Source organism: Scomber japonicus, chromosome 16 (genome assembly GCF_027409825.1).
Source record: "Scomber japonicus isolate fScoJap1 chromosome 16, fScoJap1.pri, whole genome shotgun sequence".
Classification (NCBI taxonomy): domain Eukaryota; kingdom Metazoa; phylum Chordata; class Actinopteri; order Scombriformes; family Scombridae; genus Scomber; species Scomber japonicus.
This window is the reverse complement of record NC_070593.1, coordinates 8,522,732-8,664,943: the sequence shown is the minus strand read 5'-3', so window position 1 is coordinate 8,664,943 and position 142,212 is coordinate 8,522,732. Positions and strand designations below refer to the sequence as shown.

The following is a 142,212-nucleotide window of genomic DNA, read 5'->3' as shown; positions in this document are numbered from 1 at the left end:
CCTTCCCATTTTTGACTTTTTCGACACTACCGGCCCTGTAATTTTTTTCCATTTTTGGCGGCTTTGGAAAATCCTTCACAATTTTCACACAATGCCCTCACGGTGCTTGATTTTACACATTTTTCATTCAGGCCGCCCCTCTGGCCCCTTGTAGCAAGTTTTGGGACAATCCCCCACCCTTCCCATTTTTGACTTTTTCGACACTACCGACCCTGTCATTTTTTTCCATTTTTGGCCGCTTTGGAAAATCCTTCACAATTTTCACACAATGCCCTCACGGTGCTTGATTTTACACATTTTTCATTCAGGCTGCCCCTCTGGCCCCTTGTAGCAAGTTTTTGGACAATCCCCCACCCTTCCCATTTTTGACTTTTTCGACACTACCGGCCCTGTAATTTTTTTCCATTTTTGGCGGCTTTGGAAAATCCTTCACAATTTTCACACAATGCCCTCACGGTGCTTGATTTTACACATTTTTCATTCAGGCCGCCCCTCTGGCCCCTTGTAGCAAGTTTTGGGACAATCCCCCACCCTTCCCATTTTTGACTTTTTCGACACTACCGGCCCTGTCATTTTTTTCAATTTTTGGCCGCTTTGGAAAATCCTTCACAATTTTCACAGAATGCACTCACGGTGCGTGATTTTACACATTTTTCATTCAGGCCGCCCCTCTGGCCCCTTGTAGCAAGTTTTGGGACAATCCCCCACCCTTCCCATTTTTGACTTTTTCGACACTACCGGCCCTGTCATTTTTTTCCATTTTTGCCCGCTTTGGAAAATCCTTCACAATTTTCACACAATGCCCTCACGGTGCTTGATTTTACACATTTTTCATTCAGGCCGCCCCTCTGGCCCCTTGTAGCAAGTTTTGGGACAATCCCCCACCCTTCCCATTTTTGACTTTTTCAACACTACCGGCCCTGTCATTTTTTTCAATTTTTGCCCGCTTTGGAAAATCCTTGACAAATTTTCACACAATGCCTTCACGGTGCTTGATTTTATACATTTTTCATTCAGGCCGCCCCTCTGGCCCCTTGTAGCAAGTTTTGGGACAATCCCCCACCCTTCCCTATTTTTGACTTTTTCGACACTACCGGCCATGTGAGTTTTTAAAATTTTTGCCCGCTTTGGAAAATCCTTGACAATTTTCACACAATGCCCTCACGGTGCTTGATTTTACACATTTTTCATTCAGGCCGCCCCTCTGGCCCCTTGTAGCAAGTTTTGGGACAATCCCCCACCCTTCCCATTTTTTACTTTTTCGACACTACCGGCCCTGTCATTTTTTTCAATTTTTGCCCGCTTTGGAAAATCCTTCACAATTTTCACACAATGCCTTCACGGTGCTTGATTTTACACATTTTTCATTCTGGCCGCCCCTCTGGCCCCTTGTAGCAAGTTTTGGGACAATCCCCCACCCTTCCCATTTTTTACTTTTTCGACACTACCGGCCCTGTCATTTTTTTCAATTTTTGCCCCCTATGGAAAATCCTTCACAATTTTCACACAATGTCTTCACGGTGCTTGATTTTACACATTTTTCATTCAGGCCGCCCCTCTGGCCCCTTGTAGCAAGTTTTGGGACAATCCCCCACCCTTCCCATTTTTGACTTTTTCGACACTACCGGCCTTGTCGTTTTTTTCAATTTTTGCCCGCTTTGGAAAATCCTTCACAATTTTCACACAATGCCCTCACGGTGCTTGATTTTACACATTTTTCATTCAGGCCGCCCCTCTGGCCCCTTGTAGCAAGTTTTGGGACAATCCCCCACCCTTCCCATTTTTGACTTTTTCGACACTACCGGCCCTGTCATTTTTTTCCATTTTTGGCCGCTTTGGAAAATCCTTCACAATTTTCACACAATGCCCTCACGGTGCTTGATTTTACACATTTTTCATTCAGGCCGCCCCTCTGGCCCCTTGTAGCAAGTTTTGGGACAATCCCCCACCCTTCCCATTTTTGACTTTTTCAACACTACCGGCCCTGTCATTTTTTTCAATTTTTGCCCGCTTTGGAAAATCCTTGACAAATTTTCACACAATGCCTTCACGGTGCTTGATTTTACACATTTTTCATTCAGGCCGCCCCTCTGGCCCCTTGTAGCAAGTTTTGGGACAATCCCCCACCCTTCCCTATTTTTGACTTTTTCGACACTACCGGCCATGTCAGTTTTTAAAATTTTTGCCCGCTTTGGAAAATCCTTGACAATTTTCACACAATGCCCTCACGGTGCTTGATTTTACACATTTTTCATTCAGGCCGCCCCTCTGGCCCCTTGTAGCAAGTTTTGGGACAATCCCCCACCCTTCCCATTTTTTACTTTTTCGACACTACCGGCCCTGTCATTTTTTTCAATTTTTGCCCGCTTTGGAAAATCCTTCACAATTTTCACACAATGCCTTCACGGTGCTTGATTTTACACATTTTTCATTCAGGCCGCCCCTCTGGCCCCTTGTAGCAAGTTTTGGGACAATCCCCCACCCTTCCCATTTTTGACTTTTTCGACACTACCGGCCCTGTCATTTTTTTCAATTTTTGCCCCCTATGGAAAATCCTTCACAATTTTCACACAATGTCTTCACGGTGCTTGATTTTACACATTTTTCATTCAGGCCGCCCCTCTGGCCCCTTGTAGCAAGTTTTGGGACAATCCCCCACCCTTCCCATTTTTGACTTTTTTGACACTACCGGCCCTGTCATTTTTTTCAATTTTAGGCCGCTTTGGAAAATCCTTCACAATTTTCACAGAATGCCCTCACGGTGCTTGATTTTACACATTTTTCATTCAGGCCGCCCCTCTGGCCCCTTGTAGCAAGTTTTGGGACAATCCCCCACCCTTCCCATTTTTTACTTTTTCGACACTACCGGCCCTGTCATTTTTTTCAATTTTTGCCCGCTTTGGAAAATCCTTGACCATTTTCACACAATGCCTTCACGGTGCTTGATTTTACACATTTTTCATTCAGGCCGCCCCTCTGGCCCCTTGTAGCAAGTTTTGGGACAATCCCCCACCCTTCCCATTTTTGACTTTTTCGACACTACCGGCCCTGTCATTTTTTTCAATATTTGCCCGCTCTGGAAAATCCTTGACAATTTTCACACAATGCCTTCACGGTGCTTGATTTTACACATTTTTCATTCAGGCCGCCCCTCTGGCCCCTTGTTGCAAGTTTTGGGACAATCCCCCACCCTTCCCATTTTTGACTTTTTCGACACTGCCGGCCCTGTCATTTTTTTCCATTTTTGGCCGCTTTGGAAAATCCTTCACAATTTTCACACAATGCCCTCACGGTGCTTGATTTTACACATTTTTCATTCAGGCCGCCCCTCTGGCCCCTTGTAGCAAGTTTTGGGACAATCCCCCACCCTTCCCATTTTTGACTTTTTCGACACTACCGGCCCTGTCATTTTTTTCAATTTTTGGCCGCTTTGGAAAATCCTTCACAATTTTCACAGAATGCCCTCACGGTGCGTGATTTTACACATTTTTCATTCAGGCCGCCCCTCTGGCCCCTTGTAGCAAGTTTTGGGACAATCCCCCACCCTTCCCATTTTTTACTTTTTCGACACTACCGGCCCTGTCATTTTTTTCAATTTTGCCCGCTTTGGAAAATCCTTCACAATTTTCACACAATGCCTTCACGGTGCTTGATTTTACACATTTTTCATTCAGGCCGCCCCTCTGGCCCCTTGTAGCAAGTTTTGGGACAATCCCCCACCCTTCCCATTTTTGACTTTTTCGACACTACCGGCCCTGTCATTTTTTTCAATTGGCCGCCCATCTGGCTCTTTGGTCATACACAACTTTATCATATTAATCAAAACCTTTTGGATGTTGCCAAAGTCCCATCTAAACAGAAACCGAACAATAGAAATTAGTTCCCTTGAACTGAGACCTGCTTTCTTACCTGCCTGTTTCTACATCTGTTTGTCCACCTCACCTGTTGTTTCAGCTGGCTCTGTCACAGCAGCATGTTGGATGCTGTCCTCCTCTCCTATGCCTAACGAATCTATCTCTTTCTCTCCCTGACCCTGTCTTTCTGCTTGAGCAGCACTGGTTGAAGCCTGAAAATATTGTAAACAAATTAATAACATGGCTAATTACACTGGTCGGACTGTTCAGCTCTGTTTCAGACTGATACCTCCGGTTCAGGCTGGTCCTCATCCTCAACACGTCTCTTTTTCAATCGCGGGAAATATTTTTCAATACTCATCTGGATTTAAGCAGCAAACATTCAGTGTAAGGGTAAAAAAACTACATAACAGTACTTATAACAACTTTATTTGATTCACAGCTGCTAGTGTTTTGACCTCGACAACCCAACTACATTTTACCGCAAACTTGCGACTAATTAACTTTATAAAGAAGGTGTAAGGGTCAGGTCGGGACGGGACAATATTGTATTCAAAATATAAAATATTTTATAAGACTTTTTAATGTGTGATTTTATAAAGGTGCACGTGATACCAATCTTTCTTGAATTTCACCAGCCGTCTTCTCTGCACTAAGGCACAGCTTCCACGCTTCTAGGGATGATCTCGCTGATGGAGACACGCGGTGTGCACGGAGGGGAGGGGCTGTGTGTGTGTGTGTGTGTGTGTGTGTGTGGGTGTGTGTGGGTGTGGGTGTGGGTGTGTGTGGGTGTGTGTGTGGGTGGGTGTGTGTGTGTGTGTGTGTGTGGGTGGGTGGGTGTGTGGGTGGGTGGGTGTGTGGGCTATGTGAGAGAGACGCGTGAGTGACAGAGACGCAGGGAGAGCAGGGAGAGGAAATGCAGCTTAACGAATACGATGCGTATTTTTTAAATAGCGTTAAAAAAAAATTAATAACGAAACGCAATATGTGGCGGCCGGTGTTGAATCTGTGGCGCACTGCCACGAATTAGTCTATGTGTGGGAAACACTGCATCAGGGGAGTGTGGGTTGAAGAGCCTGCGAGGCCGGCGTGCGCCTGCGGGGCCGGCATGTGCCTGCGAGGCCGGCATGTGCCCCACGGGGCGCTCGGCTGCGGTCTGCTGCTGTGTGACGAGAGGAGAGCCGGTTTCCCACGAATCTTTAGTCAAGTCGGACGGGTTGATCTGCAGTTCGTAATCCGTGGTGAGTTCACTCTTGGAGTAGTAATCGTAGCATTTGTTCAAGTTTTGTTGATGCAATGCGGGAAGTACGATCTGTTTCTGTGATGACCATGAAAGCTTGACTGAGACTGCCTGCACGTGAAACTCGAAAGCGAGAGTGAACGAGGGGGAAGCTGTTAGGTCTGTTTATATAGGAGCCGGAAGGGGTGTAATTGGTGTGTGTTCCCGCTCCTGAAACTGCGCTTATCAAGCTTCGATTCAAGAAAAACTAACTAACATGAGATATCTATTCAAGTGCATTGACCTCTGTTTCAGGTCAGGCGCTGTCACCAAGTTAAAGTTTGTGTTTGTGAATGAGGTATGATAAATACAATATTAGATAAACCATGATCATCTTCATAGCTGCAGATCATTCTTACAGACTTTGTTGTATTGCTCTTGTATACATATTTACAGCTCAACAAAGAGATCTTCACACTGCTAAACATGATGATGTGGTCCTGTTGGCTTCATCAGATCCTGACCTCCAACTCTCACTGGATCGGTTCGCAGCCGAGTGTGAAACGGCCGGGATGAGAATCAGCACATCCAAATCCGAGTCCATGGTCCTCAACCGGAAAAGGGTGGAGTGCACTCTTCGAGTCGGGGATGAGATCCTGCCCCAAGTGGAGGAGTTCAAGTACCTCAGGGTCTTGTTCACGAGTGAGGGAAGGATGGAACATGAGATCGACAGGCGGATTGGTGCGGCGTCTGCAGTAATGCAGACTCTGCACAGATCCGTCGTGGTGAAGAGAGAGCTGAGCCGAAAGGCAAAGCTCTGGATTTACCAGAGAGTTCCTACCCTCACCTATGGTCATGAGCTTTGGGGAGTGACCCAAAGAACTAGATCGTGGGTACAAGCGGCCGAAATGAGCTTCCTCCGTAGGGTGGCTGGGTTCTCCCTTAGAGATAGGGTGAGAAGCTCAGTTATCCGGAGGGAGCTCGGAGTAGACCTGCTGCTCCTCCGCGTTGAGAGGAGCCAGATGAGGTGGCTCGGGCATCTGATTAGGATGCCTCCCGGACGCCTCCCTGGTGAGGTGTTCAGGGCACGTCCCACCGGTAGGAGACCCCTAGGAAGACCCAGGACACGCTGGAGAGACTATGTCTCTCGGCTGGCCTGGGAACGCCTCGGGATCCACCGGGAAGAGCTGGATGAAGTGGCTGGGGAGAGGGAAGTCTGGGCTTCCCTGCTTAGGCTGCTGCCCCCGCGACCCAACCCCGGATAAGCGAAAGAGGACGGTACGGTACGGTACACTGCTAAACATAAAACATGCAGTATCAAGTGCCTACCATCCACAAACCAATGGCCAGGTAAACATGGATACATTTTTTTTCATGGATGGATGTTACGTAGACATTACATGATATATGTGTGTAATATGTACATAAATCTGCAATTCACATTGTTATTGTACAGGATAGAGGACAAATCAAAATATCAAACGTGCTCTCCGGCGCTATGTGAATGAGCACCACAACGACTGGGACATTCACCTGCAAGCTGTGGTGTATGGCATAAATACCGCCAAACAGGTGTGTTTTTTACTTTACAATCACTAATGCTGTTAAATTTGCATCTTGAGGAATGTCACATGTCACATTGTTTTTTACTGTGAACTTAGAGCTCCGCGAAGAACACCCCGTTTTTCCTGTTCTTCAACCGCCACTACCTCCTTCCTGAGGTTCTCCACGCCTGTCCCATGGGAGACCACTTTGAAGTTGGAGACCCAGAGGACGATCTGGAAGCTAGGATGAGGACAATCACAGACCTCAATGAAAAGGTAGTGAGGCACAAAGCTCATATATTGAAGTTGTTGTATTTATGTGTTTCATGTTATTTACTTTATTTGTGGCTTTGGCCAATAGGTTCTTGCCAACATAGAAAAGGCCCAGGAGAAGCAAAAGAGCTGTTATGCAGCACGCAAAAGGAAGCGCTGCAAAACAGTAGAAATTAACACAGGTGATGACATTCTCCTGTCTTCTGAGCCAAAGAGGCAGCGGCTGGGGCATGGCCTGAAACATATGCATCAAGGCCCCTACAAAGTCCTTGATATGTCAGAAAATGGCGTGGCCACCATCCACAAGAACACTGGGTCCTTGCAGAAGGTGAATGTCGATCGCCTGAGGCCGTACTACAGACAGAAACGTAAGTGTTTTTAGTGTACTGCTAAACTGTTTGTGTGGCCATTGTTCCATTCTCCACTCTTGGTAACAACCAGATTTGGCAGTTTGTACTTTGTCTATGGGATCAATGCCCAACTTGTCTTACTTCAGATCGACAGTCTAGAGGACTGTCTAGGAGAGAGTGATCAAATCTGAGCTGGACATCTACGCCAAATACAGTAAAGTCATCCTCATCATCCTCCTGAAGTACCTGCCTCCCCATCTACGTCAATTTAAATGACACCCTTTCGGTCTCCATTCTCGGTAAGAGCCTGATGTCAGTAGTTTGTACTTTGTCTGTAGGATCAACACAATACTTAACTTATTTCCATCTTCTTGTTGTCTTAATTCAGATTGACAGTCTAAAAGACTAGGAGAGAGTGATCAAGTCTGAGCTGGACATCTATGGCAAACACAATGAAGCCAATTGTGTTTAAATGACACCTGTTCTCGGTAAGAAGCTGATTAGGTAGTTTGTACTTTCTCTGTGGGAGCAATGCCTAACTTATCTTATTTTCAATTTCTTGTTGTCTTACTTCAGATTAACAGTAGGAGAGGGTGATCAAATCAGAGCTGGACATCTACGTCAATTGTGTTTAAATGACATGCTTCCAGTCTCCACTCTCAGTAAGAAGCTGATTTGGTAGTTTGTACTTTGTCTGCCTAACTTCAATTTCTTCAACACTGACGGCATCAATGACAAGAGGTGCAGTTCCAGGGAAGGAAGCTCTTGAGAGGAGAGTACAGCATCCCAACACAAGACACTGAGGTAAAGTTAACTAGTATGAGGTAGAACTGGTGCTTAATTTGTTTTATTAACTGTAATATCTACTGAGTGTGTGGACACATGTTTAAAAGACAGTGCCATATAGCTTCAAGTTTACTATAATATCTGTTGTACTAATATCGTTATTTTTGTGCAATTTCAGGAAAAGATGAAGATGATCGGGAGACTGCACTGTTGACAATCATCCTTCTGCCTTAATCAACTACATACCTGTATGCTCCAGATTCAGATTGCTTCAGTCTTTCTCTCTCTTTCTGTATCAACCCCAACCGGTTAAGGCAGATGGCTGCCCACCTAGAGCCTGGTTCTGCCTGAGGTTTCTTCCCATTACGGAGTCGCCAAGTGTTGCTCATGGGGGAATGTTGGGTCTCTTTAAATTAAAGAGTATAGTCATATCTTCTTATGTGATTACATAAAATTGTCTTTACTTGAATATGTGCACAATTTTTCATATAGCTATGTACATACATGTGTCTTTAGTTTCCTCCATTGTTTATATTCATTTTTTAAAGCATGTGGTTAAAATTCAAGATTTAAATTCTTTGACAGTACTGTTTAAGCTCTGTCTTTTGTTTTTTCCATCTCTGACATTAATTTGATGGAAACACATTTTTGTATGTTTAGATTAAAATGTTTGGTTCATGTTCAATGGAATTCTTTGGTCCTTCAAAGTTATAAACTAAAAGTTAACAAACTTTCAGTACTGGCTTGAGCATTCATTCATTTGAAATGGTCTTGTGATAGTGTGTCAAACAGAGGCATGCATACCACAGTTTAAATATCTGTCTGCATCAAAACAACAGCTGAGGAAGTCCATCAGGTGAGTGGAGGAGCTGTGACAGAACTAGAAAGGGTGGTACCTGTGTCTATAACAAAGTATAAAAGAGTGCACATCACACATCAGATAAATCTTGGCCTTTTTTTCGTTAACAAAACTGTTCCAAAATCAAAGCTCTATGAATGTGAAATGGATGTAATGTAATGTTAAAAACTTCTGTTAGTTTATACCATTCTCAATTGAAAAAATATAAAATATATAATATGTTTATAGTACAATATATCTATATATACATATACATATATATAATAAAATAATATGATATAAATATATAAATAAAACAGATAGATACATAAGATAGTGTGTATCTATCTATCTATATATATTTATATATTATATAAAGATATATATACTATCTTAACTATCTATTTTATAGCTATATATAGATATATATTGTGTATATATATACTATCTTATCTATCTATTTTATATATGTATATAATAAAATAATATAATATAAATACGGTATATCAATAAAAATATAGATAGATAAGATAGTGGATAGATAGATATAATTATTATTACTATTACCTCGTATTATTTTATTTCCATGTCTGATTTCCAGATAGTTCAATGATATGTATACTTACTCTTAACCTCTGACAACTATTTATAACCAAACTATTTATATTCATTCATATTTATGTATTTATACTATTGATTTATTTTATTTATATTTATACATGTCTGATTTCCAGATATTTCCATGATATGTATACTTACTCTCAACCTTACATTCATACGATTGATTTATTTTATTTATATTTATATGTTTATACAACTGATTTATTTCGCGTATCGCGTTTTGAGTCTGGGGGCGTTTTTTCCAAGCAGAGTTGCCGTACATAACCGTCCAAGATGGTGGACGATCGAGAACGCTACTGCGCATGTCAGACTCACATCGGGTAGGCGACTCACATCGGGTAGTGACAGCGTCTATGGTGACAGCGACCGTAGCGACTCACATCGGGTAGCGACAGCGTAGCCCGAGAGAGCGGCGTTCTCTTCGCTCTGATTGGCCGAAGCTGCTCGATGAATCAACGGACGGATAAATCGAACATCCCCAGTGTTCGAAAGACAGCGTTCTAGAATGTGTGTTTCCACCGTTACCTTCAGTTAAAGTCCTCTTCCTTGTTTTTAATGTTAGTACTTTCGCTTCATCATGTGACACCCAGCACTTCCTCCAGGATCATTTTTGCCACACTTTGTGATTTTGGCTTGAAATGGCAGCTTTGACAGTCGCTTCTTTGCTTCTGTCGATGCTGTTGATCGGCACCTGCAGAGCAAAATACGAACCGACCTGGGAATCGATCGATTCCAGACCGCTGCCGGAATGGTTCGATCAGGCAAAGTTTGGCATCTTCATACACTGGGGGATCTTCTCCGTCCCGAGCTTCGGCAGTGAGTGGTTCTGGTGAGATCTGAACCCAATTTATAACAAAAGATATATATAACAAAATATCCATCACATCATTTTACAAATAAGAGGATTCCTGGGAAACTTAGGAGTTTGATGCTGGTATCCAGGCAACCATGGGCAAAATTAAATCAGTTACAGGTGATCATAGATTTGGGAGCAATAATGCATTTCCTTGATTCTGTGATCAAGTCACAAATGGTCTGTGAGATGATGATGATCAATAGATCCCAAAGTGTGGTCCAGAGGCCCTCACCCGTCCTTAAGGGGGTTCCAGAGGGTCCCCAGCAAAAAGGGGAATAGATTATTTTCTCTAAAATCCATCAGTAATTAACACAATGACAGAATGTATAATTATTTTTGGTCAAGGGCTTCATAAACTCTGTAGTAAAACATCTATAATCAAAAATCTTATCAGATGGGGACCCTAGCACAAAATGTTATCAAATGGGCGTCCTTCGTCTAACTTGTGTCAGTTTAGGGGTCCTTTATGTGAAAAAGGTTTGAGAAACACTGATTTAGATAAACAGCAGAAAAGAATCAGGATCATCTTTATTGGCCAAGCATGTTTACACATACATGGAATTTGACTTGGGTTTAGTGGCTCGGTGTATTTACATAGAATAACAACACAACAGTCTTCAGAAACATATGCAAGGAATGACTATAAACATTTGAAACCATTTTTTATAGCCGTAAACAGGATACAAATAGTACAAAGAAGTGAAGCGATAAATATTATTGTCCATACAATTTTGATTTTTACCAAGTTAAGACTGAAAACGATCCCAATTTGTCATCATGATCTTAACTCAACTTGATCTCTGATTTTTATCAACATTTTAACTTATAAGCTAAAACAATAATGAATGTAAATTGGAATTCAGTAAATATACATTTCTTTGTAGAAGAACAAACTGTCTCGCCTTCATCTTAATGTCTTCTCGTTGCATTTATTTTCCTTTCCAGGTGGTACTGGCAGAAGCAAAAACTACAGCCATATGTTGACTTTATGCAGAGGAATTATCCTCCAGGCTTCAAGTATCAAGACTTTGCAGCACACTTTACTGCTGAGTTCTTTGATGCCAAAGAATGGACCGACATCTTTGCCTCATCAGGAGCAAAGTACATCGTCCTGACTACAAAACACCATGAAGGTGCAGTGAAATACAAATGCTATGTAGTACATGTTGATTGACACTGTCTCAGTATTTTTAGCTTAATCTGTTTAAGGACAGATTATCTTATTGTTACATAAGAACATTTGCAATAGGATTCAGTGCTAAACAATGACATAATTACACATATTTTGGGCCACCCTGAAACCTTTCTCAAGATCTGTATTCTGTTTCTCAGGTTTCACACTATGGGGCTCAAAAAACTCGTGGAACTGGAACGCAGTGGATGTTGGACCCAGGAGAGATCTGGTGGATGAGGTTGCGAGTGCACTCCGCGCTAACAGCGACCTACGTTTAGGATTGTATCACTCCCTGTTCGAATGGTTTAATCCACTCTTTGAACAGGACGCTGCCAATGTCTTCACTACAAACTTCTTTCCTACCAGTAAAACCCTGCCTGAGCTTTATGAGCTCATTGTCAAGTACAAACCAGACGTGCTGTGGTCTGATGGGGATGGAGACGCACCTGACAACTACTGGAACAGCACTGGTTTCTTAGCCTGGCTCTATAATGACAGGTAACAGATTATATTTATAGTACTGCTGTTTTAGATGCATCATTTTATCAGTCAGCGTGATATCCACTTGTTTTTCATTCACAGCCCGGTACGAGACACAGTGGTGACAAACGATCGCTGGGGTTACGGCTCCATCTGCAAACACGGTGGATACTACACCTGCGCCGATCGCTACCAGCCGGGACACTTGCTCAAACACAAATGGGAAAACTGCATGACCATCGACACAAAGTCCTGGGGTTACAGACGCAACGCTCCTCTCAGTGACTACCTCACCATTGAGCAGCTTGTGGCGGTGAGAGTTTAAAATCTCATTAACCTGTAATCTGTTTGATCTGGTAATGTATCTCTTAGGTAGAGTATGATTAAATGTCTCATTGAGTGTGTGTTTTGTTTAAAAGATTGTGACTTTACAACCACATTTCTTCCAGTAAAATGAATCCCATCAATCATAATCTTGTGTAAATATTTTTCTCGGGTCTACTGTAGGGCTGCAACTAATCATAATGTTACATTATTGATTAATCAGTTGATTATTTTCACACTTAATGGATTGGTTGTTTGGTCCTTCATACAGGACTAGAGAAACCAGAAAATATTCACATTTGAGAGGCAGGAACAACAACTTAATTTTAACATTTTTGCTTCAACAAATAATTTTATGTTGATCAACTAATTGATTCATTGACATATTATTTCAGCTCTACTCTGTAAATTTACATCCTATTTGCTCTAAAAGAACAGCCAACTTCAGATGTAAAATAATTATAGGATGACAGATGCTCTCAGTGCTCACTGTGGTGGTTTTGTTTGTTTACAGTAATCATGCTAATGTGTCAGAATAAACACAGTGATGATGTATTGACGTTCAACAGCCACACATCACTGTTAACTCTGATGTGTTTCAGACGCTGGTGGAGACGGTGTCGTGTGGGGGAAACCTGCTGATGAACGTCGGCCCCACACACGACGGAAGGATCGCTCCAATCTTTGAGGAGCGTCTGAGGCAGGTGGGTCAGTGGCTGAAGGTCAACGGGGAGGCCATCTATAACACCACCGCATGGCGGTCCCAGAATGACAGCTTCACGCCCAACGTCTGGTATGTGTGTGTGTTATATTTAGTTTATAGTGACCAAAACTTTGGATGCAATTCAGCCAAAATTTTTGCATCAGTTTTAGATGTTTTGTTGTGTTTAGTGATAACTCAGAGATATGTCAACAGTTAGTGTATAGAATTTATTTTACTAAATGTTGCTCAGTTAAAATAATTAATTATGTATTAAGTATTATAACATCAGACATTTTAATTAATTTTTGTACGCTTTTTTATAAGCCTATATCTTGATGTATAATTTCAAGGTATATCTTGAATGTTCCTGACTGTGCCTCATCTTCAACAGGTACACTTCCAAACCACAGGAAAAGGCAATTTTTGCTATTTTACTAAAGTGGCCTGATAATGGATCTGTGATTCTGAGAGAACCTGCCGTTACACAAGGACAGACTCAGGTAAGACGACCAATGAAAAACTGCCTGATGTTTGTGGTCACTTAAAAAGAGTTATTACATAATTTGTCCACCAGAGAGCACTGACATGTTTATTTTTCACCTAGAACCTCCCTTGATTGCAGTTCTTTAAAAAAAACAGATGTAGAAGATCCTGAAAAATGTTTGTCTATGTCGTGTGGTCATGTAAATAAATTGATTTCAGTCGATAAACTCTTAAATATCAGTATTAGCTTCAAAAATCAGGTATCTATCAGGCTCTCAGTAACACATCACATTATTTAAGACATGGTGTTTACTGGAGGCTTTTCCATAAAGCACTTTTCAGTTTCAGTCCCTGCATGTTTGCATCTACTTTCAATATGTTGTTGAAGATTGAATCAAACACTCAGCACTGGTGGAACTTTGTCCAATGAACTATAAAACTGAGTAACTCATTATACCTTTATGGTGGTGGAGAAGCTTCAAGAATGTATGCCACCTGTTTAATTAATGGATTAAAATAGCATAAATGCAACTAATAATTAATTGTGAAACCTGCTTATCAGAGTTTCAAAAAGTCCAGTGTGGCATCCTCAAATGTGTTACTATGTCAGATCAACTGTCTAAAAACCCCAAAGTATTCAGATCTCTATGGTATAAAAAAGAAACAGCTGTAAATCTTCACATTGGAGAAGCTGTCACCAAAACATAATTGCTTTAAAATTATTTAAATGTTTAATTGTTCTTTGTGAATTGACTAATCAAGTAATTTACTGTTTACTGTTGTTTCACATCTAAAAGCATAAAACTTTCTTGCTGGTTTTACAGACTGTTTTAATGTAGCTGCGGTCAGGGGAGAACCGAAATGACCGGAGAGTATTTAATTAAAGGCTCAATATATTGAAAAGCTGGTCTAACGCTGCTCAAATTTCCAATAACCACACTCCATCACAGAAAATGAAGTTGACTCATCTCTTAAGTGGTTGTCCATGGAGCTGCTCTCCCTCTGTGTCAACATGTCAGCCCTGTTCATGCTTTTCTTTTTTTAATAAAAAAGGTGGAGCTTCTCGGCCACGGGTCTCTGCAGTGGGAGCCTGTGAAACCCAGCGGACTGCGGGTTCTCCTGCCCCAGCTGTCCTTCAGCAAGATGCCGTGCCAGTGGGCCTGGACGTTGAGGCTGACAGGTGCCACTTAAAGGGAAACCAGATCGGTTGAAGAAGAACAGACGAAGCTGCAGCGTTATGAAGCGAATAATTTTATATATGTTTTAATCATTGAACACAACCCATGACATAAATCAGACTTATGAGTTCTCAAATTGGGTGCAATTTTGAGAATAGGGTAAAAATTATAATGTGCATTGTACTGTATGTAAATGACACTCATAATGTATTGTAAGGTTTTTGTATTGGATGTAAATGTTATATTCATGGTCTTGTATTTCAGCTCACTTTCTTAACTTTGGGACCCAAAAGTCATTTTTACGTCCAGGCCAACAACTACTCGAGCAGCAACATTAATCTCAGTGATCACAAGGATTCCTTCCTTTCATTCAATATACGTCACTATAATTTAATGTACATATTCATTGGCACTTCTACATTTTGTATTTACAATTTTGAATATTCAATTCTTACTGTCCATTCACCATACTTTCAGGCTCTGAAACTGTTGCCTTTTACTGCTGTGTATATGATTATGTAATTATATGATGTATATTTCTGCCATTCTTGCCCTTATGTAATTTTTTTTTATGTTTTGTTTTTGTATTGATTAATGGGGTTTATATATTTTATATGTGAAGGAATGCTTAAATAAAATCAATGAAGCCTTCCAGCATTATTTTTTTCTTTTTAAATAATCTGATATTCACATGTTTAAAAGTAGAAAAACTGCTAGAATGAATTGTGCCCTAAAATAAATACTCTTCCCTATAACTTTTGATTGTGTCAGGTTGATTTTTTTACACTCCTGATGAGTTTTGGTGTCCCTGCAGCGCCCCCTGCTGTCATCACCATTAATCACACTATGAGTCTTGCAGGGTATTTTACAGCACGCTGACGGCGCTCAGCTGATCTCTACACCCTCGCTGTGCTCAGACGACCCAGGATAAAAAACATTTCCTCTTATGCATCTAACAAATGTGTGTCAGATGAAGGTGTCTGCATGTCGCACAGTGCCTGATGAAGCCTTCGCCTCCCGCTGCTTTCACATCGCTTCTCCTCTACCTGTGTTTTTACGGTGGATTTTTTTTTTTTGGCGCGCTGCTGCTTCCTCCGCCGCTCCACAGGTAGGTGTGTATCTGTCACCTGAGATGGTGAGTCCGGTGCAGGGCAGATCTCTCTGTTGTGTCTGCTCTCTGTTGCACGCCTTTAAGGTGGGAGGTCCCTGCTCTGCAAATGTTCCATGACGTGCAAATGGGGGGTTTTCAAGGGGTTCTCGGGTCCCTGCATTTCCCCCCTTCACTCTCTCTCTCTCGCTCTCTCTCTCGCTCTCAGCAGGCTATCCCCAGCCCGGAGCGTGCACATGACAGCTGATCCCCTAAACAAAAACAACAGCAACAGGGGAAAAAAAAAAAAAAAAGCCTCGATGATTCAAATCATATGTGGACAAATGCACAATGGATTGCGATACAATAAGGCTGCCAATCTTAAAGTGACACACTACTATTTTTTTTAACAAACCTTCTACATTTATTTTACGACTGCAACTAACGATTGTTTTTAATATTAGATTATATAAAATAATGAATTAAATAAATAATTGATTTAAAAAAAATGTCAGTGAAATGCTGTTTCCCAGAGCCCAATGCGATGTCCTCAAACGCCTCATTCTGTCAACAGTCCACAAGCCAAATATGTTCAGTTAACTCAAGAAACCAGATAATATTCACATTTGCCGACTATTTCATTTACACATAGTTGCAGCTCTAATAATTTAGTTGTCTAAAGCTCCAGTGAAGGCAGGGCTGGCAGATATTCAGTCGTAGGCTATATCATAGTTCAGTTGTCTACTCTAGATTAATGATTCATGCAAATAATGAAACACACTGCAAGTAGTAGAGTTATTATTAAGGTTTCTACTTTATATGAGGGAAATATCTAAGAGCAAGTGTTTCCCATATTGTTGCATATCAATATTGTTAATAATATATTGATTACAGCCATAAAGACTGTTTGCCTTTTTTTTCTTCTTCAAATGTATGATTTGATGTAAATGTAGGCCTATTGATTTATTTGGCTCCCCACTAGCTTCTACCATGTGGTTGCTATAGCCTCTCTGGGGTCCACTGTAAAGTTAATTACCATAAATCAAAAATCAGCATAATTCAATACAATAGAAAAAGTAAAATTCAAAATAACACCAATAAATATTTGTGTAACAGACACAACTATGTAGAAACCACCAGTCTTTGTTTTAGCAGCTTCTTGGAGAATAGTCTGTTTTTAATTCATTTAATATTCATGGGCAGCAGTTGTCCTCATACATCATGTTGATCTTCGCTGTAAGTAGTTGTGTTTTCACTTCCATCATCACACCAAAGCTCAGCTCAAATTCTGCACAATCACACACTGAAGCTCCCTCTGCACAGCTGACCATTTTCTCCACTCATTTCTGCAGTCTCGTTTGCTGTAATCTGCGGTGGTAATTATATATGTAGACAGGAACTGGGGGGGGGAACTGTTACAGACGTTGGCTTCGTTGCCATGGAAACACACAATCATGTCAGATTATTTTCAGGTGCTGCTGCGATAATGGCATAAGTGCGGCCGGTTTGAGAGGCTGACTTAAAGAGATGGGTGGAGAGGGGGGCAAGAAAAGATTGTTAACGGATCAAAAAACAAGTCAATCAAATGACTGGATGCATGGAAAGACAGAGAGAGAGAGAGAAAGGGAGAGAAAGAAAGAGAGAAAACTGAAGGCTTGCAGGGTTTTTTACAGTTTAACAGAGTGTTTATTGGTGTCTGTGTCAGCGTTTTGTTCAACCTGCAGCGTTGAGTGTCCCCTCTACGTGTCATATCTCAGTCAAGCCATATGACAGCAGCCACTACAGCCAGCAGGGAGGAAAACCTCATTCCTTCCATTCATAAACATTCCCTCTCTCTCTCACACTATCTCACTATCTCTCTCTCTCTGTGTCTCTTGTCCCCTCTGTCTCTCTCTCCTCCCATCTGTTTTAGCACTAACACCATTAGAGGCCCTGCTAGTAGTCAGGTGCATGTGGCATTCAATCACATGCAAATTTGTGGCAGATTTGAGCTGGTCAGCAGAGCCGCCGTGTAGCTGTAGATAGTGGAAATGCCAAGCAGTGTGGAACATCCTGGGGGACAGACCATTATATTTATAGAGACGGGTGACTTGACCTTCACTGCACATTGAGTATCAGCCATTTTAGTGCCGCTCCTCTAGATACTGAATACAGCATAATGGATCTCAGCTGCAGTGCAGTTAGTTAGCTTCAACTTCATCTTCGGCTTGTTAGAGGCTATATCTAATAATAGCTCTCTGCAATTCCATACTGTGGAAGGACTCTGTCAATACACAGTCTCTGCGTTCGCTGCTTTTTTTTGGGCTCTTATTGAGTTTTTTCTAAAGGAAATGCACTGTGAAATTACAGTTTTGCTGCACTGGAAAATAAAAAGCTTGCCCTCTGGGTTGGATTTGAGTGAGTTCAACTAAGAGTGGTTACATAAGTTTGAAACCTTTGTTCTGCTGTGTAGATTTTATGTTAAGGGTAAGACCTCTGTTAAATATGCCTTAACTACCGTAAGCACAGCTGGTGCAAGCCAAAAGCCAAGGACTCCTATTCATAGAGACACCCAGTTGTTCTCACCCAATGGCACAGAGTGAAACTGAGCAGGATGGTCAAAGCGGGTGAGGTATTTATAGTTGTGTAAATTATATTGTGTTGAAAGGCCAAAGTTTCACACAAATGACTGGCGTAGTGATCGTAAATCCCCTCAAAATCAGGGGGAGAGACCTAGCTTATTGTAATCAGGGGGACCAAATAAGAGCAGCTAGCTGACAAATGATGGTAGATTTAGATTTTTTGGAAGGTGGAAGGTTTATCAGCTGCTTTGGCATCTATCCAGCCATCATGTAGAGTTAATATTAAAGTCAGATTCAGCAGTTTGTCATGTGCTTTACCTGTAGCAGACTGTTTAGTTAGTTTAATCTTTAGCAATCTACAGTAGTTTCATCTGAGCTCATGTATAAGTTGCATGTAAAATATTTATTTGCAAAGTAAATGCATCAATCAGACACATGTAGTGGAGTAAAAAGTACATTGTAATACTATGTCCCTCTCAGAAAAGTACAGTAATTAACTTTAGCTGTCAAATACATTCAATGCAAAATATTTTTAACACAATATTTCACTCTGCAGTGTGGTTGGTAAAGAAGCAGAAACAAGCACAAAATAGAAATACAAGAAGTACAAATGAAGGACAGTATTTGAGTAATATTGTACTTTCCACATGTGGTAGTCTTGTCCACAGAAAACAGTGAAATAACTTGTTGATCAGGAAACATATCAGGCTTTCCAGAAAGAGAAAAAAAGAAGTAATAACAAAGATGAAATGATTAATAAAATTAATATTATGAACATATTTGATAAGATGCTATATAAAATAAATTAGACATAAACATCACAGTACTTTAGCTACTTTCTCAGAAACTTCATGTTGCTATCAATGATGTAATTAATCTACTATTAAAAAAACTGTATGAATACTGTAAATGGAAACAATACAGTCTGTAGTGTTAGGCTTATAAAAATAGTATCATCATGTTGTGTCATTTTTGGTAAAATCATGTAAAGAGGAAGTATGTATTTAGAAGATTTTCTGAAGTTTGTGGCATTAATATAGAGGCTGTAATAGCACTGTGTCACCCTGAACTCATACATCTGATTCTCAGGATGAGTTTTGCAGCTGCACATAATCTGCAGTATATTGTCCTAGTTTTGCCGTGTCAATGACACCCTCATCACGACTCTCTCCATTCACAAAGCGAATCCTGTCGTGACGGAAAGAACTGGCTCTGAACAGGCTGTGGGAGTCAGAATTCAGAGAACATGTCTAATTTTTGCAGCCTCCTCACAGCCCGCCACATGCTGCCTTTTCATTGAGTTCCTCTCGATATACACACTGAATAGGCGCACGCTGTAGGAAATGTATATTCAGAGCAGCTGCACCATATGATTAGTCTTTCAAAGTGCTTGTCATTTTTGCATTTCTCCATTGCACTGCATATATTCACATGCTCTGTCCACCTGATTTATATAGATAATAATAGAGGAAAATGTGTTAATATATGTATCTAAATGAAAATGAGTGTTATTTTGCTTTCATCCAGATCACACAGTTTCAGGCTAAATACATCACTTAATCTTGGGATGAATGAATGAATGAAGTGCGGCTATCTGGAATGCTGATGTTTAGGTCTTTGCATCATGATATCTGACACCCCACTTTGTGTGTAGTGTGAGGCAGCTGCTGCTGTGCTTTGAAACACAGCGAGAGAGAGGAAAAGCGTCCTTAAACGTGGGCTGTTGTGTAATCCCTCCCAGGGCCCCTTTGCTATTTTTGTGCCTGGGTCCGCACGTCACGGTTGGGTATTTTCTCTGGTGACTAGCTCGCATCAATAGATCTTCTAATGTACACCCAGTCAGCCAGCAGCTTCATGACTGATGGGACTTTACCTTGCTAATTTATTTCATTATTGTTACCCAGACATGAGGAGAATGGTGAAATGGACTATGCAGCATGAGGAATGTCACATGTGACTGTCGATATGGGACAGGGGACTATTCAAATGTCAGGTTTGTATGAGGATTATATTTGATATCTGAATGTCAGCTGCTGTATGAGCTGAGGCTTTTTTCCCATCAGACCGTGTGCTTCATGTCATTCTGATCACAGCAAGGGCTTGTTGATTGATTCTGCATGCGATGTGCTATGTTGCTGTTACACTACCACAGAGGGTTTTACCATCCAGCTTCTCTGAAGCCGGTCATCTCCTTATGATATTTATGGATTTGTTGTCAGCGTGAGGCTTCATGCCTATTCCCTTTAATGGCCAACTTAGCCTCTAATGATGTAATGCAGCGGCATAACGATGCTCTCCATGGCCAGCATTTGTTTGCTCATTGTCCTGTCCTGTATGGAGAGCAGTAAGAGATGTGCCCCGCGATTGTCTGCTGTTCTAATAAATCTCCATAAAGTCATTTCTCCATCCATGCGGACATACTGTACCACAGTCTGCCCACAGTCGTCCTGAAACACACCTACTGCCACCCACCTGCCTGCTGTTGTTGCACGTCATTGCTGCTGTGTCATATATTTTGTGTATAGGTTGGTGCTTGTTGCCGTCAAAGATATGTGGGTACAGTCTTTTTACAAAAAGTCTGAATGTGCTGAGGGATTTGTCAATGAGACTTTGAATATGTCGGCTCTGTTCCCTCTCTGTCGGGCTTAGTTCAAAGGTATGCATTGTTTCTGAGGGTCTTATCTCGCTGTCACTCTGCACCCATATTCCCCTTTCCCTCCTCCTGTAGCTCAGAGAGGATGGAAACTAAGCAATGAGGTCAGACCGACCTTGAAAGGGAGCTCCCTACCAGGCCTCTGAATTTTTGTTACCCCTGGGCACCCCACTTAGTTTACCTCTGTAAACCTCCCCGTTGAAACATGGATCGTTCCAATCTGAGGCAGCTCCCCCCTCTCCGCCCCCTCCTCATCATCCTTCATATGCCTGCCTTCATTATTTTCTCTATGTATCCTGCTCTGGAAGAAGCTCTCAAATCTGTCTGAAAGCATAGCTATTAAGCCATAAAGAGACAAAAGAGGCAGTGGGCATTTGCAAAAAAAATACAAAGGGGAGATTATCAGCCTTGCATCTGCTTTCAAGCATCTCTCGGCATCTCGAGAGTCACCTTGGATTCATATCCTCTGGTTTGTGCCTGAGGAGTGTGTGGTGTGCTAACAAAGAAAGAGAGGGAGTGAGAGAAAGAGAGTGAGAGTCGGAGGATGTCCTAATTAAGGGGAACTCAGAGGGTTTGAACCAGATAATCTTACATAACCTCGTTAGGGAGGACACAGCATTTGATACTGAGAAGATGGAAATGACGTGCCCTCAGAGACACATCCCCATGGTGTGCAACTGAAGTGTAGCAGCAAAAGCATTTCAGTTTAACCACGAGAGGATGCTGCTTCTTGTCGGAGTCCGGCATGTTTACGTACAGTATGAGGTCCTGTAGGGGCTCAGTGTGGAGATGATGACACTCTGACAAGTTAAAGAGTTTGAATCCCTTAGAAGCAAGGGACCGAAACTTGTTATGTGATGTTGTGATGCTAAAGGAGTTGAGCAGAACATTTCAGTATGCATTAAAAGGGTTGCAGGTACACTCATCAGACTGACAGATCGGACAGTGTCACCTGTGTGTGCTGGCATGCACTGACACACATACCATACTCTGTGCTCATTTGGCACTTTTGTTAATTATCAGTAGTTTTCACAGGTTTACAACCAACATTAAGTCCTCATCTTCTGCACTGTCTTGGTTATTTTATGCAAGATCATTTTAAGTTTCTGGAATACAGATTCATTTTCAGTTTTTTGCATGCAGACATGCAGTGAAGTTGAGATGTTTTCCTATTACCCTTCAGTGCTGAAAGGAAGTGAACGAGTCAAATTCTGCGATACAGAAACGAAAACAGTACCTTCGAGATGTATTGTGATTGTTTCACAGCTAAGCTTTTAATGTCTGTAGTTTTTCAAAATGTATCAATAAATAATTAACTCCCTTTTCCCCCAATATAATGGCTGATTATTTATTAACTCCTTTGCAGATATTTGCACTTAAAATAGTACAAATTCTAATAAAAGAGACGTTTCACACGAAGGAAAAGGAGTTGATTTTGAGATTGTTGAATCTTGCTGAATAAAGATGTTGCTGTGGTGAAGGATTCAATTCCTCTAAGATTCCTATTCAGCTCATACATACACCCACACTCAAAATAAACACATGCACATGCACAACCATTCATGACACACATACTACAGTATAGGTCTAACCTTAAATACACTCTCACACACACACACACAGACACAAACACACACGTGTATGCAGTCAACAAGCCATGAAGTACCTTGGGGTTTTTTTAGGGGCTGGTAAAGAGATTTTTTTTTCCATTCCTGCTGTGATGGAGCTCATTATGAATTTTATACTCCAATTTTATTAGGAGGACTTTTGGGAAGCAGCCTTGAATAGCTCCCATGTACAAGGATTGGATTTGACTCAGATTAAACCATGCAATCGATTGTTCCCATTTTTCCTTTTGATAACCTTGAGCGTCTTTGTGTTTGTACACTGCTGTTCATACATCCACAAACTTTCACTCGTCTAATTCTCAATTCTGTCTTATTTCTTTCAGATGACCCTTCCCTGCAATCAATTCACATGTATGTTAATATCACTACAGATACATAACAGATATTGTCCTTGAAAACCGATCCCAAAGAAAGTGACATTGGATTCATGGAGTCACTTGAAACTACTGCAGGGGTGAAAAGCTCCACAGAGGGCCAGGACAGAAATGTTGCACAGAAGAAATGCACATCAGAGTCTGCACAGACTAGGAGGAGTCTATCTGTTGAGTTGGAGGGCAAGGGATGGCACCCACAACTGCAAGAAGGACAGGGCAGAGACACATGTGGTTTCAAAGAAATGTCTGACTCAGGGAAATCACTGCAATTAGAAGACCCCCAAACTCAGTCCACAAGCCATCCAGACTATGAGGTGTCGTCATATCCACAACAGGTCACAAAACAGTTTCCCATTGGCAGACAGAAAGCTGTAGGTCATGTAATTTCTGCTCAGTCCCCAGTTAGCTGTGGACCTGCATCTCACAGGAAGTCTCCCACTTCACCTGAAGCCCAACAACAGTGTTCCCATTCAGGGATGGATCAGCTGTCAGAGACTGTGTGTAAGGTGGAACAGAAACCACAAAAGCCTGGGAAGTATGTTTGTGATTACTGTGGAAGGGCATGTGCCAAACCCAGCGTGCTTAAGAAACATATTCGCTCACACACCGGTGAACGGCCCTATCCATGTGTCCCCTGCGGATTCTCCTTCAAAACCAAGAGTAATTTATACAAACACAGAAAGTCCCACGCTCACTCCGTTAAAGCTGGAACAGTGCCATTCTCAGAACTTGGTTCTTACAATGCCAATACAGACCAGGGGTCTTTTGAAGGAGAAGGAGAGTTATTCTCTGATGCTGAGCAAAGCACGGACACGGACGAGGACACTCTTAACGACCCGCTGCTGCTGTTGGACTCTCCACTGGAGGGATCAGATAACACTGCTGTAAAAGTACTAAATCTCATTGCTCAGAAAAAGGGAGCCACGTCGATGTCAGCTCAGGATGGTTCATCCCAGCCTCAAGAAATCAATGCACCTCTTGCTGCTCCCGAGGCAAGCCGTGCAATTCAATCTTGCACGATCAAACAGAGGCTTGCACTTCGGCTGTCTGAAAAAAGAAGCAGCGACTCTGACCACAATCTGTCCCTTCCAAGTCAGTCTAGCAAGGGCAGCACGGACTCCGGCTACTTCTCGCGCTCCGAGAGCACCGAGCATCAAACCGGTCCTCCAAACACGAACGCAAAGTCCTATCAGGAAATTATGTTTGGGAAGTGTTACAGGCCAAGTCCTAAACAGGCAACAGCTTTCGTGGCCTGCAGCACAGACTCAAGTGAATATACTGGGAAACGCTCTGAGAAAGGGGTTTCCCGCGTTTTCACCCAAGAAAAAGACACGGTTGAGTCAATAAAAATAAACACAAAGTCATTCACGAGGGAAGAGGTGAAAGAACCACAGTTAGACAGTGGCGCTGATGTGGGGCCTCTGATGAGAAGCAACTCAATGCCAACATCTTCTGCAGTCTGTTTGACTATGCCTCAAGCCCTCAGAGGCAGCCACTCTTTTGATGAGAGAACAAGTACCGGGGGCATGAGGAGACTCAGGCGGCAAGCTGCTTTCGAACTCTCCCCACATGATGGCCATGTAGATACAGACGGTCATGGAAAGATGAGCGAGAGTGGCATTTCACCCTCAGGATTGGAAATGGAAAATTACCCCTCTGCAGCGTCTAGTATGAGCCATCAGAGACATGCAATGGAGCTGGCAACACGGAAACGTCGGAAAGAGAAGAGGGAGGAGGAGGATCTGCTGGGTCAATACGAGGTGCATCATGAACAGTGTGAAGAAATGTTTGATTCAAGCAAGGACTATGATTCAAAACAAGTCAGCCAAGGCGCAATGGGCATTATGTCATTAGGAAAAGGACACTCTTTAAGTATGCTAACACAGACAGACAGGTATGACATGGACATATCGGTGAGCCACGACGTTTCTGGTAGAAAAACCTTAGGGAATGTAATTTCAGTTATCCAGCACACAAACTCGATAAACAGGCCTCTCTCTGAACAGTATCACGGACAGAGACAGGACAGTGTTTCTTCATTTCAAGCTATGGAGGCAAGTGAATCGTACGAATTGGAAAGGAGCGATAGTCGACTACGACAATCCTTTCAAATGGGCCCCAAACTTGTACGACAGCCCAACATACAAGTCCCAGAAATTCGGGTCACCGTTGAGCCCGACAGTCCAGAAAAAGCTCCAGAGGTGCAGGTGAAGGAGCCAGAGAAGCACGTAGAGGAGTTTCAGTGGCCACAAAGGAGTGAAACTTTAGCACAATTCCCCCCAGAAAAGCTCCCTCCAAAGAAGAAAAGGCTACGCTTAGCTGATATCGAGCACTCCTCTGGTGAATCTAGTTTTGAGTCTGCATGTACCAGTCTCTCCCGCAGTCCAAGCCAAGACAGCAACTTATCCTACAGCTCCACCTTTTCCTTTGACAGGGAGGAGAGCTTGAAGTCAGTCTCTCCTGCAAGGCAGGATGAATTTGGCAAACCACTAGAGCTGTTGGCTGTGCCAGGAAGTGGGCACTCCCTCTCTTTGCTCAACCAGCGTCAGCAGCATGAAATGAGACGCTCCTCCTCAGAGCAGGCGCCTTGTAACTTGCGCAAGGAGTTCCCAGAGGTACGAAGCATATCATTTGACTATGGCAGTCTTTCTCCAACATCCAAAGTTAGACACGTGGACATCATTGCTGGCCACTCGGCTGTGAAGGAGAGAAGGAGGGGAAACTTGGTACGACAGGAATCACTGAATATGGACACTGAGGTAACACAAGTCCCATCACAAGTGTTCCCGCAGTATCTCAGCAGCACCTCCCCTCCATTCACAGCAGTTGCTGCTCTGCCGCAGACTTTGCCAATATTTTCCACCGGGAATACATTTCCCCAGCTGTCACATCCAAGCCTTCTAGTTCCTGTAAGAATCCAGACTCATGTGCCATCCTATGGCAGCATCACATACACATCAGTATCACAGATTTTTGACAATCAATATGACAGTGTTAGCTCCACTATGTCCACCCCTCAGAATCAAACTTCGCGTTTGTCTGGAAATCTTGACTCTCATAATGTTTTAGGTTATACCAGACCACCTTCAACAAACACCCTCAGTGTTGAAGCCCTTGATTTGTCATCAGCAAAGCTCAAGACAGGTATCCCTCTTTCTCTGACCTCTCGAACTATCTCAACCACTAATGCATCCAGTGGTGGTGCGAACAAACGGATGCTATCCCCTGCCAGCAGCCTGGACCTCTTCATGGAGGTTAAGCAGCAAAAACGTGTCAAGGAGGAAAGAATGTTTGGACAAATTGTGGAGGAGTTAAGTGCTGTAGAGTTGGGAAAATGTAATTTGAGTGAGGAGAAGGGGTACAGGTCAGAGATGCAGGGTGCATCAACACCTCAAGCCCAGGATGACTCATGTAGGAGTAAATTTATCACACTACAGCAAAAAGTGATGGAGGCCACTGACCACAGCGTTGAGTCAGCCATGGAAAGCAGCTCTTTGGAAAGCAGCTCACCACCATATTCCATGATATCAGTTAGCGAACTGAAAGAAGTTGGCATGGAGAAACGAGTGCAGATGGATATGGTGGCACAGCTGGTTACCAGTCAAGACATCCTGACCTCAGACGCCGAGCATTCAAGACTGTTATCTCAGTTTCCAAGTCTTCGCACGACGACAGGTGTGAGCTGGTGTTATCTCAACTACACCAAGCCAAGCTGCTCCCATGGCAACGCTCCCTTCTCCTCTGTGTATGCCACCTGGTGTGTGAGTTCCCACAACCCGAACCCTCTTGAACTGAGCACCAGCGCTACTCTAGCTCTCCTGCGGTCCAAACAGAGGGGAGAAAAGGTTATATACACTGTGGCTGCCATGTGTCAGCCTGGCACAGGGAAATTGGTCTCATCCCTCATCTTGTGGAGGCAGACGATTGAACAGGTGAGAAAATTCATCCATTACTGCATCGTTTCTAAAGCATACCATTGCCTTAAATTTTCAAAAACTACTGTAATCTGTATTTATGACATATTTATTTAGCTTTGAATGGTTCTAATTGGCATAATTATCATTATTATGAATATTACCTATTAAGGTTTACGGTCTGTGCACCTTTCTACCTTAAATATCAGAAAAAGCTAACAGTTTGAAATGTTGACATTCTGAAGGACCTCATTACCAAGACTTTGGCTGGCTGCACACTTCAATTTTTTTGGCAGGAGGTTCAGTCATCATTGGCATGCTGCTGGCTATGACGTACTGCATTTACTGTTAACAAAAAAAGAAAAGAAAGATGCATTGGCTGTGCCAGACACTAAAATTGAATTCAGGTAAATATTATGTGTCCATGAAGTCTCAGTCTTGACAATAGGATGTTTTTCTCTATTGCAACCACAATATGTCATGTAGGCTCAACATATGGGTATATTTTGTCATAAAATCAGGCTTAGAAAAGCTTTCATTCTTTTCCCAGCAGCAACATAATTAATGTTTGCACACTATGTTGTGTAAAGTCAATGCGTGACACACAGTACTGGTGGTATCACGTTACGCTGTCGATACAGAGTCCACTTAAATTGGATGTTAATAAAATGTTTGTTCATCTGATTCAGCTGCAGAGGAAACCGGAGCCCAAAGAGGTGGACATCACCTACGGGAAGAAGGTGAAAGACATGAGCTGCAGAGTGAAAACTGCCAAGGAGGAGTGGAAAGAGAGGGAGGCTTCCACAACCCAAACAGTGCCAACACGCATTAAGATCTTTGAGGGAGGGTCAGTCAAGATATTAGTTATCATCACACTTGTCATTTCTGCTGACAGTAAATATAGAAGTTATATTAGGATGTTAGTGCACTTACTGTCTAAATGACTGCACTGTTTTTTTCCTAATCATAAATGTGTTATTTTATGTATGTTTTCATTAGAAGTAAAACAATATATATGTTTCAGGTACAAGTCCAATGAAGATTATGTGTATGTCAGAGGTCGAGGCCGGGGAAAATACATTTGCGAGGAGTGTGGGATCCGCTGTAAGAAGCCAAGCATGCTGAAAAAACACATCAGGACCCATACAGATGTGAGACCGTACATCTGCAGGGTCTGCAACTTTGCTTTTAAAACTAAAGGTGAGCATTCTTCAGGCTTACAGACTCTTATAGACTACAATTAAATAAAAACAAAAACAAAAAACAAGTGAAAATCTGTTAAAAGAATTAATGATGAAAAAAAAGTGTGACAATCAGAATCCAAAAATACTGTCTTGCAGCAGCAAAAACCCTGTAGTGTGCGCTTCTATTTACAGGTACTAGAGTATTGTGCAAGATCAGCAGCTCATTTGTATTGTCTCCTTTTTTCTTTCAACTAAAGGGAGCATTTTCTGAGCTGAATCCTTTTTACTTAAAGCTGCAGTAGTCAGTGTCCTCTAGTAGCAGGAAACCTTTGGAGGAAATCTATGTGGAAATCTGTTTTAAGTAATCTGCTCCTTTTAAAAGTTTTAGATAAATTGTTTGTGTGGAAATTGGTAATAATTAAGAACTACGTGCCTTACCTATTACTCATGTTATTTCTCTCCAGGAAACCTGACTAAACATATGAAGTCAAAGGCACACATGAAGAAATGTCTTGAACTGGGAGTGTCAGTAACTATGGATGATACAGAGATACAGGAACATGGTAAGATGTTGTTGTGTACTAGTCTTGCATGTGCATGAACCATGTTGCAATAAATCCAGCTAAACTGATGTGTTTGTGTTTTTGAAGTAGATGACATCCAACAAGAGTCCAAAACAGAGGTGGCAGTCACAACCAAACACCAGTTCTCCGACGCAGAAGACTCAGATGGCATGGACGAAGAAGTTGATGAAATTGACGAAGATGATGACGAGGACGATGAGTATGAGGGTGATTCAACTCCGAAGCTGCGTTCAAGAAGTACGAGTCCTCAGCCGTGTGGAGTCACCTCTCTGTCAGTCACGGCCACCGCTGCCATCCATGGCTGCTCCCTCACCTCTCTGCCTGGTGCTGACGCTCGCCAACAGGCCTCTGGCAGGCGGACGGGCTCAGACCATCGACCCGTCCTCGACCAGAGAGAGAAGTCTATAGATGAAGACTCTTTGACTATGCTGTCTCCAGATCACGCCAGCTTCCTCTTTGACCCTTACTCTTCTTGTCTGCTCTCTCCTGGCTGGGAGTCTCCTATCAGGGAGCCCTCACCTTCACGTCTGCGTTACCCATCCCCAAGGCGAGAACTCTCCCCGCGAGGTCGCTCTACTCCCAGATGGGATACTTCCCCGCTTAGACCTGGCTCGCCCAGCTTCACACCCATTCAGCACCTCTCCCCGGTCTCAATTGAACGACCAATGTCTCCTGGAATCGAGCTGGCTGGAAAGCGAGAGTCCGCGATCAGAGGCAGGCAGAGGGTTGTGCTGAGAGCTATTTCACCACGTCGGGGCTCGCACCAACACAAAGGCGCTGGCGATAAAACCAGACACCACGCAAAGATCGACATGGCTCAACAACAAGGGGCCTTTGAAATGGAACTGGTATGTAGCACAGTGCAAACTCTGTCAAAGAGCTTTCTTTTGATTTGTTTATTAAGTCATTTCAAAAACTTGAGAACAGATTTTGAGGATATTTGGAAGTGCTTAGATGTTGGTGCATATTTCACATTTTTATAATAAGACTTACTATTTTACTTATTATTACTATTTTATTTATGTGAATGAAAAATTCCAGCACTTGTATCCAGTGACTGTCTATCACCAAAAGTGTTTTTTTGATCCAGATCCAGATTTCACATATTTCATTAATCAATGTAGGACATTTAAAAACTGGTGGTATTTGATATTTTTCTTATCAACAAATCCAATGAAAAGAACCAAGAAATGCCTGTGCAGTCAAAGGTATACATTAGTTTAATAATCTGTGCCACAGAGCTCCATTTGTTGTCCAAAAACTATTAAAAACACATCAGTGACTCATGTTGCGGCACGACTCCTTCATGACCATGAACACGGCCATTTAAATGTCTTGTCGGGACCAACTAAAAATAGGCCCAAAGAAAAGTGCTGTTACTTCTGTTTGAATAACATTTGCTGACATTTATGAAGGCCACAAGCCAAAGTGCATTGATCTCACAATAAAGATGTTCTTTCTACTAACATTGCTGGAGGCTTGATGTTTTCAGACATTTTTCCCTCTCCGTGCACCTTGGACGAAGATGAAGTTTTGCCAGAAATCCCCGCCCTGAAACCTTCTGTGTCTAGTTGAAATTATTTGGCCTTTATTAAAAATTAAAGAACATACTTGTGATTTTATGTCCTGTTGGTTTGGGGCTGAGTGTCTCAGACATTGTAGGAAGTTGTTGGTTTTGGTCTTTTCATGGGTTTGTTGAAGATAACACAAATACAGAATATCAGCAGCCTTACTCTTTCATGGACTGTGCAGCCAAGACGGTGGTATGCATTCTCTAAGTGCTTTGTAATGTTTTCACACATTTGTGCATTTTTTTCTAACTTTGATACATTTTCACATGAGAAATGATGTTGGCGAAGTTGAAACCGCTCTTAACGCTGCCAATATGTCGTTTCAGGATCAAAGGAGTAGCTTGGCTGCTACTCTCCCCGGTGCTGCCAGTTCTCATCACCAGAACATCCTCAGCCACCTCCCTCTTCACTCCCAGCAGCAGGCCCACAGTTTGCTCCCCGTCGTTCCTGTCGGAGGGCTCCAGATGTTACACTCCCCGCCTTCCTCCAGCACTGATGTCACCCCCTCCTCGGCGCCGAGCCCCCAGAGCAGCGAGGGCCAGCGTTGCAGCAGCAGGGAGGGATCTGTCCACGGGCCCGAGACGGGAGAAGACGTCAGAAGCCAGTGCCAGCTGTCCTCCCATCAGGCCGCTCAGGAGAAATGCCTCGACTCTGGCGTCAGGGACAGCAGGCAGGAGGAGAACGTCCAGACCTGCTTGAAAGCCATCGCCTCGCTGAAGATAACCACAGAGGACCCTCATTAGACCCCTTTTTACGCCTCCCTGATTTGGTCCAGGAACAGATGCCCCCTCTGCGCCACCTGCAACCATGTCGTCCTGAGCCCTTTAGGCAAATAACCTCATCTTTATCCCATTAGAGGCAATATAATAACACTTCCTCTGGTCTTGCACATACCCCAGACAGCTCCTTTAAATCCGAGTGGAGATCAAACCTTCACAGTGAAGAAGAAACCCACTCTGTCTGATGTGCTCCTCTCTTCAGAGACGCTTTGAAACGATTGGACGAGCAGCAGCAGGATGTTTTGCAAGGTGGAGAATCATTGTTGGGTGCAGGTGCAATATGGAAAGATATTATGCTAATATGCCTTTGTTTGACATAGTAGTTTGCGTACAATTGCACATAAATTATATTTATGGATTCTGTACAAATGTCCTTAACATATACTCCTTCTTAGATGCATACAAACAGTGTATTTTACTGTATGTGTACTTTGAAAATAGACTGTTGTTTAATGTAATCATATCAAGGTGTGATGCAGTAGTGCAGTAAATAAAGACTATTTATAAGGGGAAAAGTATGTGTATTATGAAACAGTCTGACCAAATTTTAAGTAGACGCTTCTCGTGCAGTTTGGTGCTTCTGATCAAGCGGCAAGGGTCTGTGCCTTTATTTTGCTTTTCATCATTTCGTTATCAGAAGGTTGTCGTTGAATAAGGAAAAATATTGAGGTACTCTTTATTCAGATGTGTTGGCGCTGTCAGAGATTTTGCTCAAAGAAAAAGCTTTTTTTTTCTTCTCTTTTTCGCGCTGTCAGTTTTGCTGGCGGACAGGATGCAGCTTGATTTATGTGAAACAATCTTAAAAAATGTTTCTTATGTTGCATTTTTCTTAATGTTGTGGTTTTTATCTTGGTAAAAATGCATGGGATTTGCTATTGCACAAAAATAGAGGACGTTAATATGTAATTATGAATACTGTAAGATGTATTTATATATTAGAACGTAAGCACTTATTGATACTGGTAAATATTTGACTACTATTTATATGGTATATCTGTACTTATGCAGCAGTGATGCAGTTATGCAGTGAGCCACGCTGGCATTGCTTTTGATCTCATGTCTTTGCTTTGATTAAACAGACAGCTTTTTTCTCTCTCTCTTATACAGATGACCATAAGCATTTTATGAGTTTTGACGATGCACTTTCATCCTTTCACCTTTGATGTTTAACTGACCCAGTCAGTGGAAATGGAGGAGTAAAACATGTTATGTTCTCTCGTGGTTTTTGAAACATTCCAGTTATTTTTCACGTATCTCGTTGTGTGAGACATGTTGCACACAAATTCAAGGGGCTATGATGATCAGTCAATAGTACGTTTTATCGCATTTCGAGTGTAAATCAATATCACTTACTGTAAGAAATGATGTTAACAGCGTGAGTTGGTTGACTATTACTGTGTTTCAGCTCAAAATGTAAGTAATCATTCACCAGATGCATTACTTCTTCTCTGTATATATACCTGTATTTTTATGATTTAAACTATTTTTGCAGTGTTGAATTCTGAAAACTTTTTATGTGGATTGTTTATATCTCTTTAAGAGGTAAAAAGTCTGCAGTTGATGTAATGGGGGTTTAATGAAGGCGAAAATAGCACAGTGTTGATCACTAACACCGTGTGTCTCATTTGAGAAAAAAAAAGTGTATTCACATCTTCAAGTGGTTATGTTACCAGTTTGATAATGGATTTCAAAATCAGAAAACACTTTGTTCACTCATGTTTACATAAAAGCATATTTAAAAGGTGCACTGCTTTAATTTTGTTTCCCTTTCTAAAGGTGTATGTAGCTATGATTTCATGGTTCTGTAATTTTATTTGTCGTGATAACGATGCAGATTGCTCATAAAATGTGAAGGGAACGTGAAAGCTTTTATTTGCTTTTGCATATGTACTCAGATTGTGTTTGTGTTCTGTTTTTATTGTGTATTCATATTTACTGAACAGCATTGTGCCTCTCATGTCTATGAAATCCCCTGTAAAACACACAGAGGACAAATCATTTACCTCTCAGCTAAGATTTGTTGAGGAAAAAAAAACCCTCAGTAGCCAATCCGCTGTTTAGCTATTTGCATCAAAACTGGTTAGTCAGGATGGAGTGCCTCTTTTATGCTATGGGGAATTTATTGTTTGGTGCTCTACTTTTTCAAATTAAATTCAAAAATTGTTTTAAAAGAATATACTTCTAACCCAAGAATGTGTGTCGGAGCTTATTTCATGTATCCAACTTGTTTAAATTAGAGCACATGACTGATGAAAGGGTCTTCAGGTGAAATCATGCACATTGTCCCTTCAGGTGGTGGTGGTGGTGGTGGTGGTGGTGGTGGGGGATGGTTAGAAAAAGTTTTTAAAAAAATGGAAAGACTCATACCAGTGACATCCTCTGGTGAAAAAGTATCACTGCAGTCATAACATGGAACAAGAAAATAAATGAATGCTTCCAAAAATAGTTCTCACCTTGTGGATAATATTCAACCGTTTTTCAGGCTCAGGTTTGGCTGCATCAAAATCTGCATAAACTGCAACATCACTGTGTATCAGCTGCACATACAGTACAGTACAGTACAGTACAGTACAGTACAGTACAGTACAGTAAAGTACAGTGTAGGTAAATACTGAATATGTGAGACATGTAATAAGCAGAGAAATGACTGTGATCTTAGAGCGAATTATACTGACTCTGACTCTCTTCTCTGAGTTGGGGAGGAGGTCTGTTCTAATTCTGGCCAATCACAGAGACAGTTAATTTTTTTCTCTCGTGCTCAGTGACTAGGCCTGTCAGGCCCATTTGTTAGAATAATTATATGGCTGTTAACAGCATCCCAGCTTAAAATAAAATTAGTACTGCATTGGTTTAAAGCAGCAGAGGCATTGCATAAAATGGCTGCTTAAGATCTTAACAGATAAAGCATCTTGTATTAGTGGACTTTTAGTGTTAACACAGCTACTGCATGTCTAACCCTGAGGTAAATTCCTGCCAGGATTACAAAGCAAAGGAAGTATACCAGTTGTTTATTTTTAAGTGTGGTGTTTTGGACAGACAGAGACATAAAGTACCTCTGTCCTCCCTCTCTCTGCTCTGAGTGAGTAGTGCTCCTCTGGTTTATTTTGAGGTGGTCTTATCACAGCTGTTGTATCTGTGGTGGCAGCCTGTCCAAAGCCCCTCGACACTCTTCCTTTTCCCCCTCTGGCCCTTGCTCCCGGTAAGACCCTGTTTGCTCCTTAACCTGTTTCTTCAGGACATTTACACTAAAATGGCACAAAATTAACCTTCAATGCTGTGATTTACGGGGCTTTTTCAAGGCTCATTTTCATTTTTAAAACTACTAAACTGTTTGTCTGAATTGAGTGACGTAAAGGTTAGAAGATGGGTGTTGAAACTGTTTGAGACTTGCCTGTGTCAGTTGTTAAGAGAATAGGAAGAGATTAATTTTGTTATAGAAAACATTTCTTTTTTAAACTGCTTAATTTCTCTCACTGTGTGCTCATTGTTACTCCCTTGGACAGTGAAGAAATCAATAATGCCTTCTCCTACAGTCATTTAGTAATAGTTTCCATCTGCCTCCTTTACAAATATCAAATATAGATAGGGTCACTCACGTCACGTCACATTGATTGTTTTTTCTTACTGAGTATTAATAGTTGGAAAATGCAGCTTTTGTGCACACAGCCGCTGACATTGACATCAATAAGAGTGGATTAGAAATAAATAAATAACTTGCCCATATTAAGAAGTTCTTAAAATAGCCCGTGGGTCTGGAACAGGTGCCATGTGCTCTGCTTGTGAAAGCACAGGCAGTGTGAAGGCTGCACTAATTTTATGTGCGTAAACAGGCTCCGACTGTGAGCCTGAAAAGCACAAAACAGTTGCAAACAGGCACTAAAGCATTATATCACTTAATGCTGATCATTGTGTTAATAATAAGCTTTGCAATAATGTTCATTGTCCAGCGTTGATTGCTTTTTCCTAAATGTGCCTGACTTATGAGTTGAGTAGAGAAAATACTGTTTGTTTGTCACAGCTACAGTTTAAAAAAATATATATATATATAATATAATATAATCTAATGTCTCCCACTGAGCTTCTTCAATACAGTGTATACAGCTGCTATTAATTTAAGTGCCTTGCTCAAAGGCAGCATGGTGGTGCTCACTGTGGGAGGCGGTGAAGGTGTTTTACTCACTGCTGCTGCTGTTGCTGCTCATAATTCATGATTTAAAATGACAAAAACAAGCGTCTCCTCTGAATGTAACCAAACTGCTGCTATCAATGACAGCAAATCATTACAACTATTCATTATGATTCATTACAATATTATAAATGCAAAGCAGAACCTGGCGGATACCTGAATTAAGAGGCTGATGCCGAGTTTGATGTTAGAAAAAGACATCTGATAATATATTGTATTAGTCTTTTTTTAAACATAACATTTGAGAATAATGACCAAGATTTATACCGAGCGTTCTGCACTGAAAAGTAAACTGTTAAATGGTCTCTGGTGGACAAACTACTGTATTTAGTATTGACACTGAATCTAAATTACAAAAACATATCTAACATTTCTTGTGTTATTTATCAGCTGATTTATTGTCCTGGCAGGTTCACTGGTCTAGCTCCACGGGCCCTTTTCACAGAAAACACTTGACCGCTGAAGCACAGGTGTAAATAATAAATTCCATTTAGCTGCTTCAGTTTCATGGTCCTGCTGTTGTGCACGTTGGCCCGCTATCACACTGTCATAGCTTATTGGGAGCCATATTTAATATTATTAGTAACACCTGTGCTTTTCCTCCTTTGACAAGTCAAAATATCTGCTGCAAAAAGGCCTGCTGTGAACAAGTATTGTTTTAAATGAACCTTTAAAAAGCAAAGATGAAGAAAGCCAGTCTTTCATGAAACCTGGGGACACGTTAGTTACCACTTTGGACACACACCTGATTTACCAGACACTGGCAAAATGGATTCAGGTGCATTTCTATCAAAACCCAGATTAATAATTTGTCAAGATGATTCCCAGTGCAGCCACTTTTTCCTGACCCAGCTAACTGTACATACAGAAGGAACGTGTGAAAACTGAGTTTATCACAGGAGATTAAATCGTTTGGACAGCAATGTCAGGATGAGGTGAAATATCACTTTTATCCCTCAGGTCCTTAACAGAAACCCACTGTTTGCCTCTCAGTACTAGCTCAGAATAATGGAGGCTTGTCAGGAGAGCAGCCCTGCACCCACAGGTCCCCAGGCAGCGCCAGCCGAGGGTCAGCACATTGACCTGACAGAGGACCTGGCCCAGCAGCTGGAGGACATCATTAGCACCTACCAGGCTGCCGAGATTCCCGCTGAGCCAGAGGACGCAGAAGAGGTCACAGCCGTCAAGGAGGCAGACACCCGCAAGGACCAGAAACTGGAGAAGAAGATGCTCAAAAACCTAGGTGTTTTGTCTTTTTTTATAAACATTTTATCGATTGTCGCTGAGGTGGTTTTGATTCAGCGCAGTCAGCAAAAGTCCAAGTTGTACTGAAACTGATAGGTGTGTTAGAGGAGCTGTAATGTGTGTAAAGTGCATCCATCCGCAACAGACGTGCAGGTATAATAGTATTTCCACATGCCTTTTTATAGTTGACTCAGGTGGCAAAGTGATTTTTCCCAGTACAGCGCAGTGAAGTTTATCTAGTGTGTGATAAATCTAATTCACCTCGAGCTCAAGGGCGATTAAAATAAATTCAGCTAAAACCTGACTTGACTTACAAATGATATTGAACCTGAATTTCTTTGTGACTGTCCAGGGAAGGAAGCCATGCTGCTGATGCAAAGTCTGAACAAACTTGACACTCCACAGCAGAAACTGGAAGCCATCATCAAGAAGCACGCTGAGCTGGTGAGTGGATTACAGATAATCAGAGAGAAAAAATTAGATTAGAAATTTCACTAATCTCCAAAACGATGCTGGAAGGTGGCATGTGGTACATTTCCTTGTGTGTGGTTTTGCAGCTGGAGGAGCATCGGAGCGATCAGAAACAGCTGAAGGTTCTGCAGAAGAAGCTGCTCCAAGTGATGAAGGAGAAGGACCAGCTGCAGAGCGAGCATAGTCGGGCCGTGCTGGCTCGCAGTAAACTGGAGGGACTCTGTCGAGAGCTACAGAGGCACAACAAGACCTTGAAGGTAGTTCGGCTTCCGTCGTCTCTGCCTTTCATTTAGTAGTATTAGTTACAGTAGTAGTTAGTTTTATTTAAGAGGGACCAAAGCAGGATTTCTGCAAGGTTTACAGAGTTAAATTTAATACCTTTTAAACCCTTTTTAATACCGCCTAGAATGCAATTTAATGTCATATGAGTCAGAGAAGAAATAACTTATTCACACTTTCCTTTGCCTACGGATATTTTCTCCTATGCACCCGTCTGCAGGAAACTGAAGGTGTGCACAAGCCTCTATAGTCATAATCATACCGACCAAAACATGAAAGAATAATGGGAATCCCGGTAGGGGCGATATTGCCTTGAATTATTCATTATATCTTTTTTTCCCAGTTCTTTCAAGCAGTGTAATAATACTTTATCTAATGATATAATCAATAAATTAACTATACCTGCACCAGAATAAGATTAATCAATTAATATAGGTTAGATGTTAGTAAGTCTTTGCTGAAATCAACCCTTTCCATGATGAGGGGATGAGCTTTCTGGCTACTGTAGCTAGCAGTGGTGACTTCTACAGGTCTGACGGTCAAGACTGAAACAAAAAAGATTAGATTTTAGGTGTATAACATCTAACGGTCCACATTCTGATATTAAAATATTTTCACTTTATAATATTACCCGTTACGATAAGGAAAGAGAACATATTTAAGCTTTTTGTAAGTGAAATTAAAGACTTTTTGAGTCCTACAGCTGCCCTCTATGTAAATACCAAACTCAAATCTCTTACAAGCATTACATCTAATCTGAGCCACTGAAACTGCCATTTGCTCCCAGTTGATTTTTGGTGCCGGGTGGTGTCAACATATGTTGTTCTCTACAGGAGGTGACATCAGCTGGCAACGAAGATCAGCCATTATGTCAAAGCTCAGGCTTTGACGTCTTTAACTGCCACACCCACGACTCATGCTGTGAAGCAAAATGTTGTTCAGATTACAGTCTTAAATTCTGGTGCAAAATCCCAAAGTTTCAAAAGATATGAAAAACAGCATGTCAGGCAGACCTCTGGGGAGCTGTGACGCACAAGATATCTAAAATATATTTACATTGATGAACGGGTGCTACTTTGGTTTTGATGTGTGTGATACGGTAATGCGGAGGAGAAAGGGGTTCAATTTAAAGAAACATAAGGAGGAATTTAAGGGTAAAAATCAACAATTTAAGAGGATAAAGGAAGATAACCTTTTGAAATTGAAACTGATGAAATTGTTTGAGTGATAAAGGACATAAAGAACCCCTGTCACGTTAAAGGTGATATTTCCAGAGAATTACATAAATCTGACTGTTTTACACTGACCTTTATATAGAAATATCTACTTATAGAGTACATATACATACATGTATACAGCAACTAGACTTACAAGAAATTAGCATGAGAACTACAGATGCTAATTAACATTAATCATCCAACCCTGAAATGCAGGAGGAGACCCTGCAGAGGTGCAGAGAGGACGACCTGAAGAGGAAAGAGATCACCACCCACTTCCAGGGGACGCTCAGTGATATTCAGACCCAAATCGAGGAACACAGCAACCGCAACACCAAGCTGTGCCAGGAGAACAGCGCTCTGGCCGAGAAACTGAAGGGGCTCATTTCACAATACGACCAGAGAGAGGCGGTATGGATCCTGCTTCATGCTGAGCACACACGGGTTCAAAACACAGAGTCGCACTAAGCACAGAGAAGCATTTGAAGATGACCCTAAACACCAAACTGAACTGACACGACTTGAACTGTGCTAATGTAAAACCTCACACATCTGGGCGTCCATGCCCGTTTCAAAGAAATGAATTATTTGCAACATTCACCCAGGTCTTACATTTATTAGTTACAGTATTTCAGTGTTATGCAGCTCAGGCTCAGTGAGCAAGAAGAGAAACTGTGAAAACGACTCATAAATTCACCTGAATGTCTTCCAGAACCTGGAAAAGGTCTTCAAGCACAGAGACCTGAAGGAAAAGCTGCTGGACACCAAACTCACGCAGGCCAACATGTTTCTGAAGGATGCAGAGGAGAAGCACAAGCTTGAAAAGGAGACTGTAGGTTTCTTGTACATCAGATTTGTCGGGTGGCACATTTGCAATTATAAATCGCCCTAATGCTCATTTTCATTGAACATTTCATTATTCCACAGCTACTAAAAAAGGCAGCGGAGTATAAATTACAAGTGAAGTTCATGAAGGAGCAGGAAAACGATATGAAGATCCAGGTAGAGTAACAGGGCATCATGGGCAAAACTGGCTTGTTTTTCAACACTCCCTGGAGGCATGTGTAATGTTCTCCTCACCATTTCTCCGCAGCTCGAAATGTACTCCAAGAAGTTTGATGAATTCCAGGGCACAGTATCAAAGAGTAACAGTGTCTACAGCGGCTTCAAACAAGACATGGACAAAGTAAGAACGGTTTTAAGTCAGCTTGATGATATTGGTGCGATTATTTCGTTTTTTTTCTGCAAAAACAAAAAGGTGAAAAGAATAAAAAGAAAAGGAATAAGAGAAAAAACAAACCCATGAGATTTACAATAACACTTCACTAAAGACGACAAAATCTATTTTTAGAGATGGCTTTAATTGAGTGAGGTGTAACATGATGTTTTGTGTGTGTTGTAGATGGCCAAGAAAATGAAGAAGCTGGAGAAGGAGTGCCAATCATGGAAGACTCGCTTTGATAACTGCAACAAGGGTCTCATTGATATGGTGGCAGATGTAAGGAGTATTTTTCTTCACCCATTTATGAATAAATGGTAATTTATATATACACACACATGTCTTACCGGTGTGTCCAATATGTCTGTATCCTTTCCAGAAAGCACTGAAGGAAAAGGAGTTCGAGCTTGTCCTCGTCAAGAACCAGAAACTTGAGAATCTCTGCAGGGCCTTACAAGGGGAGCGGAAGAGTCTTTTCGAAAAAGTGCAGGGAGCTGAAAGTCATTCGGAGGTAACCGCTGCTGAACCATCAGAGAAGGAAGGCGCTGAGGTGCAGGATACCCCTAAAGACCCAAAAGACGATCACCCCATCCAGAATACTGCCGCCCCTGCTGAGACCCCAACGCCCGCAACTCCACTGGCCAAGGAACTGGCGAAACTGAAGGCTGAGCAGGCCCGTCTGGAGGAGATCGCTGGTTCCTTTATAATCTCTCATGTCATACCCACAGACACAGCGGCCGCAAGCCAATCACAAGGACTCTCTGAGGACGTCCAGGTGCCAAAGGAGAACCACATAGAGGCGAGCAATGGCGAACACCTCGTGGAGGCCAAGGAGGATGGGAACCAAGTACAGAGAGACCTGGAAATGGAGTCCGTTGATTAATGCTGAAATTAATGTGAAAAAGAAATCTGGTTCTTTTATGATTGATAGCAATAAAAAGAAAAATGCTGGCTTTACATGAAGTGTCTGATCCTGATGTGTCGACATTTAAAGATTTAAGAGATTTGTTTTTGGTCCTGCAAACACACTAAATCTACATATTATTATACTTAAATCAAAAGTAAATAAAGATTTGACACCTTCCCCTCACTTCCCTTTTACAGACCAATGAATTTGTGTTTTTCTGCCTTTGCACAAAAAAAGATCAAATCATTGAAGCAAAGTGCGTCCCTAAATAATATAACTTAATCAAATGCTTACCTTTTAATCCATGCCCCTAATCATTATCAGCTGAAATGTTGTCCCAATTACTTTACTTTACTATTATTTACACATTATTCTTATTCATGTGAGAATTAAACTGTAGGACACATGAGGGATTTTATATTTAATTAAAATGATGAATTCAGTGTTGATACAAGCATATAAGATCGTACACATTTTCACACATTTGCAACTTTCTGACAGACGTAGTTCCCTTTAAAGTGCAACAGTAGCAATGTTGTATTACACTTTCATTAAGGTGGTGGATTCAAAAGAAACAAGTGAGAAATGTGGTCAAAATCACTTCTGTAGAGACCGAGATATCCTGACTTCTACTCCTTAGTATGGGTCAAGCTCCAAAACACTTCCCATATCTTAAATGACTAATTGATTGGTAGATGGACAGAAAATTAAGTGGCAACTATTTTGACAAACAGTTAATTGTCGGAGAGTCGTAGAAAACAGAAAACATATCAAAATTGTCTGATTTTCAGCTTCTTAAATGTTTCTTTATTCTTTTATGACAGTAAATTCAATATCTTTGGGGCAAAAGAAGACATTTGAGGGAATCACTTTAATGAAGAAAATTACCTGCTAATTAATTAATTAATTGATTGATGAAAATATTATTTAGTTGCAGCCCTAAATGCAACCAATAGCATCTTTTCATTAGGTCTTCCCTGCAGAGTAAACACCCATAGTGTCAAATGCGGCTTTCTGTTATAAATTTGTGCCCAAGCTGAGATTACTCTGATGAAATCATTGGGGATATTTTCTCAGACTTTAGATAACTCCTCCAGAGCAACACAAGGCTTTGCATAACTGTTTCCACATACTGAATAGTTCTGCCAGTGACTAGTTAACTTATCTTAATTTTAGAGTGTAGTGTCCCTTTAAACTGAGCTCTTTTGTCCTGAGTGAACTTTGAGAGAATGCAGACTCTGTCTCGCTGTGGTGCACCGATAAGAAGTTGCATTTCTACCAACACTATTACAGATCCACATTCAGACAGAAAATGGCTAAAGAAGCACAACTGACTGCAGACTCGTATGCGAAGGCGCTCGCAGCTTTTGTCGGAAATGGAAAATCTCTGCTGGACCTCGCTGAGAAGGAAAGCAGGGAAGGTAGGCAGCATTTTGTGAGGTCAAACAAGTATACACAAAAATAGACCTGCAGACACTGTGTTCTGCAGTTGGCAGGCGATTTGTGGCCGCACCACAAGTGAGGCAGCAGGAGGCCTGTCAATCATTAGACAGAAAGAATGAGCCTAAACAGACTGTTACACACTAACTTGTACTTTATCTTGTGCAGGCTCTTTCCAGGAATTCATCAGGCAGAAAATCCGCATAGAGCAAAAACAGTCACTGCTGGGTCTGATTGACACTGGTGCAGCTTTGTATAAAAGGTTCTGAGCAGTATTTGAAAAGCCTTTTACTGCTACTGTAAGAATATATTAAAAGTGCATTTATGTGTGAGTTTCATAGCAGATTCAGCTTTGCATTCTGATATGTAGAGATGAGATGTTTACTTGTGCCCCCCCCCCTAATTTACAGTCTGTCAGTGAGGAAGAAAAAGGATATGGAGGATCTATGCCGGAAAAACACTCAGTAAGCAAAAATAAAACATAATTCTTCTTCCTGATGCATGAAGCGAGTCCCTGCCTCTACCTCCAGGAGAAGGACTGTAATCGATTATTAAGCTCTCCACCTAAATATTGAATACATGAATAAAATAAAATAATAACTTTCGACATATTTAACTGATGTTGTGATGTGGTAAAAAGCTGCTGAGAAGCCGATCGTGCAATATTGAACCTCCATTTGTGCATTTATCAATTTTATTCAGAAAATACATCAAAGTTCCTAAAAACTGACAAAACTCTACAAACTGTGTTGCATTTCATCTGCAGCTGTGTTGCTCTGCAGGACGCTCTGCAGGACTTTCAACAGCTAGAAGTGAGTTCTTGAAATACAGAAAATATTCTCGAAACTATTCTCAGATATGGTCTGTATGTTAGTGGTTTTATTTTTACTGAGTGTGGCTGAGTGTAGCTGATGTAACACAGGTGCAGTGGGATGCCTTTCTACAGCACTTGGATGATGAGTTACAGCTAAGTGCTAAAACCCTGGATGGTCGGCTTCAGTCAAAGAGTATTTCACCTGATATACCTCTCATTGATGCCAGAACAGGAGAGTGAGTTTGATTCATTATAGTTTGCGTATTCATATTTGTTGAGAAATGACAAAAGTAAAGACCAGGCTAAATAAAAGTATTGCTTTGAGACCTATTATTAAATATGTTACTGTTTCTGTATGTTTTGCAGGGCAGTGACATTAAAGAAATATCTGGGAAAAGGTAATAAGACTCTGCTCGTGTTAATCCGACAGTTCTCTTGTCTGCTCTGCCGTCTCCATCTCAAGGACTTGGAGGAGAATAAGGTGAATCGCACACAATGAAAAACAATGCTTGCCAGCTTTTGTTTTTCACCTTTTAAGACGGAAGATAAAACAACCAACTGTAACCTTGGTCGACGTGAGAGACTAGTAGTGTTGTCTCTTTGTCGCTGACAGTATATGAAAGGTTTCATTATATATTATGAACATATTAAAATAACTATATTTGCTCTCACTTTTAGAAAAACATACTGTGTGTTTACATACTCCATACCACAAAGTGAGCTTTTCATTCATCTACCCATTTTTGGACTTAAAATTAAGAAGGTGTAAAAAATATTGACTCATTTTCTGCACTTTGGTAGAAAACTATACTACACTTTTAAAAATAAATACATCTTCTACTGTGCTGAGTGCTTACAGATGTTCAGTGTGTTGTAATCCAGACCATGGAAAGTGATTTTATTGTTGAGCTCATTCAAACTGTTACAAATCTGATCTGACGTCAAACTTTGTGTCTTTTTAAAAAAAGAAAAGGGGACCTGTAATTGAATACAGTCCTCAAAACCCACAGGTCTTATTATCAGACTTGACTGTGCTGGCTTTGTGTGTGCTTTGTACTATCGATGTGTTTGTAATTAATTTGGTATCTAGTTAAAACATGATGAGGTACAGATGCTCCAGATGCAATGTGTGTAGTTGATCCCATCTTAATGTTCAGTTTATTTAGTTTTCTGTTATTTTTTTCTCTCCTCCTATTCTGAGGGTGTCATAACTGTCACACTTACGTATCCAAAACAAGTCTCCTTCAGTTACAACACATATGTGGAAGTTGAAACAATATTGATTTACGTGACATGGGTTCATGATTACTTGAATTCTGGGTAAAATATTTCTTGATTTACAGTGTACACTGAGTCAGCACGGTGAGTTTGGAGTTCTGAGAAACTCAGTTCATCATAAAAGAAGGGGGTGTGGTGTTTTCAGTCACTGGTACTCTGAAATGAATTTTCATCAGCCTTAAAACTCTTATTTTTAACATTGTGCTCTTTAAGATATGATTATTTAAAGTCACATCAACATCACATCTCTGAATCTAGACGGTACAGATGTACGGAGACTTATATCGGTCCGATACTGACACAAATAGCTGGATCAGGTATCGGGGACAATGGGCTGATATGGTATTAGATATCATTATTTCAATAAGTAACGATTCAGAACATTTATATCTATGTATTTATTTGTTGCTTTTTGTGTTTTTACAAAATTAGGAAAGCCAAATGTTTAAGTCAAGCCGAATTTGACCATACTTATAAAAGAATAATGCTGTTATAATGTATCTTCCACACAGTGAGGCACGCAGCTTATTAATCATTATTATACACCCATCGGTACTCGGTATCAGGCGAAACCCAAAGCCCAGATATCGGTACTGGGACTGAAAAAGCTGGATCGGTGATAGTCTCTATGTACGCCCTCATTTCCATCTTTTATCTCGTGCTACAAAACATAACCTATCATATTTTACATTTAACTTAAACATGATTTTGCAGAGCTCCCTGGATGCACACTCGGTGCAGGTGGTGGTTATTTCGTTCGGCTGTCAGGAGGGAGCTTCACACTGGATGCAGGAGACGGGCTGTCAGTTCGACATGCTGTTGGACTCTGATAGAAAGGTCAGGGGTCAACACCAGGTGATACTGCAGAAAGTAAAGCTAATACTTTTTTATCTTATCGATAAATCAACTGTATGTTGGATGTTGCAGATGTATACCGCGTTTGGTCTGGGAGCGTCTCTGAAGAAAGTGTTAAACTTCACTAACATGCTGCTTTATGCCGAATATGTGGCGGACAACTTTGAGTTTCCAAGAGGACTCGCATCGATTGAAGAAGACATGTTTCAGGTACATTTTAAAGTATAAATCTCAACATCAGAAAATTATGTTTCTCCAGCTCCTCAAGTGAAACCTCTCATTTAAACCAACTGATGATAACATCCAGTAAAAATTTACATTTTTAGATCAGATAAAATTTTAATACTAATTTGTGACTTTGGTTTAATAATTCTCCTTGGGAGTTTTTGGGTGCATGGTTGCATGTTTTAAACCAATTATTATTTTTTGTTTTTTAATCTACACACTATAATAAAAAGGATATGAAGTTTTAGATTTACAGTAATTGTCTGTTGATGTGTTTTTCAGCTGGGGGGCGACTTTGTTTTGGACGAACATGGGAGGGTGCTGTTCTCTCACTGCTGTCAGAGTCCAATAGACCGGCCGTCAGTGGAGGAGATTTTATCTGCATAGCGAAGATTAAACTCCTTCTTCTTGCACAACACAGATTAATTGCAGAAAATTAAACAGAAATTGGCAGAGCTGTTAATGAATTTATATTGAAGCATTTTGTTGGATGAAAAACAAGTTTTGTAAAATAGAAGTGCATTTTTTAAATTTTTGTTGTTTCCATTGAGTGAAATCTTACTGTGAGTCTTAATTTCATAACAAAGACATGAATCTCCAATAAAGATTACATAGATAAAGAGCATGTATCTTTTATTTTATGCTTGGATGGCAGGTGAATCAATACTGTTATGAGCTTTATCTTTATCATCTCTTTATCAGCTGAGTCATACGTTTCACTGGTTTACACTGAAGATGGGACAAGCACAGTTCAGTTTACGTAATGTGAAGTAACATCAGACAATCAACAAGCTTCCTCTCACGTTCTCTCTTTGCACAAATCAATCTCTCAAAATTGATACAGCAACTTATTCTCAGAAGTAGTCGTAGAAGTACAGAAACCAAATCTGCACTAACAGATTATAAGATTAATTTGAGCTTCTGTGGAACAAACACATATTTAGTAAAATGGAATTAAATATAAGACTAAAGCGTGAAAGGTTTTACAATGGCACAATGGTGACACTGGTACACTGTTATCAGTATGATATAATCCCTGCTTATCTGTGCCATACACTGAACAGTTTATGCAACCAGTTAGAAGCTGTTTGGATTTGTCATTTCACGCTTCATCCTCACTGAATCTCATTTATATTTATTTCTAAGGTACAGAAATTAGCAAAGTAGCATACATTTCCAGAAATCTTACAGGTTGAAAATAATGTTTAACAATTCAAATACTGGCAGATGACAATTGAACCCATTGGCTTAATATTTTTATTAGATGCATTGTGTACACGATCTCAAACTTGAATAAAACTTTGTGACAACAGATGAAATGACTCTGTATGAGGTTTTGGGATTGAATCCAGATATGACAAAATTGAGGCGAATACACCATTTGTCCCCATTTTCACCATCATTGTCTTATTGTTAATTATACAGCCTTGTTAATTGTTTGTTTTAACCATTGCCATCAGTCATTAATCTGTAACTTACTTTTATTGGGGTTTGCTTTATTTGTTTGGTTACGGTTCACATAGCAGCCTCATTTATGGTTAAAGTAAAACACAGACGGGTATCGTTAAGTTTACTTATTATTGGAATGCTCTGTTGGTCGAGTGGTTAGAGAGTCATTCCTCTCTCTCCCTGTTTTCTGTCTTTCATAAGTTGGTCAATTTTTTTCTTTGCTACTTACCAAACACATCACATGCTCCAGATACAAAAAGAGGACGCCCACAACCACTACCTGAATTTATACAGTGATGTCACTGGGTTAGACCAAGAATGGGGAGGGGGGGGTGTATTTTACTTAGTGAAATGTTTGTTTTAGTATTTATATGATTCATATTTAATTTGGCTTGTGATGAGGATTGTGCTGTGGATGTGTTTTGTGTAAATAATGTTGACTAATACAAATAGCATTATTATGTGTCAGTTGGTATAAGGGAAAGGACAACTCTGCAAGAAATGTGCTTCTGCCTAGTAGACTCGAGGTAGGGAAGCACGATATTGGATTTCTTGCTAATATCAGATATGCAAATATTTTCCAATAAATTTTGGCCGATGCCAAGCAAAATGTGTCAAAATAACATTTTAAATAAAATATTGTGGTGCTGCCGAGATGTCCTGGCCTACACGTCATTTTCTTTGGTACAGATCCCCACAAACATCACACCATACTGAACATGTTTTTTCAATGACAATGAAAATATGTAAAAATGACGTACTCTAATATTGTAAATCATATCACAATTGCAAAATCAGCCAAAAATAATAGCAATTAGATTGTTTTTCAAAATCGTTCAGCCTTAATTGATGAGCAAAAAACGGCCCTGAAGGGATTATTTATTTGCCTGGTTTGAGTAAGGATGTCGTGAGGTCAAAAGTCACAACTGTCACCTGTAGAGCGGCCAATAAATCAGCAGCACAAACAATGTGGTGACGCTGCTCCTTTAGAGGAGTGATAAGCTTGTTCATTGCCTAGAAAAAATGATCAGTAATTGAGACTGAAAGGGGGACTTTGGTCAACTCGTGTGCCCCACTCAGCTCTTTACAAATGTGTCTCTCAGACGCAGCGTCTTGAGTTGTGAGCTCACCAGCAGAGATGGCAAATGTGAACAAACTAATCGAGCACATCGGAGATTTTGGACCTTTCCAGAAAAGAATTGTCACCCTTGGGTCCTTTCCGGTGATAATTTTTGCTTTTGTACTGGTTGGGGTTGTTTTCTTAGGAAACACTCCAGACCACTGGTGTCAGAGTCCTGGCTCCGAGCGCCTCCAGGAGGAATGTGGCTGGACGGAGGTTGAAGTGAAGGAAGTTACTGTTCCCCGCTCCGGGCAGTCAGGATCCTTCAGCCGCTGTGAGCAGTTTGACGTGGACTGGCGCAAAAGCCAAAACAAATGTGATGAACTTGATTGGCTGTCGACTTCTAATGTCACTCAGTTTGTGCCTTGTGACGGCAGATGGGTGTTTGATGAAAGCCACAGCACTATTGTTTCTGAGGTACGTACATTTTCTTTCTTCCATGCAACATGAAGTGTTAGACATCTGAAATACACTCTGCATAAGTTCATATATATCCACTTGACATCTTATTAAATAAATTGATCATTTATCTGTAAATACACTCAATAGTTTCTAGAAGTTTGCTTTTGTTGCTTTTGCATTTGATGGGCTTCTTATTAAAATTGTAGTTTTCTGAATCCTTAATCCTTTTAATTTCACTAATTCTGTACGGTGTCCTTGAGTGCCAAGAAAGGCGCCTTTAAATAAAATGTATTATTATTATTAAATAAATGTATTATTAATTGTCTCTATCCAATATAAAAAAATAGTTCTGTTAATGTGGATTTTGGATGAAATCTCCATATTTTCCCCTCACAGTTCTCATTGGTTTGTGGGAATTCCTGGCTCGCTGATCTGAATCAGGTTTTCCTGGCATTTGGATTTTTTGTTGGAGCTTTCATCACTGGCTACCTGGCTGACAGGTTTGTTTCGCACCAAATCAAACTATTTTCTTTTCACAATTTCCACTGACCTGCATTCAGATATTTAATGAGTTTAGATAATAATCAATACTGCTGGGTCTTTTCACAGGTTTGGTAGAAAGCCATGTTTCATTGTATCAATGGTCGGCATTGGTATCTCAGGTGTCGGTGTCATGCTGTCGCCATGGTACCCGCTTCTACTCACATTTCGATTTATACAAGGGTTTTGCGGAAAGGGGGCATGGACAGCCTCCTATGTACTTGGTATGTTCAAACAAACAGTTTAAAAATGTTTTTAAATGAACATTAAAACTGAATAATTCTCACAAAATCACAAAGCTGGGCTGTAACTACTCTTAATTTGAGTCTTAATCAATGTTCTGAAAAGAAAGTTTAGTTTGTCTGCTAAAAGATTTTATCTTTTGGATATAGTGATTGAGTTCTTTGGGTCAAACGACAGGAGGTTTGTGTCCATGGTGTCTCGGACTTTCTACTCCTGTGGCATGGTCATCCTGCCTGGTCTGGCATACTTCCTGTCCTCCTGGAAGACTCTGCAGCTGGTCATGAGTCTGCCCTGCTTCCTTTTTATCTCATACTACTGGTACGGTACTGTTTTCAGTCACTGAAATTTAAAAATGAAAAATTGAGGTTTTTCAAAATTCAGCAACAAAAAAGTAAAATCATTATCATAATATGTTATTATATCATTTCTATTATCATAATAGAAATACAGGCACTCAACAAGCTGCAATCATCTCCAAGAAAGCTACTTATAGTCGATAACATATGACAGCAATGGTGTTTTTATTGGATTTGAAGCTAAATTTATAAAATACAAATTGAAATCCGACTTAATGTGGCTGGTGGCACAAATCTTACACTACACATTACGCCACTAAATGCACGCAGCATAAATGGTTTGCATCAAATATCCAAGTCTTATTTTTAACTTCAAGTGTGTCTTTTTGTTCCTAAAAGGATTGTTCCTGAATCTCCACGCTGGTTATTCTCACAAAAAAGAAATAAAGAGGCCATGAGCGTTGCTGCAAGCATTGCGAAAACCAATGGGAGATCTTTACCACAGAACTTTTCAGAAGTATGACAATATTTCTAAATACTGTGTGTCCCATTTACACCTTTTAATTTCAGAAACTGTTATTTAGCAATGCAAATATATCGGATTTACAGTTTAGTAACTTTTTTTTTTCAGATAGTTCTTCTCGAGGAAAAGACAGAAGAAAATCCTGTATCAGTCATGGACTTGTTCAGAACACCAAATATGAGAAAAAACACTCTAATTTTATCCTACGCCTGGTATGTCAGCTGATGCAACTTCTACTTCTACTATGAAATTAATTGTTAATGTAGGATATGCTAGTGATGGTTTATTTCAAAAACTATTTTTTCTTCACTTTCGTTCAGGTTTACAAGCACCATTGTGTTTCAAGGTCTGGTCCTGCGGTTGGGGATCACAGGCGATAACCTCTTTTTAAATTTCTTCATCTCAGCCATGGTCGAGCTTCCTACTGGCATCATCTTCTACTTCCTGGTCGACAGAGTTGGTCGACGCTCCCTCATGGCCATGGCCAATCTCACTGGAGGCATCGCCTGCCTTATAGTCCCTTTTGTCCCAATGGGTAGGTCCAGTTGACAATGCATTGACGAGTTTCTGAACAATTGTAGGTCATTTATGTTCTTGGTTCCTTGGGTTAGGGTGACAGATATAGTTTAGTTTTCTACATATTTGGGTGGAGTAGATTTTCATTCTGCAGTCTGTCTCCTGTGTTCTTCCATACAGATTTGGCCTGGCTGAAAAAAACGGTTGCAATCATCGGGAGGTTCGCTGTTGCCCTTGGATTTGAGACTGTGAACTTCGCAAACACAGAGATGTATCCGACACCACTTAGGTGTGAAAACAATAGATGTTGGTAGACATAGATTTGTGTAGATTTGAAGTTGGATTGGATGTGCACATCAGACAAACATGAACATAACCAGACAAAGAGATGAGAAAATTGTGCAAAATATAAAATCAATGTTGAAATCCAAGAGGGAAAAGTGTTTCAAGAAAATCCAAAACTAATGAACAAACTTCTATGCCTACCTTTCCACAACACAGACATGCTGTTATTTTCTTAAATTGGTGGATTTCACTGGTACTAAAATAATGTATCAAATAACCAAACATTCATTTGTAGCAGATACAGTTTGCGACCTCTAAGATCTCATGTAACTTGCTATATTTTTGTATTCTGTTTGTTTGTCGACCTTTCACTAGTTCATGCTTAGAAATACTAACAACATAATCATTTGAAAACAAGCAAAATGAACATAAATACTGTACGTCTTCCTTGATTGTGACTTGATTTCCTTTTTAATTTCTCACAGAAATTTGGGTTTGTCGGTGTGTTCGTCAGCCAGTGACATTGGAGCAATTGCAGCGCCCTTCCTACTCTACAGACTGGCCAGTATCTGGCAGGAGCTCCCTCTTTTTCTCTATGGTAATTTTTTTTTTTCAAAGTTTTCTTCTACCTACCTACGTTCTTGAAATGCACTACCTCTCTAAAAAGACTTTCGTCAAACATCAAGACATCCTGTAAAAAGTGTTATATTTGTTTAAGGTGTGATGTCGCTGCTGTACAGTGGATTGGTGATGATGTTACCTGAGATGAGAGGAGTCCCCCTACCGGAGACCATAGAGGACGTGGAGAATCTAAAAGGGTAAATTGATTTAATTAAAATCATTAACGTATCTATTTATTTATCTGACACTCTTTTCCAGAGCAGATTATGAGTGTAGCAGTAGATTCGTATTACCAGCAACCTACACTAATCGAGGTGACAAATGAAATTCCTGTTTCCCTAAAACAAAGAAGCAGAAGAGTGTTTTTCTTGACAAGACTGCAGGTGTCAAAACGGGGGAGGGTGTTAGGAAAAGTGCGAAGAAGAAGGTGACATCGTGTGATATCTGAGAGACAAGACTAGGCTTGTAAATGTTGATTTGAAGCAGAAAGTTTTGTATGTAAACCTTTAATAATCCCTCTTGTCTACGTGTGTTTTAATCACAGTAAAAACATGAAAGAGAAGTCAAAGGCGTCACGGGGACACGGCTTGATTATATGACGGGAGACTGAAGCCTTGAAGAGCCGGAAGACTTCTGGATTATCCTCCACGTGTGTGTTGTGTTTATGATACACAAACTGTCCTTCTATGCTGTGCTCATAAGAGTTACAGTCCTATGTTGTTATGGTAGAGTTGTGTTACATTAGATACAGAAGAGCTGTTAACTAGATTATTGCACTGTGATGGGGATGTTAACGCGGGAGGTGTTGGAGAATAAACGGTTCAAGATTTTATGTCTTCGCAACCTATCACCTCAACAGTGCTACTTTTCAGCATGATGATGATGATATTATATTTAGATTGAGGATGTTACATCAGTGCAAGCTTTGTGTTCATTATAGGTGATAAAACCTGAAAGTCACACAAAAATCTCTGATATATTTTAGTTGTTGTAATGTTTTTGTCTTTCTACTTTAAATCTAAAAAACTTGATTTGATGGTGGCATCACCATTCGGACAATTACAAAACATGTACATTTTAGCTTTGAAGCACTATAAGGCTGAGGATTACTTGGTTGATATACACAAACATATTCGTATAGTCCATCCTTACTTTCAACACTCAACAAATTTTATCCAATCTTCAATAAATTTCATATAAATTTGGTTGAGTCTCCAAAAAGCACATTTGTTTCCCAGCAGGTTTCCACATTATTGTAGGTGTGGCTTAGATACACATCATGTACTTGCTACCAAATGACGTGCATATAATATCAACTCATGTAAGACTGGTAGGAATTTTCTTTCTTTAGGGTAGTGCTACAGCAACATACTGAATTTAAATGGTCGTGAGTCAGTGGTCTGAATCGCATCCAATTCATTTTTGTGCATAGTCCAGAAAGGATTTCCCTGAGGAATTATACCCACATCAGCCAGTTTAATGCAAACTGGGGTGCAGATACAGCTATAAAATGTCTGAACATGTTCTTCTTTTTTAAATACATTTGTAACCACGCAGTGAGTCTGAGTGCTGTCTACCTCGTAATTGCAAATAAACAGAATTCAGATGGGATTTGGCGTTGTATCTGTTGCAAGTTTTTCCTACTAACATCCAGACAACAATACCCATGATTGTTCTGCCTTTTTCTCTCTCTCTCTCTCTCTCTCTCTCTCTCTACTGTATATCTAATTGAAGGGTTGTTTTTGTTAAGGTTTTTGTTCCATTGTTAGTTTACCCAGAAAGCTTCGTAGCAGCCAACAAAAGCTGCCCCACATACATACCGCCGACTGAATGGGAGGACCCGTAAACATAAATTGTGTCGAAAACCACCGGTATGCATGAGAAGTGGGATTCCCTCAAGCGTAACTATTTGTGTCTCTGCAAAAAAAAAAAAAAAAGAGGATGGAAATATCTCATGGTGACTGTGAAAATGTCTCTGACACCCTGAGCATCACATGATGACTGCTGCAGCATGGGTGAAATAAAAAATAGTTAAATGTATGTATGATAGACATTAAAACTAGTATACTGTTGCTCTTGCTGTAATATCAAATAAAGGGAACAATTGGAGATTAAAATTGGCAGCAGACTTTAAAGATGGGAATGATATGCCTACAACTGATGATGACTATGATTAGAGGACTGTTTGCTTCACATAACAAAGATCCACTGACCCGTTAAATGAGGGCAGAGGGGTGTGGGGGCTTGGAGGAGGGGGGGTTGGAAAAGTGAATGAAGTCTGCAATTATGTTTAAGAACTCACTGCACAGTACAATGAGTTTATTACTAATGGGGACCAAATTGAAGGAGGGCTGGGGCAGTTGGGGCATTAATAGATACACACAGGACAGATAAGTACTTTTCTATCACGGAGAATTCATCTCTGTCTTTTCCTGCGTGGAGAAAATCTTGGATAGAAACTTCAACGTTAATTGGTGAAAAATGCCAGAGGAGGAGGAACGAGAGAAATTAGCCAAAGTTATCAGACAATGGAATAACAACAGACTGGACCTGTTTGAAATAAGCCAACCTGACAAGGTGAGTCCCTCCTGCAGACATCAAACGTGGTTCACACAAAAGCTCTGCTGGTGTTTGGTTTAACTTCCATTTTTCTCCAAGTCTTTCATCAGTTTTAGATGTACAAATGGAAATGAGTTGTATTAATGACACATGAGGGTGAAAACATGACAAATTGTTATATAATATTTAATAATTCAAGAGACTAGATGCCTAAAATGTACCAGGGACAGAGGGGAAGACGTGAAGTGATTAGATCTGTCCTCATCTGTATAAAATACTATATTTATGACTATAGTACTGAGCTTAAGTACAATTCAGAAGTAATGGAGATGTTACTAAATACTATTTCCATTTTGTGATACTTAATACCTTTAATCTAATCTGACATGTTTATTGTCACAAGGTCCTGTATTTATTAATCTATTAATAAATACATAAATATATAATCTTTTATGTGATTATTATATTATTATATGTTGAATCTATGAAATATTATAGAACTGCCTTCAACAAGTGTATTGTAACATATTGCAAACTGCATTTATAAAATGTTTATGATTTGATTTGGAGAAAAAAAACAACATGTAATCGGTTAACTTAATTGGTTAACTAAATAATAAATAACTTGGACTTATAGCCTAAAGTCGCAAAGTGCTTTATAAAGCATAATACACATACAAAAAGAAAGAAAACACAGTAAATGAAGTGACCACTCAAGATATATGATTAAAAAGTGCAGAACTCTATACTGTATAAGTACTATAAAACTAGGTATCACCTTTAATAGCATCAAACACCTGTACTGGCACTGAAGTAGAAGTTTTCTGGCTCTACATTTCATTGTGTTGGGAGTTGGTGGGGTGATGCTTGTTTAGGGACGCTCACAAAGGTTTAGGCTGGACCTGCTAATTAAACTACGTATGTTTAGTCCTGACTTAAATGCTGCTCTGTCACAGTTTCTCTCTTAAGTAACAGTCTGACTACATACATGATGAACGTCCAGCCCCAACTGAAAATCTCATGATGGGCGTGACTATAAACCACATTACCATTTTAGAGTTTCAGTGGATGTCTGATGACGAGATATTAAACACGATAAGAGAAGGTCAACAAAGCTTTTAAGTGCATAAAGTTGAACTGATTATAATTTATATTTGCTGGTCTCATTTAAGAAAACAACATTTTGGATTGTAAAAGTATTTCAACAACAATTTGAAAGTTGTTTAAATTCTTGATTGTTAAAAGAAGCTTCTATATTATCAATACTAGGGCTGAATGATTTTGAATAAAATATATTGACTGATATTGCAATATTGATTATATTAGAGCGATATTAGAGGGGAACATTTTTATATTATTATTCTCATTTGCACTGAAAAACATGTTAAAATGATCATTCTGTGATTTTTACAGGAATCTGTGATAATCAAAGATGTTTTCTTAAGTGTGTAGAGTATGATGTGTGGGCTGGGACATCTCTACCGAACCACAATATTTAATTTATATTGTGCCTCCAATGATTTGAAAATTGTGGGCCATATTTGCTATAATTTCAATGAATCATTCAGCCCTGATTGAAATATAAACACAAGAGGAACAGAAAACACCTGTCAGATAAAACTGTTTTCTTTCCTCTATCAGAATCTGCAATTTCACAGCGTGATGCGCTTTTACTTTGAAGATCGTGTTGGAGGCAACGTCGCCACGAAGTGCCTCCGTGTTTGCAGCAACTCTTCCACTCGGGAGGTTATTGAAACTCTTTCAGAGAAATTCAGGCCTGACATGAAAATGCTGACCACTTGTTACTCTCTGTATGAGATCCACACCAATAAAGGTAAGAAATGGACTCTGGTAAAGTAGCTGCAGTGTGGTCCAAAACGTGCATACTGTATATTAAGAAGAATATGTTATTATTGTAATTTATTTAGAGTTTTCCTTCCTCAAACATTTGCAAAACTGTTTTAATATTTTTATTGTTTGCATTCATGTTTGTTAAGTCTTTGTTCTCATTATCAGTATGCAACAATATTGTTTTTATGACTATTGGTGCTTTCACAAAATATTTACACAATTACATTTTTAATAAATTATCATCAGTAAGTGGGTAAAGGCAAATAATAGAGCAACTAGAACAGTCTAGTAAGTTTGTAAACATAACATAAATTTAATGTAAAGCAGCCTTTAAAACCAGGAAAAAAGATAGTACTTATGCCATATCACGATATTACGATATCTAGTCTCATATATATGATATCAATATGATATTGATATATTGTCAACCTTCATTGTCAATCAGGGGAACTGCATGAAACTAGCAAAACATTGCTCTATAGTGCTACTAGTGGTCAAAAACTCCAAAGTGCTTTCATTTAATTAGCTAATTGTTTTTTGTTTGTTTTTTGTTGTTTTTTTTTATTTGATTTGATTTATTGTTGCAGTTATTTTAAAAGCAAAACTGCACAAAAGTAGATTTTTTTCAGCCTCTTAAATGTGAGTATTCCCTGCCTTAGTAGTATGCCTTACTGTATCTGATTGTTCAGCCAAAACAAGACAGAAGGCGTCACAGTGAACCTGTAAAACACATTCTTCACTTTTTTTCTGTCATTTTATAGACAGAACATTTGAGTAACGACGAAAATACTCAGAGCCCTATTACGCAATTAATGTACTATAAACTATGTATGTCAAACAACACATCAGAAATCCTGCAAGAGCCACTTCTAGTGTAAACTGTTTATGTGATTTGACTCGACCCAACTGGGTGCATTAACTATCCAGCATTTGGAGTAACATGTTGTGGTTTTAGTTGGTTTTAAAAACATACTCTGACCATTTTTCTGTGTTTTATATGTGAAATAAGAACGTAAATTGGATCTGGATGAGAGACCTTTGGTGGTGCAATTAAACTGGAACTCCAACAACAGAGAAGGACGTTTTGTGCTCAAGAAAGACGAGGAGAGTTTGAAGGTATCCTCGACCTGCTGTGATGTTCTCAAAACTGATTAAAAACTAAATTATAAAGTTATGTGCTATTTCACGATTGTGGTTTGATAATTTATGTCTTATCTATTCCCTTTTTATGCGTGTTGAACAATAAAGGAAAACTGCCACGAGAAGGAAAAGGGAGGCGTGATTGAAAACTTCAAGAGGACACTGTCAAGAAAGGAAAAGAAGAAAGAGAAGAATAAAATTAAAGCCACTGATGATGCTCTAGGAGATGAAAACGGGTAAAATGTTTCATTCTTCGCTATCAGTTTTTCTTTTTTACCTTTCAGACTGCTGGCCTCGGGCCTCCGTAACCGTTAGAATAACATGATCATACCCTTCAAACAAATATGCAGGTCAACTGAAAAGCCGCCGAACAACAGCAGCGTTTCTGTGTCTAACCCTGAGATGACAAAGCAGCACACAGGAAACAAAAAGCTACAACAGAGCCAGGCTGACCTCGGTGAGTAATCTGCAAATTGTAGAAAATCAGAGCAGTGCAGTGGCATGACCTTGTGCTCTCTCTGTGCTTATAGTCCAGGCATATTTAACATGTTGCTATAAGAGAACCACTCCGTTAGGTCTCTGCTGTGTAACATAATCAGGAGTGCTGCTTATATGATTCATTTATTTGCTAAAATGCAGGAAGTCTTCATCCTGACTTTCTAGATCAACCTGGATTACCACTTGGGATTAAACTCTGTGATAACTGTGAGTATGAAACGCCTCAGTCATCTTTTCTAGTCAAACCTGCCAGTTGTGAACTCGGCGACCTTCCCTCTCATAACGTCCTCTCGGCCCCCTGCTGGTGTCTTCTACTTTTCAGCGGAGGAAGCCTTCCTGTCTGCAGTCATCAATTACACCAACAGCTCCACAGTTCATTTTAAGCTCTCACCTGCGTACATCCTCTATGCAGTGGGGCGTTGGCGCTTCGCTCTGCAAGGGTGGGGCTCCCCACCGTCAGGAAAGACACACGGTGTAACCTCGATTGCGGACAAAATGGTGGCCATGACAGGAAAGGTCATCCAGGCAAGTCCATGAAACCCTGTTACTGTAAAATAAGTGAATAAGTGACACAAACAATCACAATTAATATCAGCTAACTACAACTTTACCCTTCATATTCTACACTCTCACAGTATGTTCTGGGTCACTTTTGACCCGATCTAAGAATCCACGCATAAAAAGTGTCTATTCAAAATTTTAAACAACAGATCTGTTTAGAAAGCACCAATAGTCGATCAATAAATGGGTGATTAAACCTTGATTACTGTTTCAGAGAGCAGAGAGAGTGTATTTTCTAGAAAAAGCACTTTCTATCACACAATATCATCATTTACCTAAGACATGAAAATATAACATAGCAATAATTATTTAAATGTAGGAACTGTGGGTTTTATTGTATGACCATTAGAGTCATCACTCAGCCTTCACTGCTACATCATAAAAAGAAATCCTCATAACTATTGTCTTATTAAAACTATAACTATTCATTAATAAAAAGCCACTTTAGGAAAAGTCATCAAATTTCAGGGTAAAAGACATTTGAGGTGTTTTTACAGCAGTCAAATGTCAACACAGATCAAATTTGACCCAAACAGTATGTAAGGGTTAAAAAACTGTATATTTACCCTTTTTTGACAAGACTGATGTAAAGTCACCTCTGCCATCCTGAGTGAGTCTACATGACGCTGCTGTGTGCTACGTTTGTCTTTCAGAGGCAGCAGGCCATCGCCGGTGCTCTTGCCTTCTGGATGGCCAACGCCTCCGAGCTGCTAAACTTCCTCAAGCAAGACAAAGACCTGAACCCGCTCACCCAGCAAAGTCAGATGGATCTGTCCCACCTGGTGCATAAAGCTTACAGGTACCAGACCACAGATTTTAAAGATTGCAAACATTAAGTGCTTGGGATTTGAACTGAAACTGCAGCACATAATGTTAGGACATTTTCTATAACTTACGTCACACATTGTTATACACCGGGTCAAACTAGGTAATCTTGACCGTGAGACAGTAGGTCTGCTCCTTTTGGGGAAAACAAGAGGCACCCTGATAGTGTTGCTATGGCAGCCAAGGTCGGAGGTGTGTTTGTCTCTCTCTGAATAGCACAGAGGTAACTGTATTCAGAGGCTGGATATGGCGGACCCTGAGGAATGGAGGACAAGGGCGCTGAGCTGCGTTCTCAGACATCTTTCTCATCTGTAGACCAATATGTTGGTCCACACATTTACAGCAATAGACATTTATATTTATATTAGTGAATAGAATGACTAAGTGGATAAAGGCAGATAATAGAAGAGTGTATTAAATATTTTACTATAATGCAGTCTTTAAAAGCAGGCAAAAGACAACACTTATTCCATATCACCATATTACCATATTCCAAATCTTCAAAAATCACATCGCTATAAAATATAACAATATAGATATAATATTGATTAATTGCCCAGCTCTAGGTTCAATTATGGCATTATCTGTGTGGCCTACTATAAGACTATCCTCAGAGGATTGAAACTCCTGAATTGAAGGGACCATCAGGACAGAACATACTGATTTCAAGTCTCACTTTCTCCACTGATGTATGGGCTACATATTTAAAATCTACAGCACATAATCACCAACAGATCATCTAAATATCTTGGTCACTTTATACAAAGAAAAGCTTTAATCACCCTTAACCCTTCTAGCCTATTCCAGCTCTTGGAGGTGCTACAGGTCCCTTTCCAGTAAAACCACCAACATAACAGATTATTTCCCATTGCAATAACATCCCTGAAGACACCGATCACAATACATTGATGTGGCTCATTACATAAAGTCCTCCAGACTATAATATGCCCAGAAAAGGTGAAAAATGTTTCCTAAAGCCCACAGTGACAGACTCAAATGTCTTCTATTGTCCCAACCATCAGTTTGCCATCATAAAACCAAAGAAACCAGAAAATATTCACATTTGAGAGGCTCGAATCAGAGAATTCGGATAATATCTTCTCAATAAATGATTCGATTGACGATGATTAATTGCTTATCAAAATAGTTTGTTTTCCTTCAAACTTATCTTACTCATCGGTCCGATTGCTGCAGGTCTAATGAAGTGGTTTTTATGTGTGTTTTATTTCTCTAAAGTTACCTGATACAGTGTCTGCAGAACGAGCTGAGAAAGCATCTGCCAATTTTTATGATTGATCCAGAGCAACATGGTCCACTGCCGGCGGGTATAGGTGAATATTTATTGATCTTCAAATACTAAACCATTCATTTAAAATCCAAAGAGTTGTCATGTTGGGAGTCATTTGGTTAAACACTACCCGTCTGTGTCGCCCATGACAGAATTGGTGCTGAACACCTTGATGAACGCCATGTCTCTGTTACGTCGCTGTCGGGTCAACCCTGCCCTCACCATCCAGCTCTTCTCCCAGCTCTTCCACTTCATCAGCGCCTGGCTCTTCAACCAGCTCATGAGCCCCGAGGCCGACACTCTGGGCCTGCGCTCTCACTACTGGGGGGCCGCTCTCCGACAGAGGTTGACTGCCATCGAGGCCTGGGCAGAGAGGCAGGGCCTGGAGCTGGCTGCCGACTGTCACCTGGGACACATTATCCAGGTCTGTAGCTCCCTGCAGCTTATTTTATTTCCAATTTAACACTTTTATTTGTATTTAAATGTCTTTTTATTGTGCCAATTGTTGCTTTTATATTCCGTCTTGATGCATTTTATGTTTTATGTAAAGCACTTTGAATTGCCTTGTTGTTTAAATGTGCTATACAAATAAATTTGCCTTGCCTTAAATGTCTGAATAAGCATGAACTGAGCTTTTATGAAATATTGGTGCAGTGTCTTCCAAAAAAACTGTAACAGGAAGAAAATGTTCTTTTCTTTACACATTTTTCTTTTTTTTGTTGAGGAATGTTACATTTTATTCAAACTCCTGTAAATGATGATTAATTAATACTGAGTACTTTTCATTTTGGGGGGGGGGGGGGGGGGGGGGGCAGACAAATTTAAGTATTAAATATCAGTCCAGTTGGTGGGCATCATTTTCAACATTTATTTTATGAGCTCATGTATTTCTTAACTGTGGCTTTGCCGTTTTCACCCCAGGTTTTGTTTACAGTGTCAGAGCACACATTTCAGTGTGTACAAGCTGTTATAATAGCGTTGCCTGGCTGTTTCTAGGCAACCATGCTGCTGACCATGAAAAAGTACTCAATGCAGGATGCGAAGAAAATCCAGAGTACCTGTTTCAAGTTGAATTCGCTGCAGCTGCAGACGTTGCTGGCCGGCTACCTCTATGCAAACAATGAGCCTCACATCCCCCCTGTGAGTACCCCCGGTCTGCTCTTCTCCTACCAATTCTACTCTCATGTTTCTACTCTCCATTTTTATACTAAAACTATGAAACCTTGCAAGAGACTTCTCAAGACGCAAAGCCTCAGAGTATATTTTTATGTGAATATTGAGTACATACAGAGTCAATAATTAGGATATTTGGCATTGATGGTGAGAAAACAGATATAAGATTGTTCCAGCTGAGTGTGCCAGCGGCCTAAACCATAGACCAGGAGCTCAGCAGTGTAGATTTAATATGATGAATAATTAAGAATAGTGAATATGATGATGAATAATACATGCAGAATAGTAAGGCAAGTTTTCACACAGCCCTTTTGTACCTCTGAGTGAGATGTTCCTCTAATGCTTTGCTGAATGTGAATACATGTGAAGAAAATGTGAATGAGAATACTTATCTATCTCTACCAATGCACGACAATAGCCATGTCAACTTTCCCATTTGAAATAATACAATAGAGCACCAAAACTGCTGTAACAACCAAGAGAGAAATATGCCACAAACGCAGCCCATCAAACATCAGCATTCATTCATATGAATAGCAACACCATTAGAGCATACATGTCAAACTAGCCCCAGTATGCTCCTCCTATGTATGTCCCAGACAATCTTAGACAACAATTTACCTTTTCTCACACAGTAGCCTAATGCATTCATATTTTTGTTAAAGCAATTTCTGACTGCCATCTATGTTTGGACTAGGAAGCTGAGTCGCAACATGAGGAAAAAGGATAACAATCTTTTATATATCATTAAAAATAGTCTTTAGGGAATCAAAATCAAAGATTGTCAGATTGTCCTTAGTCTTTCTTATCTTGTGTTTCTGTGTTAGCTGATTACTTTCTGATATGATTCAGTGTGAATTGTCAATGTGCTGTGAAATCTTATACTATATTACCAGTAACTATTGTTTTACTAGGAGGAGTTTGAGGGGATGGTGGATGGGGTTGCTAGGATAGTTTTACTTTTATAATTACTGTTTTTGTCCCTTGTCTATCAATGTTTTTAAAATGATTTTAATAAAAGAGTAGGGTCCAGCAGCTGTTGATAGTCTCATAGCATTTTGCTAGTTAGCCAAACCGCCAGCTACTTTTATTTTCCCCAGGATGGCGAAGTCATAACCCGCCCTACTCTGCCTCTGATTGGCTAATACTCACTGCCTGAGAAATTCGATTGGTTAGAGCTAGTGTAAGAATATCACGGTAAGCCAATCAGAGGCAGAGTAGGACGGGTAATGACTTCCTTAGCCACCCTGGGAAAAAAAATATAATAAAAACCGTGAGTCATAAACACGTACAAACAGTTAAAGTCTAAAATATATACTCACATTGTACCAGTGGGTGATATTAACAGGATGCAGTCAGCAAAATAGGAAACTCCGAGCTTTCATCTTGAAGTGAACATTTGTGGAGGACATTTTATGACCTATGACCTATGACCCGCCAGGAGTCAGTGAACAGTAGGCGGGGCTTTGTCAATTTGGTTTAAAAACCGCGCCTTTTTTTTTTTTACTGCCAAAACTACTGCCCATATTTAAGATGTTCAAACCGTTCAAACCACACAGTATGGCCTTTGCCTTAACTATGACGCTCTAGAAAACTAAAATGTCAATAATAACAATTGCGTTATGTTATCTATCTAATTTTAGTAGAGCAATATAGAAAACTCTACTGCTGTTACCATGACAACTACAACAGGAACTATCTACTACAAAGCTACTAAAACTGACTAATTAAATTCCTGGATTCAAAGTGTGGTTAAAATATTTAAAATGATAAGTAGGCTACACGTTATATCAGCATTTTAATGTTATGAGTAGTTTGCATCATATTTTAAAAGCCGATCCTCGGTCTTATATGTAAATCTTATCTGCAGTGCAATCTGCATTATTCAATTCAATTCATCTTATTGTCATACACAACAGCGTCATCAGGGTAGTACAAAAAGTGCAAATTAAAGACAAGAATAAGACATTTAATAACTAGTAAGTGCACTCACCCCACCCCATCCCCCACCTACAGATCTAGAGATGTATGGACTCATTGGTCATTATCAGTTCATGACGAAATTATATGTAAGTGAATGTTATATAGTAAAGTGCATGAGTGCATTCCATGCAATTCTTCTATTAGAGTAAAAAAGTCTTTCGTATGTGTTAAAATAAATGCCTATATAAAGCATACCATGTAAATACTGAGGTAAAATAGAAGTACTTAAAACTGTACCGAAGTCCAGTGCTTAAATAGTCACTGCCTATTTTTACAGTTAAACTACACTATAGCCTAACTGGTACCTCTAGCAACATCATCGTTATCCATACATATTATGACATTACTTGTATATTTTGTCCCTCCTCAGCGAGGTCAAAGGTCAGTGTCAGATACAGTTATTCGCTCATGTCACAGCAGGCAGATTGGATGTCTCTTCCCTGAAGCCTTGTCACAGAATGACAAATCTATACACTACAACGACCTTTTCCTGAAATATTTTCCCCCGTCTGATCCACTTGTCCTTGCTCCAGGATTTAATCAATGCCATAGTGACAGCCGCGAACGCCTCTGCAGATAACCTGATTCGGAGCGAAGGACGGGACATCCAGCTGCAGGAGAGCCTCGACCTCCACCTGCCCTTCCTGCTGCCGGAGGGAGGATACTCCTGTGACACAGTGAGAGGGATCCCCCCGGGGCTTAGAGAATTTTTGGAGCCAATTTACCGGAAAGGTATTGGATTCAGAATATTGTAACATTTTTAAATATGTCAAAATGTGACAATCACATAGCAGGGATTGAATATATCCACCTAAAATGGGTTCTCTATCTGATATTAGTATTGTAAGTCAGACGTCCTTTTCTTCCAGGTCTCTGCTCTTTAACTTCCCAGCCAAACTCCAACGGGGACTGGACTGTGTATTTTGAAGAACCGACGTCCTCTGCAGGGAGTACATACGTGGTAAACAGAAACACAGACTTAATGCATTTGAATTGCCTTTGTGTATTAAAATTGCTTTTAAAATAAACTTTCCTCGCCTTCTATGATCCCAGATGGTTTGAAAAACAATTTAGTTTGAAGATAACATCAAGCATTTATACAGCATTCATTTATTTTATGTGTTTCTTTAGGCAGCTCAGAGAGAGCCGGAGATTGTGACGATCACACTGAAGAAACCTCTCAACAGTGGGATGGGGGTCAGCATTGTGGCTGCCAAGGTGACTGCATTAATTCTGCCAAAATATTTCCTCTTAAAAGTGACGTGTTCATTAACTGTTCAAACACCACAACGATGTGCTAAATGTCTCAACTAATTAACGACATTCCTCTGATTTTGCCACAGGGAGCAGGGCAAGATTATCTCGGGATTTATATAAAATCTATTGTCAGGGGAGGACCAGCGGAAATGGTGAGATCTATTTTGATTTAGCTGAAGTTGACATGGAAAACATACAAAATATTTTCACAGGGAGAGTTTAAAGTAATAGATAAAATCTCTTGTCTCCACTGTGTGCAGAACGGCAGACTAACAGCTGGGGATCAGCTGCTGAGTGTCGATGGCCAAAGCCTGGTCGGCCTCAGCCAAGAAAGGTAAAACTGTTTATTCTACAGATAAAAGTTTATGTTTCCATCTACTTTGGTCCAGACTGAAGTGTCTCAATAACTATTGGATGGCTGATATGATGGGTTCTAATGAATTTGGTGATTCTCTGGCTTTTCATCTGACACTATCATCTACTCAATACTATTTTTGACCAATAGGTCTCGGGGGAGAACTGTGAACAAAGTTGGATAAAGCCTTTTGTGGCTCCAGAGGGTCTGATCATTTGCCTCAAATGGTGTCACTTAATGCAGTTGGGGCTGAAGACAACTTTGAAATTATGTTTGTCAGATCTCTGACTGGAATTAGCATTTTAGGTAATGTAGGAACCAGATTTGACAAGAAAGAAGAATACATGAAATTACAAAAAGACATCGCTCATTCTACTTTTGAATTTGGTCAGTTTTTATACTGTCTATCCTGAGTTTGACAGTGTTATAGGAGTGCAAAGTGAAATCGGTGTAGTACGTTTTAGTGCTGTAATTGATCATTTAGTACAAATGAACATGCTGCTATCCTTACATGCTGAACAAAATAGTGACAATGGTGAACATAACCTGTTACAACCTGGGTGTTTTGGTGTAAACAAAAAAGGGAAGACCAGTACACTGTCTTCACTTGCTGAAGGTCAGCGACCAAAACATAGTGTATTTATTAAAGTATCTTTATTGAGTACATGAAGACAGTGTGCGGGTGTAAGGCAATGAAATTGATTAATAACCATATTAATGTTATATTGATTCAGGGCCGCAGCTACCATGATGCAAACCGGCCCAATTGTGACCTTACAGGTTGCAAAGTTTGGAGCGAGCTATCACGGCCTCGGTGCTCTGCTGAATGAACCAACTCCAGAGAGGACAGCAGGTAATACACAATAAAAGTGAAAACCATTGCTTCCCCCTTTCAGCACCTCATTACTTTAATTAAGACCCTTTCTTTCTTCACAAGGTGATAAAAGCCATGCAAAGCCAAACGGTGAAGCACTCAGGCTGCACAGCGCTCTGGATCCTGGTCATTCAGAGCAGCTGGAGAGTCTGCATGGAAACAGCAGAAAGAAGAGAGAGCAGATAATGCAAAGGAACAGAGAGCTTTATCGGTCCAACCCCAACATGACCAGTGGGTGTACTTCTATTCTGATCATTTATTGCTTCTGGCCGAATAAATGCATAGCTTACAAATTTGTTTTAATGCTCAAGGGTGAGTCAGAAGAAGAAATCCAGTATTTTTAGACTTTCAGTGTCTTTTTTTTCCTTCTTCTTTATTTCAGCACACTTTGCCCTGGAGGATGAAGTTGAACCTATTGACCCTGATGTGAGAGGGAACAACATTGCGGCTGTTTCCACTATCAACCTTTGCACTGATGTGAGATTTTTCAACATTTCAACATTGGATTTCTTGCTGAAAAAATGCTGAAATAATTCAATCACCAAATAATAGAGGCAACTAAATTTCAAAACCAAAATCAAACACTGTTAACCTACAAAATAAACAGCATTTTTTTCAATTTTGTTTAATTTTTTTGTCTATTCTCAGACATTTCACAGGGAATACTTGACTCTTCCGAACCCTAAATCCCAGAACAAGAGCATATCTGAATCCAGTCAACCACAGCAAATGCTTAAAATGTCTTTAAGGCCTTTAGATGGACAGAACACCAGAGATAAACAGACCTTTATGGTAAGTTTGATGCCTCTCTGGTACAAAAATGGTATATATCATCATATGTTTCATTTACTGAGCAGCAGGCAAAGAAAAATATCTATATATTGTTCATAAAATGATGAATACAAATAGGTCAATTCTACAAAAATCTCTGTACTTCCCCCAATAGCGTCAAGCCCTCTCACAGGAGAACTTGTGTGTGGACAATGGAGGCCCCCTGCTGGACAAAAGGCAGAACATGTGGCAGGACCAGAGTGCGAAGCAAACCATGAGCCACTATTCTTCTTTCCCAATTCGCCCGAGCTTCTCCTCTCATGACATACTTTCTGATAACAGCTCTTCTGCAAAACAACAGCAGGGAACTCGCACAAGTGGCGCCGGAGTCTGGAAAACACCCTTTTCACAGCATGCAACACCTACACCCTCGATCCAACCCATACGCATAGACATCCCTGTGACCAGAGCAGTGAGTGCACAGTCCAATCCTCCTCTCACCACCTTCCAGCACAGCTCCTCTCTGCTGGCAGTGAAAAAGAGTCAAACCCTTAAAGTTAATGGACATATAAATCAAGCAGGGCAAAAACAGAGTCCTCAATCCCAAGCGTATGATATTTATGCCTGTCCCATTTCAGCAACTAAGAAACTACCTCAGCCTTCGCTTCTATCACAGCAGCAACGACCCAGCACACACAGGGATCAACCAGCAAAACCACAAGTGAGCATCACTCCAACAAAACACGTCTCCTTCCAAGAACCTCCTACTCAACAGAAGCAGGGAGCAGCTCCTACGAGGCAAAAAGACCTCCAGGAGCTGTCTGACCCCTGGAGGAGGGAGGCCCAGGAGAAGCTGGAGAAGCAACAGAGGCTTCAGGTGGTGGAGCTCCTGGAGCAGGAGGTGCAGGAGCTTCAGGCTAAAGAGAAACGCACAGCGCAGGAGAACGACCGACTCCGTAAGCTCAGCCTGGAGTGGCAGTTTCAGAAGAGGCTTCAGGAGGTGCAGCAGAGAAGAGAGGATGAAGATGAGGAGGAAGAAGACGAGGATTTGGACATGATGATGATGATACAGCAGCTGGAGAAAAGAGTGCAGGTAAAGCACCACACAGGCTTCAGTTAAAGGGAAAGTCCACCTAAAACATGTAAACACAGTTAAGAAAAACAGCTATTGTTTATGGACTTGGTGTTTTGGGTACATTTTGTTGTTTCTGATTGTGTCAGCCAAAAGGCATTCTGGGAAATGTAGGAAGTTACTACCTGAAGTAGATTAACACAAATGCCATTATACAATAACTTATGGAAATTATCAATATATGATTAAAGAGGTTTTAAAGTACAAAATCTGGGTTTTTTGGCATCCCTACCAAATATATTGTGTGAATACAAATATTATAGAAGTGTGTGACTTTATATAGATGTCTTGGGAGTTGAGACACTAATTTTGCTAAACTACATCACACAACCAATAAATTCATGATTCTATTATCACTAGTACTATTATGCTTGACAATCACAATCAACTTCTGCTGTTTTGGTTTTTCTTATAACCCTTTACACACTGTTTGACAACCTAGAGTGCTGTTTTAATATATTATATACGGTATAACATGCATTAAAAGGTGCAGTCTGTAGAATTTAGTGACATCTAGCAGAACAGGCTTGACAGAAATTGAATATAATATTCACAAGTATGTTTTCTTTAGTGTATAATCACAATCACTGTATTTTAGATAGATTATAGATGATCCTATATAGATTACCATAGATTATCCTTTATATCTACAATGGGAGTGGATCCTCTTCCTAGGAGGCCACCATGTTACTGCCATGTTTCTATGCAGCCCTGAACCTCAAACACTGGCTCTACAGAAGGACTTTTGTGTTTTTTGCAGCCAAAATAGGTTCTTTTTCAGGTTTGGGAGGTGAGGGAGAGGATTATTCAATCTGCAATCTAACTGCTAGACGCCACTAAATCCTATACACTGGTCTTTTAAAACCACTTAAGGTCACAACAGGGGCTTCCATGTCTTTATTTTTTAATAAATATATTAAGATATCTGAAAATTACTCCACTATTACTTGAATACACTATTGTACTGTATTGTAATATGGAGTAATTTATTTTTCCACCTGCAGACTAAAAGAAGCTCTGAAGGCAAAGTGAACAGCGAATTGAGCGAGCACACAGGAAGTCTTCCCTCCCAGAAGGAAGAAAAAGCAAACGCAGGTAATTACTGGTTGATGCATTAAAGAGTGAAACATTAAGCTGTCAGTGCTCTTCATTAGACATCATCTTTTATTTTAAACTGCAACATTTCAATGTTTTTGGCAGATCAAAGACCAAGTGGACAGACTCAAGAAGACGTTGATAACATGGCATCAAAAGAGTGAGTTTGAACTTTTTGATCGCTTAAGTATCACATTAAAATTAAATCTGACAAGCAACTGTGATTTTAATGCAGTATTTGTTCTCATGATGACATTTGTGTACTACTAAAACAAGCTTAAACAGCGAGAAATTACAGAATAGCAACTTATTTCCTCCAATGAGAAATCCCTGAGTAAAACACATCTGCACACTACACTCAATAAATATATTGTTGTGTCCCCATAAATGATTCCCCCATAAATACTAATAAAATGAAAGTACCGTATTTCTGCTAATATCAATGTTTATTCACAGAAACCAGGAGGAGAAAATCAAGAGAGCACCGGCCCCTGAAAAGCTCACATTCAAGGAACGGCAGCGTCTCTTTTCCCTAGCGTCTAGTGCATAAATGAAGGTCAAAGCCTTGTAAACAGACACCTCAGAAGAGGAACATATCTATATAAAGAAAAGTGAAATGTCAGACGATGCTCTGACAAGATGACAGTATTCAGTGTAAAAAGGTAGCGTGCCTAAGTATTATCTTTAGAAATGTTTGGCCTAGTGAAATTGTATCTTGTTTAATCACCTGTTTAAACTCTTTATTATATTTTCCTGTCACGAAATAATAAAAGGTTTCATGTAGAGACATAATTCAGGCACTCCTTCCACTTACTTTATGCTTGTTTAACTGTTATAAATCATTGCTACATCTGTCCCATTATTATCTTATTGCCTCTGTAAAAGCTACTTAGTGCGCTGATAAAACTGCACCACCGCTTTCTCTTGATCGTGAGTTTCGATCGAGCCACTCCGTAGTCTGCGGATCTCATTGATGGCTTCGATCCCCGAAATCTTCCTCATCTTCACCAGGTAGCACGCCAGCATGGTCCCTGTCCTCCCGTGGCCGTGCATGCAGTGAACCGCTACACCCTGAAGAGGACCAATATTACATTTGTTCAGTCACCTGGAACATAGTACACATGCTGAATATGTTTTTTTGATGTGTAATAGCCTTTTATTTTACAATCATGACTTACATGATTCCCCAGATTAAATTTAATATTGATTCCATTACCTTTATTTAATATAAAAAGTTATAATGTAGCATCATCCCAAACTAGTTGAGGTGGAGTTATTTATTTAAGCAATTGTGTTTTACTGAGAATTTACTGTTTTTAAGCAAGTTCAATTATTTGGTACAAAGTTTTTATGGTTACACCACTTAGACATTTTTACCATAATCCTCCTAATAAATTCTTTCAAAATGGATTAAAAGCAGAAATTTTATGCTGGGTTCATAAAAAAAGAATGTGTGCAAGTTATTCATACATTTATTTTCTAATTTGAAGCCATTTCAATTTGACTAAATCAAAAAACAAGTAATTGACCTTTATATATATAAACCAAATCAGGAGGGCTGCGTCCAGTCTGAGAACAGCTGAAGTCTCTGACAGATTTTGTTGAGATTGCAAAGTTGAATGTCTGCATAGTGCAATCCTGCAAATTGAAAAAAGGCTATAAAAGTCTTTCTCCTGACTCCTTTTCGATTCAGGCACTTTGGAGAAGCTGCAAGGTTGTGAAAGACTGCTTTTCTTTGCCAGTTGGACTACCGGCCCAGACACTCAGATAAATTCAAGCAAAGTTGGTGCCAAACGGTTTAAGTTACAGCACCGTGTCCCTGAGAGCCAGCATAAAAAAACCACACTCCTGAAAGTATTTTATAAGAATAAACATCAATCAAGTGAATCGGGAGCGTCTGAGATCTCACCTCCCCCTTGGAGTTGGATTCCTCCACGATCGAGAGGAAATTGTCAATCTGACTCGGCGACGGAGGCGTGAAGTCACGTATCTTGATGTGGTGCAGCTGTAGCTCGGGACACGTGTCGTGGTACGGCGGCTTCCTCTCGCACAGGCAAACCAGATGTTTGATACCGTTGTCCAGCAGATACTGATATTCACAGGTCATCCGGGGAAGCGCCAGTCCGGCCAATTTACCCGGTTCGACCCAGGAGAAGTTGTGTGGAGCACTGGAGGCCATGTTCGTCCAGCTGAAACAGAAACCAAGGCACGTTAATGAAGAATCACTGCTGCAATGATTCATCGATTAATCACCCCATATTAAATTAATCGCTGACTAGTTTCATAATATTAAGCATTTTGAGTCATTTATTAAGAAAAAAAGTCAATTTTCTCTGATTCCAGCTTCTTAAATGTGAATATTTTCTGGTTTCTTTTGTCTTCTGTGAAAGTAAATTGAATATTTTTGGATTGTAGACAAAATAAGACATTTGAAGACGTCACCCTCAGGCTTTGGAAATAATTGACAGAGTAATCGATAAATGAAAATAATGGTTAGTTGTCAGCTCTTCTTACATGAAAATATATATTAAACACATTTTCTCTCTTTGGCTCATAACACACAGGAGTCTTATCTCATGATTATGACTTTGTGTCTCATAATTACAAGAAAACAATCTCATAATTCTGATCATTATTGCAGTAAGTCATAATTACAAGACACTGATCTCGTTTTCTGAGAAGAGTTTAAGATGGTTATGAATCATCATTTGAGCAGACAGAGGAAAACTGATTTCATTTGCTTTTATTTCCTCTTTCATTTGGGACACTGGGAGATATTAATGTCACAGAATAACGTGGATGTTGTTGTTATTACCATTATTGTTATTAGTTTAATCAGACGTACTGAGGTTGATCTGTTGACAGATGTGAAATACAGCAGTAGTAAAAATGAACGGAGTCGAACACTGTAATCTAAACAGCACACTTTTCATTACAGAAAAAAAACATCCCAAAGGCCTTTGAGAGCAGCGTTAGTGAGCAGAGACTGTAACATGTCATCATATCATCCAGGAAATACACACAGGAAAGACTGCATGGTTACACAATTACAGTAATGAGGATGATAAATCAGGATAAAGAGGTATGGGAGTATAGAGGGAGTGCAGAAGAACAGCTGGACTTATTAAACAGATACAAAGAAGAAAGGGATTGAAACCAGAAGGTGGCAGTACTGCAACATGAAGGATGCAAACTACCGTTTAACCACCAAAAGAAGAAGAAGAAGAAAGCAGAAGTCAACTATCATGAATGTATAAAGAGAAGTTATAATACTTAGACATGTAGACAGTGGTGGGAAACCAACCCTAACCCTCAAGTATAATTTTCAGGTGCTTGACCTTTACTTTTTATGCTATTTTATACTTCCACTCAACTACATTTATTTGACAGCTTTAGTTACTTTCCAGATGAAGATTTGACACAATAGATAATACAACAAGCTTTTAAAATACAACATATTGTTAAAGATGAAACCAGACGTCTTACAAAAAGCAGTGTGTAGTGTCACATTTCAGATGCCTATGAGTTAACAGCTCCACCAAATAGTAATGTTCCCTCTAAACTTCTCACATGGTTTCAATCAATAAATGTTCACATGATCCAAAATAAGACTGAAAACAGATTTGTGTATCAGAACTCTGTTTTTTCTTCTTTCCTACAAGCTCATAATACTTATGTACTATTTCTGTAATACTTTAACTACAAGCTCATAAGACTTGTGTACTTTTACTGGACTCTTACTTATAATGGAGTATTTTTTACATTGCTGTATTGTTGCTTTTACTGAAGTAAAGGATCATATTACCTCTCCTTCCTCTGTGGACAGGTGTGTGTGTGGGTGTGTGTGTGTGTGAGTGATGACCTGTAGCCTACTGAAAGCATGATCTGAATAAATAACCTAACACAGGTGTGGCCAGATAATAAAACAATAGCTTTGGCATTTACAGTGAACTTTTTTTACAAGCTGAATAATACATGTCATGCAGTTTAAGAGCCTGCTAGACAGCCATAGGATAAACATTTATGTTAGCATACTGGCTAAACTAGTTCAATGTTTTAAAAGGGGGGGATTAACTGTACTGTAGTTTGACAAGAGTACACATATTTTAACATAAACACACACTGAAGGACTCTCCAGACTACACTTAGCATATGTTAAAGTTTGTTAATGTGTAAACGACACCGTTTCTTATGTTAGCTTCAAGGTAAAGCATTGCACTGTGTACTTAAGGAGCCCTGTCAGTTCACCAAACTATCTGCAAACTTACCGGTTTCCTTTTAAGGCGTGAAAGTCTGCGAGCTGCTGTCACCGTCACGTTACCGGACAGGCCCCCGAAAAACTGCACCTACTGTCGGCTAACTGGGTTTGAATCATAGACTGTATATAAGAAAGGTTTGAATGAGCCGAGCCGTCTGGAGCTAAATAACTAACTAACTACAGTAACAGATATATAAATATGTTACACAAGCGACGCTGAGCTCAGTCTGTGGCTGTACAGTGAGTCTACCATCTGACAATATAGATCAGGCTTTTTAAAAGAGCAAAAACGGTGTTACCTTTTAACCCCTGATCTGAGACCAGCACAGGGGAGTATAGCAGTGTCTGCGTGGAGGATAACCCCAGATTTGCGAAGCGTCATCGCGAGATTTCAGCGTTAGCCTCTAGAAACTGGACTTCTGATGCAAAAGACGCGAGTTCGATTCCCGCTTATGACCTCGATTTGAGAGTGTTTTATTAATTTTTAAAAACATAATTATGATTTCTGTTTTTTTTTTTAAATGGTCATCAAAAGTAGATTTTATTTGGCAACTTTGTAATCGTTGTTTAGTACAAAGGAAAGAATAAATTATACAAAATGTATGTTGTGAAAAAGATGCTTCATTGGATGCAAATTCTCCTCTGAACAAGTGCGTACAAATCAAGGATTTCTACAGCGACCCTGTCACGTAAGTATTAGTGTGTTACAAACAGAATCTCAAGAATACATACAGAATATTCTTATTCATCATGAATATATTCAATTAAAAAAATAAAGTGTGACAATATTTCAGGTCACTTTGAAAAATAACAGCATGAGAAGACAAAACTGAAATAAGATTTAGTGCTTCTTCTTTTTTTTTTTTGCCAAAAAAGAACTTGAGATATTTCAGTCAATGAAACACAGATCACAGAAATAAATGCCTCATCAATCTCTTGTTTAGGCTTATGTTACTTCAAGATTGGTGACTCTGTTGATGATGTGGGAACGTCTAGGTACGCACTCCAGGTTAAATTTGCTCTCATAAATGGTTGGGCAAAGCTTCCAGCGGTTGTTTCGGTAGATTCCCAGGTACGTGTACACATTCGGCTTGTAGGTGAGAGGGCATTTGACCCCTGTAGCGCGAATAACAGAGTCCAGCCTAATAATCTCGCTCTCGTCGGTGAAGTTCTCATTGTAGGCACAAATGACCTGCTTGCACTCTCCCTTGGGGTCATAGGTACTGACTTTACACGTCCAGACCTTGCCATCCAGGGCTGCTCTGGCCACGCACTCCCACGCATTGTCCAGCTTGAAACCAGAGTCCAAGTGCATCAGCCATTTGCCCGAGAGAACTCCGTAGTTCAGGGCCAGCTCCTTCACTGTCTGGAAGCTTACAGACCGGCCACTGGCCAAAAGTTGCTCCCAGCCCTCCTGGAGACCGTCGACATCCCTACTGTGTGAAGAGTAGGTCGGGCCCCGCACAGCAATCCACCCCACGGGGCCCATACCACCTTCCTCATTACCATACCTGGGCACTTTTGAAGGCCTGTTACTCTCCAGCCAGCTATCGAACTCGGATCTGGGAGTTCTCCTCGAGTCAAACACAATCCAGGGGTCCATGTCTGCAGCCATGGCCTGAGCAGCGTAGGTCTCTGCAGAATTGGGGGCCATTTCGCCATCTACGGGGGCCTCCTCCTCCTCCATGATGCTGTCAGTGTGAGAGTATCAACCCAAATCTTGGTCGGGGTAGTTCTGCTGACGTTCAACTTTGTTGTTCAGTGTTCTTCCGCGCAGGCGCAGTCTAATTATGATTTCTGTAGCGTTTAGAGTAGTGTTAACATGACGTAGGTTTAACTTAAACCCACATCATTAATCTTTTCATAACCCTAACTATGTGGTAAACTTAACCCAACTTTAACATCAGCGTTGTCACACCATAAAACATCATTATTTTAATCCGTTATTTAACAAATAATATCTATTAATGCTAATAAAGGCAAGAAAAATGTATAACGGCTCTCTAAGCTACCGTGCTGAATCAAGTGCGCATGTGCGAGAGTTTCGCAACTCTAGAGTTACCATGGGGACACGACGTTGTTTAACGTTTCATAATCGACATTTTATTTCTGCTATGATACATAAATATACATATAAAAGAGTTATTATAACGAAATCAACAATAAGATGTCGTGTTGTAATAATAATGTTTAAAAAGGGGATTGGTTTACATTACGCTTACGTCAGGATGGCCGAGCGGTCTAAGGCGCTGCGTTCAGGTCGCAGTCTCCCCTGGAGGCGTGGGTTCGAATCCCACTTCTGACATCAACTTTTCTCCTTTTAATAAACATCAGTACAGTTGATAAATGTTATAAGTATTATGATTCTGTTGTGTTAGAGTTAGTTTGAGTTAACAATATCTATTAATTAACTAAAACAGCCATGATTGTTTTCTTATTTTAAAGACAGGCACTAATAACACAGGTGAAGGAACCTATAAGAGCACCATGAACTATGAAAGTAACAGCACAAAGAGGACAAAGAGCGGAGCCTATGACTGATGATATTTAGGTATTCTGCAGTAATATGATCCAAACCACAAGCCTTGTTATCTTCTAATTTAGTTAAGTTCGGTTTAGTTTAGTTTATCGTCATCAGCCCCCAAAATCCAGTATTGGCTCTACATAGAACTGATATCTTACTAGTCAGCAATAAAATCCCCAATGACAGAAACACAATTTGAACCATTTTCCTCAATGAAATAATCAACAAATACTGATCTGTTCAGAAATTCATCCTCAGACTGATAAGACTCATAAGATGTATAGATATTTCTGTTTTTAAACATATTTGTTTAATTATAATCAATCTCTACCCTAATTAGCACAATCAACCATCAGTGTTACCACCTTCACCAGAGGGTCATATGGCTTTTAGGGCTGCAGCCACAAATGTTTCCTCAAAAGCCCCAAATCTATATATAAAAAAAATAAATTTAAAAAAATGGTTAAAGTCACATTTTATGAACAGTGACTTCAACTAGCTGCTGAATCTGAGTGATTTGTTTATTGTTATTTAGAGTGAAATTAAGTTCTTGATTTCCTTTGAATCTAATTCCTTTATTGTTATTATTATTATTATTTCTATGTGTATTATTGTTGGGAAATAGTTGATAAGGACCAAAACAATCCACCACTAATGCTTGCAGTAGTCATAAATTAAATTCTGCATATAAAAACTTTCCCTGCCTGCTCTGACTGCTCTGGGTTTAGCTCGGATCTTGTCAACTCCTAAATCTACCCCTGGCTCAAATTTACTATTACAAAGTATTTTCCACTTCACAAGGAATCCTACCTTGGACTGTTTTTGTGCTGCAGATCAGTGGTGGACTCTCCAGCTCCATGAAAATCCAAAAGCCTGAAGTCTCTTGAAGTTGAAGGCACAAGATGTCACACTCTTCCAAAAAAAAAAAAGTGCCACGCAGGCCAAAACGACCCGGATCTTACTCTTTCCTCTTTGCTCCTTAAAGATGATCTACTGCCCTCTGATCTTTGCCCCAGCACACGTGGAGGCACAACCGAGCAGCATCACCAGGAAACCTTTTAAGAGCTCAGGACCAGGAGAGACCCCCAACTAGACCAAAGCTGATTAAATTAGGGGATCAAACACTTCTGCTGCTTCGGTTTCAGCTCCGGTACGAAAATTAGCTTCTGCGTGCAGTACAAGTGAAACACCTGCAGGGGGCGCATCGTCACCTGAGTCTGGTTATTAAATCTTTATTCATTTCTACTTAAACACGAGAGAGATAAAGTAAGGAAACTTTAAACTATAGAGGAGGGTCTCAGAGATGTAAAGGATGCCAAATATTAGTTGTTAAAGTGGATTATAAGGATTTAAAAAGAGGAATTACATCTTAATATTATTATATTTGTGTGGTAAAGTTGCAAAAGTGTCTTGAATTTGAATATTTTTCTTTCATTGTAAGAATCAGAGCTTCAAATTATGTTGGAACATGCAGATATTTAATACTTATGTGATATTTACATTTTAGTTGTAGAAAGCTATATATATTTTCCAAATTTAACTAGAGGAAATATCTCAACATTTATATATATAAGATTAAAACTTAATTTTAATGTTGTCTCTAAGTCTTATCTTCTTATCAATTTTATTCACCTGTTTCTCATCTTTTAATCTATTTTTATTAGACTTTTATGTCATTTTACTGCTCTTTTGTCTTTTTAATCTATTTTAACCTTTAAAACTATTTAATAATAAACCTTTTCTCTTTTTCTCTCTTGACTTATTTATCTATTTTCTATCATTTTAAAAACTTATTTTATTTAAATTTTCTAAACACTTTTATCATCTTTATTTTCTCTTGCGTGCATTGATCATTGATTAATTAATTGACTGATTAAAAACAAATATAAGAAACATATGAAGCTGAATCTGAATGTGGTGCAACAGCAGAAATAAATATGATGTAGTATTATTTGTGAGTCCTTGTCGAGTCCGTCTTGAATCATTATGGTTTTAATAATTTTCGGGGTCTGTTCCAGATGGACGCTGCCCCAATGTTTATCATACAATCTGCACATGAAAGGAAATAAAAAGAAGAACTGTCTTGTTTTTTTTGTCCACTTCATGCAAAATAGTTAATGATACAAACACAAACATTCAGATCTCACAGCACAGAACAGTTTACTTTGCTAAGTCATTTTTATACAAAGAGTAGAAAGAGGGTTCGTATCGGAAGGAGACAAACTGTATCACATTTTGCCAGATAGATGTTTGATACACAGAGACTGATTTTTCTTTTTTTTTTTCTTCTTCTTCATCATAAAGGTATTTTTGTAAAGAGAATCACAGGAATCGAATGTTTCAAACATCCCATTAAAAAAGCTTTCACTAACCTGTAAAAAAAAAAAAAAAAAGAAGTCAACAGCTATTTCAGTACTCGGACAGTTATAGAAAGATATTTAGGTTGGTAGGTAAAATTTAAAATGAAAATATAAAATCAACAACAACTTTGAAAAAGAAAAGAAAGAAAAAGAAACATTCTGATCAATCCGGTGGCGTCTAGTGGTAGGCGTGGTTTTTTTTGTTTGCTGTCGTACGAAGCTTGACTCGCCCCCCCAACAAAAAAACCCATCTAACAGAAACATCTGGAAGTCTGAAAAAGAACCACAAAATATTTTTTAATTCTCATTTTATCTTTTTTTTTTCCTTTTTTTTAACTATTTGTTTTGTACACATCACAACCCTGAAGACTCGTGTAGGTTGACTGGTTGTCCGTCACGACTCTGGGTTTATCATCACACTCCACATCATCACCATCATCATCATCATCATCATCCTTTTTGTGTGTTACCTAAAAGCACAGACCCCTTCAACATGCTGCACACCCCCTCAAAAAAAGCAATCACGACCCCTTTAAATGGTTACACGTTTAACTCTGTGGTTTTTTAATTTTTTGCACTCTTAAGGTGCCGTTCGAGAAAGGGGTGGAGGGGGGGGGGGCAATAATAATCGCCGTGCCCCTCCTACTAGAAGATTTCTACGTATTTTGAACGTCCGCGTTCAAAAGTCCCACACTGAGCAGACTGCTGAAGGGCCATGCTGCATTGGATTTTTTTACAGGATGGCACAGAAGAACTTCTTCTCCCTGAACGGGTTCTCTGACGCTGGCACCGGCGATAACAGAGGGTCTTCTTTGGCGTGAGCTTCGCAGTACGACATCAAGTCTGCTGCTGCTTTTGACACCTGAAATCACACAAACACACACACACACACACACAAATCAGTATGAGCCATAGCCATAGAAATGGACGTAACATCCGTGACGTCACCCATTGGTTTGTGGACTGTTGCTCGGAAGCCAATAGTTTCGAATCTGGGCAGCGCCATCTTTAAAATTTCAGGTGCATGCTGGGAAAAATTTACGGGAATAACTTATATGGGCATGAAGCAGGGCCATGGGCGGAGCCATGGGCGGAGCGGAGAGGTTGCGATAGGTTGCGAGGGCTGGATCTCGAGGACATTGGTCAATCAACCTGTCAATCAGGACGTAGCCACGCCCTAATGCATACCCTGCTTTATCGTCAAATATAAAATCAGAATCAAAATTTCACAAATGAACATCATACTACATTGAAGAAGGCTTTAAACTAGTGATTGAGACCATAAACACATTTTGAAAACTCAGGTTCAATACACTGAAGGTTAGAAATCAAGTGAGAAGTTGGTGAATTCTCCATTGACTTGTATAGAGACGGTCGCCCCCTGGTGGCCTTTTGATATAATGCAGTTAAGTTACTTCTGCGTTGGCCTCATTTCAGAGGACCAGAACTCCCCGCATGGTATGAGCTCAGTGTATTAATGTCAGTTTTCTATTTTATTAAAGGGGAAGTATCGTGCACATTTACAGACCTTGGATTTTATTAGATTATCTTTATTACATGATTTACATTTCAATAAACTACTTATTAATATTTTACTGGCTCTTTATACAGCGCCTCAGTTCAGCCTCTGTCTTGAAATAGCCAGTTTTAGCTCCTCTCTCTTTATGATTAAAAGATAAATAAGGAGTTTCTTGAATTGTAAATCATCCAAAGATATTCCAGCCCCAGAATATAAATATAGACGTGGAAATGTGCACGTTTCCCTTTGATGATGGCTCCATTTAACCCTTTTATGCATCAATTATGACAACCTCAGTTTTTGTTTTCATTTCTCTCTAGGCATGAAACATATTTGAATTTCTTTTTCTTTCTTTTTTTTCATCAAATGTACATTACTTTACTTTACATTATAATAACATACATCAACTGATTGAAGCGGTGGTGTACGGGATGAAACACAGGTGTCCACTGTGGTGGCTGAAGTGCAACAATAGCTTTTGAATAGCTGTACAATGTAGTGACCACTATGCATGAAAGGGTTAAGTGTACATCTATTTCTGTGAACATTTCTCATGAAAAACAAACAAGAAGCAGATAATCCCAATGTGAGAATAAAATCAATTAACAGTAAGTATCTCTGAACCTTTGAACCTGATATCCAAGTATTCAGCCTTCAGACTGGATGACTGTACGTTAATGATCTGCACACTCATGTGAGGATATTATTAGCATGATTATCCCGATAATGGAAATTCACCAGGATTAAATTATCTTGAGTGTTTTCATCCTGATATAAGATTTAATCTGATTTCCTCCCATCACTAATGGGGAGCCATGTCAGTGATTGAGGATGCACAAGAGCAGAGCCAGCAGTGGACACGCCTAAATATAATACAGTCGTTCATATATAATTAATTACACACTGAGATTAAAATATCTGCTGGGGAAATGTATAAACCTGTAAGAGCTTCAAAACTAGCTCTGTTTTCAGCCACATTACGACCCAGTAATGATACATTTATGAAAAAACAAAAAACACAAGGAGACAAAATGTCCACTGTGTGTTTTAAGTCAAGTTTAGTTGATTTTAATCCCAAACTGACGTCAAACTAAAGTCAGCAGCTTAATAACAGGGCGTGAAATTCATCTTAAAACTTCAGCAATGCTCCCAATGTTTATAAAATCAATATAATTTATAGTTTAAAAGGCTGAAAGTAAAATTCACCTTTATCCTGTCGATGTTGGCCTCCATCTTCAGCTGCTCCACCAGCTTCCTGGCTTGTGCGATGCTGGCCGTGTTATTGCTCGCCATGGACGCTGTCAGTCAGTCCGCTCACTCGTCTGCTTTGTCTGCGTGGAGAAGACCAAGATTCAAACATCGCAGTTCACCCGCCCAGGAGGACGAGCACTATGATATAGCAGGCATGCAAAGAGGAGGGCTAGTAACAGATACCCACTTTATTATCACACGTCTATGAACACACACACACACACACACACACACACACACACACACACACACAGGCATATTATTTATGGTGTCAGTTGCTAGGCAGCCCATGACAGTGAGGGGGAGGTGGAGAAGGTGGGAGAAGAGCGAGGGGGCACAGCTTTGTCCAGCACTATATTTAAAATAGATAAACAGATAAGTAACATTAATGCTTTCTCTCGTTCTGCACCAACAGTTTGGTTTTCCTTTCTTCTTTTAACGCCACGTAAATTATCGACACGTCTCCGTCAGGGTGTCACACAGGCCGCAGCGTTCGCCCTCTGCCTCCAGAGTGAAGGACGACACGTCAATACATTGATGTAGTTTGTCTTTGACACAATGACGTCTCACCTCTGAGGCTGCAGATGTTTCATAAAGCTTAAAGTTCATTGTTTAAATGAATGTCTGGTGAAAACGGCATTTCGAGAGTCGCTTCGGTATCGTATTTCTGAGGACGTAACGTTGGGACGATTTTAATTTGAATGTTGAAAAGTTGCAAAAAAGCTGGAGATTGATTTCTGTCATGATGTCTTTGGTTGAAACTGGTTCCTACGTCATATTTTGCTTTACAGGAAGAAAATTTAAAGTATATTTTTGGGGCTTTTGCCTTTAATCTACAGGTTAGTAGAAAGAGACAGGAAATGGGAGGCAATGACACGCAGGATAGGACCACTCAGCGCTGGATTTAAACCAGGGTAGCCTGCAGTGAGGTCTGTCGCCTCAACACATGAGCTAAAGACAGTCACAAAAAATCTAATAATTTAGACGTAGCGGAGGACTTCATGCAATTCAATGCTTCTACTCATTGCTTTGGTCTCACTTTAAGGATACTTGGACTTGTACTGGCATCTTAATCTTTTAAATGATACCCAGACTTATTACTTCTATTTTTTTATGGATACTGATACAGATCTTTAATGATACTTTTATTACTTTGTTTCAGTGTGAACAAAAACACCTTATTCTATTGATTGTACTTTTATGTTTTCTAACTGAACAAACATTATACTTTGCACATTATTTAGTTTCTGCTTCTTATTTTTATTATTAGAGGGCAGAATCTGGACATTTTTTAGTTTCCTGTCCTCAGCGGCTTGTCTTGTCTTTTTTTTAAACCCTCTTTGATTCAACAGAACAAGCTGCGGGCGATCTGAACCAGCGTCATCCTTGCTGTGTGATCAATCCTCCCTGCACCCCCCCCCCACCCCCCTCCGTCATCCGTCTGTACGCGCTGCGGTATGACGCAGTGTGGGGTTAAGACTGATCTCAGCGAGGTGCCGGAGCTGAGCGTGAATATTGATGCTCCACGGTGGCGCACCTGCTCACCAGGTCCTGCACTGTGCTGCTGGAATCTCCTCCGTCACTCTGGCCCTGAAATCCTGATCCGCTTCATCAATTAAACCCTCCTCAGCTCCTCTGATGAGTGATCTTAAACACATGCATCAGCTAAATCTGACAAAAAGTGATACAGTCCTTGTTTTCTTTCCTCCTTTCTCTTCATGTTTCCTTCTGTAGTTTTTTTGTTTGTTTCTTTCAACACAACAAAGGTCACCTGAGGTCAATAACAAGCTGTCGAAAGTGATTCATATTTGTGTTTCTGCTCTTTGAGAGTGTGAATAATAATCATTTTCATAAGCAATTAGCCATTTGACTTTTTATTGGTTAATTAACTGATAGTTTGATCTACAAAATGTCAGAAAATAATGAAAAATCACAAGTTTTTAGACCCCAAAGGTTTTCTCTACTTATCTATTTTGTCTAAAAATCCCAAAATATTAGATTTACATCACTATTAAGGACACAAAAGCAGCATTTTTGCTTGTTAAGTAACTTAAAATATTTAAAAAATCATAAAAAATTGATGATAAATAAGTTTATTGTTAATTAACTAATTGATTAAATGATTAATGCTTGCTTTAGCATCGTTGCACTAACACACATGAAGATTTAGCCTGACTTTGAATATATTTTATGGATATTATCTATTTTATTATCATTTAATTTACTGTATTTATGCCTCAAATATTTTTATCCCCCTCTAATCGATTTTATTTGACATTCTTTAATCTATCTTATCTAGTTTTTACTTTGTTCTGTTATTATTTTTTAATCGATTTCATTGCTTTTTTATTAAATGTTCATAACTTTCATTTCTTGTGTGCGTTAGTCTCACATAGTTTTACTCTTTACTGTTTGTTCTGTCTTATCATCGGCTCGTCAGTCATCTGTGAGGCTCTTTAAACTGCACAAACCTGCACGAGAAGAGCTTTAATAATAAAGTTTGATTGATTGACCTAATACTCGGAGCGCTGTGGGGAATATGAGCTAAAGTTTGAGAGTTAATAGAGTTGAATATTATCCCTCTGTCATTTTCACAGTCACAGGAAATTGTTTTAAAATCCAAGTTTAAGTTGAAGATTTACAGTATTTAACTATTTTCCACATTTTTTAAAGGACTGAAACATTTCCTCTGAACCGAGCTGGAAAATCTTGAACCTGCAAAAGCAAACGGTAATCTGAAGAGAATTTATGAGCTCAACCTGCAGCGGACTGCGCAGTATTAACAGCGTAATATAAACATTATGTTTTACAGTCGGTGCAGCCGAGGGACCCTGGTTGTTCTCACTCTGACGACTGATTCACCTTATAGGGTTCGGGTTTTAAAGTAGGGGGTGCATCAAAAAACAGTAACTATCTGTGTTGTTGGATTCTTCCTCCTTGTAGAAATAAGACTAGGTGACACAGTTTGATCATTTCATTATTTTCTGTTTCAAAAAAGCAGAAATACTGAAGAAAGAGATAAATGAAGAAATAAATAATATATAATGTACCAGTCAAAAGTTGGACAGACTTTCTCATTGATGTGAAAGTGTGTCCAAACTTTTGACTGGTACTGTATATTGATTTTATCCATCTCACAAACTGTCCTATCTACTGTATGTGGGGCGGAGAGGTTAACGTGCAGTGATGGCTGCAAAAGAAATATATATATTGATGCAAAATATTATCTTTTTTTAAAATCTTTTTTCTATCTTTTTTGGGGGGTCTTTTTTTTTTATTTACTTCATTTATTTCCCCTCCTATTTGTTGTTTTTGTAGGTGTAATTACAAGTTTAATAATGCAGATTATACTAAAAACTCAATAAAAAGAAAAGATGAGGAAAAACAGAGAAACAAATAAATGCAATAAATGTCTATTTGATGTTGTATTTGAAATTATTGTTGATATTTGTAAATTATATGTTATATATTTGCATTGATGCATATTTGCTAACCATCTGCCAGTGTTAATAATTTATCTGTACTGCTTTGGGAATACATGTTTCTTATCTGGCATGCCATTAAAGCCTATTTGAATATGATATTTGATATTTGAGGGGTAATAAGAACTTTTTGGATTAATTCCTCCCAACAGACTTGTGGTTTCAGTGTATTGAAACGTTTGTGAGGCTAAAATTCGACAATCTGGTGTCACAAACGGAGCATTTTGTGTTATATTTCAGGTTTAAAACTGAATCATATATTTATTAGAGACTTTAAGAAATAACTAAGCTCAACTCTCACTTTTGTGCCTAATCAAAATTTTAAAACAAACAATTAGGGCAGAGTTTTACTACAAGGGCACGAATGATAACTCCAAGTGAAAATGAGTCTTTGTCTTGTTTCGTATTGAGGCTATAATATTGTTTCAACTCTTCGGGGAGACACCAGAAACGGGCCAGTGTATCACCAGACTATTGATAGGGATAGATGTCAAGGCTTTAAGGTTTCTGGGGTGTCTTCAGAAAAAGTAGGTCCTCGTTCTTTACCAGAAAAATACCCAGATGCTGTAGTACAATAGCCTGGTTTGTGTGAAACAGACAAAGAGAGAGGATGATTGTATAAAGATCATCTGGAAGACGACGGAAAGAAACACCCAATTCAGATTTGATTATCTCTCTCTTGTTAATGGAGTTTACTGTTCCAGCTAAACTCCAACGCCTGTCATCAAGAGATACTTTATTCCTGCATTAAGTGATTTTTTGGCCACTTGGGGGCAGCGGGAAAAAATTATGAGCACAACGCTGACATATTATTATCTTTTAAGTTGATATGTTGAACTGTTGAACTCATTTCCACTTCCAGTGGTTACAGAGCAACATTATCATTCATTTGGAGTCATGTTTCTGTCCTTCTGCTGAATTTAAGTTGAATATTTCTCTTCTTTTAGTTATTTTAACTCTCTAATAACTCCTGAGGGAAATATCTTTAGCTCTTTAGCATGCCGCAGGGTGTAAACTACAGGGGAGTCTTAATAAAACATGAGCTCCCCTGAAAACATGATTTGTGGAAACATTTTTTGGCAGGGGGTCTCTAAAATATTAATAAGCAATTTTTTACCATGCATTTTCTATTTTGCTGCATCTTCATCATCGTGGATCATGCATAACATTACAGTATTACTGATATATGATTCATGAAGCATGATGATTCATTACTAATTCACTCCAAACTGCCATTACTCATTTCTCTGGTTTGTAGTCATAGCACAGCGTACAGGTATGTCAGATAACTCAAAAAGAAAACAAGGATGCTTATTCGGGAATTTACCCAAAATTTCCATCCTGATAAAAAAAAAAAGTGAGCAACCCTGAAACTCATGGCATAGTTCACACCTTGGCCTGCTATAGCCGAAAATGAGGCTATGAGAGCGCTAAGAGTGAACAAGAACAGTCAAGTTGCAGCCAGACAGCGAAACAATGAGCTGAAACTCACTATAAAGCTCAATAAAGCTGAGAGAACATTACTGACATTACACGCCGTCATTTTATATGTTGCTATTAAGAAAAAGATCTAGGCGCTCTAAATGCTTTGTTTAGCATGTTAGCGTGCTAATTAACGACTTGGCCATTGCAATCATCGTCATATCAGGAGAATTAGATACACGAACAGCACCGGTCTTTGAAGTAAATTTGACATTAGTGGCCAAACCGTGTAATTACGACGTCATGTGACACACACACTGGTCAAAAAAAGACTTTCCACTATAGATTTGCAACATCTGTAAATCAGCCGATAGCGTTACAACCCCCATGAAATGACTCGTTTCACAGTCAGACTTTCCATAGTCCCAATTAAAAAGCAAATAACTTCTTTTGTGGATCTGAGACACCTAAAATCACTTCTGTGTTTCAGTTCACTGATATTTGCAAAACAAAGAGTGAACTGTGTGTAAAAAAAACAAAAGAGGCGTTATAAGATATTTAGCAGAGCTGTCACTGTGTGTAAAAAGTCATTTTCCTGCTTATTGTCTGTCATGTGGAGCGTGTGAAAATGCCACCGTGACATTTTCGTATCGGGTGTGAAGATGGTGGCATGTAACGGGCGCCCACGTGTGCATCGACTCCAGGAAGAAAAACTGGTACCTTAAAAACTAACGGGAACAATAAATAATTCAGGTTGTTGTGCATCTTTGATTTCTATTTTAGGATGAACTTTTACTACTGAGACTGTATTTTGCTCATTTATAAATCATTATTAAGCCTCTTGTCCTTCATTGCTATCTGTCAGCTGCCCAAAATACCATCCTGAGATGTCACACATGGTGTCAACACGCAGATAACGGTGACATCCCAACAGGCGTTGTCAAATAATGCATTCAGATGGACGCTGGCATTAACTGTGTCAAGCTGTCCACAACCTTGTAATAAATAAAGAAACAAACATTTTTTGCACCAGTTTCCGAGCCTCGCTGTGCACTCACGCTGTAATATTATGAAACTGAATTTGTTACTATGCCTCCTCTGGTCTTCACTTGCCTTGTCTGCTTACTCCTCCGCACTCTGCCCCGCTGTCTGCCTGCAGTTCAGTCAGCAGTTTGTGTCCGCTCTGCTCTCTGAAAAATAGAGAGGGAAAGAGATACATAGAGAGAGAGAGAGAGGGTGAGGGAGAGGGAGAGAGAGAGAGGATGAGAGAGAGAGAGGATGAGAGAGAGAGAGAGAGAGAGAGAGAGAGAGAGAGAGAGGGTGAGAGAGAGAGAAAGAGAGAGAGAGGGTGAGAGAGAGAGAGAGAGAGAGGGTGAGAGAGAGAGAGAGAGAGAGAGAGAGAGAGAGGGGGAAACAGATACACGGAGAGAGAGATAGAGAGAGGGTGAGAGAGAGAGAGAGAGAGAGAGAGAGAGAGAGAGAGAGAGAGAGAGAGAGAGAGAGAGAGAGAGAGAGAGAGAGAGAGAGAGAGAGAGAGAGAGAGAGAGAGAGAGGGAAACAGATACACGGAGAGAGAGATAGAGAGAGGGTGAGAGAGAGAGAGAGAGAGAGAGAGAGCAAGGGTGAGAATCACAGGCTTGGATCAGAAAGACGCTCTGCTTGCATTCATTCCTGCATTCCTGATAAATTACACTCAGGCTTGTGTAGCTGTGCTCTGTGTGTCCGAGTGTCACAGATCGCTCTTACAAACTTCACTCGGCTCGAACTTGAACTAAAGTAAGACTGAGGGGACAAATTTAACCTAAATTTTTTTAAAGGAAATAGTTAAACATTTTGGGGAATATGCAGATCTTGCTGAGAGTTGGATTAGAAGATTGATTTCCACTTTCATGTCTGTTTAATGTGATGAAATAATCGTTTATTTAAGACTGGCACACATATAAATACATATTTGTTTTATTAGTACAGTATCTATCTATCTATCTGAAAAACTTTGAAAGGGGTTTAAGGTTTAAAAATTACATAAAATTAAATTGAACACATAAAAACACAAAATAAACACTTGAAGGACTTTTTGCTGATGAATAAATAAGAACATTTCAGGACTATCTCCTGACTGGGAGCTGTGGCTTCAGGACAAGAAATAGTCATACATATAGTATGCAATAGTCCACACATCACCGTTGGTTACACCACGATTTGTCATTTACACTTTGGTTCTTTGTGTTAGTCTAGTTTGTGTGAGCTTTAGATATGTTTGTAGGTGGATTTTGGTTTCTTTGGACAGAGCCAGGCTAGCTGTTTCCCTCCGTTTTCAGTCATTATGCTAAGCTAAGCTAACTAGCTGCTGGCTGTAGATTCATATGGAGCATACAGACATGAGAGCGGTGTCAATCTTCTCCCCTGACTCTCAGAAAGAAAGCTCATTAGTGTATTTCACAACGTGTCAAACTTTTCCTTTAAGTTGATCTTCAGTTGGCTCTGACCCATTCACCTCTCCTCCTCTTCCTCCTCTATCTGCCCCTCGTTCTCCGCCTCTCTGCTCCAACAGATTCATTCTTAATGCATCTGTGACTCTGCAGCTTCGTTCTTCTGCTGCTTCTGATAAATGGGCCAATTACCCTGCATGAACAGATCTGCAGAGGAAGGGAATTCCACCCATCGTAAATCATGGCAGCACACAACGTTCAAGCGTTCTTACAGTGAGGCATCCATTAACGAAAACCTCGCCAACAGCGGCCAAAACTCTGAGCCGGACAAACCGAGCGACGCTGAAAATGCTTAGAGTTCAAAACAAACAAAGTGAAAGAGTGGGCCATCTCACTGTAGTGCGTCGTCACCACTCCTGATTCACTGGAACCATTAATCTGCACTGCTGTGGAAGATGTGTAATATTATTATTATAGTTATTGTTAGTGCAGCAATTCAACTATGAACTGGAGAGCTTCAGTGTCTGTAGCAGGATTGTCCTTTTGGGTTTTCAAGAGACAATAATGGATAACAAGCTTTTAAAATACAACACATTGTCTTCTGACATCTTACAAAAAGTAGTATGTAGTCGGTGTCATATTTCAGACGCTATGAGTTGTTAACAGCTCCACCAAATAGTGATTTTTCCCTCTAAACTTCACACATGGTTTCATTTCAATAAATGTTCAAATGATCAAATATTTCACCACAAATCAAAGATTAGAGAAAAAATCTAAAAACTGAAAACACATTTGTGCAGCAGAACTTTTGTTTTTTCTTCTTTCCTCTCCCATTAATCATCTCAGGACCCCTCACATTTATCTGCTGACCCTTTGGAGGGGCCCCATCCCTAGGTTGGGAACCACTGGACTAAACTATCTAACTGTATATAAAGTAGTGTAAACAAGCTCCACAGTAACATGCTCTACTCTAACTCTAACACTGCTTCACTATTCATAATCTCATGATGTCATATATAATAACATATCAGAGGGACCAAACCACTACTTTTACTGTAATACTTTAACTACATCACTCATAGTACTTCTGTACTTTTACTTCATGCAGGACTTTTACTTGTAATGGAGTATTTTCACACTTCTGAGAGATAGTAAGCTACCAAATAACTGTAACTTATTGGTCAAATATGTAAATACACATTTCATAAAATGAATGGAATAGTTTCCTTGTATCAGTTTCCCTTAGTAAGTATCTCTCATATTTCTGCACCAGTTCTTAACCTAAACAAACTGTATTTACACTCAGCAAATATACAAAACTCGCTACGTCACAGTTATCACCATTATTGACTTTACCTTCCCAGATGACAAATAGTTAGTGTCACATGACCCGTAACTTGTGACCGTGTCACAACAAGTTTCTATTTGCTCAGAGCACGAGACATCCGGCTCGTCACTCATCAGACTCACATTCGTATATGAGAGTTTCCCATGAAAACTACACAGCTGACTGTAGTCGTGTGCTGCTCGTTTAGAGATAGATTTTCTGATCAAATCTGTGGTTTTGCACATTTTGGATCATTTATCATTTAACATTTGCACTTTGTTTTAGAATTTTGTTCGTAATTTGATCATTTTAAGCCTAAAATAATACAAAATTGCTGTTATCAACTTCTGATGTGATGATTTAATGCTTTTCTTTACTATACATGATATTAAAAAGAGTATCTTTGGGTTTTGGACTGTTGATCCAAAAAAGACATTTTAAAACCATCACTTTTGACTCTTCAAATGTCGATTCTCAAAGACCAAACAAGTAATTCAGAAAATAACTGGAAAATAATCATTAGTTGCCTAGTTTCCATTACTTCTGCTCCAAGGTAACGCTTTAAAAATGTGTGATTTTTACAAACTTTATTGGCAGCGGTGAGTCCAGTCTGAGTCCTGACTGCACTCTCACATCTCTCCTTGTGTGCTTAATGTGTTTTCCCTTCACTGTTAGATCAGTTAACTGTACGCAGCTTCTGCAAAAAAAGGGCAAGAAGACCGACTGTTCTTAAAAAATAAAAACATGGCTGCTGAATTTGGTTTTCCTGTGAACTGTTTGTGTCATCATATTTATGTTGCAGAGCAGCAGTAAGATCAGGGGATGAGAGACAGAGAGAGTTAAAACAGAGAGTGCCAGCATTTTTTTAAATTTCTATTTTAATACTTTGGCAATATAGTTCTCTACTTTTATGCCAGTAAAGCATCTTGAACTCAACTCTGCTCAGGAGGGGAAAAAAAAAAGGACAGAACGACGCATTATGGGACGTGACCGGTGATCCAATTCTCTCCCGTGTTTCCAGCCTTCTGCTTCCCGTTCCTCCCCGTGTGGCAGACAGGTGCTCAGTGATGGGACTCAAACACCCCCAGCACGCTCCGTCCTGCTGCTAACACTGCCGAATCAATCTGACCCCCTCTGCCATCCTTCCCCTGCCATTTGGAGCTGTTTTGAACCCTTTCCTCCAGGGTTTTCGGGGGGTCTGTGTTCGTGACGAGGCCCTCCACAGATGTGATTATAGCTGCTGCTCGACTCTGGGTGTTACTGACTTAAAGGGTGATTAAGCGCCGCGGGAAACATCCTGGTGAGGAAAATATAATTCCTGGCCTGTCGAGAGTGACGATCTCTCACGTACTCCCACACATGCTGACTCTCCGCTCGGTTCTCCCTCCCCCTTTATCCTACTTTCTCTTTCTGTAGTGCACACCTTATTATCCTGTCTTTTTTTTTTTTTAACACAATCCAAAGAGAGAAATTAAGGCAACCAGGCAGGGAGTATTCGTGTCCTCTGTGATGCCCAGGGTGTGAAATCAGAGCGTGGTAATTAAAAATCTGTCCCTGGCTCAGCCATCTGGACCCTGGAGAGCCAATGATTAACCTGGGAGGGTCTGCAGGGACGGCAAGGAGGCAGGTTGCGACCCCTGCCCCCAGATAAGTGCAGAAAAGTTTTGAGGTGAGTATAAACCTCCATAAGCCTGAATATAAGAGTGTTTGCTACACCTGTTGTGCTTTCCATTCTTGTGCATATATTCTTCATTATTTTTGAGTCCGTGATTTCAGAACAAGGCTCCTTATTTCTACCCTATCGCAGCAGCTACCTAATTAGGCTAATGTTAGCTCCATGAGTTGGTAGAAAACTGACTTTGTAACGTTCCAGCTGACTCGTCTTAAGTCGAGGATCCTGTAAAAGGACTCTTAGATAAATGATTGTTGGCTTCATACATGATATCATGCTAGCTGCATGTCCAACAGAAAGTCTCACTAAATAAAGAACCTGCATTGTTCCTGTTTTACAGTGTTGAGCTAGTTAGCGCTATATATATGAGAAGATGTGAGATTACACTCATATTTCATAGTTCCTTTTAAATACAACACAATGGATGAGGCTTATTTTACATAACCTTTGATGAATAGTTTGCTAATGATATGCTCAAAGTTACTCCTGTAGGTGTTATGCTAGTTAGCCAGATATGCTAACGATTAGATTTACATTTGAGCAGATAAACACACAGTTTAGTCTATTCCTTTCACCTTTGCTTATTTGGTTTTGGAAAGGCCCTGTGCACATTGCTTCAATGAGAGCTTGAGAGACTTGTCTTGCCAAGTAAAGGTTGCAAAACATGACTGGTAGGGCTGGTATCGTTTAAAAATTTAAGATACCAGTATCAGTCTAAGTACCCTTAAAGTGATACTAATACAGGCTTGAGTACTTCAGTGATACCCATTAAACATTTTGTGCACTTGCTTTTATCCAGCGTAACAGGTGTAGCCTTACTTTAGGTGGCATCTTGGTTGCTGAACTGCTCAAAGCTCAAATTCACCAAATTTACCACCACAGACGGGTTGTAGCTGCTGTGGCAGTGGACCAATCACATGTCGCATTAAATCGAAAAAAGCTTATATTGATTGGTTGTGAGCAAGTCCGTACAAACAGTCATATTTTCTAGGTCTGGGTGCAGAAACAATCATTTGCAGGTATCGTTTGACGAGACACGTTTTGATGTTACTTGGTATCGATTTATTTCGGTCGATACCTTAAAGATATCAAGTAGCGATGCTCAGCCCTAATGACTGGACACTAGTCGGCAGACGAGCATTCGAGCCATTTGTGTTTTAAAAATCAGTAATTGGAGGTTTTAAACTAAGAGCCTTGACTGTATCTCAGCTCTAATAAACATCTGATCTGCAGGAGTAGACAATACAAGAAGTAAGTGAAAAAATACAGTATGTTTTCTTGTACTTCTGGTGAATTGACCTTTTAAATGAGGCTGATACATGTCATGCTTAAGAATGGAGAGTATGCAGCTCTGTTTATCATACAAAAAACCTCCTGACTCCAGTTCTGTTAAAAGCTGACACGCTCATTTATTGTGCTGAGTGAGTCATTTCTTTTCTGTGTTTGACTGTAAAACAGAAAACTAATCCAAAAACCCCACTGCGGATTTTCAGAAATGCACGAGCATCAATCTGAAGACAAAGCCTGTTTTTCATTACGTCTTTAATGTCAAAAACGGCGGCGGTGGCGCAGCGAGTATGAATGCAATCGAGCTCGTACACATGCAGAAAGTTTGGTCGTCTAACAGTGACTGAGCGAGTGACTGTATCATCCCCAGTGTGTCATCGGACAATGAGGCACACTCTGCGATGTCACTGTGAAACAGAGGCAGTAAAGGGCACGGCCAGGCCAAGATTTACAGAGTTGTAAACGGATAGGAGAGGATACACAGATCGAGAAACTACATAAATAAATAAAAGCTGTAAATAAAGTTTATCAGGAAGATAAAAAGAGGCCGAGATGTGACGGTACTATCTTCTTCTAGAGTGGCTTTTACAGCTACCGCAGCAAAGAGAAGTAACATAAAACTGACCTCCGGAGTTATTAATGAACACGATCAAGAGGATATTGACTATCGAATGTAATATAGCACGGATCCCTGCCCTTGAATAGGAGACAGGACACCGCCTCTCCTCCGCACACAAACACAGAGAGGGAGAGAGAGAGAGAGAGCGAGGGAGAGAGAGAGAGAGAGGGAGAGGGAGAGAGAGAGAGAGAGAGAGAGAGAGAGAGAGCAGAGCTGTCAGGCCATGATCGTCTGGGGAGATGACGCTGAGATGGGCAGCTGTGTCTCCTGCTCCATCACTATGTCTGTAAAACACTACAGTCAGACTCAGACCTGGACCTGGACCTGGCCCTCGACCTTACCAGCCCTCTGGACTCACATCACAACAGCCACCAGCACTGTGTTACACATCACACATGAACATTAGAACATTTTTTAAAGTTTGGTCCTGAGTTATACAACACTAAAATAAACAATTCAAGTGAGAAAAAAACGTACAAAACTTCAATCAGATTCCTGAAAAACCTCGCTGGAATATTGAAACCAGTTTTTTCCCCTTATAACCTGGTTTCTGACCTCTCGATCAACGCTGACATCTCTGATTTGTTGAATGGTTTTAACAGGTCAGGTCAGGTGTTGCGTCCAATCTGAACTAAGTAGCCAGAATTAAGAATGAATCAATGATTATCTTCCTACATAGCGAGATAGTTAACAAGCTACATTCATGGAGGAAGTTGATGAAGCTGCCGTTGGGAGTCGAAATACAGAAATATTCAAAGACTCTTATAACAGTATACGAGGTTAATCGATTAACTTCTCCAAGCAAATGCTACCACGGCTTCCACGCTGACTATTGACTAATGACGTCTGAAGGTAGGATACATCACTTGTTACTGAACGATGAGGGTTAAAACAAAGCAAGGAAACCAGCCAAGCCTTTAAAGAAATGATTTAACATCCGAATGAATGACAATGAAAATGAAATCTAATATCTTTGTAATTTTGGTTGTGTGCCCCCCCCCCTCCCCCATTTTTACAATAACACAGTATTACAAATTTAGGGCACCTATTTATATATGACATTTGATAGGAAGCACCTGATTCTTGATATATCAGCTTCCATTAAATCATTCTTTAACCCGACTCTCTTTCTCTCTCCTTCATTTTGCTGCTCTCGGTCAGACCACCACCACCTGTGATCATTCGATTACCCCGGACATCTGTGCCACCCCTAGCATGCCCTGCCCATCCTGCCATCTTAGAGGTTGCTGTCTAAGTATTTGTGTGTGTATGTGTATGCATAGATATATATGTGTGTGTGTGTTGGGGGTTAATCTAGGCCCCAGATGGGGGGAGGGTAGGAGGCAGTGGCCCAGGAAATGATGCATCCCCTGGGAGTCAAGGAAGCAGCAGGGAGGAGGCTTATTGCCCCAGGGAGCGCAAATGTGGTCTATTATGTTTATTAAATCAAACGATTAAGGCCTGGCGCGTTTGTTCTTTGTTAGATTAAAGCAGTGACCAAGTGGTTTTCTTTTCCTGAAACATTTAAAGACTTGCGTTTAAAACCTTTGATATGTGTGTTATGTAACAGCGCTGTAATAAGTGGGGTAGAAACAATGCATGACACTGATGTCACAGGAACCACTACAGAGCAGTAGATACATTCCTTTAAATGTGTGTTTTTGGCCGACCGTGGTGGAAAATTAACACCAGCAACCCGCCAAATAATGCTGGTGAATTTTTGGTTGTGAGTGAAAAGGTTGTTTTAAATTCCCTTAGCCAGTTTGGCAGGAAACCAGCCATCATGTGGAGGTTATTTTCCACTCTGGAAATCATATTTGAAAGACAGCGGTGTGGTTGCCAAGTTGAAAAGGTTAACTTCCTGCCCTGTGTGTCACATAAATGATAGTTTCAACAGGTTTTGTGTATGTTAAACTCTCTTCTCTTTCTCTGTGTTTTAACTTGTAGGAATCAGTAGGGTTTCTTACATTTGCCTTGAGTGAGGAGGCATAAACATACTTTTCCTCTGGAACCAATCAGCATGCCAAGAATAACAGGGCCAGACTCCTGGGCTGTTAACAATATTACAAACATCCGGGCTTGTTTAGATTCTGCTGAGAGAGTGACTGTGCTGCTTGGACCATTTCAAACCCTGACTACTTTCAACTTTTTTCGAGAAGTAATGAAAGTGTATCTGGGGAGAATCCTGCTTATCGTAGATTTCATCTAAGCTGTCAGAAACTAGCGTGTAGCTGATTCTTCCAGAGCTGTAGACTTGAGACTTGGACTTAAATCAGACATTAGTCATAAAAGTGTTGACATGACCTGACTTGGTTAGAAAAGACCTGCCATTTAACTCAGATGTTCCCCAAAGGAGCTTAAAACTGTTCTTGGACTTGATTCCTACTAATGACACAGAAAAATTAGGACTTGGATCTTGACTTTATACCTTTGAGATTACACTCCTTAAGACTTGATTTAAGGGCTTAAGACTTGACTTAAGACCTGGTTGGACAAGACTTGAGACTTGAGCAACAATGTTCAAATCTTTGACATGACTTGTAAACAAAAACATTTAAGTGGTACGTTTTCTTGACTTGGTTGGACAAGACCTGGGACTTAATTTACTTAAAGCTTAAGACTGGTCTGCTAGACTCGTGTCACAATGGACTTAACAGCTGTAAGACTTGAGACTTAAAGGCAGAAACTTAAAAGCAAAATTGACTAAAAAGACTTAAAACAGCTTTGACAGATGTGAGAGTTGGACTGAGACTTGATTCCCTAAAGACTTGACTTGAGACTTGGCTGGGAAAGAGTTGGGACTTGATTTGTACAAAAAAACTAGACATGAGACTCAAGTCAGACCTAAGTCTTAAGACTTGACTCCCTAAAGACTTGACTTGAGACTCAAAATTTATGTTTAACCCTGAAATACTTGCAGCCTTACTTGGGACTTCATTTTACTTGCCCCATAGGACTTGAGACTTAAGTCAGACTTAAGTCACATCACATAAACAAGGACCTGGAACTTAACTTGGATTTGACAGCTGTGAGACTCTACTCCCTGAAAACAGAAATTATAACGTTGTTTTCAAATTAAAATCTTCAAAAGCATTAACTGACTTTTGATCTGACTCGGTACGTCACACAAGACTTGGTCGGACAAGATTTGGGACTTGACTTTCCCCCAGAAGCCCTACAAGCAGATACGGATGCTTCTTTTCTCTGAAAAACAAGCGTATGGTTGAATGAGCTTAAGACCCAAAATCAACACTGTTAGAGGTAAACAAGTGCAGCGAGTACAAAGGTCGAAGCCTTTAGGGCAACAACATCCATCCGTATGCTGTCGTCCCTCTGAAGCCTTTTGCATCTCTGAGAAACACGGCCGTTTTTGGGGTTTGTTTTTTAAAGTTAATCAAACAGGTTCACACAGAGATGACTTCAGCCAGAAAGATGCTTTGAGGAAGCCCAGCCCTAGCTTCGGAGAATTCATCATGTTTTGGCCTGACATGAGGGAATTTTTTTGGTGGACGGTTATGAAGGGAGTGGAGATGTCAAAGTGGTCAATAAGGCGTGGATAGCTACTTACTCTTCTATCAATCCTCTTCCTCACTCCCTTCCTCCCCTCATCTTTAACACACAACACTTTCCATTGTGCTCTGAATGTGTCTTGTTTATCTTTGAATACTTTGTGAACTGCTCTTTTAGTCTCAACATCGATGTGTGTGGTGTGCGGAAAAGGTCCGTGGCCTTGAGGCGGCTCGGTCTCTGAGATACGCTGCGCGCCACCTGGACCGGAGCTCTTGTGTAATTCTGCATTTGTAACAGGCCGTGATATGTAACACACCAAACACAAACACACACACACGATTGTATGATTTAATGCGAGTTGTGCGTGACGATGCCTTCATGAGACGAGATAAAAAGTGGGAAAAACAGCACTGTTCATCTGTGTGTTTTTCTGCGTACGCATGCTTCTCTCAGAGACCGTATCTGTCTATAAGCAACATAAAAACACCCAACCCCCCCCCCCCCTCCACCTTCACCTCCTCCTCTCCCGGCCATCTGCTTGATACAACCACTACATGGAGCTTGTGTGTGGTCGACTGCTTTCTCCTCGCGGTGTAGAGGGTGAGAGGTTTGAGAATGGCCGGAAAACCTCACAGGAGGCTTGTGGGATTCCTCTCTGGTTTTCTGCTGCCTCTCTCTTTTGCATCCCCTCTGTCTGCCACACCCCCCCCCCCCCCCCCCCCCTTATTTTTTTTTTCTTCATCTGTCTCTTTTTCATCCCCTCTGCTCGTGCAAATATCCCCCCCGAAACAGATGCCCTTAATTCCTCTGGCTCCACATTATAAGATCTACCCAATCCTTGGGGGAACAAGAAGAAGGTGGCAGAGGAGAAAAAGAGAAGGGAGGAAAGGGAGTCCATTCTCCCCTTTTACACACATGTATGAAAGGAGGTAAGCGATGGAGGGGAGAATAAACCAGCGACTCACCTCAAAGCAAAGGAGAAAAGAGATTTTAGAGGGAGGAGGGGATTCCATGATGTAAACCAGCCAGAGGCATAAAAAAAAAAACGACAGCGTGGATATATTTTAAAAAAACAAAAAAAAACACCCCTCCTCCTCTGGTACACACCCTATTTCGTATGCGATTAACCCAGATGCAACCAAAGAAAAACCCAAAACAAATCCCTCAAACCTATAAAACAAACATACCTGCTTCATAAAAATGTAAAAACCCTACCTTTTTTAAATGTGTTTGTGCTCCCTTCTTGTGACGGCAAACACATCCAGTCCTGTGGAGTAGTCTCCACGCGCTCTACACCTCTCCTGATCTCTCTCTGTCACACACAAAAACACACACACACACACACAGTCAGTCAGTCAGTCAGCGAAGCAGGCGAGTACATCCACACACACTCCTCTCTCTGTATGCCTCTCTCCCTCTCTCTCTCTCTCTGTGCTCCAGCTGAGATCCTCCCTGCCTCCCTCCTCGCTGCTTGCTCTGAGTCTCCACCCTTCAGCCAAATGCTCAGGCTGCAAGAAACTACACTCCTCCTGCTCCTTCCCCTCGCCTCTCTCTCTCTTTTTTTTCTCCTGTCTTTCTCTTTTCTGCTGCTATCAGGGCACACTCCATCTCCCAGAGGTCCACAGGAAAAGCCTCAACTGTCTCTCTAAACACCTACAGTAAACAAATGCATACCAGGACATCTGAAAGTCGAGCTAGTGTAGCCGGATCGCCTCTCTTGATAAATATTCCCGCTCATTTTCTTCCTTTCTATAACTCACATTTTGAGTCAAGCTATTTTGAGTTCAGGTTTATGTGAGGGGGAAAAAAAAAAGTCAACATCCTTCATTGCACAAAACGAGATGTGTCCCACGCTTTTAAATGTTGAAGCTTTTTAACCACTTGTATGTTAGAGTAAAACATCAAAGATTAGAACAAGCAAACAAGCTAAAAAAAAAAAAGAGTAATAGTGCCTCAGCGACTTATGTGGACTTTACTGTGCACATGTTGCTCTTTCACATCTGGGTGTTTATGTGCAGAGGATTTTCTACATGTACAGGATACACTCAATTAGGATGAGATCAACAAGATGAAGTGTGCGATCGTATGCATGCAGCTTGTGTGTGTGAGTGTGTGTGTGTGAAGACGGGTGTTAAATTCACAGGAGGAGATTTTGGTACCATATGTTTGTACGTGTGTATTTATAGGCAGGATATCAGAAGAAGTACTTAATGGTTTTCAGTAAAATCTTTGTATTATTCATATAATTAATTTATTCATAAGGATGTGAACCTGTGTCGTCTTGAAGAATGAACCTGAAGAGTTAAGTTGTGCTAGCGAGTTGGTTTTATGGTTTTATATCTATAATGATTCCCTGAGACTTTACCTATAGCACCACGATGATGAGGTCAATATTTGTCATTTTCGAGTGAAATATCTAAAAAACTATTGGATGGATTGTCAGGAAATTTGGTACACACAATCATGCCCCCCTCAGGATGAATTATAGTCATACTTTTATGATCTCTAGTGCAACCAGCAGGTCAAAGCTTTGTTCCAAAAAACTTACATTCCCATTAGCCTCAGCTGTACTTTGTGTTCAGTTCACACGATCTTTACCGACACTGGTACATTAAATATTAGCAGGAGGCTACCTTTAATTTACCAAAAACAGATTTTGCAATAGCTACCAAATTTAGATGACAGGAACACATACAAACTCTGAGTAACCCTGCAAATTTTGATGGCATTTCACTAATAGATGGCAGAACAGCAACATATTTTATGTGAATAGTCATGAGTCTGACTCACTTGAATTGTGCCAATATATTCCTGGACAGGATTTTGTTATTCCCCCGAAAATGCAGCCAACAAATAGTACGGTTGTCTGTCATAATCTGTACTTTTTTAAATATTTTTTTTAACTTACTAGAATAACACATTATGAGGATTGTCTGCTATTTGAGATCCTCCTAGTCTGTAAAGTCTGTCCTGTATATTCCTGCCACGTGTTTAAATGCATCTACATATCTATGCATGCGTGTTTTATACTGTACGTGCACGCTGTAATCTACATCTGCCTTCATGCATGTGTGTGCTTCGCCTGCAGGTAACTTCGGCTGACGTTACTCATCGGTCCGCAGTCTGAATGTCACGTTTTCTATGAATCACATTTTCCTCAGCTCCATTCATGCAGATGTTATTCTCCATGAACTTACAGTAACAGTTCACATGTAGGCAGAGAGAGAGAGAGAGAGAGTGAGAGAGAGAGAGAGAGAAAGAAGAGGAGAAAGATAGAGAATTAGTGAGTCATGGTTCCTGTGGAGGCAAACACAGGAAGACTCTGTCACCAGGAAACCACAGTGATCTGTGATAGCCCTTCCTGGGTCCCTGAGGCCAGTAGTCCCCCCCCCCCATCCTCCCTCCCCCCCAGCTCTGTCAGATGAGCTCAAGTATCCACTGGCGTCATCCATCATGTTCAAAATATGTTCCTATGAATGGATTATGAACTGGACGTTATTCAACACGATTAATCATATTAAAGTGACTATTGATTGATTTGTTACAACTGAATTTTCATAGTTGGCTGTTTTTTGTGCAGAAGCTGGATGTTTAAACCCTTTCACCAACATTTTACACCTTCTATCTATTATTTTTAGCAAACTACTGTGACTGTTATATCCATTAGTCTGACTATTCTAACTGTTTAGCTAACCATATCAACATTTATCCATTATGTTTAGCAAACAATGTGACCGTGACCCTAACCTTAACCATATCAACCATTTATCCATTACTTTCACCCAAAAAAAACATAACACACTCTCAATTGCAACACATGGTGCTGACGTGTTACAAGTGACTCAGGTTGATGGGAAGCTTACTGGTTATTTTAAATATATTATTGTTAAACTGGAAACTCCAGTACTGCCGGTTGGGAAACGTTGCCCTCGGCTACAGTATGTTACGGCCTTGTTGAGCATTAGCACTGACAGTGAGACCTCTCCCTCCCTCCATCCCTCCCTCTATCCATCACTGGAGAGGAGATAAATCCAGAGATTTGTTTATTTGTAATCTGATTACTATGTTTTATTATCGGCTCTGGGGATCATCTCTAACCCTTGCGGTGTCACTACAGCTGTTTTGGTTAATAGGCTGATTTATTAAGTGCTGTTAGTCCACATCTAAAAGGACACAGGCAGATCTGGTGACTTCAGACTGAGTATCGGTAGGCAACTTGCCTTTTAAATAATGCTTTTTTGTATGAGGGTGGGAGTGAAAAGCATGCCAGATTTTCAGGAAAAAAGTGAAAAAACTGCCTTGGATTCAGACTGACCGCTTTTCGGGATTTTTTATAAACCCAAAAGGTTGTAAAAATAAAACACAGTGTAAACCTTCGACTGAGGTTAAAACATGGAAATCAACATCACTTTCACTCAGCAACTGTGTCATTTTGAGGGGATGAGGAGGGGGATGAAGGATGCTCGAATGGTCCTGTACAAGCAGTATTTATATGTACTCTGTGTGTGTGTGTGTGTGTGTGTGTGTGTGTGTGTCTACGCACGTGGGGTGGGGATATCACGACTGAACGCAGGCAGCGGCGGGGGGGAGGGCCTGGATTTCATTTCTGATTTGTGACCATCTGGCTCCTCCAGCAGCTGCTGGCCCGAGCAGAGATGCTCCGCCTGTCCTGCCCCAATGCCCCATGGGATTTACCAAGAGGTCAACACTGCTGGAGACACACTGTCACCTAATACTCTCAAACAATCGGCTCAAATGATCGCCCGCACACACTCACAGACAGAGACACACACAGTCATAGATGAGGAGATAAGACACCCGTATGTATCAGAAAGGATGGTAGGAACTGTAAAATGAAGGATGCAACAAATAAAAACAGGTATAAACGGAGCAAATTGAAACACTAAAACATTAAAAAACATAATTAAAGGTCACCAGAAGATGACCTCACTTGTTTAGGATAGAAAACATCACGTGAAAATGGTCCAAATCGAGCTACACCTAATCCAACAAGACAAAAGAAAGGAGATGGAGAAAAGGGGGGGGGGGGATAGTGACAGAGAAACAGAGAATGGATTTCCCCTCTGTGTTGCCATGGCGACAGTAGTGGATGGTGGATGACTGATTTCCTGTACAGCTGTGGAGCTTGGAGGGAGAGAGAGAGAGAGAGAGAGAGAGAGAGAGAGAGAGAGAGAGAGAGAGAGAGAGAGAGAGAGAGAGAGAGAGAGAGAGAGAGAGAGAAAGAGAGAGAGAAAGAGGGAGAGAGAGAGACGAGAGAGAGAGAGAGAGAGAGAAACGTGTTATCTGTGTCGGAGGAAAGAGGAGGCGGTCACTCGCTGAGGAAAAAAAGCATCCATGTTTTCTCCTAAATTGTACATTATAGTGTCACTGTTGTGATCAACGTTTGTCTCATTGGATGACACAGCTGGCGTTTCTGTTGTTTTTGCTTTTTCTTCTTTTTTTTTATAACTCCACACTGTTTTTACAATTAAGGATTTCCTTAAGATAGTATAAAAAGGTCAGGAGTCTGTTTTTTGCCAACAAAATCTGCTCCGAGAGTGCATACACAGAGGCGACAGTTAAAGGTTAAAGGACGATTTTCTATATTTCTAACCCTAACCAAGGAAATTGTGATTTTCTGATCGCAATAATCAATACAGATTTGAGAAATTCTGCAAAATGATTGCAACTTTTCTGCATTAAATCCCAAATCAACAGACTGCTTGTGATTTGCATAGACATACAGTTCATACATAGATGCCACTTTGGCCTTTGGACCGGGCCTGGACTCTACTCCGCATAGATCATAAACACTTTAATATAAAAATGACTCATTGATTGAAATTAGTTGAGGAATGTAAATGTTATAGTGCTTAACCATTTATTTATGTTTTTTGTGTTGTTTTTATTGCCTTGTCCACATCTGTCTGCTCATCAGTCTAAACTTTGTGTTTGTGCTTCTTCTTCCCCTTTTTCTTCTCTTCCTCATATGTGTCTTTTTCTTCACTTACTTTGCATCCATCTTTTTTCTGCACAAAACAGAAATACCACAGCTCCACTATTTACTTGTATTTGAGTACAGGCCAGTTTTGCCCAGTCGTAAATGGCTACGATGTTGACATAACACAGTAATTGTCACATTTCGTGGTGGCTTACGGCATCGCAACACGCAATCAGAAGGTAGTTTATCAAATCTCACCTGACAACAAAAATGATGCTCAAGACCAATAAAAACTATACAGAAGAATACAAGTTGTTATGCTGTTCAGACAACAAAGATGGACATAATCTACCGCAAACTATATTGTCATGGTAACTGATTTATTTCAGTGGCATTCTTGACTGATTTTATTTGGTGCTAATGTTGAAGTGAAAGTTTAATAAAGGCTTATAAATGAAACTCAAGTACTGTATTTTCTTTTTTATATGTACCTTTGACTCCATGGTTCAAATGTTCAGAAAAAGTTATAATCACTGAAATATAGCTTTTTCTATGATATGCAGAATCAATGGAGGCGATTATGTATGCTTCTTCACTGGTTGTGGGCTTTTTCTTGTATTTTTCATATATTTTACTCCAATAAGATCACATTAAACAATGAAAAATTGCAATAATCACAAAAAAGTATATGATATTTTTCTTGCTGTCAACTAAATTTGATGTGTAGAACCAAACCATCAATAAATTTTACTACTTCAAAGTATTGTGTGTGTTATATATCCCATTCCTCTCTACTGTAGACCTCTGTTCTCTAAAAACCTCCATTAAAAACACGTCAATAAATCACTGTCTGACATGTTCCTTCATCTCTGATCTTAAGTCATCCTCTGAGACTTTTCTCAACCTTACATTCACATAAGAAACAAGATTAGTGCTGTTTAATCTCATGGACTGGGTATACTGTTGCCCCTAAAGGTTACACAGGGTGAAATGAAGTCACAGTCTTACTTGCTGGAGGTGTGTGGGGGGGGGGTGTTGGTACCCTCCTCCATATGTTGTGGTCCAGCCCGCTCCTCGTCCATGCTGGTGGGACGTCTAGAGACCACGCCACGACCAGCCAGGATGTGCTTCTCTCAGCTGTGTCTCGACCTCTTTTAGACTCATCAGCCAGGTGGAGAAATATTATGCTAAGTGGGTAAATCACATCTTCTTTATTAAATGACCCTGAAGCCTCTGCATATGTGATAAGACATCAGCTCAATTCCCTAAGAGCCATCTAGACCTGTATGTCACACTCAATAACCTACTTCTCTGCTAGTGAAGTGTGTTTTTCTATATGCTTATATTTATTTTCTACTAATTTAAATGTTCTTTTCATCAGTCACAGTGTTTCTGCCATATAATTGTGTGACTTTATATCTTCTACAGCTGAGCTCATGCCATGTATTTGATGTGTTTTTGCTCCAAAGATTAAAAAAAAAAAAAAAAGCAAAACAATAAATGAATAAGAAATAAAAATTGTCCATGCAAAGTCCACTTACTTGGAGATTTATGAAGCTTTCAGGCACATTTAGTGGGCTTCCTCAGCTGATGGAGTCCAGTAGCTAATGCAGAAGAAGAGCAGAGAGCAATAATTACAAAAGTTTTTCAGGCTGGTCTTCAAACTACATAACAGACAGAGATGCTATAATTATTTTATTTTATACCTTTTATGCTGATATTTTAACTCCATGGCATCGACCAGGTCTCTGAAAGAGGAGAGAAATGCAGTTTGTCTAATGTTACATGCAGCTTTCAGCTTTCTTTTCAATTTGAACAAGTTTTACAGGCTAGTTAGCTTTAGCATCAGGTTAGCTAGGTTTTTTTTCCCTTAATCTTTTCTCATTTTTGCTGCTGCCTCTTATTTATGTTGAATAACAAGCTTAACATAGCAGTTCATCAAATTATACATTTTACAGTTACAGATAACAGCTAGAGAAAAGATTAAAGTAGGCTATGTACATTTAGTTTTAGCTTCACTAGCTAGCTAACTGTCATTCCTTAGCTAACGGTAGAAGAAATAATCAGATCCAGAAAAAACAATACTAAAAAAAAATACTCCGACTACACACTACTTTGTGTAAGACGTCAAATGACAAAAGGGTTGAAAACTACTGGTTTAATATTTAACTATGTGTTGTATTTTAAAAACTTGTTATATTATTCATTGTGTCAAATCTGCATCAAGTAACTAAAGCTGTAGCCTATATTAAATTATGTAGAGTAGAAAGTAAAAGAGTTCCCTCTGAAATGTAGAGGAGTGGAAGTATAAAATGGAAATACTCAATGTACAAGTACCTCAAAATTGCACTTATAAGTACTTAAGTAAATATCCTTAGTGACTGGTTAGGCCTTTATAGAGATTAGATACACTCTACTAGTCTAGTGTAAATAAGATAAGATCGTGGTCACGTGAGACCTTTTCAACACAAATACCGGTAAGAAGATAAGGAGAAAGAATAAGGGCATTTGTTTTATCAGCATGAAGTTATAGGAAGTTAAGTCAGCCAGCATTACGCAGCTACATTGTTTAAAGCTTGTTGCTCCATGTGAGAAAAAACCTCCAACAATACAAAGATGTCAAAACAGCGAGATTTAAATACCTCATTAATGTTTCCTGTCCTACTTTGAGTGGCTGGTTATTCAACATGCAACTTGCCAACTTTCTATATATGGCTCCCCTTTTTTTTCTTCAGTTTTTTGGCATCATAAAGATGATTTGTGTGTTTGAGCTGATGAACTTTGCACTTCTCCACTGAACAGGTGTCTTTGTGGAGCTGGGGTCTCATGTGTCAGACAACACTGCCACCTGCAGGCCGAGCTCAGATTAAATGGAAATAAATGATGTAACAGCAGAGGGCAGTACAGACTCATCTAACTAATAAACTAATACAGACATGATAGCTTTATGAGAAACTAAGGCACTAATATTTGTACCTGATTACCAAGTTTATATTATTTTAATCCGTTTTAAAGTCTAACTATGTGTGTTTCCTGTGTTTGTGTTATTTTTCTATGGTCCTTATTCTCTTACTGTTTCAATCTGTGCTGGACTGTTAAATATGTCATGTTATTTTTTCACCATTTTTACTGTTTTTTGTTTGTTTTACAGTTAAACATGTTACTTTGTTTAGAAAAGTGAAATATGACTAAAGTTATTCTTATTCTGAGGGGGAAACTGTCCTGGGGAGATGTAAGCTTAACGTTTGTGTGATATCATGAATCAATTTACAACAAACATGAATGAAAAATGTTGTTGCACTGAGTTTTTTCACATCTGGAATAAGAAAAGCAGGCGCTGGACCAAATAACTAAATCTGTAACAGCACACTGCAGCTCCCAATGCAGATATAATTTAATAGGATTTCACAAGTGATGTTTCGAGCCTTCTGCTCTTCAAACTAGAGACAAATCCATCTCAAATCCACAAAGGACAAAGGTCACCTGACAGTCACATCATGTGCCAGTCCCACTCAGTATGTACAGGTGTACATATCAGTTTAAAAAAAGATAATACAAAGCATAATATTAGTGAAAATAGAGCGGTAGTGTGCCGACTTTTTGTATATTTTAAACTTGAAGGGAGATACTTGTAATCTTTTTTGTTAACCATTTTTACTCTGTTGGTCTTACAGTTAAACATGTTGTAAGTCTCTATAGTAAAGTGCAATATATATAAAATTATTATTAGACTATATGTTACTATAAAAACAGTCATGAGGAGATGTAAGCCACAACAAAAGTACAACAAAGTAATGAAACATGTACAAATGCCAGGTTTAACTGACAGTCACATGATGTGCCAATCCCATTCAATACGTACAGGTGTACATATAATAGAAAAAAAGATAATACAAACCATAATAGATAACCATAAAAACCATTAAACAGAGCTGCAGTGTGCAGACCTTTTCGGCTGCATTGAGTTTTTGTCAAATTAAAATGTATTTATTCATTTGATTTGATTTAATGGTTACCGTTTGTTTTACAGTAGTTTAACATGTTGTAACTTTGTTTAGAAAAAGTACAATATGACTAAAAGTATTCTTCCAATATCATGAATCAATCTTCAACAAACATGAATGAAATCACCACAACACACAACAGCTTTGGCAAATAAATGTACCTTTTTATTGGATATTGAGGGCATTAGTACCAAGAAGGCACGGACCAGACTTCATAATAACAAATCTTTTTTAACTACAGGGTGATCAAAAAAAAAAAGAAAATAATATTTTTTACCTGAAGGGAGATCCTTTCACAGAAAGGATTATGGACACAGACATACAGACTCTTACGTAGTGTAAGTTTGACCATATATTAAAGTCAGAAAACAGGAAGTCAAGAACAAATCATGAAGACTTTAAGGACATGGGTTATGGTTGTATGGCTATGTACCTTAACACATACGGTTTTAATATAAGAAACATCATCGTCCATCAAAATATGACATTTTCCATTAATGAGTAGAAATAAGTATGTTTGAAAACAGAAAGAAACAACCTGTAAGAAATATAGAAGTTGTTTATTTTAATTACATATCAGTATCAAATTCATTGTTTTTTTTGTTTAATGTATTTTCATTAAATGTGTTTTTAAAAACGTTGTTCATGATGCTGTATCGTCACATTGTAAAAACAGACGCAGGGTTATTCAACGCAGAACTGAAAAGACAAAAAAAAAAAAAAAGATAGAAAATGACAGTAAATAAATCATCATGTCTTTAGGGGAGAGTCAGGCTAGCTGTTTCCTCCCTTTTGTTTCCAGTTGTTATGCTATGCTAAGCTAACCGGCTACTAGCTTTAGCTTCATATACAGAGTGGTTTCTAAAGCTGCGACGATTCAGATAATCTATATTCATTTTTTGTCATTTTTTAAAGTAAAAATGCCAAAAAACACTTCTTACATGTGATACTTTTATGCTTGTCTTTGTCATACATGACATTTCACTAAATATCTGGGTGTTGGACTGAAGACTTTTTGAAATTATAACATAATTTTCACTATTTTCAGACATTTTATGAATGATTCATAATCAGATTAATCGATAATGATGACAGAGCTGCAACAAACTATTCTTAAAGAGAAAATGACCAAATTATCTGATTCCAGCTTCTCAAATGTGAATTTTCTGGTTCTTTTCATGTTGTGTCGATCTTCTCATCAAACTTAGAGTAAGACAGCAAATACACATATTTCCCAAAATATCCAACTATTCCTTTGTCTGACTCTTCTGCTTTACACAGCAGAGTGCAGCCTTTTCCCTTCAGTGTTTCAACAGCTTAAAATTCATTGAAAAGTTGGGTGTAAGAACATCGTCAAATGTAAAAATGATGTGGTCATGATAAAGATTACCTAATTCAGGTAAGAGTAAAACTGTGTTTGACATAAAGATTAAAGTATTTGCTATATTCATAACAAAATCAGAGATATTATTAATTCAAATCTGACAAAAACTGAGTATCTTAAAGGTGTAACTGTTGACTTTTGAGTTTGAGCTGCATGATTTATGAATAAAACACCTTATTCAGAGTTTAAACTTACTATCAGTTATAATATATTGAAATGTGAGTTGTCATTTATGATTACAAAGAGCTCATCTGCTTCCACAGGCTTCAGTTCTGCTGAATTTTACTGTGAGATTCTTGTTCAGACCGCCTCCCCCCCAAAAAAAAGAAATAAAAAGATCTGACATCACCCGTCCATAATACTGTCACATACGTTCACTTGTAATACTGAATGACATCAACTGCACGCAGAGTAACTGTTCAACATATACAAGTCTGGGCAAATCATACAAAAAATACGACGTGTAAAAGGTTTCAGGTAAAATGAGGATGAAGAATAAAATAAAATAAAATAAAAAACATGTAACAAATTCCAGTTTAAAACATTAAAGATGAAAAAAAAAACAATAAAAAAAGGACAAATGAGCAGAAAGGAGGACGTGCATGTACGCATCAAAATGTGCGGTTTGTGTTGGCCGACAGCCAAAACGGCTCCATTTTGAGTTTAGATTACAGGGAAGCTTTTTTCATTTTTTTTTTGTTGCCACAAAAAAAAAAAAAACTCGTAAGCGCGAGTCGGGACATGTAGGGGAACTTACTCGACCTCATTCCTCCTCAGGAAAGCCGGTCAGATTTCACAGGACATGAAACAGTTTGAAAACCAACCTTGAATCCTTTTTTTTTTCTTTTTTTTTCAAAGATGCTGAAAGACAAATGATCATCTTTAGTGAGCGGTGTAGATGAAGTGTGTGTGTGTGTGTGTGTGTGTATAGCTTAGAAAAACAAAGTAAAGTAGAACTTTAATCAGGATGGCTTGGATCTTTAAAAATGATCCCTGTGACTAAAAGAGCAGGTGTGTGTGTGTGTGTGTGTGTGTGTGTGATTGTCAAGGCTTTTGACACCTGCATAGTGTGATGAAGGCACATCGGGTGTGTGTTCACATGGAGTCCAGTCTGTGAGACGTGGGGGTGGGGTAGGGGGGGGGGGTTGGCACACTGCACTTCCTGTTGAGGTAAAATGAAGTGGCGCAGAAGAAGAAGACTGAGGGGTTTTTATCTTCCCTCCCGACAATGACTCTGAAATGTTTTTGTCATCGCTGCACGCTCTCGTCTTTGGTTCGTAGCTCAGAGTTAAATTTTGTCCTCCACAGAAAGTCGTTGATATGCTCGTCACGTCTTCACACACACGTCTTTTAGGTTTTTTTTAATGACCTTACGAAGGAGGCAAATGTGGATCTTGAAACAAGTTTGGAGGACAGATTTGAATATAAATGTTTTTTGTTTTTTTTTAAAAAGAAGAAGATCCCTTTTTGTTTCCTTTCACACAGCGGGAGCAGCTCGGGGTTTACGTTTTAAAGACACGGGCTCTCTTCAAACCCAGTGTTCGTTTATAAAAATTCCCATTTCAGTCAGAGTCCTGCACGTCTGTTCATTTATTATGTGTTAAAACATCTCGAGTGGTAAATGAAAAGGGGGGGCAGCCGACTCGCTACCAGTTTTACTCATCGCTGCCAAGAATAGCAACCACCTCTCCACCTCTCCACCTCTCCGACAACGCTCCTCTCTTCTCTTCTCTTGTTCCCTGAGGGCTGAAACATCTCCAGATCTGACAAAAAAAAAGGTCACCCTGAGGTCGCCTTGTTTTTACGCCTCGCCCTCTCTCCCCGTCACACCACGAACTCGGGCACCTCGTCGCTGGTCAGGTCCAGGGAGAAGTATTTGTTGGTTCTCTTGATGGGGAACGGGTGCTGCTCGCCGCGCATGCCGGTGCACTGGTCGGAGAGGCCCTGGTAGCCGCAGCCGTCGCTCAGCTCCTGGGCGCAGCCGAACGTGTAGCTGTGGGCGGTGTCCTGGCAGAGCTCCGCCCACTGCAGACAGTCCTTCTGGTAGAGCCGGACGTCATCGAGCGACTGGCTGTGTCGGTCGGTGGAGGACTGAGGTTTCCTGCCTGCAGACGTCTGCGGATGGAAAGCAACAAATCACACGTTAAGAGAGAAAGCACATGAATTATTTCGGCAGGGGCGGAGCCAACATGGTGGCCTGGAATCTGATTTACACTAATAGGAGGGGGCGGCCATTGGAAACTTTTACACTGTTAATTATCATCATCAGGCCGTGATGTTAAATACTGTCCAGGAGCTACTTTGAAGTCACTGGTTCAGTTTATGACTCTTCAAACATTTCTCTCTTCTGTATGCCAAGAAGTAAAAACAGTGAGGAAGGTTTTTCTTGAACTTCCAGTTGAGAAGAGGATGTACATGCAAGAGATATTCACCATGAATGAAATACATCCTGGTAAATGTCACCGAGAAAACAGGTTTATCTCCCTGTGTGCTACATCATATTTCACAGTGACATCAGTACACATTTAATCCTTCCAAAGTCAATACAGTCATTTGATTAGTCTCTTTTTAATCCTTATTGTTATACTTTGAATGTCCCTTTATGCCATTTTTCTCATGAGACCTCACAAAGAGCAACAGAGGAGGGATCACTCCTCCAGGATTCACAGACATGAGTGTACAGAATAGATTGAATTAAAAGTAATGATGAAGTTTTATTATTATCATGCAAAGTTAAACAGCTGATTAAACTCCTCTGCAGCTGTACAGAAGATATACAATATAATAGAATATATAGTCTCAGAAGTACAAAAAGAAAGAAGGTGCTTGTAAAAGAATAAAATAAATTAGTAACTAGTACTAAAACTAACTAAGTACTAAACTCACTAAGACACAATATACACACATAGATAGAAGTAAAAGGACCAAACAGCAAAATCACTGAAGCTTTTAATAAATATTTCAGGATGGATATTTTCATGCACTTGCAGTAAGTTTTCTGTGTTTAATATTATTGCTGTGAAAGCCCTGAATTAAAACCTGTGGAGTTACCTGTGGCAGAGACTCGATGCTTTGTCCTCTCATCTTGACGACGGTCTCAGAGGAGCTGGAGGTGGAGGAGCTGACGTCTTTCACGATGAGACCTGAGACGAACACATCGTAACATTTAGTTTGAGAGTGAAACGAACTCTTAAAAACAGCCTCACTCGGACTAAAGGACGCTATTAAACACATTATTCTACAATTAACTTGAGTTTTATTAACTTTGACTCATAAGACTTAAATGAAAGATAGAGCAGCAACACTGAGAGACTGGTCTGTACCGGAGTATCCGTTGGTCTGGTCGGGGGACATCGTCAGCATGTCCTCGGTGATGTGGATACACAGCTCCTGGTCCAGAGCCATCTCGTGGAGCTCCTCGTAGTCTTTGGGGTCGTCCACCAGCATCTCGATCTCTGCGGGAACAGGAAGTGTTTGTGTTAAAATGATTAAAAAGCTCTGAGATCATGAAACATTTTAAGGGGTAAACTGAATTTTTGTCACGAGTTTTGCATCATCTTTGGTGCAGCAGTAGTCAATGCTGCAGATTAGCACTTTCTGCAGTTCTTCACACAAAATGCTTTATATATCATCTTTTACTTCTACTCCATAAAAGGTCATGATGAATATATTACACATTTTATGTGTAACTTAACCATTAATATTTCTGGCTCTTACCATCATCATCTAGTATGCGCTCCTTGCTGCTGCTCTCGATGCCGGAGGTGTGCGAGCTCCCGTGGCTGGTTGTGGATGAGCTGCAGGTTCGTAGGGGCCTGTGGGGGGCCTGGCCCGGAGCCCTGAAGCTGTCCGTCTCGATGCCGGAGGTGTGCGAGCTGCCGTGGCTGGTCGTGGAGTGGCGTGACAGGCGTTTGTGGTGAGAGACGCTCCCCGCGCTGCTGCCGCTGGCTCGGGAACGCTTGTCCAGCTGCTCCATGTCCAGCTCGAGAGCGTCGCTGATGTACGACTCCCTGTACTGCTTCTTCTCTGAAAAACAACACATACACATAAGACGTTTATTTCAGGTTGTACTAAGTTTAAAATGTTATTCCCATGTGCCAAATTGTGTCGTGCCCTTTGCTACACAATAGAAAGACAGGATAAGAAACGAAAAGAGATTAAATTCAGGAAAGTACCTTCATTTTCCTCCAATCGACGGACTTGTTTGAGGACAGGCTGCAGGTTCATGTAGAGCCGGTGGCTGTTACTGAGCAGCTGCAGGAGGTGACGAGAGCGCAGGGGACAACCTGTGTAGTAGATGAGTTTTCGGGCCGATGGGAGTCCGTCAGGAAGGATTTCAAACTTCTTCCCCTGAGAGGAGGAGGAGAAAAAAAATGCTGATGATTTAAAGCGGTTAATAACATAAAATTATGAAGCAGGAATGTGAATTTGAGGAATGATTATGCCAGAAAGACCAGAGGGGAAATATTTTAAGAGGAGGAACAAAGTCAGTTCTCGAAAACTATTTTGCATCCAAACACAAAAAGGGGAAAAATCAGTTCATGTATCTGCTCTTCATTTCTCCATACTGAGACTCAAACTGTGCATTTTTTGGAGCAGTTTTTGATGATTTTCCAGGGAGAGGACATGTTGGCTGAATGCACGGAAAAAAAACTAAAATGGTGGGTTTTGTGCTTTCTCCCTTCGCCTTTTTTTTTTTTTTGGCAGAAGCTCGACCCAATAACAGCTGTCTTTAGTGTCAGCGGGGTTGTTTTCAATACAGACCTATAAACATTTCTGCAAGGGTTTGGACTTTCAAAAAGGCGACGGGTGGGTTTAAAGCACCGTGAAAATGCAAAGAACGGCACATTTCTGACCACAGGACTGAGCTTTCACTTTATTTATCCAGACTTTTTTTTTTTTTTTTTTTTAAAGAAACCAGCTAAGACTTTGTATAGGTAGGAAGCACATTAAAAAGGTATTTGACTTTGTACTGTACTGTAGTTCATCACCCAGAAAAACCCCAACTGACAGTTCTTTGAAGGCGGCTTTCCTGTAAAAGATCATTTTCTCTGGTCAGTGGTATCCTGAAGACAGAAGATTTCCAGGACAGGCAGGAAAACTCTGGGTGGGAAAAATGGAGAAATTCTCTTCCATGCCTCAAGTTGAGTATTTGTCTTTAACCTCAAACTGCCCCTCCGCAGCTCCTAATGGCCTCCTAAAAACATTGCACTGGGCAGCAGCCAGGTGAGAACGAGCCAGGGTGAAATGCATGAAGCATAAAATAAAATCTTTTCTTTTTAATCTTAAAAATAGGCAAATATCATTTAAAAACCTGACATATTGAATCAACAGCTTCCCTGCTGTTGGTAACTCTACTCCAGACCAAACATACATGGCAGCAGACTGGTGTCAAGTGGCTGGTTATAAAAAGGAGTTCAGACGCCACTTAGAAACGTGTCTTTTTTCATGCAGTACACATGGTCAGTACATCTAAACTATGACAGCTGGACGACTTTCTTTCCTCCTTCCTACAAGACCTCCCCAACAGGCCACACACATCGAAGACTCATCCAGGAGGAGCGGTTCGCGTCCAACAATCCTGCACCGAGACCAGCGTCAACCAGACCGCTGGCAAAGTCTCAGATCCAGCTTCAGATCCAGCGGCATGAGGCAGGACACGAGGGGGATGACTTCATTTCAGTGTTCAGGAGGACAACATCTGACAATGCCTGGGTCAGGAGAAGCATGAATGCAACTCTGTTTTGTCTTCATGTGTCAGAAATACTGAACTCCACCCTTTTTTTTTTAACAATGAGGGGAAAAACATTGATGCCAAAGACGAGTTTCAATCATTTCGGCCAACAGATTGAATCCAGAATCCCCAGCATCTGGTGTTTATTGACCCACCCGTCCCTCCACCCAGCTCTGCTTTCTGGCTCGTTCGGAGGCTCTAGCTGCTGCAGCCGTGGTGGTGGTGGCAGCGGTGTTGGATGACGTGACTCGTGGGTGGGGTGGAGGAGAGAGCCTGTTATTCAGGAGAAGGGTGGGACGGGGCCACGAGAGGCCCTTCGCGAACACAGTGTAACCACAGCCGCGCCACCGCCGCCGCCGCCGGTTCACTCTCACAATGCTGCAGACAGCAGATGCAATGAAACCACCGAGAAAACAAGAATGAGGAAAACAGGATGTCTTTATCCTAAATCGAGCGGCAGATACGTCGGATGTTTGTGCTAAAATTAGGCCAAAGCAAAACTCGCCACTCTTGGATGAAAAAAAACCCTTTCTGGAACAACAAAGCAGGTTTCTCAAGGGCCTAAAGTCATCAAACCTGCTTCTAAAGTCCCTTGAATTGTATAAAAATAAAAAAGTAGACAGAATTAGAGTCACAAGAAGCTGTTTTTTTTGTGCCAAGAAGAGCCTTGATAAGCAATAATGACCTCTCTGGGTTGTGATTAAAAAGTCAGCTGGCAGAAAACGTGAAGGCGTCAGAGTGAAACCGATGTATAAACTGTAAGCTCCTCTGCCGTCCTGCGATAATAGAAACCCTACAGAGGCAAATTAACTGACTGCTGTGCTCAGCTCAACGACAGACGGAGCGAATCTGAGCAGAGATGATGAAGATTTTACAGGATTTCTTTTAAAGGACACGGGGACGCCGATGATAACTGATAAAAATGGATTAAGAGACACGTGTATCATATGAAAAAAATGATGCTGCTGATTACATGAAAATATGTATACAGGGTACAGTATGTGTCTATGTGTGTGTGTGTGTGTGCGTGTCTGTGTGTGTGCATGAGAAGAAAGTCTTTCTAAATCCCTGATTAGTTCCAGAGGACTTAAAACAGCAGTGTGGAGAAAAGAAGCATTGCGTAAAAATTTCCACGGCCCTGAGCGGGAGCTAGGCTTTCACAAACATTGCCATAAGCCCGGGGAAGCTTGGGTTTCGTCATCTCTGGAATGAGTTTAAAAAAAAGAAAGAAAAGAAAGACAGAAAAAAAAAAAAAAATCATGGCACCTCCCTGGGATTTCTATGTGTTTGACAAAGTTGTGATGGTGCGTCTGACTCACCACAAACACCAGTTTTCCCACGTTGGTCCAGGGGAAGTCGTACAACAGTTGCCTAACGGAGCCGACGTTCTGCAACACAAATGAGGTCAATGATCAGAGGTTTGACGATGAGGGTCAGGTGATTAAAAACATGAAGAAAGAACCACAAAGACAACACTGCTGCACCAAGAAGAGAAGAAAATCCACCTTAAAAAGTAACTGTTGTCCATTATTGAACCTTGAAACTCAACTTTCAACTAGTTTATTTCAGCTATCGATGGTTTTGTGAATTTTCTAGAATCAATAGTGCAGAAATTTGCCTTATTGTGTTTTATGTAAAGATACTGAGTTGTACTGATTTCTATTGAAGACAGTTGGAGATTTTTTAATTGTAGACACAATAATAAACAATCATGAAACTTGATGATGATGATTTACAAGAAACTAGGAAAAGAAAAAGCAAACAAACAAAAAATGAGACAAAATTTGTAAGAAACTGTACCTGGAATATTTGTATACCACGTAAAGTCAGCCCCAATGTAAGAGACGCCTCTACTTCCTTCTTGTCCTGTTAAAAAAAGATGACATCATATGTAGATAGATGAGGAGAAGATGGAGCTAAATCTGATGAAACAGAAAATCCTTAAAACTCAAGCTATCAAAGCACTTTTAGCCAAATACAAAACTCATTCAACACCACAGAGACTGATTCTCTCACCTTGTAGAGTCTGTAGTAGTGGACAGTGACATCATCGAGCTGAGCGCACTCCTTGATGTACTTGAGGTGCGCCTCTGAAGCCGTGAGGGCGAACTGGTCTTTGTGCATGTTTGGGATATGCCTCAGGATGTACTCACGGCCGCGCTTGGCTATCACCTGATCGAGGAGGGAGAGGAAAATAGAAATGTTAAGTTTGGCTTGCTGAAGTTATACAGACTCATGACAGCAGACTGGCAGTGAATGAAGGTAATGAAGATCTCCGCTGCGCTGTGAACAGATGTCTAAACCTGGAAAGCTTCAAAGAGAGGAAGCAGAAACACACTCGCTAAGCTTTCCTTTTCATTTTTCTACTCGGCTTTTCCGTGAACCTAAATGTGCGGTAGAGTTACTGTTGGGGTTAGTGTACGAAGCTCATTATCAAACAATTTCCTGTTTCAAGTCATGATAAGGAGGCAAGGAGGCTAATCACAGGAAACTGAAGGGCAATCAGACGGGTGTGGCTGTCCATAACCAGAGAGGTGGAGGGTGGTGAAGTGGTGTCGCCATATCAGCCGGAGCATTTCTCAAGATTAAAAAAAAACAAAAAAAAACAGTGAGTGAGTCTATGTTTGTGTGTCTGTGTGTGTGTGTGTGTGTGTGTGTGCTACTTCCAGAGACAAAAATAAACTTGATGTCCCAGTTCTGATTATCCCACATGCTCAGATGTGTGTTTGGTCAGTATGATTAATGGAATGTGGCTGCGGACCCTCATACACACTCTCTGGTCAGGTCAGCACACACCCACCCAACGCTGACAGTCACGAGCTCGCCTCCTATATGTTTCGGCCTTCTCCGTCAGTGACACAGCACATTTATTTTTGGTCTTATTCAGCTTAGACCTACTTTTAAGTCCTGGATGCTTACAAGGACATTCATTGTGACTCATTGAAATATCAGACAGAGTTACCACAGACTGTGTTTACAGCTTTTGAATGTTTTCATGCACGCCCAACGATAGACGCTCTCATTGCTGAACGACGAGACATGAGAATAACACCAAAAAAAGTGAGGAGAACGTGTGTACACAAGCCAAAGAGCCCAAGGGAAATGTTAACCCTTACAATACTGTTCATATTCTGATTTATAATTAGTCTTTACATCAATTAACATGAATTATTTCCCCCATCAGTCACTAATAATAAAGGTTTGATTAATCTTATGGAAAAACATGGACATTCACAATCACTATTTTATGGTCCAGGGTATCATTTTATAGAATACAATGAATACAACATGTTTGAATGCTTAAAAATGTGTATTAGCTGCACAAAAAATAAAAAAAGATGCATTTTATTTCCATTTTTGTATACTGTAGGTCACATTTAGGAAAAGTCCGGCCAAAAGAAATGAGTAGAGGGTCTTTCTACAGCTCAGATTTGACCCTGAACAGTATGTAATGGTTAAATAAATACTCCTGTGTCCCTAAAGATGAATGCTAGGTATTATTATAAGAATATGTCAAGTCTTGTTTGTGATATTAATACAAGACAAGATCCGGTATAGGAACAGGACAAGAGGGAGGAGGGAGATGTGATCTAAGCCAAAAGAACGAGCTGCGTGTTGGTGAGTCATCTTAAATCGTCTCTTCTTCTCTGACAAGTTTGACACACGTTAAGGTTTGGCCCACATACGGTGCACGTTAGACATACTCACCCACGGGGGGAAGTAGGCTTCAGGTTCAAAGTACTTCCCAAAGTGCTTGTTGCGTTTGAAGTTGCCGAGGTCGGCCTGCAGGGCGAAGGCTGCCAGGAGGAAGTAGGCCTCCTCCCGCTGGATACACTGAGAGAGCAGCACCTGTTTCCTCAGGTGCCAGTAGTAGTAGTACCTGGCTGCTCGATCACTGCGGGGAAGACGGAGAGAACAATTACAGGTTAACTGGAGCTATTTAACATTATTACTAATTATAACTCAACGTGTGTGCTTTACTTACCTGATCAGTCTCCCGTTCTCAACGTAATACTGAGCTCTGAAGTGGATGATCATCGGAGGCCCGAACTGGTCGATGCCCTGAAAAACATACAAGTGGAAATCTGGGTTTATTTTCTACAACATCACGTCAAGGTCTGTTCACTACCAACGTGCCTTGGTAACGAGAGAGGGGAACATGTAGAGCTGCAATGTTTAGACGATTACTTGAAGCGTCAATCGAAAGGAAAATGTTGCTCCTACAATTTCGAGCAAAAACACCAAATATTTGTTGTGCTGGGTTCCCAGAAGTTTTGGGTTTCGGAAAGATAATCAAGACATTTATTGATGTAACTTGTGTTGTAGCATTCTGTAAAGGGGCATTTTTCACATATTTTTAATGTTTTAATGATTTATAGACCAAAAAGGAGGTTGGGAACCCCTGATTTAAAATGATAGGATGGGTAAAAGTTTACAATTTGAGGGCTTTGCTTCAAAAAGTTGCTTTCTCGCTGTTAAAGTTTGAATGAAAGTCAATATTATATATATTTTCTAAATTTCCATATCATGGGACTAATAAAGGAATATCTTATCTTGGAATATCTTAATATCCTTAATCTCGCATCTAGCAGGGTGATATCTTAAATAACTTCCATGAATCCATTAAGATATGCAAGTAAAGGTTCATTTTAGTCAGAGTCCTGTAAACTGTGATGTCATTAGTTAAACTGCATGTTGACCTGCTGCAGTTTTTTTGGGGGACTGTCGTGACTCTGGGTGGCTCGTTGTCTCTGGATATCTGAATTTAACGGTTGCATGTGAAGGGACGGACTGAGAATGACTCTGCACACTGATCTGATTCAGCTGAAGCATCTGGTACTGACAGTAAGTAGCTGTGTGGGATGACGCAGGTCTTTTTAATGTGGAGCGATGACAGCCTTTTCAAACAGTGCAGATCTTTTATTGATCTTGCACGACAAAAACAAAACTAAAATAAAATAAAATAAAATCAGGACACAGTTTCTTACCTTGCTGGCTTCTCTTTTCCATTCTTTGGGGCAGTATTTGGATAGTTTCTGATCCAGCTCCATATAGATGTGTTCATTATCTGTTGGAAGGGAGACACAGGTTTAGCTCACACACTTGTTCCCTGCGTCATGACCGTGTGTGTGTGTGTGTGTGTCTGTGTGTGTGTGTGTGTGTGTGTGTGTGCAGTTATATAGGAGCCTTCGTGAGTGTGTATGCATGCACAGAGAAAATCCTCAATGAATGAGCTCCGTTCAAAAGACCGCCTCAAAGCAATCGCATCACACACACACACACACACACACACAGCCTCCGCAGCATTTCTCTTTGTACTCGGAGCCAGTGGCGTTTCCTTCTCATTTCTTCACCTCGTCTCTGTCACGTCTTAATCTGCTCCTGAAGTGATCCTCCTTTCATGAGCCGCGGGCCTCGCTGATCTGACAACTCTGAATTTTCTATACAATGAAAACCTCGCTGAGAAGCAAGAGCGGCCTCTCAGACAAGACGTCAATGCAGATTTTTCATCAAAATTTTGGAAACTGTTTTGAGGATTATGAGGACTGGGGAAGTGAGTGTTTATATTTATATACCTGTCATGACTCATACTTGTTCAGAAACACATAAAAACGACGTCCTGAATATGCTGCTCCGTGTTAACACTTAAAAACACTTAACGACACTTCCCACTAACCCCTCGGTTAAATCTTTCCCATGAAGCTAGTTCTGCTTTTATTTGGTGATTATTTGAGATCTCTGCCGCTGAGACTTCTGCCGCCATCCCAATACAATTGAGGTCAATGGCATTTGATTTGTGGCGCTTGAGTGATCCAAAAAATTACATTTGGGAAAACTCGACAGAAATGTCTGTTTTCAGAAACAATATCCCTCATTCACAGCTATTTGCGGTCGCACACCGAGAGAAAAAGTTAAGTCGGCCAGGGTTTAATGGTGGTTTATGTTTTCAGAGATTTGGATGGACTGACTCTTAAACTTAATTTTTGTGGTTTGTGTTCTGTTTTCAGAATATTATGTCAATTTACACAGAAAGACAGATAACTTGTGACAGAATGAGTATGAGATTTATAACTCATTTTAAATGAGACCTCGGAGTAATCACTTAATCACATATGCGAGTTAAATAGTTGCTGAAAGTTTATAAAGCAAATGATTAAAGTATTAAAAACACCAGGGAGAGATTTCATTAGATGATTCGGTAAAAGGTAAAAGGTAAAAAGTAAAGTGATGAAGGATCAAAACTGACCCAATAAATCAGCAGCAATAACGACTACTTTCATTATCTGATTATTTGCAGATTAATATCTAGATTAATCAACCAACTGCTGCTCTATAAAATGTCAAAAAAGTAAAACATGGAGTTTCCTTCCTCTGACAAGAAGTCAAAAACCCAAAGATTTAATGTCACATTTGAGAGGCTGTAGCCAGTGAAATTTGGGCAAAGACTGCAGCCTTTTGAGCTCTACATCAGGAGACCACATTACTCCAATCCTTGCTGCCCTTCACTGGTTACCTCCAAGTTTTAGAAGTGATTTTAAGTTCTTACTGCTGGTTTTTAAAGCTTCTTATGAGCCTGATCACTGCCTGAGATCCTCCAGCAGGTCCGTCCTGACGGGTCCTATATCTCATCGTGTCACTAGAGGGGACCAGGACTTTGCTGTTTGGGCCCCTCGGCTGTGAAACTCCCTGTCTGGAGATCTGGAGTCTACATTCAGACTTGGAGACAGTCACAGACCTTTTTGCGTTGGTTAATGTTGGACTCTAGTTATCTTTATATCGTATACGAGCCCTGGTCTAGTGTGTCACAGCCTGGACGTGGATGCTCTAGTCTGGTCCGAGGGTTGGGGGGATGGGGGGGCAGCAGGTGACACACAAGGGGGTGGGTGGCCTCTGTTTGCCTTGGGGATTTCACGCTGTTCACACAAGCACTTCAGGAATGTCCCTCAATCAGACCCGCTGGCTCCGGCTCAACTGACCCGCTGCGCCGTCATTGGCTCATCTGGAGGCCAGCTGTCTGAAAACACTGCCTCTGCAATTTACTCTCTTCCTTCGCAGTTGCCCACGACTGTCACCCGCTGTCTGCTCGGGTGGGGGGGCCGTAGTACAGACGCGATGACTCATTCCGCGCGTACGACCCCATCACCCACCACTCCACAACCCCCAACCGAGCCTCGTCACCCTAAAAACAACTCTAGCACCGCTGCACAATGGGCAGCCATTGAGGGACGAGGAGGCCCAGATTCATGACAGATAGGTGAGACATGCTCACGTTTTAAAGGCTCTGAATCCTGTTTCCCAGCCAACTTATTGGTTTGTGGGAATTAACTGCCTGGTTACAATGTTTTTATGTGGCTCTTTTCTTGACACGCATTCAACCGAGTCTCACAAGTTGCAAGAGTTAAAAACACATGATGTTCAACTTTGCATCACCCACGCAGAAAAAGGAGGAGAGAGGTGGATAGTTAGAGAAAATAAAGGATGTGTTGTTCCACTGACAGATAAACAAATTAAAGAGATGGATAAATTGTGTGCAGCACGCCACTTAACATCATATGGAAGTGCACAAACAAGAGGATTAGGAGGTATTTGTTTGCTGCCCCCCACCGAGACAGGGTATCTGCACAAATTTAATGACTTTTAAGACCTTTTTAATATACCTCTTTAAGGAAAAAGTAATGCCATTGCTGAGACATAACAATAATAATAATAATAATAAAATCAAATCAGGATTTTACTGTTGTAGTGGGGTTAAAAAGTGTAGTTCATTTTGAAGTAATTTATATAGGACTGCAACTAATGATTAGTTTCATTTATTGTCATAAACTGAACAAATATAATTATACTTAAATCAAATTTAATGTCTAACTCCTACAATTCATTGACATTTTTAGACCTTGACTATAAAAAACTAAAATTGAGACATTTTAAGACTTTTTTTAGGGAGCCGCGAAGACCCTGGCTGCGAGATGAGAAGTCTTACTCTGAATAACGCTGAGTCCAAACAGGTGACAGTCCTTCAACCTCAGGAGGTCACACACCTGGACCAACAGTTCCTGGCACAGGGTCTTCACCTGAGGACGAGATATAAGAGGAATAAGAGGAAGAAGCTCGGAGTTAGCTTTTGACATGATTCAAAAATATATAAATAATACAGTCAAGTAAACTCCGCTGCTAATGTGTGGTGTGTTTATCTCATGTTGCTATGAATAACATCTGCAGCACAGTCGGTTGATGTTTCATTTCCTGCGATTTGTTGTGGACATATTCTAATTAAAGTCGGGAACATACAGAAATTAAACAGCTGTTAACTGATTAGATTAAATTCCTGAGGTTTCCCCCCCTACACACACACATGCACACACGCACACACACACACACACAGCAAATTACCAACTGACAGCCAAGAAACACTGACCGCAGTACAATATGAACTAAAACCTCAAAAGATTAGATTATTAAAGGAACAGTTTGACATTTTGGGAGGCTTTCTTCCTCTCACTGTCTTGCCTTAAGTTAGATTAGTAGATTTATTTATATTTATTTTCTTGTATTTATGGTGAATATGAAGCTTAAACTAGCAGCAGGTTAAATTTATCTTAGCATAGGAACAGGAAATAGGGAAGCAGTTAGTCTGGCTTTCTACAAAATCCACCAACTAATACCTCTTAGTATTAACTAAGACTTTAAATCTTGTTTGTTTAATTTGAACAAAAACGGACATGTAAAAACGAGTTGTGTGGGATTATTTCTTCGCAGGGTTCAGTGAATTCCTGGAAGAAACTCTTGGCAACAAAGCAAATCTGCCACATCTATAAAAAACTAATTTTTCAATTAAAATCTTGTATATTTTTAGTGTTTTATTGTGCAGTACAAGATCTGCGGTTTATTTTTAGCAGGATTTAGATAGATAGATGAGTTTAATGACCAAAATAAACTAAACTAAACTAAAATAGATATTATTTATTGTCCACAAAAGAGAATTAATTAACTTACTCAGATCAGTACCACACAGATAATGATAACAGATAAATCAAAAGCAATGCCTTCCACTGATTGTGTGAGTGTGTGTTTGTGCATTTCAACTGATTATTTCCTGTGTGTGTCTCCTCACATTGACTATGACGTTGAGCGTGTCATCGTTGGGCAGAAAAACACAGACACAGCGGCGGTCCTGCATGGTTTTGTTGTTGTGGAAGTTCAGTTTGTTCATCTTCGTGTGGCTGGAACAGGACAGGCGCCTCCTCCGCCTGCTACCGGGGCTCTAAGGCCCTCCGACGACCCCGCCTGCACCACCACAGGCACAGGCACAGGCACCACCACCTGGTAGATGTCGCCCCGGCTTCAGCTGCAACCCAGTACAGACACACCAGCTCCTTTGGGCTCAGCAGGCCAAGCAGGACTCACAAGGCAGGGCATGGGGACCCAGACTGCAGTCAGCCACTGGAGAGACAAATCAGAGAGGACAAAGGATGGAAAGTTAGAGCAGGAACTTCATCAATTTACTCTTTATCGTAGACAGCTTGGATGGAAATGATGAACCAAATGAGCAGATCTGTTTCCACGCAACAACAAAAAAAGATAAGGTTGAGAGGACAGGAGGAGTAAAAGGAGGCCAGCATTCCTATTTGTGTTACTTCAGTGTCTGTGAATATGTGACTTCACCGCGGGGGAATGTCAGTGACTCCTAAAGGAACATCTGTCTGGAGAGAAACTGATGAAATGTAATGATGGCATTTAGAAAAGCAAAGTGAAGAGAAGCAGAGTGTTACTGATTGGGATCACTCTCTCACATAAAAGAAACCAGTTCTGGACTTTAACTTTAGGGCATTTTTAACCAAATTAGAAATACAACACAAAAAGTTTTATCAGGTTGACTTTAACAGCTGTTAAGACACGTAGGTGCGCTGCTGGCTGGTGTAAGGCTGTAATCTGTAAACCAAACAGTTTTGCTTCTGGCGTCACGTTCATCGTTTTGTTGACATGCTTTCAGCTATTTGACTTCATGTGTTTTTACTGTCTGCTTGAATCCACACCAGACACGTGAAGGTGGAGGAATATCTTTAAAAGAAGGCTTAAGACTTACCGTTTCACTTTAGCCTTTAACGAGCTTTCCTATCTTCACACTGATGCACTACTTTACTTTACTGTTATATTCTATTCATTCGGTTTTAGCTACTTTTACTGTGTACTATTGTTACTATTGTTATTTTCCATCTTATATTGTTTTTTTGTTCCTTTTTATTCTCCTTTTTTATATTATGTTTTGGGGTTTTCTGCCTTTATCAGACAGTTGGTGGCAGAGAGGCCAACAGGAAACAAGGGGAGAAAGAGAAATGGGTTTGACATGCAACAAAGGTCCCCTGCCGGACTCAAACCAGGGACGCTGCAGGTACATGGCATGGGCTGTAACCTCCGCTATGAGGTTGCTCCCTTTTAGGCCCTTTTAATGTGGAGCACTTGGTGTATGTAGTTTATTTTGTTGTAAAGCACTTTGAGATGCATTTCTTATATGAAAGGTGCTATACAAATAAAGTTTTTTTAATTATTATTATTACCTGCACTCTGATGCACCTGCATTTCTAGTCTGGAGAAGAGTGTGGAGCTGGAAACGTCATACTGTTGATATCCTAATAAATCTACCTGCATCTGGAGCTGCAGTTCTTGCCATTACCTGCACTCTGAAATATTTAGACAATGAGTTTCTGAATTCTTTCTCCATCTTGCACCTGAGTCAGGTTAGATCATCTTTTCCATGACAGCAGTGTGTTTGTTCCCGTATCTTCTATCAACTATGTCCATCTTAAACACACACACACACACACACACACACACACACACACACAGAGAGAGAGTAGAGAGAGCACACGCACGTACACACATATAGTGACACACCTCCAACTTATACAGCTGTCTTGTAGCTCACAGTGTGAACAGCACCCGAGGATGTGTGAAAAGTCTCAGAGCAGACAAAAGAGCCTGTTAGAGAACAATCAATCCTGATTATCACCTCTTCCTGTTGAAAAGTCACTCACCTTCAAGCCGTGTTGTCATTAAAAACAGATAAAGATACAAGGTGACAAACAATTAGCATTTAAAAAGAGAGGTGGAGAATTTAGGTTTCTTCACAACACAAAGCTGGAAGCCAGAGGTTAAGGGTACGTTTGGCAACTACAACAGGAAGTAGAATAATACTGAGACACTGGAAGTCTAGTCTGTTGTTTTAAGGAATGGATCAGACTAATGACAGGATAGGCAACATTTGAATGGGTCACGTGGTAATATTGTTATGTTTGTTCTACTGTCTGTTTTAAAGCTTTTTAAAAGATAGAAAAATGTGGATTTAAGACTTTTAAAAGCTGCAAAAGAAATAAAAGTGCTATAAATCAGTCAGCTGTTACTTTAATAAAGCCAGGAGTGGAGCGACCGGGCTGACACCGATAAACAACAGCATGAAGTGTAGAGTCGGACTTCTGCTGCTAAGTCACAAACAGCTTTTCGGAGTAAAGTGGTCGTTGAATGCGCCTCCTGTCAACACACAACAACGCTGTCTTTGTTACAGGAGCGGAGACCGAGGGAGCATTGTGAGGGAAGAGGCCATAAATATACATACAGTTGACATACAGCGTCAGTTCTCATTAAGGCTGCTCATTGGATGTGCGACTGGTGTTACGGTTTAAGTGGTGACCGTGCTAACTGGTGACTTGGTCCTGAAAAAAGGGTTAGGGTTTAATCCTTTTTAAAAATACACATTCAAAAGTTTAATATCGAAAAATATTTATGTAAGTTAAATTGTGTTCAGGAGACTCATTCATTCATTCATTCGTAATGTAATAATGTAATGTGAGAAAGTCACCAGTTAAACCGCAACACCGGTTACTTCCTGCGCTGCTGCTGACACTGACGAAACACATCTATAGCTACTTCACACACACACACACACACACACACACACACACACACAAAGACAAAAATAGACATACACACACACACACACACACACACACACACACACACACACACACACACACACACACACACACACACACAATGACCATATGTCAGGTGCTACTACAGAAGAGCTGAGCTGTGTGTGATGCCATCGGGTTAATTAGAAGTGGGATCCATTTAATTGGATCACTTCCATACATCACATCACTAGCTTCCCCTCAGGAGAACTAAGAGCACTGCCGGTAAATCAGGGCGGATATAATATCTGCAGGTCGGTCGGTTTCTGGATCAGATGAAGTAACAGAACACATCCATTGATAACAGCATGTAATCAAGCTTTAAATTATATTATATGTGATGTATTACACTATGTAGTCACATTCATATTTATTTATTTATCTTTTTAAAATGTATATGATACTGACTTCCATGCAATGTAAGCTGATTTATATTGTTCAATGTTTTATTTATGTGTCTTGTAAGGTGTCCTTGTGTGCTTTGAGAGGCGCTTTTAAATAAAATGCATTATTATTATTAGAGTGAAGGTTTGTCTCGTCTCAATCTCGACAGAGTTTAGGAGGTTTAAAAACATCCAGGAGGAGGAGAGGTTGTGTGTAGACCTGTCACGATATCTACTTTTATTGGACGATATATTGTCTCAGAAATAATCATGATAAACGATATTATTGTCATTTAAAGATCATTAATACCCTAATATAATGATAATATAATGCAAGAGGGGGTGGGATTGAAGAGTGGGGGCCATGCAGACTGCCATAATGGGCTGGGACAGAGTTATTTATGCACTTAATGATGATGTTATTGATTAAACTAAAGGATTATGAAATATGATCAAGAATTAAGTATGTTTTCTGATTGGTTTACTGTATTGTAACACACTGATGTGAAATGTAACATGTGACCAAATATATACATCATTTTTACATCTCACTTCCAATGTCGTTGTCTAGGTGACTGTACAATGACAATAAAGGCTTATCTTATCTTTTAAGTGGCACCGCTCACTTCTGCAGTCTCCACTCAGGAGGTGTTTAGCCAATGTGCATAGTGAATAGTCTCTTAGCTGCTAATGTGAAGTGTGATCGAGGTCATGTCCAAGTATCAAACGATAAGTCCATACATAGACGTGACGATGATTACGTTATTATACGATAAGCCGATAATTGTAGTTTCATATTTAGTGGACAGATATGAGAGTGGTATCAATCAACTCAACTCAACTCTCAGCAGGAGAGCAAAGATTTCCCTTAAACTACTGAAAGTTTCTTCACTATCAACGATCGCTACTGGCACTGGAAACTTGGAAGCTGCTCGGTCGCCGCTAACTACCCCGATGTGTAGATACATTTATAAAACAACATACTGTTCATTTTCTACACCATCGCAGTATGACCCGGTTCAATTTTGACCCAGTCCAAGAATCCCCTCATAAAAAGTGTCTATAAGAACATTTGAACCACAGATATGTTTAGAAAGCATCAATAGCCAATCTGATTGATCAATAAATGGATGATTAAACCTTGAATAATGTGTCAGAGAGCAGAGAGTGTGTGTTTTAGAAGAAAAAGCACCTTCTATCACACAATGTCATGTCTTATTTTACTTAAGACATGAAAATATAACATAGCAATAATGATTTAAATGGATTTTTGTTGAAAGTGAAAATTACTTTATGGAGCTGTGGAGTTTACTGTATAACCATTGGAGCCATCAGTCTTCACTGTTACATCATAAAAAAAAGAAATCCTCACAACTACTGTCTTATTAAAACTATTAACTACTCATTTAACAAAAAGCCACATCAATAGATACAGGTCAAATGAACGGTGACAGCGAATGCAACGCCCCCGTTTCAACAACAGCACACCCCTCTTTCTATCCAATAAAAGCAGAAATGCCCCAAAAAAACATTTAAAAAAATACAAATCACCAGAGTAGAGAATCTGAAAATGCCACCTTTACCTTTTTTAAAGTATGACTAAGCTAAATTGTGAGTTTGGCTCTAATTAAACGCTGTGTAAGTGATGACGGGGAGCGAGAAGCAGAAGGATAAAAACCAGCCAAGACTCTGAAAAGTAAGTCAGCTGTGTCCGTCCTGACTCCTGCCTGAGGTGTTTAAGGCTGCTGGACGCTGAGCTTTACAAAAAAAACTCACCTGAAATTGCTAGTTTGGACGTTCAATATGTAAACAGTGTTTTTCATGGTTTAGACAGCTTAGTTTTTGACGTCTTTTTATGATGCCACAGAAAAGTATTTGGGTTTTTCTTTTGGTACAACAACTTAACCCTCACATACTGCTCACTTTCTGACTCATAATTAGTCTCTACACCAATTCACATTATTAAATTCCCCCATCAGTCATTAATAAATCACTATTTTATAATCCAGGAGAACATTATATGGAATATGATGAATACAACAACACATTTTAATGCTAATTTTTGAATTTTTTAATACAGTACAGCACTTCCCATTTGTTATTTTATACTGTGGATCACATTTAGGAAAAGTCTACCTAAATATAAATGTGTATGTGGTGTTTTCACAGCTCTTAAATGAAAAAAAAATGGGTCAAATTGAACCGTGAACAATATGTAAGGGTTTAAAGAAGCATCTGTCTCATCCTGATCTTTTATAGTCGGGGTTTTGAAATGTTTTACAGGAACGTACAAGGTGGAAACATTCACACATCCAGCAAAATTTAACAACCCTTGAAGCAGACTCTGTTGAAGTCATGTCATAAATATGAAATACGACTCCCCTCCGACTGCACCAACAGCTACATCCCAGTAATGACTAATTTATAACAATGTCAAACACTTAAAAAAAAAAAGGTGAGAGGTGAATATCGTGTCTGTCGCATGTAGAGACGGGTAAATTCAGACATAACTTGAGTGTAGTCATGTTTTAATGGGTTTTAAAAAAAGGTCTGTTGTGTCATGTCTGGTCTACACATGAGACATCATCATCACCACAGTGGGGATGTCAACGTTAACCGCCGTGAAATGAAAGGGTGGATTCCCTTAAATATTCTGGTACCGTGAGGAAAGGGAGTGCTGGATAATGAAATTACTGCTGCTTTTCCATCCATTCACCCTCCCCTCCTCCTCTTCTTCCACTCTCTCCATTTTTCACTGCCATGCAAAGTGTGATGCAACACTGAAGCCACATGTAAAGACACACAGACAAAAAAGTCCCTCACCCCTCACCCCTCCATCCCCCAGCTGAGCTTCCTCCTGCCTTTCAGCCCCTGAAACACGGATTCTGTCAACGTGGCAAACCTCAGAGTCAGGCGTGACACCAAAATCCCACACCGGGATGTAGAGGAAAAAAAGGGCCTCTGTCACAACTATGCCTCCTCTCTCTCTCGCTCTCTCTCTCATTCTTTCCCTCCTCTGTTGACATCAGAGGGGTGGAGAGTCTCTGTGTCTGACTGTTGCAGCAGCAGCAGCAGTGGAGGAGGAAGAGGAGGAGGAGGAGGAGGATGGATGGATGGTGGAGCCAGAAAGGAAAAACTTCCTCAGACCCACCGGAGGAGGCTGTCACCACGCTGACTTAAGAATAGCTGCAGGTACAGAAAGTGTCAAAGCTATAAAAAAAAAAAAAAAGTATAAAAACAGGGGAATAAAAGATGTGTGGACAATACGGCAACAGCAGCAGAGAGAGAGAGGGAGAGCGAGAGCAGAGAGAGAGAGAGAGAGCGAGAGGGCAGAGGGAGATTCAAAGGAAAAACTGCTGCAGTCAGGAGAATTCCTCGCTAACATCTGCTTCTCATTCCAACAATGGTGGCCTTTGATTCCTGACGCAACACCACGAGCAGCGCCGCCACCGTCTCCGCGTGCCCGCTAAAAACTGCTGCGTCCCCCCGACAGCGTCCTTTCAAAAAAGAAAACTGGAACAACACACGTTAGCTGTGATCCAGATCTGGAGATAAACTCTGTTTGTTTGCACTTTAAGTTTTATTGAGTTTAACTAATTGATTTTATTTGGATTTGAATACATTTAAAAACTACATGGATGGTTTTTCCTGCATCAGCACCATTCAGATAGAGTCATGTAATAAAACTACAGTAATAATGTAATGAAAGTGAAACTTAAATAAGAGATATTAGTATATTATTACATTATCGGCGGCTGTTATTAAATTTGTAAAGGGTTTTTATATATATATATATAACATTATTTACAAAAAGTTATTACGTTATTGGTTATTGGCCGTTATTACGTTACTGGCTGCTAAAAGAAGTTTCAGTTACTTTTTGGGGTCCTGATAGTTTGCAGTGAAGTAAAATAAGTAAAACCTGCAAATTCTCAGATTTGAGAAGCTGGAAAAGAGATTTAAATGACTAATTGAGTCTTTAATCGATTGTCTTAATGTTTAAATCCCCCTACTGCTGGACTGATAAACAACAGCACAAAAGTTGGGGTCCTTAATAATGTTTTATAACTTATCTATGAAACATTTGTAAAAGGTTTATTATTTATAAGCATGTAATTAATGGTTTATAATACACTTTACTGTATTTATAAGCAGATATAAAGGCCATTAATGTGCTATATTTGCATTTATGTTTCTTCTGATGACACATTTTATGTTATAACTATGTTTACTTCTTTATTTTTGTGTTTTTACTTCTATAGGAATAAAGTTTAGTTAGGTTGACGTATGAAAACTAAACTATACTTTTCACACCTTTAAAAGAACTCATATCTAATGCAATGGCTTTCAAATAAGTCCCATAACACCCGCAGCCATTTCAAATTACCGCAAACTAACCATAAAATTCAATCCAATTATATATTTTCTGACTTTTTATTGCTTGGAATAGCTGTGCAAGAGCCAAAAATGACTTTATAATGATCCGAATCGTAGGGCGGCAAAAAAAAAAAAGACAAAGGAAATCTAATTTCCACCAATCAGGAAGGAGGTCTGTTAACACTGCAGACGCTGACACAAATCGCCCCTTTGCTGAAATATTTAAAGGACTCCCTTTTCAAAGACTATTATAAATAGTGGCAAAGACTGGATTCAAGTGGGAACAAGTCTTTCCACCCCTCCTCTCCCTGCCAAAAAGAGATCTGTTTATTCAGCTGATGAGAAATGTTGCTGAGCTGACGAGTAGCTCTAAATCACATCAGTCACAAGATGGCATTAGCCTTCACAGTGAGGATCGCCCCGGCCAAAACCGTCCCCTCCCCGTCTCTCTCTCTCTCTCTCCTTTCACTGAAAAAGAAAGAAAGGAGGTACCCCCCCTCCTCCCCCGAGTGTTAAAAAATAAACAGGAAAAAGCATGTTAGCGTTTGGCGACATGCTTGACCACCAGAACCACTAACTCTGGATTGTCTAAACAGTCTAAAACATCTATTTTGGACTCCTGGCTTGTCGTGATGTCGGGAAGTGGCTGTCGTTATGCACCGGAAACACGCTCATAATATGTGTGTATGTTTAAAAAAAGGCTGCTACGACTCTGAAAATGCTGCTTTCTTTTAATGTATGTTCTTTCTTTCTTTCTTTCTCCGCAGTCGACAAACTTAAGACGGTGTAAATGAATAACGGTGACACTTGCTGACATTAATAGAGCTCCTTCTCTCTCTCTTTCTTTTCTCCTCTTAAATACCTGGATGTGTGTGTGTGTGCGTGTCTTTTTAGCCTTTAAGCCTAATCTCAGGCAAAGGTGTGTGTGTGTGTGTGGGGGGGGGGCACACGCTTTAAGACCTTAAATTCCCATGATCCCCCCCTTTGCCTCTAAGTTCTCATCTTGTAGATATTTGTATGTTGACTGTCAAAATTCCTCCTCGATTTCCACCCAGCCTCACAAGGAGGGTAAAACTATCTGTTTCTGGCTCTGAGTCAAGCTAAAAGATTTTTATTTAAGGACTTATCACACACACAGATGAAATGCAGGATATTAATTATAGTAATTATCCACCACACACACACACACACACACACACACACACCTCCAGTAAAGATAAGAGTATTATCTTCCTGTTTGCTCGTACAAATCCAACACCTGAGAAGTAAATTCCTGCTTGTCAATCAAACACTTATTAAATGTCACGCTTAGTAACCGCTTAAGGTCAGCCGTTGTACACATCAGCAGCACTCCTGTAACTGTAATGCTCTAATTCGTTGATAAAAGTCACGTCGCCTCGGGGCTAAAACACAACTGACGTAGTTAAACGCAGCTGTAATATTTAAAGTGATATTATATGAGGTTATCTCAGTAGAAAGGCATTTTAATTCTTCTCAGATCATCTAGAGTTTTTTTTTTTTTAATTGGTCTCGCATCTTTTGTCCCTGAATCACTCCGAATTAGTAAACTTCCTGCTTGATTAATCACTCTCATTCTTGAATCTTGATTGAGAGATAAAATAATCAAAGTGACAGCGAAAGTAATCTTTAAAAAATGCCAACGCACCATCTTCTGAAACTGCCCCCGAGTATAACTGTGCGTTGGCCAATATTTAAAACACTTGTTCAAAGACGTGTCGCTGCCCATACTTGGCAGCGGCTACTGTGGATGTTTTATAAGAGCTGAGTAGGGCGCCGATTTTCCCCAGTGGTCACTCGCAGTATTGCAGGTTAAAAAAATTCCCCTTATGGCCCAAAAAATAAAGCTAAACAGCAGAATAATCATACTAAAATTCATCGCCATATTGTGAATTTGTGTATGATAATTCTGCTGTTTAGCTTTTTTCTTTATTTATACTTAATACTATGTTTATTAGTTTGTTTTGGATTTTAAATGCACCTCTGGGGTTTTCACAAAAGTAATTTCGTTGTGAGAATGAAAAAGCATTTTCCTCATAGACCACCATTATAAAAGAGAGGTCTGTAAAAATGTTGACAGGACTTCAAAAAAAGTCAATTATGACTCTATTATGAACTTCTTATCTATGGAGGTTTAATATGTGTGAAAAAATATAAGACATCAACACGATATAAAGTCTGTGGGCCGAAGAGGAACTCGTGGGTGGGGTCAGTGGGAGGAAACACTACTGTGCATATTCAGTATTCATAACCTGTAAGCTAAAAACTGATAACCTAAGACTCTCATAGGACTGAATGGGCGCCATCTTGGGTCCGATATCCAGCTCTTATAATACATCCGTGGCGGCTACACAGACGGATAAGGGTTCAAATTAGAGAAGGTGGGAATCAATCTTCCATTAGATTCAGATTTGATTGAATAGAAAAAGGAGTTCATGTTTTTACTTTTAGTTATTACCGAAGCTAACCGGTCTTTAGAAACACGAGGCCGAGAAGCATTGATGTAGGAAGCAGTATTGGTGGGGGCGTGTAGTTTTGACAGTGTTACAGCGTCTCAGTATGCGTCTCGTCAACAGCAGCACCTCGCCGAATGACATCACGTTGCAGTATCGCAGCAAAAGTTGTGCCAGGTTTGGCTTTTTTTGAGTGCTTTGTTTTTCCCGGAGCGGTCCATGTTTTCATCCCCCCACATTCAAAAGAATAGGAGGATGACATTTTGCTCATTAGGGGTTAATATTGGTCTGAATGCGGCCGTGCATGGCAACAAAGAAAGTCTTTATCTTCTTCACTGTGTGGGTACGGGACTGTTTTTCTGCATGATCAGAGTCACTGATGTTGCTCTCTTGGTGTAAAAGATTCAGTACTTCACTATCATCTCCTATCGGGTAATAATTAAAGTCCATCTCCACCTAAAATTGTATTTCTCTTCTTCCTCCTACAGTCACATGTTTTAACGTCACTGTGCTGAGTTTGACACTAGAAGCCTGTTTTCACATTAATCTTCACAAAGTTTACATTTTCTCACCGTGCTCATTGAAAATCTGATTTTAAGTGTGATATGCGACACCCCAACTAGCTTGAAAGCCAATCCTGATACAAATATTTAACTTAAAACAAGTGTGATGTGGAAACTTGAAGCACAAACACTGAGAACTGAACTTTAAAGTGAAGTGAGAGACATCTTGTGTCCAGCAGTTATAAAAATAGTCATTGATACTGTGCCTTTTTTCTTCAATGAGGGAGAACGAGCAGATGTAATTTTCAGGAGATTTGTGCAGGGAAAATAAAACATATCAGATGCTCATTATTGTTCCAAGCAGAGTAATTTGAAGCTTGTCTGGAGGAGATCAAAACGCACCCAAACACTTCGACTCACCATCTGGGTGCTGTACACTGCCCTCATGGTGCAGTCGACATGACGCTATTAGTAATGTAGAAAAGCACATTTTCTGTGACTGTGATCAGGATTAGAGAAGATAATGATTGTGATTCTTATATTTAAGAGTCTCCACCCCTCTCTCTCTAACCACAACGACCTGCAGAGAAGCACGAGAAAAGACCAGGAAGCAAAACAAAGGAGAGCAGGGGGAGGTCCTCACTAACATTTTTCCCCCCATCCCAAATTAAAGTCCTTTCACAAGAGTTGGGAGAGCTCAGTTACCTTTATGGAAAAATTATTTCAACATTCATTCATGGCATCTGGCTTCCATGTGGCTCTGACCAAGGAGCGAGAGAGCTAAAACACACACAAACACACACACACACACACACAGATGGATCTCTAACCGCCGGCACTGCCAGACATGTTAGAACAGAGTCAGCAGCAGCAGCAGCAGTCGCTCCTTTCGCTCCCCGCCCAGCATTCAGGGCCCTGGACTGTGCATGAGTAACTCTGCAAAAAAACCTAACAAAAAACCCAACTAGCAATCGCAACACACACACACACACACACACACACACACACACCGCTGCGATGTCAACCAACCCGACCATTACGTACGCCCGAAATAGAGCGAACAGCCTTAAAAACCAAAACCCTGCTGTTTTGTTTTTTATTCGAAGCAGAAATCTTGTTGAAAGTGATCTGATGTTTCCTGGATTTTCTCCTCTCTCGTTTAAACTGTCACACCTGAAGAAGAGTCACGAGACGAGAAACGCGGTGTGCCTTTCTTTCTGTCTTTTTTTAAACAGTACAGAAAGTTAAAGCCATGAAATCCTGTGCCTGTCTGAAGCTCGACAGAGTGTGAAACAACATACAGCTGCATGAATTCACCTCTGACGCTCAGTCAATCACAGCTGGTATTACACGGGGATGAAAATGAGCCATTTTTTCCTAATCGGTGGGTATAAACGATGACTCATCGAATATTAGCTGCATGCCAACATTCACGGAGGGCTAAATAGATAACGCTCCAAAAAATTACTTTCAATATTCATAACAAGCAAGCTTTAACTGCACAAACTTTTATTTATTTAAATGATAATCAGCCTTCATTTGTTCCCCTAAAATGTAACATCCTACAATCATGTTAGCAATGAGACGTAACGTTTAGTTTTCTCTCTACGACTTTTGTCACACTTTGACGTACTAGTTTGATGATTAGCGTCGGGTCCGTCTCCCTTAGCAACCGTCACAGCAGACAGCAGCTTTTTCACATGACTCAGCAGTTTCTCCACGCTAGACTTTTAGCTAGCAGGCTAACCTACTACTGAGTCAAAATAGCCAAAGGCAGGTGTAAAAATTATCCAGCCCTACATTATAGTAAACTACAAAGCTCAACTCTTCATTAAAGTTTTTTAATGGAACCCAAAACACAAAAGGTCGACCCCGCGAACGATAATTCAATTATTCTGTTGGAATGACACATCCCTGGTATTACAGGATAACTACAGTATCTAGACTGAACTTGTGTCTCACCTGCCAACCAATCCTACCAACAACAAAAAAAAACAACAAAATATCCTTCAGAAAACACCTAGAGCTTTAGTGAGGAGCGTGTGAGATAAGCCGATAATATCCTCTGGGGGCAGGTGGGGAGGGATGCTGGCGCTGGCAGGTTAAATCTCTCTGGGTCCGCTTCCTTTATAAAAAGAAGACTTCAAGCTTCAGTGTAGAAACCCAGAGGGAGAAAAAACACACAATCCAAGGAAAAGGGAGAAAGGAAGACAAATGCCGGAAGAACTGACCCCATTTTTTTTTATTTCTTCTTCTTCTTCTGTCCCCTTTGGTGCACTTGAGACACGGATAAAAGGAGTCCTGCAGTTGTAGCAGCAGCACGAAACTCTGATGTTTGGTGTTTATCAATTAAAATAAGGGTTGGTATTCCCGAGTTTGCACCTTGAGAGCAGATTATGTTGTGACTGTGAGCCTGAAATGTCCCTCCTGTGTTCCTGTTTGTACTTTTTCAGAGACTCAATCGTCAGTCACCGCAGATGAAAACATTTCCTGCCGCCGCTGCTGCTTCATATTAAAGCTTTTCCGACGACAGACTCCCAGAAGGTTTTTTTTATTGTGAGGAATTTATAGGAAATGAAAATGTGTTTTTATCGCTGAGTTAGCTTCGTTAACAGTCCCGCTTCCTTCTTCAATTAAGCCTTACATACTGTTCATATTCTGACTCATAAATTCCCCCGTCAGTCAATAGTAATAAATGTTTTTTAAGTTATGCTTTTTTATTTCCATTTTTGTATACTGTGAGTCGCATTAGGAAAACTCTGATTAAAAGAAATGTGTGGAGTTTTTTTTACAGCTCTCAAACCTGACCCTGAACAGTATATAAAGTCGGACATGTTTTAGAGATATTAGTTCAGTAGGTCAATTTAGAGGGAAGAAGAGGACGGATGTTTGATGACGAGCAGCCAAAATGTATGTTTGTCTGCGTTCACGTGTTTGATCGGGCTGCCTGCGATCGTCACGTGCGTTCATTGACACACGGATGTGGTTTCATCATATCTTACCTGTTCACTCAGGTGGCGGTGGGAGTTTCAGACAAAGGGGGGTTAGTTAGTAGAGCTCCAATAATTTCTGTTGACATTGTATTATCATATCAAGTGTTAATTAATAATATAGTGTCTTATCAGTCTTTTTGTTTTTTAATCAATAAACAGTATTAAACTCCATCTGGACGTCTACTAAATCTCTCAGCTGCCTTTGTTTTGATAACAGTCACTACACAGCTTATTTTACCTAGTTTATTATTTATTAGTGTTTATTTTACTTTACACAACAAAACAAATGATGAATATTTTTTAATTGAGAAGTTTGGACTCATTTGGTAGAACTGAAATTACATTTTTACAGAGAAAGTAAAGTACAGAAAAAGATACTGGTGGCAAATTCAAGGTACTGGTGCGGTGCTGGTATCGGGTCAAATATGTCCAGTACCCAACTGTAGTAATGATCTGCTTTTTTGGTACACTTTCACTTTTACCCTGCTACTTTTTTTCCCGCTGTACTGCACGTGTCAATTTGAATTCCTCCCAAGGGGCGGTCAATAAAGATACATCTTATAACTTAACTCGTTGTCCAGGTAAGAATGAAGTTGCGTGCTGTTTATTTCAACATTGTTAGCAAACAGACAAAGAACGATGGTGTCTGCCGCTTCTCTTGCCCTGGTCAAAAAAACAAAAACCCTTCCCAATGCCCTCTGCCCCTTTACCTGCCTACCTGTGTAACTAGATTCTGCCCAATACCTTCAAAATAAAAGCATCAACCAGTACTCAAATGAACTAATTCAGCTATATTCTTCACAACAGATGGCTTCAACACCAACCCTACTTGAAAATCAAGGCTTGTCCGTCATTTTCAGACCTTAAAATGAAAGTCAAAACACAACTTAAAGCTTTTTTTGTTTGTTTTGTTTTTTCAACATATTCGATCACTTCTCAGTAATCCTCCTGTTTTTTCTCGACACTTTGTAACCTGACTTTCCTGAGAAAAACAAAACATCCAGAATCGGTCTCATGAGTTATAAGATAGCATAGACTGATAGCGGTGGAGCGCCCACGGCACCTGTATGGTTTACAACACACACACACACACACACACACACACCCTCATATACTGTAGAGGGCTGTAGTGGAGATAACACCTGTAATATAGGAGGGTAAAGATATAGAGTTCCTCCTTCTTCTCATCCTTTGTCATGGTAGCTGTGGTACCCTCTTTCCTCCCTTAGGTTCCTCTTACTCTTTTATCTTTTAATAACAGCAGATTGAGTGATACATTTTGGGTTAGGGTGGAACACTTTATAATCAAGTTTCTGAAACCATTTAAAAAAATCTCCTTGCATTGTGAGAAGACGATTATGTAAAAAGCAGGATTTTACTGTTGTAGTGGGTTGAAATTGAGCTAGTCATTTATATAGGACTGTATCTAATGATTAGTTTCATTACAGTTCCAACCATAATGCTGAATTAATAAGTTGATTGTTGGTTTTGAGACCCTGGGTTATCACCTGTTATACCTTTGTGTATACAGACACTTCTTCAGTTCAGGTCTGACATTTTTCTTTTTGGTATTGACTGCTGAGTTTTAGCATCAGAGGAAGCCAGCCCCTGAGGCTAAGGTTTCAAGTTGAGCTTTTTGATGCTGAGTTGAGGGTAAAAACAATTTTTAAAAAAACAATAAATCCAACGTTCACGTAAGTGTGTGTGTGACGGCGAGCGTTGTCATGTGTCAAAATGGTTTAAAAAAAAAAAAAAAAAAAGGTAAAAAACTCCAAGGTGAGATTACACAACATATCCGTTACTCATAGAAATGATTGGTGAAGTTTGGGAGGGGGTTTTTCTTTGTGCAATTATGGGCCATCCCATCACACATTCCTATCCAGATCCATCCCAATGACTCATGCACACACACCAACCATCTTTGTTCACACATTTCCTTTTTGTTTCCTACTCAAGCAGCGATCTTCCTGTCCAGACAGCACCTGCATCATATCTCTCCCTCTGTCTCTCTCTCTCTCTCTCTCTCTCTCTTTCTCTCTTCCTCCCTCTCTCCTCTGTTACAACCACTGAGCCAAGACACAAAAACACGCTTTGTTTTTCTTCCACTCTCCACCGCAGCTGGCTGGATCGGAGGAGACCTGAGCAGCTCGTCATATATAGGCCGCACAAGGTAGCTGATTAGCTTGCCATGTGTATTGGATGAGTTTCAAGTGTTAACAATCTGTAATAGAGAAAGGAGGGTAAAGGGGGGTAATAAGGAAGGAGGGGAGGGGGGAATACCCTGACTGGAGCTGATGTGTGCAGAGTAAGCAAAGAGTCCTGATTTCATTTGTAAATTATAATATCAGAAATGTAATAAAGATTACTGCGGACAAGGTTTATTATATCAAATTAAAGGTGCACTATGAAAGATTTGCTGTTGGTGTCGTACACTATGAACGACTTAGAAGAAATATCTAATTGCCATCAGGGTTGGGCAGTATATCAATATGATATCAGCATCAGGATATGAGACTAGATATCATCTTAGATTTTGGATATTGTGATTTTGATATGGCATAAGTCATTTCCTGGCTTTACAATGATGTCATTGTCTGAACTTACCTCCCTATTTTAGCTGTTACATTATTTGCCTTTACTCACTTTGTCTTTATATCCACATTACTGATGATAATTTAGCAAAAATATCGTTGTGTAAATATTTTGAGAAAGCACATTGTTAGTCATCCTAACAATATTGTTGCAATATCGATATCGCGGTATCTGGTCAAAATATATTGATATATTGGCGGGAATGATCATTTTTCATCATGTTGTGATTTTGGCAGTGATCTGTACCAAACAAAGATGTTTTCTTAAGTCTGTAGAATATGATGTGTAGGCTGGGACATCTGAGTAGCACCACAATATTTATTATAAAATTTGGTATTTTGACACACACACGTTGCCTTTAACAAATGTTGCACCTCTAGCGCGATTTGAAACTTGCAGTCAATCATATTGTGATTTTGATCAACCATCGATCAAAGTCAGCTCCTTCTCCCCCGACTCAACCAGCCAGCAGCATTGGCGGAAACAAAGCTAGCCAGATAAATAAAACATTACTTTTTTTTGTTATTGTTTCACAGCAGTTACGTTATAAAGCAGAAGTAAACACACCCAACACCACAGGAAGGTGCTGCATTTTTGCAATTTTGTGTGAATGCAGCGTCCCACCATCAGTCAAGCAGACACACAAACCCGCTGCTCTTTGTACATCCATGACACAGCGACAGAGAGCAGAGTGATGTAGCCTGGTCGCCACACTACAACCCAAACCTCACATGTGTGCACTGTTATTGGCTGGGGGCTACACACCTACTGCTCAAAAATTGACACCCAAAATACTGACATATGACAGAGTGTCTCCAGATAATTACACCGCCACAGACTTCTAATGAGTCTTAATGACTGAGAGGGATTACCTTTGTATGAATCTATACATTGATCCTGCATAATATGACTTGGCAAAAGACATTTGAGTGACAGTAGTTACAACAAGTAACCACAAGACACAAGTTAAGCTGGCAGAGCATTATTGCCCCTGCTGCTGAAGTGCCCTGGAGCAAGTTAATAAGCCGGTATAGTAGCTCCAGGGAGTGCTCATCTAACCTTATGACTCTGACCTCACTGAAAACAGGGCAGAGGTGAAGATAATTTGGTGTGAAAGTAAAAGTATTTAGATGCCACTGAATCCTTAATAAGTGCCCTATCAGTGTCAAAGTTAAACTTTGTAGGGAAAACATGAGAGTTCCCATTCCTTGTTTGTTCCTGATTGCCCTCTGGTCTAATATTAAACAGAAAGGGTGGATTGTTGGAATTCCTGAGTGCTAACAAAACAACTTTGTAGTTTGTTTAAAGCATTGGCAAAGTAGATGAGAATTTGCAGCCCCCCCAAAACAAGACCGATTAGCATTGGTTACGCTTCATTTTCTGCCATTCAAGTGCTGACATCCACAGCACTTTGCAGCACAAACTAAAGGTGACGCTGGTGGATGTGTGGGGCATTAGTGGCATTGTAAATACTCAACAATAAAAAAAAGGGAGAAGATAGGCTATAGTTTTTAACCCTTAAAACAGGCAACGTGCACCAGGAGATGCAGACTCTTTAACACCCTGTAAGGAGTATGATTGGTTAAGGTGGTTGTTCTTAATGGTTATTAATGACCAGAGAAAGCAAGAGTGTGACACTTCTCTTTATCAAATAAAGCATTCAATTGTTTTTACCATTATGACAATTTGTTATACCTTAATAGGGACAACAACCTCTTGGAGGAGATACAACTCATTAAAATCCAAAATATACAAAATATTTTAAATATATATTTATGGAAATGTTTTACTTAGGTGCAAATGAGATAACTTATTTATTTTTCACATCTCATTTTCCACACCTGCCTGTTTAAGGGTGTAATCATTTTACACGTTACTGCCAATATAGAAACGAATAAAGACATTCCTGCATGGCGTATTTGCATTTTTAAGAGGGGCACCACCAGGTTTTTGTATCACAAGGAGAGAAGGGAACAGTGTAAAAAAAAGTGGGTAAACATCAACAAATCAAAGAAATGATTCCTAATTTACAAGACGAAATGTATACATAGACACAAAAATGGCAAAACTGACATAAAACACTCTTGGTTGCTCATATATCGTGGCAACATTCCTTGTAAAATACCCTGACTGGCAGCATCACCGTTTAGTGAGGTAATAGAACCAAGCACAACTTATCTGCCCCCGCCCCCAGTGGCTTCAAACACTTTAAAACACTCATACGTTAACCAACTAATGTGTATTAAAGAATAATCTTTAAGCGTTTAAAGGGGCTAATAGAAGCATGGGATGACGTCACGGCCACCGCTGCTTTTAAAAAAAAATAAAAAGAAGTGGTAACCGTTAAAGATTCCGAAAGCAAAGGAATTAAAAAAAAAGAAAACGTTTAAAGCAAAAACTCACCTTTAATGAGAAAAAAATAAGTTATTCCCTTAAACAGTGTTAATCCAACCGGGGTTGATTTGAGAGCTCTTAAAGCTGGGAGCAATTTTTAAAAATCCACACTTTTTAAAAGACTTCAGTAAGTTTCGGAGAGAGCAGTTGTCGGTCGGACGCCTTCGCCTCATTCTGTCCCCGCTGGAGCAGCAACAACCAGATAGGAATACATGTGCGGTGAGTGGGAGCGTACAAGGAGGGGACCGGGATAAAGATGGATATGTAACACAAGCATAAAATCAACAAAGAGGAGTCAAATAAGCATAATGACAGCCTAATGTAATAACATAAAAACTAGTTGATAATATGTTTGAGTTTGTTAGTGTGTGTTTATTTGTTTTAATGTTGAGAAATGTTGTAGTAGTCGTAGCGAACCCCCCCACCCCCTAATGTCAGTCGGATTTGGTATCGCCCACGGCTGCCTCTCATTCCATTCCTCCCGACTATGCTGGACTGGAGCTCTGCAGTGGCGGGGAGAAATAGTACAGGCGTCGACCCGTATGTATTAAAAGCGCGCTCAGAAAAGTTATGTGATGTAGGCCAGTTTATTTTTACGTCCGGATCACCCAACTAACACCCTGCAGCTGGTTTTTCTTTTATGTGACTTAACTTTGCTAGACTATAACCTGAATTTGTCATAAATCTTACCAAGACCCAATTATAAAATACCCAATTATGTGATACCATGGGATATAAAATGATTATAAAGCAACCTACCATAAGATGACTATGAACTTAATGAGCAGTCAAACATTTTATTGCCTGAATATTAAAGCAGAGTAAATTGAATTTTACTTTAAATCAAAAATAGATTACATTGAATAGAATAGTGTCAAATGATTCACAATAAGGAACCTGATCGGCTTACTTGTCAGGTATTACAGCAACATAAAGGCTCTGCTATACCTTGAATCATTGGTGGCCATAAATAAACATGCAGTAAAAGAGATGTCTGTTGCACATTGTCTCGTTTTTGTGCGTCTCACTTCTAATAAAAACAAATACGCTACAGTTGGTGGGAGAAATAGGAATGTATATGGGAACCAGAGAGGATGGTAGGCTATAATAATAAATAATCTCCAGCCATCCATACAGAAAGAAAAATGTAAGGCCCCAAGTGGACACCAGCTGTGCTACAGTAATAAATGTACACATGCTTCATCTCCAGTGTTTATTAAGATGAATTGTTTGTATATTGGCTCCTCACGCGTCTCCTAGAGACCAATCCTCCCCTTTCACAATGTCAGCCATTGGTTT

At 40.0% G+C, this 142,212-nt stretch overlaps 10 protein-coding genes, 1 long non-coding RNA gene and 1 other non-coding gene across 14 annotated transcripts; 7 read left to right on the top strand and 5 right to left on the bottom strand.

Moving 5' to 3' along the window:
* The first annotated feature begins 9,873 nt into the window (after positions 1-9,873).
* Positions 9,874-15,322, top strand: fuca2 (alpha-L-fucosidase 2). Its single transcript, XM_053336340.1, has 7 exons — positions 9,874-10,314; positions 11,287-11,474; positions 11,674-12,013; positions 12,098-12,308; positions 12,922-13,112; positions 13,414-13,522; positions 14,559-15,322. Exons 1-7 carry the CDS (start codon positions 10,124-10,126, stop codon positions 14,694-14,696), a joined length of 1,368 nt encoding a protein of 455 aa, XP_053192315.1. The 5' UTR covers positions 9,874-10,123; the 3' UTR covers positions 14,697-15,322.
* A 7,675-nt stretch (positions 15,323-22,997) lies between these two features.
* hivep2b (HIVEP zinc finger 2b) lies at positions 22,998-30,982 on the top strand. Its single transcript, XM_053336334.1, has 6 exons — positions 22,998-26,918; positions 27,590-27,747; positions 27,925-28,100; positions 28,549-28,647; positions 28,735-29,516; positions 30,566-30,982. Exons 1-6 carry the CDS (start codon positions 23,040-23,042, stop codon positions 30,980-30,982), a joined length of 5,511 nt encoding a protein of 1,836 aa, XP_053192309.1. The 5' UTR covers positions 22,998-23,039.
* A 3,177-nt stretch (positions 30,983-34,159) lies between these two features.
* Positions 34,160-40,592, top strand: txlnbb (taxilin beta b). Of its 2 annotated transcripts, none has more exons than XM_053336338.1 (10): positions 34,160-34,217; positions 36,198-36,447; positions 36,802-36,893; positions 37,007-37,177; positions 38,633-38,827; positions 39,129-39,248; positions 39,344-39,418; positions 39,510-39,602; positions 39,819-39,914; positions 40,015-40,592. In XM_053336338.1, the coding sequence occupies exons 2-10, from the start codon at positions 36,213-36,215 to the stop codon at positions 40,516-40,518; spliced, it is 1,581 nt and encodes a 526-aa protein (XP_053192313.1). In that variant the 5' UTR covers positions 34,160-34,217; positions 36,198-36,212; the 3' UTR covers positions 40,519-40,592. The 2 variants fall into 2 exon arrangements, with proteins under 2 accessions (XP_053192313.1, XP_053192312.1); XM_053336337.1 differs by having other exon boundaries at positions 38,633-38,860.
* A 1,175-nt stretch (positions 40,593-41,767) lies between these two features.
* LOC128375923 (uncharacterized) lies at positions 41,768-45,649 on the top strand. Its single transcript, XM_053336341.1, has 9 exons — positions 41,768-41,963; positions 42,151-42,244; positions 42,393-42,446; positions 42,749-42,794; positions 42,905-43,032; positions 43,163-43,277; positions 44,789-44,911; positions 45,002-45,139; positions 45,437-45,649. The coding sequence occupies exons 1-9, from the start codon at positions 41,855-41,857 to the stop codon at positions 45,539-45,541; spliced, it is 912 nt and encodes a 303-aa protein (XP_053192316.1). The 5' UTR covers positions 41,768-41,854; the 3' UTR covers positions 45,542-45,649.
* A 2,092-nt stretch (positions 45,650-47,741) lies between these two features.
* Positions 47,742-52,114, top strand: slc22a3 (solute carrier family 22 member 3). The gene is made up of 11 exons (XM_053336339.1): positions 47,742-48,140; positions 48,522-48,625; positions 48,735-48,889; positions 49,058-49,226; positions 49,604-49,721; positions 49,836-49,939; positions 50,048-50,262; positions 50,424-50,532; positions 51,014-51,126; positions 51,247-51,346; positions 51,694-52,114. The coding sequence occupies exons 1-11, from the start codon at positions 47,742-47,744 to the stop codon at positions 51,746-51,748; spliced, it is 1,641 nt and encodes a 546-aa protein (XP_053192314.1). The 3' UTR covers positions 51,749-52,114.
* A 3,241-nt stretch (positions 52,115-55,355) lies between these two features.
* On the top strand, positions 55,356-69,061 carry LOC128375846 (afadin). Its single transcript, XM_053336264.1, has 23 exons — positions 55,356-55,542; positions 56,569-56,675; positions 56,808-56,935; positions 57,050-57,156; positions 57,339-57,404; positions 57,520-57,722; positions 58,412-58,557; positions 59,820-59,914; positions 60,024-60,295; positions 60,868-61,011; positions 63,561-63,759; positions 63,897-63,988; positions 64,159-64,245; positions 64,371-64,436; positions 64,545-64,618; positions 65,374-65,492; positions 65,577-65,744; positions 65,896-65,990; positions 66,162-66,305; positions 66,460-66,826; positions 66,866-67,377; positions 68,421-68,511; positions 68,928-69,061. The coding sequence occupies exons 1-23, from the start codon at positions 55,371-55,373 to the stop codon at positions 69,059-69,061; spliced, it is 3,588 nt and encodes a 1,195-aa protein (XP_053192239.1). The 5' UTR covers positions 55,356-55,370.
* dusp23b (dual specificity phosphatase 23b) lies at positions 68,594-76,286 on the bottom strand. 2 transcript variants are annotated; one of them, XM_053336343.1, is made up of 3 exons: positions 76,104-76,286; positions 70,421-70,700; positions 68,594-69,582 (listed from the first exon to the last, which is right to left on the bottom strand). In XM_053336343.1, exons 2-3 carry the CDS (start codon positions 70,688-70,690, stop codon positions 69,397-69,399), a joined length of 456 nt encoding a protein of 151 aa, XP_053192318.1. In that variant the 5' UTR covers positions 70,691-70,700; positions 76,104-76,286; the 3' UTR covers positions 68,594-69,396. The 2 variants fall into 2 exon arrangements, with proteins under 2 accessions (XP_053192318.1, XP_053192320.1); XM_053336345.1 differs by lacking the exon at positions 76,104-76,286 and adding an exon at positions 72,780-72,857.
* LOC128375924 (UPF0696 protein C11orf68 homolog) lies at positions 73,300-74,521 on the bottom strand. Its single transcript, XM_053336342.1, has one exon. It carries the CDS (start codon positions 74,454-74,456, stop codon positions 73,716-73,718), a length of 741 nt encoding a protein of 246 aa, XP_053192317.1. The 5' UTR covers positions 74,457-74,521; the 3' UTR covers positions 73,300-73,715.
* trnal-cag (transfer RNA leucine (anticodon CAG)) lies at positions 74,992-75,074 on the top strand. Its single transcript has one exon. It is a non-coding gene; the product is annotated as a tRNA-Leu (tRNA).
* Positions 76,287-77,384: 1,098 nt separating the features above from the next.
* gng2 (guanine nucleotide binding protein (G protein), gamma 2) lies at positions 77,385-97,563 on the bottom strand. Its single transcript, XM_053336346.1, has 4 exons — positions 97,387-97,563; positions 86,441-86,517; positions 80,379-80,503; positions 77,385-78,515 (listed from the first exon to the last, which is right to left on the bottom strand). Exons 3-4 carry the CDS (start codon positions 80,463-80,465, stop codon positions 78,387-78,389), a joined length of 216 nt encoding a protein of 71 aa, XP_053192321.1. The 5' UTR covers positions 80,466-80,503; positions 86,441-86,517; positions 97,387-97,563; the 3' UTR covers positions 77,385-78,386.
* A 6,113-nt stretch (positions 97,564-103,676) lies between these two features.
* On the bottom strand, positions 103,677-104,833 carry LOC128375927 (uncharacterized). The gene is made up of 3 exons (XR_008323110.1): positions 104,755-104,833; positions 103,819-103,860; positions 103,677-103,716 (listed from the first exon to the last, which is right to left on the bottom strand). It is a non-coding gene; the product is annotated as an uncharacterized LOC128375927 (long non-coding RNA).
* Positions 104,834-108,528: 3,695 nt separating this feature from the next.
* Positions 108,529-141,067, bottom strand: frmd6 (FERM domain containing 6). Its single transcript, XM_053336335.1, has 14 exons — positions 140,923-141,067; positions 122,347-122,675; positions 121,216-121,306; positions 118,223-118,302; positions 117,220-117,296; positions 116,943-117,129; positions 115,251-115,406; positions 115,035-115,100; positions 114,554-114,622; positions 111,676-111,850; positions 111,218-111,526; positions 110,824-110,955; positions 110,552-110,643; positions 108,529-109,615 (listed from the first exon to the last, which is right to left on the bottom strand). The coding sequence occupies exons 2-14, from the start codon at positions 122,443-122,445 to the stop codon at positions 109,325-109,327; spliced, it is 1,824 nt and encodes a 607-aa protein (XP_053192310.1). The 5' UTR covers positions 122,446-122,675; positions 140,923-141,067; the 3' UTR covers positions 108,529-109,324.
* Positions 141,068-142,212: the final 1,145 nt, after the last annotated feature.

Excerpts from the sequence above, each read along its gene's own strand:
- LOC128375923 (XM_053336341.1), top strand. The coding sequence starts at position 41,855 with ATGGCTAAAGAAGCACAACTGACTGCAGACTCGTATGCGAAGGCGCTC. Across the intron at positions 42,447-42,748 it reads CTATGCCGGAAAAACACTCA|CTGTGTTGCTCTGCAGGACG; the intron begins GTAAGCAAAAAT and ends TTTCATCTGCAG. Across the intron at positions 43,033-43,162 it reads ATTGATGCCAGAACAGGAGA|GGCAGTGACATTAAAGAAAT; the intron begins GTGAGTTTGATT and ends TATGTTTTGCAG.
- slc22a3 (XM_053336339.1), top strand. The coding sequence starts at position 47,742 with ATGGCAAATGTGAACAAACTAATCGAGCACATCGGAGATTTTGGACCT. Across the intron at positions 48,626-48,734 it reads ACTGGCTACCTGGCTGACAG|GTTTGGTAGAAAGCCATGTT; the intron begins GTTTGTTTCGCA and ends GTCTTTTCACAG. Across the intron at positions 51,127-51,246 it reads GCTCCCTCTTTTTCTCTATG|GTGTGATGTCGCTGCTGTAC; the intron begins GTAATTTTTTTT and ends TATTTGTTTAAG.
- gng2 (XM_053336346.1), bottom strand. The coding sequence starts at position 80,465 with ATGGCGAGCAATAACACGGCCAGCATCGCACAAGCCAGGAAGCTGGTG. Across the intron at positions 78,516-80,378 it reads CCAACATCGACAGGATAAAG|GTGTCAAAAGCAGCAGCAGA; the intron begins GTGAATTTTACT and ends GTGTGATTTCAG.
- fuca2 (XM_053336340.1), top strand. The coding sequence starts at position 10,124 with ATGGCAGCTTTGACAGTCGCTTCTTTGCTTCTGTCGATGCTGTTGATC. Across the intron at positions 12,014-12,097 it reads GCCTGGCTCTATAATGACAG|CCCGGTACGAGACACAGTGG; the intron begins GTAACAGATTAT and ends TTTCATTCACAG. Across the intron at positions 12,309-12,921 it reads CCATTGAGCAGCTTGTGGCG|ACGCTGGTGGAGACGGTGTC; the intron begins GTGAGAGTTTAA and ends GATGTGTTTCAG.
- frmd6 (XM_053336335.1), bottom strand. The coding sequence starts at position 122,445 with ATGAACAAACTGAACTTCCACAACAACAAAACCATGCAGGACCGCCGC. Across the intron at positions 115,407-116,942 it reads AAGCCTACTTCCCCCCGTGG|GTGATAGCCAAGCGCGGCCG; the intron begins GTGAGTATGTCT and ends CTCCTCGATCAG. Across the intron at positions 111,527-111,675 it reads TCGATTGGAGGAAAATGAAG|AGAAGAAGCAGTACAGGGAG; the intron begins GTACTTTCCTGA and ends GTTGTTTTTCAG.
- LOC128375924 (XM_053336342.1), bottom strand. The coding sequence starts at position 74,456 with ATGGAGGAGGAGGAGGCCCCCGTAGATGGCGAAATGGCCCCCAATTCT.
- LOC128375846 (XM_053336264.1), top strand. The coding sequence starts at position 55,371 with ATGCGCTTTTACTTTGAAGATCGTGTTGGAGGCAACGTCGCCACGAAG. Across the intron at positions 63,760-63,896 it reads GGAGCCAATTTACCGGAAAG|GTCTCTGCTCTTTAACTTCC; the intron begins GTATTGGATTCA and ends CTTTTCTTCCAG. Across the intron at positions 65,745-65,895 it reads GTCCAACCCCAACATGACCA|CACACTTTGCCCTGGAGGAT; the intron begins GTGGGTGTACTT and ends TCTTTATTTCAG.
- hivep2b (XM_053336334.1), top strand. The coding sequence starts at position 23,040 with ATGGAGTCACTTGAAACTACTGCAGGGGTGAAAAGCTCCACAGAGGGC. Across the intron at positions 27,748-27,924 it reads ATTAAGATCTTTGAGGGAGG|GTACAAGTCCAATGAAGATT; the intron begins GTCAGTCAAGAT and ends TATATGTTTCAG. Across the intron at positions 28,648-28,734 it reads TACAGAGATACAGGAACATG|TAGATGACATCCAACAAGAG; the intron begins GTAAGATGTTGT and ends GTGTTTTTGAAG.
- dusp23b (XM_053336343.1), bottom strand. The coding sequence starts at position 70,690 with ATGGCCTCCAGTGCTCCACACAACTTCTCCTGGGTCGAACCGGGTAAA. Across the intron at positions 69,583-70,420 it reads AATCCAACTCCAAGGGGGAG|GGTGTAGCGGTTCACTGCAT; the intron begins GTGAGATCTCAG and ends GGTCCTCTTCAG.
- txlnbb (XM_053336337.1), top strand. The coding sequence starts at position 36,213 with ATGGAGGCTTGTCAGGAGAGCAGCCCTGCACCCACAGGTCCCCAGGCA. Across the intron at positions 36,448-36,801 it reads GAAGATGCTCAAAAACCTAG|GGAAGGAAGCCATGCTGCTG; the intron begins GTGTTTTGTCTT and ends GTGACTGTCCAG. Across the intron at positions 39,603-39,818 it reads TCAAACAAGACATGGACAAA|ATGGCCAAGAAAATGAAGAA; the intron begins GTAAGAACGGTT and ends TGTGTGTTGTAG.